The 144,179-nt window shown below is 47.9% G+C and overlaps 1 protein-coding gene across 1 annotated transcript; it reads right to left on the bottom strand.

Moving 5' to 3' along the window:
- Positions 1–32,832: 32,832 nt before the first annotated feature.
- On the bottom strand, positions 32,833–125,316 carry PDIA5 (protein disulfide isomerase family A member 5). The gene is made up of 17 exons (XM_027106550.1): positions 125,162–125,316; positions 103,775–103,901; positions 100,817–100,904; positions 91,424–91,507; positions 91,118–91,163; positions 87,127–87,219; positions 84,109–84,169; positions 79,204–79,271; positions 72,562–72,653; positions 72,397–72,468; positions 65,943–66,079; positions 49,090–49,160; positions 48,397–48,557; positions 44,171–44,301; positions 39,776–39,846; positions 33,549–33,683; positions 32,833–33,063 (listed from the first exon to the last, which is right to left on the bottom strand). The coding sequence occupies exons 1-17, from the start codon at positions 125,207–125,209 to the stop codon at positions 32,983–32,985; spliced, it is 1,566 nt and encodes a 521-aa protein (XP_026962351.1). The 5' UTR covers positions 125,210–125,316; the 3' UTR covers positions 32,833–32,982.
- Positions 125,317–144,179: the final 18,863 nt, after the last annotated feature.

Raw genomic sequence — 144,179 nt, 5'->3', positions numbered from 1 at the left:
AACAATTAAGATGAGCCCAGGGTTTTCCCCAGATTTCTTTCTGGCGATATTTGCCAAAGCACAGGAGAGAGGAAAGCTAAGCAGAATACAGTACTCTCGCTAACTGAGGAGAGAGAAATTGGAAATATGAGAGATGGAGGCAACTGAAATTTGCAGGGCAGAGAACCAGATGAAGAGCTCCAGAAATATGCATGAGTCTCCTTGAATCTTTGGTGTAGGTTTAATGAAACTCCAGGAGGCTGGTTAAATAACAACTACTGTGGGAACTGTAAGCTGAACAACTACTAGATCTTAAATAAAGTTTGGAAACATTCACGTTCTGAACAAATGGAATGGAAAAACCCTATTAAACAGTTGGGGAATTTGGTAAAAAGACCTCAGAAAGGCCACACTTTAGAGATAAGGCTAAACTAGCCCAAGAGTAAAGACTATTCTAGATTCACTCAAACAAAGCCAAAAAGGCTTATCTGCAAGTAAATTAACTGCTTCCTTGAATGAAACTTAACAATCTTTTTTTTTTTTTCCGGTACGCGGGCCTCCCACCGCCGTGGCCCCTCCCGTTGCGGAGCACAGGCTCCGGACGCGCAGGCTCAGCGGCCATGGCTCATGGGCCCAGCCGCTCCGCGGCATGTGGGATCCTCCCGAACCGGGGCACGAACCTGTATCCCTTGCATCAGCAGGCGGACTCCCAACCACTGCGCCACCAGGGAAGCCCAAAACTTAACAGTCTTTAAAGAGAAAATCCAAGCACTAAACAATGTAACACCCACAATGTCCAGTATCCAATAAAAATTATTATATATGTGAAGAAGCAGGAAAATGTGAACCATGAACAGGAGAAAAATTAGTCAATGGACCCAGAAATGACAGTGATGATGAAATTATTAGAGGACTTAAAGCAGCTGTTAAAAATGTGGTCAAGAATTTAAAGGAAAACGTGAAAGAAATGAAAACTATAAAAATAACCAAGCAGAACTTCTAGGGCAGAAAAATACAATATGCGAAATGAAAACTTCATTGGATGGGCATAAAAGCAGCTTAGACACTACAGAAGAAAAGATCTGAGAATGAGGAAACAGTACAAAAGAATTATCTACACCAAAGCACAAGTAGAAGAGAAGTTGAAAAGAAAATGAACAGAGGAATTCCCTGGCAGTCCAGTGGTTAGGATTCTGTGCTTCCACTGCAGGGAGCATGGATTTGATCCCTGGTCGGGGAACTAAGATCCAACAAGCATGCAGTGTGGCAGAAAAAAAAAAAGAAAGAAAGAAAATGAACAGAGCCTTAGTGACCTGAAGGACAATACTAAGTTACATATCACCTGTATAAACAGAGACCCAGAAAGAGCGGAGTGATGATTTTTAAATATTTGAGGAAATAATAGCCAAAACTTTTATAAATTTAAGGAAAAATATAAATCTACAGATAACAAGAAATCAAACCAACCCCAAACAGGATAAACACAAAGAATCCTCACCAAGGCACATTACCCCAAAACCAATAATTAAGAGAAAATATTAGAAACAACCAGAGAAAAAGCCACGTTGTATACAGAGAACAAAGACAAGAAGTACTACTGACTCCACATCAGAAAGAAAGTAAGCCAGAATTTAACGAAGTAAGATCTGAAGGAAAAAGCTCTGTCAATCTAGAACTTTATATCCAGCAAAAATTCTTTCAAAGTATGAAGGTGAAATAAAGGCAAACAACAGCAAGATATACCTTCCTTTCAAGTGCACATGCGATATTCACTAAGCTACACCATATCCTGGGCCGTGAAAATAATTTTTAAAATATTACGTGGAGTAAAAGAAACCAGACACTAAAAAGTACATTCTGTATTTTTCCATTTAAATGAAAGTCTAAACAAGTAAAACTAATCTGTAGTGAAAAAGAAAATCATAAAAATGGTTGCCTCTAGTGGTTGGATTGACTAGAAAGGGGCATGAGGGACATTTTTAGGGTGGTGATAATGTTGTGTCATCTTGATAGGGGTTTGGGTTTCACAGGTGTGTCAATTTTTCGGAACTCTTTAAATGGTACACTTAAGATTCTTACATTTCATTGTATGTAAATTTTACCTCAAGAGAAAAAAGTGTCATACAAATATTAAAGTCTAATTAGCAATTCTGAAACTATTTCTGTGTTTTCTAGGTTTGAGCAAAGAAGTCAATACACTGAGAATGATGGAAGACAGGTTTCTCAAGTAAGGGAAGAGAATTAAAAATAAGGAGTTATCCGAAAATAAGAGAGCAAAATGCCACTTCCAATAAAAGGGACCAGAAATCTTTGGAAAAAAGGTTGACCTCAGGCCTGGGGCGCAGAAAGAACAATAGGAGCCTGGGCCATCTTATGCCAGAAAGCAAAGACGTGCCAAAGAATGACAGAGATGTATCCAAAGGACATAAGAGCTAGCTTGAAGGAATTCCCACTGATCCAATCTGTGACAATATCACAGTATCAAACTTAAACAATAATTGTAATTTTTTATAACCCCCCTTGAATGGAATAAAAATGAGTGAAACAAATAATTCGTGAGTCCATACTGATATAAATTTAAAAGATAGATAAATAGGTAGATAGATAAATATAAATAGATAGAAGAGGAGGAAAAGCTTTTCCTTAAGGTAGAATGCCAAGTAATAAATACAGGAAGAATGATGGACTTAGAAAATTATTAATGGATGCCAATGCCAACATAACTAGACAAAGGTATAATGAGGGACAGGGTATTTATATATTCTCAAAACATCTCCCCAAATTGCCTACTAAACAAAGGGAAAATCAGGAACTTTACAGTGGAGAAACCTGGCAGACACCACCAAGTCAGCAAGGTTAATGTCGCTATTTTAGAACAAACTGACTAGGACTTCCCTGGTGGTGCAGTGGTTAAGAATCCGCCTGACAATGCAGGGGACACGGGTTTGAGCCCTGGTCCGGGAAGATCCCACATGCCGTGGAACAACTAAGCCCGTGCGCCACAACTACTGAACCCGCGCTCTAGAACCCGCGAGCCACAACTACTGAAGCCCGAGCTCCACAAGAAAAACAACCGCAAGGAGAAGCCTGCACACTGCAACAAACAGTAGCCCCCGTTCGCTGCAACTAGAGAAAGTCCACGCGAAGCAACGGAAGACCCAACGCAGCCAAAAATAAATAAACAAATAAATAAATAGAACAAACTGACCTTATGTGTTTCCTAATGTGATGCACTGAAAAGGACACTGTCACAGATTGAGTTCTCTGGAGGCAGAGTTCGGAGTGCAAAATGCGTATTAGTGATTAACACCTATGAAGGGAAATGGAGTGGAAACAGGATTGAGAAGAGTTCAAACTGCAATTCAGACCTGACAAAGCTTTCCCTGATCCAGTGGGCGCTCTGGAGTGAGTATTGCCTCTCAGAGTGTCCTATGTGGGACAAAATGACCAGTCTTTTATAGTCCCACCTCATTCAGTGACCAGATGCAGGCTGCCCTGGGAAGGGTGTGACCCCAGATGAGGCAGTACTCTGCAGCTGATACGGACCCTGAAGGGTCTTCACGCATTGAAGCTGGGCAGCAATTTCTTCACTGGCAGGGTTGGGGAGGGGAGGGGAGGTCTGGGCAGCTTAGCTCCATGTCTACCACAGCCAATGCCTGTGTTGCTTCGACCCACTTCTCCAGGAATATGGTGGACCTCTTCCGGAGGGAAAACTTAGAGGAAGGAAGGGAGGGAGATGAGCTACAGCTGATGCCGTTGGTCTCAAGGCTACCATTGATGTAATCATCATCCCCCTCCTTCACTATCCATTCTAATTGCCCTCATCTTCAATTTCCAACTCTGCTGGCTGCAGTGTCTTATCAGTGGCATGACCCAGACTCTCATCCCCTGGTCAACATGCCCTGCTCCAGCTGTGGTTACTGTTCCTGATTTTTTACAGTCACAATTGGGCAGGAGATTGAGGCTCCCAAGTGGGTCATCTGCATTCCATACGTGTTCCTCCCTGCCCCAATTGTGTAAAAGCAGCCCAACCTCTTCCTGATGCTCCGTAAACCCTGGCAAGACAGTGACACTCTTCTTGCCTGGTCCCTGGACACAGGAGCCCAAAGTGCTCAGGCAGCAGCCATAGCTCATAATCCAATGGGATTCTTGTATCACCTGCCAAACGTGTGGCACTTTTGGAGACCAGGAACTCAAACCCCTCAGAGCCCAGGGTTGTGGAGACAAGAAATATGAAGTCCCTCTATTAGTCTTTAAGAGTCATAATAAGAGATGCCAATCTGCTTCTACCCCTTGGTACTGAGACTCATGTATTTTTCCTACTAGGGATACAAGGAATCATGATACTCGTGATCAAGAATCATGAGTTTTTTTGGCTTCCCTGGTGGCTCAGTGGTTGAGAGTCCGCCTGCCGATGCAGGGGACACGGGTTCGTGCCCCGGTCCGGGAAGATCCCACATGCCGCAGAGCGGCTGGGCCTGTGAGCCATGGCCGCTGAGCCTGCGCGTCCGGAGCCTGTGCTCCGCAGCGGGAGAGGCCACAACAGTGAGAGGCCCACGTACCGCCGAAAAAAAAAAAAAAGGCCATCCCTAACACATAGGTGTCATATTTATATGATGTTATCTTTCTTTCAGGTTAGCGCCGTTTTTGACAGCCATATATCTTAGAAATGGAAGGGAAAAGCTTCTTATTTGTATCTTGAAAATTCTGAAATGACATTTCCGCCACTCTGCAAAGGCTTTTGCAAACTGTTATCTTGGTTTACTGTCCAAAACTATACTTTCATTAACCTTTCACAAATTCAACAAATTGTGTGCCCTATGTGTGCTGGCAGCAGCAATGGTAAACATGATATGGTCCTCCCCTTTAAGGCATTAAATGGAGAGATGGGGAGAGAAACATGTATAAAGACAATGATAATCCAATAAGATAAATGTCAATAAAAATATGACCAGAAGGCTCTAGGGGGATCACAGAGGGGTAACTAAGCTGCAGAGAAACAGAAAACATTTTACAAAAAGAGGTGATAAAGAGGAAGAAGGAAAGACAATCAGGCAAGCTGTGGTGAGTCATGGAGAAGGGACTCCATATTTGTAAAGACATAGACACATGGAACAGCATTAACAATTCAGGGAACTGCAAGTGGCCTCTGGTTGCTAGAGTGTAGATGGGAGATGAAGCTAAAAGAAAGGCCAGACTCCAGAAAGCTGATATGCCAAGCTGCCAAGTTTGACTTTTATCCTGCAAACTTCAAAGGATTTTAAGCAGAGGAATGGTAAATAAGTGTATTCTATAATTGTAAAAAAAAAAATGGTGCTTTAAAAAATAAGCATGTTCTATAGTTTTAAAAAAAATTCAACCATTAAAACAGCTATAGAAAGATAAAGTTGGATCTGGCTTTGGATAAAGAAGGATTTCTAAGCATGAAAGCAATGAAGAAACCACAAAGAAAAAGATTAGGGAATGAGATTAAATAAAAATATAGGGCTTCCCTGGTGGCGCAGTGGTTGGGAGTCCGCCTGCCGGTGCAGGGGACGTGGGTTCGTGCCCCCGTCCGGGAGGATCCTGCATGCCGCGGAGCAGCTGGGCCCGTGGGCCACGGCCGCTGAGCCTGCGCGTCCGGAGCCTGTGCTCCGCGGCCGGAGAGGCCACGGCAGTGAGAGGCCCGCGTACCGCGAAATAAATAAATAAATAAATAAATAAATAAATAAAATAAAATATAAAATGTGTACATGAAAAATTAAGAACCAGACAACAAATTGAGGCAAGTATATGCCAAGAGAATTAGGAACATTTTCATTGCAAATAGGCAAGGGACTAAAAAGATAATTGACAAAAGAGCTATAAGTGGCCAACAAATATTTAAGTGGTAATTAAAGAGAAAAAAATAAATATCTTACCTTTCTAGTAGGAGTTGTATTTCAGAGTAAACAAGTGGTCCCAGTTGATGAGAGAAAGCTGTATTTAATAGAATAATAGGAAGTAAATGTAACAGAAGGAATGATAGAATTATAAAATCATCATTTTCCACCCAAATGAAAACACTGATTTAAGCAGAAATTAACTATTGGTGGTAAAGTCTGTAGGTGAATGGTGGATGCACAAAGGACAGTCCTCTGGTGCAAAAGTGCACCACACAGATTGCTGAGCAGTTGCAAAGGGGAAAACCCACTTGTGCAATGGAGGGAGAAGGTTGTCACCACTGTCATCAGGGGTCAACCTTAACATTCCTAATGACTGACCACAAGATGTTACAGGTTAGACCTCTGATATGATGCAATAAGAAATACACAACACCTGTGATGTATTCTTTCCAAAAATGTTTAGCTTGAATCTCATGCCTTTAGAGTTAGCTCCTCATTTACAGAAAATACAGGGAATAGAGGATCAAAGTGAACAGCACTGCAGGGAAACAAGACAAATCTGGAAAAATAAAACATTCTACAGACAACTGACCCAATCTCTTCAAAAGTCACTCCATGAAAAGAGAGACAGAGAAGAAAAGAAAGAAGGATGCAAGGAAGGAAGGAAGGAAGGAAGGAAGGAAGGAAGAAATGAGAGGGAAAAAGAAAGAGAAATAAAGGAACTGTAGATTAAAAGAATCTTAAGAGACATAATAATCAAGTTCAATGCATGGTCTTGGGTTGGATTTTGTTTTAAACAAACCAGCAAAGACATTTTTGAGACAACTGGTGCAATTTAACTATCAAATAAATATTCACGTAATATGAAGAAATTATTATGATAATTTTTTACTATGGAGGGAAATGTTCTTTTTTAAACTACAAACTGAAGTAAAAAATATACTTAAATTTTTTCAGCTACACCAACAAGTAAATACAAATTTTAAAAAGGAAAAACATTTTTACCTGTTAAATAGATTTCTTCTTATTATTTTGGTTTCTTTTTATATTTTATTTAAATTAGAAATTAAGCCACTGGTCAGAGTAGGATGGTTGAAGTTTCATTCACTTTGATCCCCTTCTGGTAAAAGAGCAAATTAATTCAGCCTTTCTGGGAGTGAATTTGGCGATACGTATTGAGTCTTTAAAATACTCATGCCAATATTGCACTCCTCCTCCTTTTTTAAGAAATTTATCTTGAAGAAACAATCAAGAGATATAATGGAATATATACTTTATATACATATATATGTGTATATATATTTATATATATATACACATATAAAATTCTTTACCATGGTAAAAAATTAGAAACTATCAAATGTTCACTATGAAAAAACTGATGGTATATCTACAACATGGTATATTATGTAACTATTAAACTTATGTCAAAAGTGGTTAATAACATGGGGAAGTGCTCATAATAAAACATCAAGTTAAAAATCAGTACATAAAAAGAAATCAGTGGGGCTTCCCTGGTGGCGCAGTGGTTGAGAGTCCACCTGCCAATGCAGGGGACACAGGTTTGTGCCCCGGTCCGGTAAGATCCCCCATGCCGTGGAGTGGCTGGGCCCGTGAGCCGTGGCCGCTGAGCCTGCGTGTCAGGAGCCTGTGCTCTGCAACGGGAGAGGCCACAACAGTGAGAGGCCCGTGTAACAAAAAAAAAAAAAAAAAAAAAAAAAAAATCACTGTATGATACCATATCTATAATTCTAATTTTTAAGGATTTATTTTAAAAAGACTGGAAGACAATACAGGAAAATAGGCAGTTTATTTCTAGACAGTGAGATTAGTGTTGTTTTATTTTATTTGACAGACTCTTCTGAATTTTGCAAATTTTCTCCAATAAATAGACATGCTTTTATTATAATTAGAGGGAAAACTTGTGTATATTAAAAATGCCTCCCAGGGCTTCCCTGGTGGCACAGTGGTTAAGAATTGACCTGCCAATGCAGGGGACACGGGTTCGAGCCCTGGTCTGGGAAGATCCCACATGCCACGGAGCAACAAAGCCCATGCACCACAACTACTGAGGCTGCACTCTGGAGCCAATGAGCCGCAACTATTGAAGCCCACGTGCCACAACTACTGAAGCCCGTGCGCCTAGAGCCCATGCTCTGCAAGAAGAGAAGCCACTGCAATGAGAAGCCCACTCGGTGCAACTAGAGAAAGCCCACGTGCAGCAGCGAAGACCCAATGCAGCGAAAAATAAATAAATTAATTTATTAAAAAAAAAATGCCTCCCAAAACAAGAAGAGAAAATCCAGTAAAAAGCTTGGCCAAGTGCAATGCAGAAGATGGAGGAAGAAATAGCTGTAAGAGCCTATCCATGTAAAATTACATGCTATTTTAAACTATTTTAACAAAAAAAGTAATTTATACTTGTTTAAAAAATTATAATGTATATAAAGTAAAAAAAGAAGTCATCCTTTAACTTTTAACTTCTTTTACAATCTTCTTCTTACTGTTTTAGTGTCTTCCATGCAAAGCTTTTTCAAAAAATGAGATATTCTACATATTGTTCTATAACTTGTTTTTATGACAATATTTCATGCACAGTCCCTCTTTCTACCCCAGTCAGTATCTGTGGACTTACTTCATTCTTTTTCACAGTGGCAGATGGTAATATGGATTACTGTAAGTGATTGCATCACTTTCTACTAATGGATGTTTAGGTTCCCTTTTCAGGCCATTACAAACATTGATATCGTAAAGACTGTCATATGTATTTAGGTAGGACAGATTCCTTGAAGTGGAATTTCCTGGTCAAAGGGCATGTGGATTTAAAATTACTACCAGATTGCTGTCAAAAATCCTATACTAACTTATACTCTCACCAGTACTGTGTGCATTTCCCCAATACTCACCAAAGCTGGACTTGTATCATCAGACTGTTTAATTTTTTTCCAATTTGAAAGTGAAAAACCGTGACATCGTTGTTTAGCTTGCAGTTTTTATATTATTAGTGGAGATGGTAATTGTTTTATGTGTTTCGTCTTTTGTAAGTTGCCCATTCATCTGTGTCTTTGGCTGAACAAAGTGTGAGTACTATTAATCTGTTGAAACCCTAGAGTTAAAGCAGCATCTTCAAATATTACAAACTCTGTTAACCAAGGATAAAATGTTTCAGGTTAAACAAGGATTCTAATTTCCCAGACTCTTGTTTTGAATGTTTGCCTGTTTGGATCAAAAAGTCCAAATATCTTTTTGATGTTCTATGTTTATAAAAAATAGACTCTTACGCCATACTTTCCAGATAGGTATATTACCATAATCTTCCAGGTGGAGACTCAGAGCACGAAGTGTAGTATTTAGAGTCACAAAATGATTCAGTGGCAGACATGCATCTCAAGTTCATCCTTCCATCTTATTTTTCAATTACATGCCCCACATTTTCCTTCTTCAGTTCACTCCCCATCAGTCTCGTTTGCAGGAATAAAGAGGCAGTTAGTATTCATAGGTTTTATTCAAATACATAAGTATGTAAGTTCATGAGAGAATGAAACGATCGCACATAAGCTATAAATCATTTCTTGCTCCTGTTTACGTATAGTGTTTTAATTACTGTATACTTCTTGGCTAAAGGAAAAAATGACTTAGAAATAATTTTCACTCCAGCCAAAATTCCGTACGAAATATGTTTTAGTACAGTGGTAATTGCTCAGAGAGAGAGACCTCAATGTGACATTGCTGCTGAGGTTTAAGAAAAAAAATAAGCTGCAAGGAAAGGGCTTTAAACTTTTATTACAGGAGAGGGTTTTAGGTGGGGGAAGTTCTCAAAATCCAAAATACCGTTTCCCTAACTGCTATAAATACATCTGTCATTTCTTCACCGCCCCCATACGGCAGTGACCTTGTAGGATAGACGGAGTGGAGGGAAAAGCCTATTTCAGAAATGAGGAGTTGCCTGTGTGCTATAGTAATCCCTCCCCTTTAACCGTTTCCTGGGGACTAGGAAATGTTCTATTAACACTGATAATATGATTAAAAATAACTATTACCATTCCTTTATTTTGTGCTAATTACTTTGCACCCATCTCATTTAGTTTTTCTAGCAAACCTGTGCGTTGAATATTATAATTATTATTATTTTACAGGAGTAAGTCTCAGTAAACTTGGCCAAGGTCCCACAGTTAGTGAATGTAAGAGCCAGGATTCAAATCCAGGCTTGCTGACTCACATGCTGGTTCTTTTCACTGTGATGCTTTGCTGCCACTTGCAGCTGGTAGTTCTGTAACAGGGAAGACAGACGAGCTGTGCTAGGCCTGTCATCTTAGGACACTTCACATGTCTTAGGGATCCAGCCATGTCAGGGTTTGCCTCTCAGCTCTGCAAGTTCAGAAAGCCAATGTTATCTATGTGTTGGTTCACCCTGGAGTGGAGTAAACCACTGGGCCACGAGCATCCCGAGGGAAGAAATCTAAGATCACGCAAGGGGAGTGTGAATACACTCAAAATCTGCAGGTCTGTGGAGGGAAGAGGAGGCAATGACCAGGGAAGCCACCGAGACTGGAGACAGGGATACAAAATCAGGACAAGAGATGTCCAGTCCATGCCAGGGATCATAGCAGTCTATCGGGAGCCACATAATGTAGTGGATAAGCTTTTCCAGTGGCCAGACAAATGGCAGCCAGGGGCAGAAAGGCCTATGGGAGCCTTTGCTTCTCTCACTTGGGCAGAAGGCAGCCTGTGCAAGTCTGGAGGCCTGCTGTGAGTTAAAGGCAAACTGAGCTGAGGATACAGGAGCAGAAGGCAAGCACAACTCTTTGAGGTGCATTGATTGACCCAGCTAGGAAACCATACTAGAGACTAAGTTGTAGTTACTCTCAACTTTCCCTTTCAGCTTAAGTTTTGGACTCATATTCCTGGAAGGATTAGCCTGTCAATTACATGATTCATTCCCACTTAGCGACAGCTGATTGGACCATGTGGCCAAAGGAGCTAGCTAGCAATCAATCACTCTCTGAATTTGACCTAATAAACACAAAGGATGGGTTGGTCAGATGCCACGTGCATGGAGCTAGCTGCAAGGTCTTTTAGCGGGTGGGCCAGAGGGTCTATGAAGCGCCACAGGGGAGCAGACATTTAGAACATAGCAAAGGAAGCCCAAGAGAAGTGAACAAGACTATATCTCCTCAGAGAGATGGGGCAGGTAACTCATTTTAAGGTTCCCAATGAGGATAGGTTATTTCTTGCAGTTAAGTCTCCGTCAAGGCACTTTTCCTTTTGGGCACCCTATCTCCCAGGGACCAAAGTACTAGCAGCCACCCATGACAGCCCTGTCCTCTTGGGGCAGTATGATGGCTAATGTTATGTGTCAACTTAGCTAGGCCACAGTGTTTGGTGGTTGGTCAAACATTATTCTGTGATGGTGTTTTTTGCATGAGATTTACATTTAAATCTATGGGCTTTGAGAAAAGCAGGTTGTCCTCCATGATGTGGGTGGGCCTCATCCAGTTACTGGAAGGTTTAAATAGAACAAAGACTGACCTTCTCTGAGCAAAAAGGAATTCTGCCAGCAGACAGCCTTCAGACTTGAACTACATACAGAATTGGCTCTTTCTTGGGTCTCCAGCCTGCCAGCCCACCCTACAGACATATCTTTATCTATCTATCTATATATCTATCTATCTATCCATCCATCCACCCATCTATCTCTCCTATTGGTTCTGTATCTCTAGACAACCCTGAGTAACACAGGCAGTGATGGATAACCACTGCTAGATTCCCTTTTTAGTCTGTACGAGTTAGGGGCATTACTTCTAACATCTTGGGCTCATAGAAAAGAGCAGTCTAAACCACAAAATAGGATATGTTACAAAAACTCCCTTCTCTTATATATTAAACCTCATTAGGTTCCATATTAGAGAGTGACTTACCTGACCTTGCCTTCAGATTCCAGCTTAGCTCAGTGTTTCTCACAGTGGGAATATATAAATTCACCAGGATATTGCTTGTCATACTTTAACACCAGCAATAAGGAGTACTGATTCTGGACCTATATTCTTCGGCACCATCACAAATCTTCATCACCTCTAACCACACACAAATGTCATTGATACCTGCAAGTGCCAGAGAGGAGATGCTAATTTGAAAATTTTTATTGGCTATCATTTGTTTGAGGATGATGAACTGAATCACAAATCAAGCTAAAGGTGTGTTTTGCTCTTCGTAAATATACAAAATTGTCGGAAAGGTGTGGGGAGGGTGAGCCGATCTGAACTTTTAGGTCAGTCAGTCATATATACTCTATTTTGAAACATTATTGGTTTTGTTATTTTGAAACATTATTTCCTAATTTCAATCAACCAATAAATGTTTTGAAGGGAAGACGAACAGCAGATGGACGGTATTTATTAAAATTATATTGTAAGCCTTGTGGCAAATGACAGTGATATTATTTAGACTACAAGAATGCCTATGTTTTAATAAGATAAACTTAGTATTAATTATTATTTCATATATTTCAAGCTAAAAGCCAGCTTATAAATAATCCATAGGTTAAAGGAAAAATTATAACATAAATTATGACCATTAAAATTGTACAACAATGAAAACACTCCTTATGAAAACTTGAGTGAGGCAGTCAAATAGAACTAGAAGAAATGCTATTTGTCTGATGGTTTACGCTGGGAAAAAGAGGGGTGGTAAGTTAATGAGCAAAGCGTTCAATGCAAGAAGTGAGAAAAAGGGTAATAGAATGAACACCAAAAAAATGGAAGGAAGAAAAAAATTAAGATAAACCCAGAAATTAATGAACATAGTAAACATACAATAGAACGATCGACAAAACCAAAACAGATTCTTTGAAAGGTGCATAAAAGACAGAACTCTTGCCATCCTGTTCAAAGCGGAAAACAGGATAAGAAAAATCACGAATGAATATTGTCATAATGAATTAATGGAAAGGGTGACATAAATATAAACCCAATATAGATTTCAAAACACATTGGGGAATAACACAAATTAATATCCTATCAATAATCCTGAAAACATCCTTGAAATGGAAAATTTTTCAGGAAAAAATACCAAGATTGTCTAGAGAAGGAATATAAATCCTAGACAGACGAATAACTAATTTCAAAAATTGTGTCAATAATCAAAAATTGACACCCCCCCCAAGGCATGGGGCCTAGACTTTTTTAACTTTTTATTTTGAAATAATCATGGATTACAGAAAAGTTGTAAAAATAGTACAGAGAGTTCCTGCATAATCTTCGCTCAGCTTCCCCTACTGGTAACAAATTACATCACTACAGTATAATTATCAAAACACAGAATTTAACATTGATGCAATAACTAAAAAACTATAGACTTACGGAGAATTTTACAAGTTTTCCCAAAAATGTCTTTTTGTCTTGGGATTCAATCTAGCATCCCACATTACATTTCGTAACCATATCTCCTTAGTCTCCTCCATCTGTGACATTTCCTCAATCTTTTCTTGTTTTTCATGACCTTGATACTTTTGAAAAATAACAGCAAGTTACTCTGTAAAATGTCCCTCTGTTTTCTTTTTTTTAATTATTATTATTATTTTTTATTTTATTTTTTTTGCAGTACGCGGGCCTCTCACTGTTGTGGCCTCTCCCATTGCGGAGCACAGGCTCCGGATGCACAGGCTCAGCGGCCATGGCTCACGGGCCCAGCTGCTCCATGGCATGTGGGATCTTCCCAGCCAGGGCAAGAACCCACGTCCCCTGCATCGGCAGGCGGACTCTCAACCACTGCCCCACCAGGGAAGCCCCACACTTTTTTTAATCCAAGGAAATGTACTATTATTTTAAGACATATTAGAAAATACCATATTTTAATATAAACTGTACATGCATAACTTCCCCTTTCTTGTCACCTGTATTTTTCTACTCATATGAATTGAAGGGAAGATGAAATTATTTCAAAAGTAGTGAACCAAGGCCTCCTTAGCTAAGAACCAGAACTTGAAATAAATTAGGTTTGGGTCAGTCTGGAATATTAATTGGATTTAATTATTTATAAGCTAAGTGTCATATGGGTCCCTGATCCTTAAAAGAACTAATCACATTTCAAAGGGCAATGAAAAGCATATAAATGTAATAAAGTTGCCCAGTCTAATTATCAGCACATTATCTGAGAGTCTGTGGAGAAAGTGGCCTATTTGACATTCTAGAAACTAGCCTAGACTTTTGCATCAGACTTTGTACAATGTCATTTAATACCCATGGAGAAGAAACAAAGATTTTACACACACACACACACACACACACACACACACACACACACACACACCACAACACAACACATACTTCATAAGGATACATGCATATTTAAAAACATATATCAGGTGCATTGGTGGATGACTATCTGGGGGAGAGTAGAGATGAATGGGTAAAAATAAAATTATATAAAACAAGAAAGGGACCTTCTATGGACTGACAATAATTTCCTATGAATTGAAGAATAAGATTAATCCAGCTCTCAGCACTTGAGATTACAAAAAAAATTCAAAATACAAAAAAACAAATACAAAACAACCTGGACCTTCCCTTGACCTTAAGGTGCTTATAAATTAGAGGAAAAATGATTTTGTAATATAAATGTGATAGCTTGTAAGGTGCTAAGAACTTCTGGATTCTTAGCCAAAGAAATAGTACAGTAGGGCTTCCCTGGTGGCGCAGTGGTTGAGAGTCCGCCTGCCGATGCAGGGCACGCGGGTTTGTGCCCCGGTCCGGGAAGATCCCACATGCCGTGGAGCGGCTGGGCCCGTGAGCCATGGCCGCTGAGCCTGCGCGTCCGGAGCCTGTGCTCCGCGACAGGAGAGGCCACAACAGTGAGAGGCCCGCGTACTGAAAAAAAAGAAAAAAGAAAAGAAATAGTACAGTAATCTTTCACTTAATGAGTTACCCTAATGCATTAGTAATTTGGTTACCAAAACAATTTTTTTCCAAAAAGGGGGAAAGACTATCATAATACATTCAGTGGAAGATATCTCATAGTTTATACCATTCTTCATGCATTCATCTCTTTTGAACTGTCACATTTGGCTACAAGTGAAGAACTAAGGCACACAGGTTAGAGAGAAGCCATAGGGAGAACAGTGAGGCTGGTGAAAGATGTTTCAGCCCTGGCATGGGTAAACAGGAGTCCCTCTTTTGTTTTGGAGTGAAAAGAATGTAAAGGCAAATATCCAAGTGATGCTACACGTAACATGTGAGGATGCAGACTGCGTGAACATCTGATCCTAGTTACATTACTAAAGCAGAATATATAAACCAAAATTGTTCACAGTTACTGTGATGTGACGCCAACCGTCTAATGGGAGAATTCGGGAGTTTCTGTGTTAAAATGCAGGTTTGTTTTAGATAAGACAAGGTAGGCTCAACACAATAAAGTTTTACCTATCACTCATGTCATGGTCCAGTGTCTTGGGCTGCTCCCTTAGCAGCTCTTCTCCAAAGGGGGACCCAGGGATCTTGGTTCCTTCATCCAGAACACATGGCGTCCAAGGGAAGAGAGAGCTGGAGGATCATTACAGGATGTTTTAAGAGTCAGACTGAAGGTTGTTTCCACTGCTCCCCCTGCATTTCACTGCAGAGAAGCCAGTCATAGACCCCACAGCATAATTATAAGGAAAGCTGGGAAATGCAGAACCCCCCGCTCCCCAGCATCCAAGAACAAACAGAATGAGGAACGCCCTGTGTTGCCTCTGCCAGACAATCGGTATCAGGAAAATTATTGAAGAAATCAGAAATTGCTACTTTCTGATGCTTGTGACAATACACAATATGTGACCACTTATTTATAGACACAAAATGCTAGTCATTAAAACAACTAATCCCAATTTTTCAGGTTGATCTGGACAGCAAGTCTCAGAATAAAAAGAGCAAAAATCCAGCCCAATTTTCCCCTAGTTGTGCAGAAGCTCAGTAAAATGGTAGAATTTACGGTGCTCCTGTTGAGACAGATCTGATAGAAGTAAATAAACCTGTATTTCATTAAGGTTCATTACTCTGTATCTCTTGAAGTGTAGTCTTGAACCCAACAAGGTAATTTTATTTAGTTGAAAAAATTCAAAATTCAACCATTTATTTGGATGTGAATTTTAAAAAGAAAGAAAAGGAGCAAATTAATTGTACATAGCAGCAAAACTGAAAAAAATACCATTGCCTGGCCTCCCTTTGGATTCCACAAAGCTCACAGAAAAAAATAACCAGTATTAGGAATTCAAAATGTCCAGGACACCAAAAGAATGCTTTCCCCAACATAATCTGCAAAAGCCCTGTGAGTCAGGGAGGTACCCTCCTTGCCCTCCTCACTTACAACGAATGACCAACTGGCAGACAGAGGGCCTTGCCACTGAGGGTGGTGGATCTTAACCCTTTTTGGCATTGTGGATCCCTTAGTACTACCATCACTAGTACTAATACCACTACTATTACGACTCCTATCCCTAACTTACATTTATTGAGATTGCCATATGTCATGCACTCTGTTCTGCACTTACACAAACTCTTCTATGTTAATGCTCAAAACAACCCAGTATGGAGAAATCATCATGATGTCCTTTGTGCAGAAGAAACTAAGGCACAGAGAGGTCCAGGTGACTTGCCCAAGGTTGCATAACTAGTTATCAGCAGCCTGGAGCAAGGACTGTGACCCAGGTCTGTCTGCTCCAGAGCTCCCTTAAGCTCTTAACAGCACTGCCTCGCTGGACCTCTGATATTACATAACAGTTATTACTGATATACTTTATAAGACAATGCTCATTATGAATACTGGTTAACACCAAAAAATAGGAAGCAAATGAAAATCAACCTGTCATCCTACTATCAAGAGGTCATGGCTACTAATTTATTGCTCTATTTCCTTCAACCATTTTTAAAACAGCTTTGGGTCAAAATAAAGGTGTCATTCTTTTTTCTGTTCAATTGCGTTGTTGAAATATAATTCACATACCACATGATTCACCCATTTAAAGCCTATAGATTCAGTGGGTTTAGTACCTGCACAGAGTTGTACAATCATTACCACCATCTAATTTTAGATTATTTTTGTCTCCAAAAAGCTTGGCATCCATTCCCCGACCCTCCTACCTCCCAGCTCTGGCAACCACTAATCTACTTTCTGTCCCTATTGATTTGCCTATTCTGGACATTTCATATAAATGGAATCACACAATATGTGGTCCTTTGTGACTGGCTTCTTTCACTTAGCATGATGTTTCTGAACATGTATCAGAACCTCATTTCGTTGGATAATATTCCACGGTATGCATATACCACATTTTGTTTCTCTAGTCATCTGTTGTGGACATTTGGGTTGTTTGTACTTTTTGGCTATTATTAACAATGCTTCTTTGAACATCCATGTATAGGTGTTTTGTGTGGGCATACATTTTCATTTCTCCTAGGAATGGAATTTTTGGCTTATAAGGTAACTCTATGTTTAATCTTTTGAGGAACTTCCAAACTATCTTTCAAAGCAGGTGCACCATTTTACACTCCCACCACAATGAATGAGTTCTAATTGCTCCACATCCTCTCCAATGCTAGTTGTTGTCTGTCTTTTGATTACAGCCAACATACTGAGAGTGACGTTGTAGCTCACTGTGGTTTTGATTTGCATTTCCCTAATAATTAGTAAGGTTGAGCACCTTTTCATATCTTCTTTGGAGAAGAAGTCTATTTAAATCCCTTGTCCATTTTTAAAATTGGGTTATTTCTTTTATTGTTGAGTTATAAGAGTTCCTCGAATATTCTGGATACAAATCTCTTATCAGATATCTGATTTGTAAATATTTTCTCCCATTCTGTGGTTGTTTTTTCACTTTCTTAATGGTATCCTTTGAAGAACAGATGTTTTTAATTTCCATGAAGTCCAATTAATTTTTTTTCTTTGGCTGCTTGTGCTTTTGATGTCATATATAAGAAGGTCATGCCTTATTTTTAATAAAAATATTTTTAAACAAACCAGAATCATATTAGATGAAACATTTTGTATCTAGATTTTTTTCATATCATATTTCATCATATGCATTTTCACCTGTAATTTACCTAAAAAATTTCCCCAAAATTTTACTTTAAGGTTATGCTACTTAGTTTTATCAAGGCTTCAGAGATATAGTGGGATTGGAGAAGATGCTGGAAAACATTGCAAAAAAAAAAATCCCAAACTAGCAAATCAAATCTCCAATTCAAAAATTTAATAACATTCATTTTTTTTTTTTTTTTGGTGGTATGCGGGTCTCTTGCTGTTACGGCCTCTCCCGTTGCAGAGCACAGGCTCCGGACGCACAGGCTCAGCGGCCATGGCTCACGGGCCCAGCCGCTCCGCAGCATGTGGGATCTTCCCGGACTGGGGCACGAACCCGTGTTCCCTGCACCGGCAGGTGGACTCTCAACCACTGCGCCACCAGGGAAGCCCAATAACATTCATTTTTAAAGTAATATAATTACATTACAAAAATGTAGAAAGAAGAGAAAACAAAAATACCCATAATCTCATCACCATAACAGCCCCATCATTATCATTTTAATGTATTTTCTTCTGGTACTTTTTTTTTTAAGCATATCTTTGAAGAATTGCAATCATACAGTATATACAAATTTGCATTCTGCTGTTAAAATTTAACACACCATAAGATTTCTTCCATGTTTCTCCCTAGTTTTCATAACTATCATTTTTACCAGCTGTAGAATATATCAAATGAATGTACTATAATTTACATAACTATTCTTTTATTAGATATTTGGCATTTTTTCTGGAATCTCTCCCTCTTCCTTTTTTTCTTTTTTCCTGTTATGAGTAATGCATAGATTAATGTTTTATTGCTTATAACTGTTTCCATGCTTGGGATTATTTCCTTAAGATACACTCCTAGAACTGGAATTGCTAAATTGAAAGTTATAATTTTTTTCATGTCTCTCAATATTATATTGCCTGATTACTTTCCAAAAGATTTGAATCACTCTGAAATGCTATTGATGATGATTGATGATGATGCTTTGGGTACTATCATTTTTTAAATACTTTGTTAATTTAAGTTTTTAAAAAAGCTTCTTGTTTTAATTTGCATTTCATTTTATTACTCCTTAAACAGCCCACATAGATGGGATGTTCTGGTTTCATTTCCTTTTAAGTTAATTATTAATGCGAAGAACACAGTTAAGCCTGTAATATATTAAATATGTAGCTATCTATATATATAGGTATATGAATACGAATATATATTTCAGGGGATGCACTACTTTCAAGTTTTATTTCAATGGTAAATTTATGTTTATAACTTTGCCATAGAGATATAATTCTAGTAAATTTCTTCTGTACTTGTTGAATCAGGGTCTATATATTAGTGAGACTTTTTTTTTCCCTAAGCAGAAGGGCAAGTGGGGTGAAAAGATAAATTAGTAAAAAAAAAACTCATTTAGATAAGGTATTATTATATCTTGATACTGCTCATGTTAAAATTTTATAGCCAAGTTCCCATCATTTTGTAGACATCTTTTAGTATGTATTATTTTAAATATAGCTTATTATTTTAATTATCTCCAATTAAAAGCACTTTTACATATCAATGTGTATTCTAGTAAAAAGGAGCTTTGGATTCTTTCCATTTTGTAATATGGCCTCTATTTCTCTCTTTAAAGTAATTTTAAATATAGCCAATAAGTCCCAAGGAGTTCCTTTAGATAAGCTATGAATTTAAAAATTAACCCACATTTTATTTTATTGTGCTACAGAATAAATGTTAAAGGATTTTCACTAAGTGTTTTTGTGCCTTCACTAAGTACTTTTCTTTTATCTGATTATTCACACACTGCTTTCAATGAATACTAACTACTTCTATTTGGCATTCTATTTCTTAGTGAGAAGGTGGATTCACCACATCTTAATTATCATTATGATTCCATTACTCAGGTAGTCCTTGGAGACCACAAGAATTTGTCCAGTTACTTGCAGTTACGGTCAATCATTGCCACCTGAAATTAATGCACAATTAAGTCAAGTCATGAATATCCCGATTCAGATGTCTATCTTGAAAAAACGAAGTTAAGAAGGCATTTTGGCAATTTCAGAATACATTTTTTCTTCACTGCTTTTTAAAAGAGCCTATCAAAAGTTTACAAAATGGGGCTTCCATCGTGGCACAGTGGTTAAGAATCCGTCTGCCAATGCAGGGGATGCGGGTTCGAGCCCTGGTCCAGAAAGATCCCACATGCGGCAGAGCAACTAAACCCGTGTGCCACAACAACTGAGCCTGCGCTCTAGAGCCTGAGAGCCACAACTACTGAGCCCTCGTGCCACAACTGCTGAGCGTGCGCTCTAGAGCCTGCGAGCCACAACTACTGAGCCCTTGTGCCACAACTACTGAAGCCTGTGTGCCTAGAGCCTGTGCTCCGCAACAAGAGAAGCCACAGCAACGAGAAGCCCCCGCTCATAGCAACTAGAGAAAGCCTGTGGGCAGCAACAAAGACCCAATGCAGCCAAAAAGAAATTAAAAAAAAAATTTTACAAAATGATATCCATTTACTTACCACTTAACTTTGGATTTTTTAGAAATTTAGGAAGCTCTGAGGGTGGGCACTTATTTGAATCAAAACGAGGGCATTTTTCTGTTCCACTTCTCCTCCTCCATTATTATTTTCATCCCTCCCTGTGGTTGGTTCCTTCTTTCTTTCCCTATTACTCTTTTAACTTTATCTAATCCAGGTCCGTATTCCCACTTTATTCCCTCCTTCTGGGTGCCCCTCCTTTTGTCTTGCCCTGCCCTTTCTTTGAACATCACCAAATATCTAGCTGTGTCTCTAGTTATCTTTTTTCATAACTCCTATTCTTTTTAATATTAATATTTGTTGTCCTAATTTTCATAGAGTATCACAGTAATTCATGCCCATTACAAAGACTGCAAAAACAGAAAATGTAGGAAGAATTGAAAACCACCAGTTATTCCAAGAAGTAACTACTATTAACTCATTCCTGTATGTCTTTTGTCTTCTTTTCATTAAAAAAAAAAAAAAAACAGGGCTTCCCTGGTGGCGCAGTGGTTGAGAGTCCACCTGCCGATGCAGGGGACACGGGTTCGTGCCCTGGTCCGGGAAGATCCTACATGCCGCGGAGCGGCTGGGCCCGTGAGCCACGGCCGCTGGGCCTGCGTGTTCGGAGCCTGTGCTCCGCAGCGGGAGAAGCCACAACAGTGAGAGGCCCGCGTACCGCAAAAAAAACAAAAAAAACAAAAAAAAACAACTTAAATCAGGATCTTATTAGATACATTTTGTATCTAACTTTTCTCACTTCATATTTCATCACAAGCATTTCACCTCTAATTTACCTAAAATGTGTAATACCTCATTGAAAAGAAATTGGAATATCTATAAAAGCAAGATGAAGAAAATGAAAATCACCCAGAGATAATCACTTTTAACATTTTGATCTGTTTATTTCTGGTCTTTATTCCTACGCATATTGTTACAAAAGCTGGATCGTACTCTACATATATTTTATAAAATATTGAATTTTGTGTAAAAATTTTCAACATTTCCTCAACAAACATTTATTGAGCACTTAGTAAGTTCTGGGTGTTGGGAAATACAGAGAAGGAGACGGAAAATGCCTTCACTTTCATACAGCTTACTTTCTAGTGAGGAAGAAAGACGATAAGCAAACAAATAAGAAGAGAGATGACATCCTGAGGGACAGGTGCTAGAGAAAAAGAAAGCAGAGCGAGGGGATGGAGAACAATGTAAAGGGTGTTGGCTCCTTTGTATGGGGTGGTGAGAGAAGGAGGGGCGCCCAAGGAGATATCTGAGCAGACATCTAAAGAAACAAATTTAAAAAATATTAAAAATACAATATATTTTTTCTGGATTTTGTGTTATTTGTAGTGGATTTCCGCTTTTTAAGTGTTTAACTTGAAATTTCTCCTTTTTATCCTTTTTTTGAAAAAGATTTTTTGACGTGGACCATTTTTAAAGTCTTTATTGAATGTGTTATAATATTGCTTCTGCTTTGTGTTTTGGTTTTTTGCCCATGAGGCATGTGGGATCTTAGCTCCCCGACCAAGGATCGAACATGCACCCCCTGCATTGGAAGGCGAAGTCTCAACCACTGGACCACCAGGGAAGTCCCTCTCCTTTTCATTCTAAATAAATATCTGCCTTTATCCCAAATTTTGTATTCTTTTCCTTAAAGAGGGCCCCTAAATAGAATAGGCATCAGTGCTCACAAATCGCGAATCTGTGGCTGGCAGTGCTCTCTGCGATGGGGGCTGGCAGACATAACTCTTAAAGGGAGAATGATGTTGGGTGTCAGTCCTTAGACTCCACCATACTGATGGGTGGTCACTGGTTCAGCAGATCAGAAGCCCAATCTGGCAGTGGAAAAGCCCAGAAGCAGATTCACATTACATAGTTCTGGGCAGGTTTAAGATTTGGGTCAGGAATTCCCTGGAGGTCCAGTGGTTAGGACACGGCACTTTCACTGCCATGGCCCGGGTTCGATCCCCGGTTAGGGAACAAAGATCCCACTAGCTGCAGGCGCGTGGCAAAAAGGATTTGGAATCCCAAGTACATCTGAAAGTGATGCTGGAAACAAGAGGATGGGTTGAATACACATATAGCAAAAAGTTACGTGCCCAGATTCTACCGCCACCTCATGCATCACCCTGGCTGATGGAGCTTGGTTTACTCCAATTCATTCTCTGAGCTATTGCTATCAGCAATTTACCTTCTTCAGACACCTCTGGGTTTTTTTTTTAACATGTCAAAGTCTTCTGAAAACCCAGGGTCTGCTTGCACTCAGATAAGCCCCTCTATGCCTTCACGGGTTCGTTTATTTCTTGACAGAAGAATTTTGAAACCCAGACCAATTTGTTTCCACGCTGCAGAAAGTGGAAGGTTTTAAAGCAGTCAGATGATGAAGGAATTAAAGTCTGTGTCTGCTGAGGTTCTAACGTCCTGTAAGAGGAGACATTTGCTCGGCACACTCCCACCCTGGATGCCACGCAGAACACTCAGTGATGTGGCAGCGTTTGAAACGCCATGTTCCACACGTGCTGCTTATTCTGTGATCTGGAAAAGTAGAGGGGGGTATTATTACTGTCACTTACTTTGCTGCCTTTTGAGTATTAGAGCCAAGATTATTTCAGCTGCATAGATCCTGTATTGCAATGATAATGCGGATGGATTTACATATATAGCTCCCTAGCGAATGATTTTTAGAAACAATTTTCAGGAGAGTTAAAGGTAGCAATAGATGAAAAGCAACTTAATTACTTAATCATAATGAAAAATCACCAACCTTTCGGAGGATAATGTTGTTGGAAAAACGTCTTTCCCTTCATTTTTCCATTGTCCCAGCCTTGGTTCCATATATACAAGTAAGCACCGCACTCTGGTGAAGCCTGCTGCACTCAGCCCACCGTTTCTGAACTCCGGCTGCAGTTCAGAACAACCTGGAGATCTTTTGAAACGTATCAGTGCCAGGACCCCATCCCCAGACACTCAGGTTCAGTTGTTTTGGGGGTGGGGCCCTGGCTCTGATAGCTTTTCAAGCTCCCCAGGTGGTTAATCATGGAGCCAGGATTGAGAACCGTTGCACCTGGGAAAAGATGGGCAGGACTGTGATCTCTCCTGCTCCCAAGAAGCAAAGCAGCAGACAATACTGGTGACTGCAGGGAACTCAGCCCCTGGGGTTACCGGTTTCCAGTGACAACATGCTGACATCACCTGTTCCTTCCTTTTCCTCATCATGAGGTACTTAGGGCTTGAAATAGGAGGGTATCTGGGGTCTGTGGGGCACAACTCTCAGCTCAGGCTGTGAAGGTAACTGTCATAGAAAGGATGCCCTCCCTCTCAGCTAAATATTCAGAGTCAGAGATATGGGCCAAGAGGATGAGGACATTCGCAAAGTGACTGAGACTTTATTGCTGCAAGTGGTTCAGTGAAAAGAAAAGGAGGATCTACATAAAAGAATCCAGTGGCGGAGGAGCACAGATCACAAAGCACAGGGAGCAAGAAGGGCACACGGAAGAGGCCTTGAGGAGAGTTCCTGGAAAGCCTAGCTACTGAGGCTCGCAACAAAAAGCTATGACAAAGCGAGAGAGAGGCGTGGACATATATACACTACCAAACGTAAGGTAGATAGCTAGTGGGAAGCAGCCGCATAGCACAGGGAGATCAGCTCAGTGCTTTGTGATCGCCTGGAGGGGTGGGTTAGGGAGGGTGGGAGGGAGGGAGACGCAACAGGGAGGAGATATGGGGATATACGTATATGTACAGCTGATTCACTTTGTTATAAAGCAGAAACTAACACACCATTGTAAAGCAATTATACTCCAATAAAGATGTTTAAAAAAAAAGCTATGACAACAGAAAGGGCTGTTTTAATTAAGTCTAGAGTAAGAGGTTCAGGGAGGGACATCTGGGCTCACTATTTGCAGCCAACTGCATCATTTTAATGGATGAGAAAAGAAAGTGAAACTCCACAACTTTTTATTTCCGTTTACTCTGTCAAAGAACATGATCACTGAATAAAATAAGATGGTCTTTGGTTAGAAAGAACTGAGATCCAGGATAGAAATTTTAACTGAAAAAAAAAAAAAAGCCAAAACAGCTAAGAAAATTCTATTTAAAAAGAAAGTAATTAAAATGGGGTTTAAAAATATAATAAAATAGGAATAGATAGATTAGTGGAACAGGGCAGAAAAGTAAGGCATCTGAACACACTTTGAAATTTACCATATGATAAAAGTGGCATTTCAGTGGGGAAAAGGTAAATTAATCAAAATGATGATGGGGCAAGTGGTTAGCTATTTTGAAAAACAAAACACTGGATTCCTACCTCACTCCTTATAACAAAATAAATTTGAGGTATATTTTTAGATACCAGCAAAGCACCAGTAAATATATAAATATATGATCTTGGAGTAGAAAAGAATTTTCTGAATCTATATATCTATATACACATATACATGTACACACATACATACACACACATAAAAAGCACACTACAGGGACTTTCCCGGTGGTCCAGTGGTTAAGACTCCACGCTCCCAAGGCAGGGGACCCGGATTCCATCCTTGGTCCAGGAACTAGATCCTTCATGCTGCAACTAAAGGTCCTGCATGCCGCAACTAAAAATCCCGTATTCGGCACCGAAAATCCCACGTGCCACAACTAAGACCCGGCACAGGCAAATAAATAAATATTAAAAAAAAAAGCACACTACATGTTTGTTTATGAACCAAAAAAAAGCACCAGACAAAATGCTTGGCAGGATACACACCACACTTAACAGAAGTTATTTCTGGGGCATGAAACTGGAGGGCAATAAAGTGAGACAGTTTCTCTCTCCTCTCTCTCCATTTATATTCTCTCTCTATATATATAGAGAGAAAGATACACATGTAGATATATATACACTAAGTTAATAACTAAATACATATTTTATATATAATAGAAATATATAATATATATTTAATATGTATTTAGGTATTAGTTTATTTAGTTTTATAGAGAAGATATATAGAATTTTAAAAACTGTAAAAAATCAACACTGGTTAACAGTTTGAAGAAAAGCACTTGCATGCTCTCAATAATTTCAGATTTTTTTGACCCAGACAAATCTCCCCTCAGGGGTCCTGAAAGAATGTGAGACACGGCTAAGTCATAGGCCAGGAAAGGGAAGACTTCCCGAGCTGGCATTATGCTGGGTAGCTCAGTACTGACTAGTGGGGCTTGGAAAGGAAGCAATAATTACTAGAAGCAAGCATCACCCACAGAAAGTTTTGTTGGTCATGGAAGTAAGGAAGGAAACCTGCATTGCATCTGAGCTCCGCTACTTACCGCCTCTGTCAACATTTATGAGTTACCTAAACTCCTGGAGCCTTGGCCTCCTCATTGCAACATCATGGAGTTGTGCGAGCGTTGTACGAAAGGGTCCTAGAAATGATTCCCAACTGTAAGGGGCTGTGCACAGGTAAAGGATTATTATTTTTTCACAGGGTTATTAGATTGGTTCATCAGAGGAATGTGGTAGACACAGTATATCCAGACCTCAACAAAACATCTGACAATATCTTTCACTGTATCTTTTAGGAAAGGTTGGAAAATAGGAGTTAGATGCTGGGACAAGTGAGGAACTTGTGGAATGACTGTGCCTAGGGAAGCTGAACTAGTAGACTGACAGGAAATTTCTGTTGGCCTAATACAGGAGTCTAGGTTACACTCTATCTTTTGCAATGTTTTAATTCTCATCAAATTTGCAAGGGACATGAAGTTAAAGACAGAAAACTTGTCAGAGACAGAAACCGAATCTAAAACATCCTGGCAGGCTAAAACAAAGATTTTTCAAGATAAAAGGTAACTAGAATAACTGTGTTTTATAATTACTTGGGGGTTAGGGGCACCGATCTTTTGCGTGGCCGAAAATAGCGTGTAACGTAGAATTGGCCCCCCACATCCTCCAATCCTCTGTATCCATGGTTCTGTAGCCATGGATTCAAGGACCCGTGGATCAATTGTGTAGTATTATAGTATTTACTACTGAAAAAAATCCAGATATAAGTGGACGTGCAAAGTTCAAATCCATGTTGTCAAAGGGTCAACTGTATATCAAAAATAAAATGTGCCAAGATCTTTACAAAAATATACATCCCAGAGCTAGCAAGGGTTACGAAAACAGGTTACTTCATAAACTCTTGGTAAGAGTATAAATAGGTACACTGATGAAGGAAAATTGACAATATATATCACTGGCCTTAAAAAAACAGGCCTTAAAAACAAGTATATTCTTTGACCCAGAAAGCCACTTTTGAAAATGTGTAAGATGCATGAAATAACAAAACCAGAGCTGGCCATCCCAGCATTATTTATGATAGAGAATAACTATATATAACATATATATCTAATGGTATGAATTTATAAGTAAAGGATAGTATTTACATAGGATAAAGTACTATAAAGCAGTGATTCTCAGCTGGGGAATAATTTTGCTCCCATGGGACATTTGGCAAAGTCTGGAGATATTTTTGGTTGTCACAACCTGTGGGGAAGGGGAGATGCTGCTGGCATTTAGCAGGTAGAGACCAGAGATACTGCTAAAAATTCTATAGTGTGTAGAAAAGTTCCCCACAACAAAGAATTATCTGTTCCAAAATGTCAATAGTGCCCAGAAATAGTGTTGAGAAACTCTGCTGTATGGTCTTAAAAATTATGTGGAGAAAGAATAATGACAGGAAATGATACGGGAGAGTGTTTAAACATTTTGTAAATTTTTTAAGTTATAAAATACTAAGAGATTTTGTGTGTGATTTTTAAAAATTGGAAGATGATACGCTAATCAATAGTAATTGATGAGTAGCAGGGCTATGAATGATTTAAATTTTCTTTTGCATGCTTTTCTGCATTTTTCAAAGTTTCTTATAACATATATTACCTTGAAAATAAGTAAAGAAAAATATTCAATGAAAATTAATTATCAAGGATTGGTCTTTTCTGTGAGCAGTGTGAAAAAGTTTTGATGGTTTTTGCTGACAGTGAGCCTGTAATCTTAGACTACATTAATGGAGATATAGCCTATAAGATCTGGAATGAGTGATTCATGGTCCTCTCCCCCTTGTGCTGGCCAGGTCTTACCTGGACTCTTAGGTTCAGGACTGGCCATCACATTTTATCAGGAATGTAGAAGATGTATATTTACACTCTGCCTATTTATACAGAGAAAAGTGTGTGTGTGTGTGTGTGTGTGTGTGTGTGTGTGTGTATTTTCCTATTAATTGATTTAGTAGAAGTGGTTACCTCAGTCTGATCCAATAAACTGAAAGTTCTCTTTAGGTAACTCTAGGATAGCTCCCTAGGTAAAGGTCCAGTCTTTCAAAGCCCCTCTTCTCCACGAGGTGTGGACAAAGTGAAACTGACAGAGAGAGGGACCTAGACTCACACCAGGCCCTGCAGATCCTAGCGCCCCCTGCTGGTCAAGGCTGCACCTGGCGTGGTGGCTGCTGAGGGTCACAGGGTCCTCCTGCTTCTGGGGTATTCTGTTGCTGTCTGTTCTTAAAGCCTGAGCTCATGCACTTCCTTCCTTCTCTAGACCTGGCTGGGGCACCACCTCATTCCCGCTGGTGCTGTGGACCCCCGAGGTCAGCCTGTGATCTCACTGAAGTGACAGCTTCTGGTAAGCACATTACCTAGATTATCAGCCCATTTCTGCACCCCTCTGTGTGGGCACAGAGGAACTCTGGGTCCTGGCCAGACAGGAAGCAGGGCTGCCTAGAGAGAGTTAAAAGTCAGGCCCACTTTGCTAAATTAGGTCACTTAGTTTATATATTTAGGGCATGCTCTTTTTAGGGCATGTGTAATTTTTTGGGGGGTGTGGGGGTTTGGGGAGAAGCACTTTTTATTTTGATGTAATTTCACATGTAAAAAGTCACATATGCCCTTTACCTAGATTCACCAGTTATTTACGTTTTGTCTCTTTAGCCTTATCTATGTGTGTGTTTGCACATATATATTTTTTTCCGAATCATTTGAAAGGATATTAAAATCCCAGGAAAAATTCATATATAGATAAGATTATTCTAAAATTTATATGGAAAGGCAAAGGAACTCCAATAGCTAAAACAATTCTGAAAAAGAAAGGTAGTGGGAGAAATCAGTCTACTTGATTTCAAGGCTTACTATATAGATACAAGTAATTAAGATTGTATGGTGTTGGTGGAGGGATAGATATAGATCAATGGAATAGAACAGAGAACCCCAAAATAGACCTCTGTAAGTACAGCCAACTGATTTTTGACAAAAATGTAAAAGCAATGCAGTGGAGGAAAGACAGTCTTCAACAAATGGTCTGGAGCTATTGGACATCGACAGGTCAAAATATGAACCCTGACTTGAGTTTCACATCTTATATAAAAATTAATTCAAAACAGATCATATATTTAAATGTAAAACTTTAGGAAAAAAACAGAAGAAAATCTTTGGAAACTAGAGCTTGATGACTTTTGACTAGCGTGCCAAGATTGTTCAATGAAGAAAAGACAGTCTTTTCTACAATTGGTGTTGGGGAAACTGGATATCCACATGCAAAACAATGAAGCTGAACCCTTACCTTATACTTAACTCAAACTGGATCACAGCCCTAAATGTAAGACCTAAAACTATAAAACTCTTAGAAGAAAACATAGGAGAAAAACTTCCAACATTGGATTTAGCAATGATTTGTTAGAAATCACACCCAAAGCACAGGAGACAAAAGAAAAAAATAGAAATATCAGAGTTCATCAAAATTAAAAACTTTTGTGCATCAAAAGACACTATCAAGGAAGTGAAAAGACAACCCACAGAATGGAAGGAAATATTTGCAGATCATATATCTGATAAGGGATTGATACCCAGAACGCATAAAGAACTCCTACATGAGACCAATAACAACAACAAAAGAACCAGAGACAATCCATTTCAAAAATGGACAAGGAACTTAAACACATTTCTCCAAAGGAGATATACATATGGCTAAAAAGCACATGAAAATATGCTCAACATCATTAATCATTAAGGAAATGCAAATCAAAACCACAATGAGATACCACTTCACATCCATTAGGATGGCTATTATTAAAACACACACACACACACACACACACACACACACACACACAGAGAAAACAACTTTTGGCAAGGATGTAGAGAAATCAGAACCCACGTGCATTACTGGTAGGAATGTAAAATGGTGCAGCCGCTATTGAAAATAGTATTATGATTCCTAAAAAAACTAGACATAGAATTATCATATGATCCAGCAATTCCACTTTCAAAAGAATTGAAAGCAGGGACTCGAACAGATGATTGGCACAATTTTGTTCACAGCTGCATTATTCACAATAGCCAAAAGGCACAAACAGCCCAAATGTCCATTGACGGATGAAAGGATAAACAAAATGTGGGTGTATCCGAACAATGGAATATTATTCAGTCTTAAAAGGAAGGAAATTCTGACACATGCTATAACATGGTGAACCTTGTTCATCATGCTAAGTGAAATAAACCAGACACAAAAGGGTAAATACATGCTTTCACTTACATGAGGTACCTAGAACAGGCAAATTTATAGAGACAGAAAGTAGAATGGTGGTTACCAGAGGCAGGGAGGAGGCGGGTATGGGGAGTTGTTGTTTAATGCATACAGAGTTTCAATTTGGGATGCTGAAAAAGTCCTGGAGGTGGATATTAATGATGGTTGTATAATAATATGAATGTACTTAGTGCCACTGAACTGTATACACTTGAAAATGGTAAATTTTATGTTATGTGTATTTTACAACACAAAAAGGCACGCGCGCACACACACACACACACACACACACTCCTCAGTTGCAGCAGCTACATTTCAAATACTTAATAGCCACATGTGGCTAATGGCCACTGTGTTGGATATTCTAGGCCTAAAATAAAGGATTTGGGGGGAGGCATATATTTGGTGGGCTTGTAACAATAATTTGATTTTCACATGTAGCTCAAGGATATCAGTTTCATCTTTCCAGGCTTAACATAATAAAATAATGGTAAACAGTAAGAGCATGCCGGCAGGGAGCTCAGTTGTGACCAGCAATGCCCAGTCACTCTAACTGGGAACAGGACTGGCCCCTCCTCCATTCTATGTGATTTGGGCAAGTCACGTGAGCCACAAGCTTCGCCTCTGATACATAAGAGGGCCCAGTGCTTTCCAGATGAGATTCCACATCTTTTTACACTGGTGGAGCAAATCAGTTCCTGAACCCAGAGCATCACCTTTCTGTGCCTGGCACAGAACAGTTTCTGGAACCAAACATCTCTAGAAAGGGAGGGCACCATATGGGGAAGAGGAGGAGGGTTGGGGGGCCAGCTCTGGGAGCTCTGGTTAGTGGTGATGGGGAATCACTGGTGGGTGAGAGGTATGCAGGACGCAGAGTAAGGCAGACCCATGGGGAATGGAAACAGAAGCAACGACCCAAAGCGGGGAAACTGAGGTTATGCCAAAGCCACCAGAACGAAGACTGGGAATCAGTTCTCTCCTAACTCTACACTTGCTTCTTGCAGAGAAATCAGCCTGCAGAGGTAAGATCTAGGGGAACCGAGGGGATAATGGCAGGTCCTCGAGTGAGGGCTAGGGCGGGGTCTGCACTGAAGATCAGTGAACCCCAAATGAACCAAGCGAGGCCACTGGGAATGGAACTAAACAAGGGCCATGATCTAACCAATCTGCAGAGCTCCAGAATTGGGGCACAGCGTTGAGGGGTGGGGGTCGGGGGGAGTGGAGGAGGGGAGCTGTCTGCAGAGGCAGCTGCCCAGAGCTGGGAAGAACTTGCTCAGGTCATGCCCAAAGTCATGGTAAACACTAGACCTTCTGACAAAGGCCCCATAATTAACAAATCCTGCATATATACAGTGAAAAGGATGCCATTTCCTGATGCTTTCAAGTCCTCACACAGAAGCCAACCCAGGCTATGGAACAGATGGAAAGAAAGCCCTGTGCCTTGAATGTGAGCGCCCATGGTCCTCTGCCAGGAAGTGGATTTTGTCAGGTATTAAAGATGCAATTAAAAAACAGCAACGTTTTTGGAGGCACAAATAAATATGTTCCTCCACAAATACTCCAAGTGTCCATTAAGTGTGCCCATGTGCACACACACTCCCTCATGAGCCCCTTGCAGGAGCGGGTACATGATAATCAGCGTCAGGACTGCACCAGCTGAGCTCAGTAAACGTGACATCTAAACGTGTGCTCCTTTCATACCCATGCACCTGGGGGGAGACCAGGGGGCCACTTAAAAAAGTGGGTGCTTAGGGAAAAGAGAAGGCTGACCTTAGGGAAGCTGGGACATGGGCTTTCATGACCTTTGACCTCACTTAACGGAGCTGTGCGCAGTGGCACTTCGTCAAGGGCGCCATGGGGAGCTCTGCGGCTCTCACCCCCGCCCTGGGGGACACATCAGAAAGAAGGCAGGGGCTGCAAGGGATGGGCCGGCCCAGGAAACAGGGCTGTGCCCACAGGCCAACTCCCCTGTAAGGCCACCAAAGTGCGCTGCCCAGTGTTGCAGCTCTGGCAATGCCACCTCTGAACTTCCCCGAGGAGCCCAAGGCTAGGACTGCCGCTTACCACGAAGTCAAGACAGGGGAGTGAAGCTGTTCTACTCCCTTCTTCTCCCCACGGAGGAGGACCACAGCTCTGGCAGCATCACTGGGCACAGGCCCGGTGTTAGTCATGCAGGGATGCAGAAAGCAGACCTAGTGGGAAAGAGTCAGGAGAGAGACGTGACAGAGACAGAGTGGGGCCTGGGTGGCGCCCATCCATGAGAACGCAGTGCGAAGATGTGGAGGTTCCTGCGGCAGGGCGAGGGGAGCTGGTTTACAGACCGGCATCTGCACACGGAGGAGAGGCCACCACGTCCCACACACCGTCCCTTCCAGCCAGTGTGCCGAGCAAGCAGCTGCACAAAGGCCCCTCCCCCAGTCCACCTGAGATGCCCCTTCCAGCCTGGGCTGGACAGCTGCACTCATCCCTAAGTGGAGACTTACTCTTCTTTAAAGGGAGAGCTGGGAGGGAATGGAGAGAGCAGGAGAAGACAGAAATAGCCAGAGAAAGAGAAATATGTAAATGCATTCCAGGAAAACGCCAAAACTGAAACCGCAATGACCCAGAAAAAGCTAATGCTTGGTTCCCGTCAGCGTCACAATCCCATTTTCCCTGATCATCTTAACGTGTTTCCCCTCAAAATCAGTCATTTTCCAACAGGATATTTTGCGGTCTGATTCCGCTGTCCTGCTCTCCAGTGGCTGACAGGGGCCCGTATCCCATGCCTCCCTCCTCACCCCCCTGCCCCCCAGTCCCTTCTGGGCTGGCGTGGGGTTCTCCACCTCCCAGGAGAGGACGTGGAAGGAGGGAGAACACGGGTATCTATCTGTTAGAACAGGCTCCCTGGAAATAACCCACACCACCAAACAACTGGTTTAATTTTATTTCAAAATTGTACAAAACGGCCGTAAGCGGCTATAAAAAACTTCATCTTCAGAACACGTGGAAATTCAGAAACAACAACAAAACAGGTATCCTTCACAGTGTAATGGAAAAGCTTTCTCTGAGGCAGAAATTACAACTCCTCCTTCTTCTTTCCTAGTCTCTCATGGTCTCCCTCCCGGAGTGTTCGAATAAAACTAGTAAATCCCAACTCCTGTAGCGGAGGGAAAGAGAAAAAAAAGGAACTTTTACCTGATGCGGATGTGTGCCCCCCGCCTCCTTACTCCCCTTCCCTGACCGCCACCGCGTGCTCACTCCTCGGGACACAGAGAGGAGGCCGGGGGGTGGGGGAGCAGGGCCGTGGGGGAGCGGGCGGAGGTGGGGGCAGGGGGAGCCGATGGGGGGTGGCGATGGCTGGCCATGTGGGGAGGGTCTGCTTGGCTACAGAGAAGCCCTGAAAAGTGGGTGAGGAAACTGTCCTGCACCCTGGAATCCGCACCACACCCCTGCACCCCCCGGTTCTGGGGCCAAGACTTGTGTGAAAACCCCTTGAGATTTTCTTTCAGCCCGGCCAGAGTCTTGCCTTCTCAGCTCTGAGCATTGCAGCTGACCTCTGTGCTGTCCGGGAAGCCTCCTCAGTGGCTGTTTCCCTGCCCGTCAGCAGACAGAGCTTGGGGCAGGTGCCTCCCTGCAACTCACCGTCGGATTGGTGTCGTACTTTTCTGCAAACTTCCCGTAGTGGTAGTAGTGGAAAGTGGGGTAGGCCTTGATGGCCTCCTGCTGACACAGGTCCTGGTTCTTCTCTTTGATGCAGTCAACTGCGGCACAGGCAATCTGTGGGGCCGAAGAAAGGGAGGGTCAGCACGGGGGTCTCCAGTCTGAGAGCTGAGGCCTGGACCAGGCTGTACTTGAGACCCACATCATCTGCTTTTGGATCTCCTCCCCAAAAGCAGGGATACGCTGAAGCAAAGCATCCCCATTCCATAGCTCCACCGAGACTGAGACTGCCTGTTTTCAACCCCCCAGGCAGACAGGTGAGGTTAGGGGACTTAGCTTGGAATGCCCTCAGACTACCCTTTAAAATCAAGAGTGTAATGACTGTAAAGGAAATTATGACTTGAAAGCATCTGTAAACACCACGAGTTTTGTGATGCTTTCTGTGGGACTCATTCGCTCATCAACTCATATTTCCTGAACACCTTCTGGGGGAGGCAGGGTAGGACCAAGGTTAAGGATAAGAGCTTTGGAGTCAAGTTTCCCACGTGCAACTCTTGGCTGGGCTGCATATGAAGACTTGAGGAGAATTACCAGCCTCTTGGGGCCTCAACGTCTCGTCTGTAAAATGGAGATAACAGTACCTAGACTGTCAGGACATTATGAAGACTGAGTGAGAGAAGTCAGGTGAGGTGAAAGGGCACACAACCTGGCACACGGTGAATGGTCAGTACACGTTAGCTGCTGTTAGAATGACTCCTCCTGGCCCCGGACACAAGCTCTGTCCCCAGTAGGAGCTCAGCATCTGGTCAGGGAGTTGGATAAAGAGGTGAATCCAAGGCATGACAGGAGGTGTGTGGAGGTGGTCCAGGGTGCCAAGACGGCCCAGGGAGTGGCACAGAGGCGCTCTGCAAAGTTTGCCACGTGGGCCAAGGCCTGATGGCGGAGGAGAAGCCCGTTCCAGCCAGGGGAGCACATTCCAGAAACCGGGACAGAGTTCAGCATGAGTAAAGCAAACAGTTTTTGGTCAGAAGGAGGTTAACTGGCCGTTGGCCTATTCTTGCCCACTGAACAAATTCCACATGCAGGGTAGTTTTTCCTTATTTATTGTTCTTTCCCAATAAGAGGGTAAAAAGCAGACATGGGAAACTTTTCTCCTGTTGAGGGTCACAGAGCAGGGAAGGAGGGGAGAGGGTCAATTAAAGGCAACGGCAATCCACAAGCATTACAGAAGAGGGGCCAGCAGCTTCTGAGGAGAGGAGGCATTGATGGAAGTCCTGCTATGGGCCAAGCCTGTTCTAGATGCTAAGAGGACAGTGGTGACCTTGACAAAGTCCATCATCAAGCGACTGACATTCTTACTGCAGGCAGGCAGTTAACAGACACATCACAAGTGAGATCACTGCAAAGTCCAAGGGACGCTCTGAAGAAATCAAAAGAGGGTGCTTGGATAGGACCACGGCCAGAGGGGTTGCTTTCGCCACGAAGGCCAAGGAGGCCTTTCCAAGGAGATAACATTTGACCTGAGACCTCAGTGATGAGGAGGCAGCCAGCTGCGTGAAGGCCCGAGGAGAGAGCACCCAGCTAGGACCAGCCCATGCTGGGACCGGCCTGGGAGAGGAATGGGCGCCGTGCCTCCGAGGGCTGGAACCCACGCAGGAGCCCTGGCAGAACTACTACCACGCCGGAGGTTTAAAACTACTGAACAGCCGTGTCTCACGGAGTTCTCTGGCTGCTGGTTATTTCCATTTGGGTGGAGGCCCCCTTTCCAGGTAGGAGAGCCCTGCAGGCCGCCAGCAGTCAACGCTTATCGGCCTCTTACCTGTGCCCAGGTGAGCGGGGCTACCGTTCCGCAGGCAGCAGCGCTGACAGGCAGTGAAGAGTGAGCTGTGGCCTGCACTCTGGTTACCAGTCGCTCATCCTCCCTCACCCGCCCTCACGCCCCCCTTCTACCTCTTCGGCTACGTTACGTTCTACATGATGAGACTTCTTAGAGCAGAGTCTGCAAACTCTGCACGCAGTCCCTATCTGGCTCTCAGTCCTGTTCTATTTGGCCCACGCAGAATATTTTAAAAACATAAATCTGAATTAGCTGCCAACCTAGAAAAACAGCCAGAAGATTTTATGTAAAGCTTGGCTCTCCAGCTTCTCTTTAAAAGCCAAATCTGAGGGCCCTTGCCCTGCCTTCCCATAGGCAACGTGTGGCTGGAAAGGAAGGGCGGCTGTCTCCTTCAGGCAGGGTCAACTTGCCCTTTGCCTGCGCCCTGCAGGCTTCTGAGAACCCCAGCTTGCCCTCCAAAGACCTTCCTGAATTATTCAGAAACGTGAGGCAGAGCCTCCTCTGGCCGTCCTCAGGGTCCCGTTTCTCGGGGCAGATGCTGAGCGGCCGGCCCAGGGGGGTACCATGCACGTGGGGCAGCCTCTGTGTCCAGCCCTCGGCTAGGGGCTGTCACTCCCCTGCTAGGCTGTGAAAGCGTTTGATGAGCGCCGCTCCGGGCCGCTGCTCTCCCTGCATCCAGTTTAAATTATGAATTTAATTTGTATACATTAAAATGGGGAAATGTGGGAAGCAGTGGGAAATGTCGTGTACAGTTTTACAAATTGACTAAAATAAAAATGGGTCCTCATTCTGAATCCCCTCGAACAGCTGCCAGCCACATACATGAAATGCTACTTCTGGCTGCAAAGGCTCCTTTGCTCTCAGTCTCTGTAGGAAGAGGGGAGACAAGCACAGGCCCCTCTCCAGGAAGTGACTGAGACTCTTTGGAAGGAAGGCAGCAAATAAACCTCTTCACATCTATCCCAATTTCACCTGTCTAAGCGCCTGCCCCCCTTATACCCACTCAAGATCTGCAGTGACTCACCTACGGCACCAAACATACACTGACTTCTAGATTCGTTCCATGGTAGGTGGCTGTCGTGCCCTGCAACGTCCCCTTCGCCCAGCACTTGACTTGCCACTGGCACCTGCAACTCTTGGCTGAAGGGAGCTAGAAGTAAGGCCCACAATGGACGGGGCTTGCAGACATGTCCCCTGGCTTTCTCGCCTCTGAGAGGGATGGCTCTGTCCCTGCTGAGGTCTCCAGGGACTGAGCCTAGTTACCCATGCAGTAATTTGCTCATTAACACACCTGCTCTGGCTTCCCTTCCTCCATCCCCTCAACTGCTTCCTAAGACCACCTCCCCCAAAATCCCCTGCATAAGAGTCCCAGGCCCTGAGTCCACATCTGGGAGACCTCTGACGATGCCTATTCTTTCAGTTCTGATGCTGCCCCTTTCCAGCTGGGTAACTTTGGGCTAATCCTTTAACATCTCTGAGAGTCAACCTCCTCATCTGTAAAATGAGTAATAATACCTAGCTGACTAAACGACTGTGAGGACAACACAACGTAAGGCTTTAAAAGTACTAGCAGAAGAGGCGCTCACAGGAAACATCAAATACATCACCTGGTTCCTTCATCTAGCCAATGTTTACAGAGGTTTCAGGCGTCAAGACCGTGGGGGATTCAAGGACAAACGAGGTCCCTGTCTTCAGGGAGCTTTCCCTTCTGATGGAACTCGGGGGACCACACACAGCACATGCAACGCGGCCAGAGCCTCGTCAGCCAATCACAGAGGGGCTCCTGCTGCCCCAGAGCCCATTCCTGGGATGACGTTGCACCTGGCCGGGAGCTGTGCTGCATTGCTGTTCCCTCAGCCCCTACCCCCAGGCTGGGACACCTTGAGGTAGAGGGAGAGAAAGGCCCCACTTTGCCAGCCCGGTGATCCCCTGACCCCCGCCTGCACCCACCAGCCTTCCACCTGAGACCCTTGTCCTCCATGGCCACGTCCAGAATGCTTCTCTTCCAACACTAACAGTGTGCAGCCCTTTCTCCCCCGCAGCATGTCAACTGCTAAAGTCCCCAGTAACCTCCTGGGAGGGGGAGGCTCCCCAGTTAAAATATGGGCTGCCTCACACAGCTTTATTGATTCGGTAAAATAAATCTCTGCAGGAGCTAATATTGACTTTGGCTATGAAAATGGAAGTGAACAACCAACTGCATATTGATTGGGGAAGGAACAGGGACCAACTTCTGGGTGGAAAAAAAAAAATGCAGTTCTGGCTCAGAGGTGGCAGCACGGGGTGTCAGGAAGGAGTCAGGAGACCCAGTTCCGGCTGTCAGTGACCCACTGCGCGTCCCTGGGCAAGAGACGCAGCTCCTCTCTGGGCCTTGATCTGCTTGAGGAGAAGGAGAGGGCTGGACAGGCCAGTGGTCCCCAAACACCAGCCTGTGGCCAGCAGAAGACCCAGCTCTTAAAAATGACACATTCCTGGAACCATCCCCCAGAGGCTCTGAGCTGATAGTTCTAGGATAGCACCCAGCCATCATGGCACCAGTACCCTAGACCAGAGACAGAAGGCTTCCCTGCTATTACTGAGAGCCGCCTCTAGGAACCCCAGGCCTGCCGGCTGCCTGGGACAGAGAAGTTAAGTGTGTTCCTGAAAATGAGTGAGAGTGATGCCTGGCTTGGAATAAAGGAAGTTGGAAGGAGGGACAGAGGGAATAACAGGGGGAATGACTCCAGGAAAAGGTCAGCGACATTACTGGCCCAAGTTAAGACAAGTAAGCAAAGGCGTATCAGTATCTCAGAGAAGGAGGGGGTCACTATGGAAATGGGACCCCTCTGCATCAGCAGAGGGGACAGGGAAGAGGAGGAATGGCCCTCAGCTGCCTACCGTGGGCACGGCCAGCCTGGCCTCGTTGGGACTGATGTGTTCCCTTCACAGACCCTGGAGCGCGGAGACCTGAGCATCTCGTGGGGCAGGAAGCCCCCACACCTGTCACTCTCCTGCGTGTCCAGAGCACCGAGTGTTCTGGGTGAAGAATGATGGGAGTTGGTATGGAGAGACTGCCAGTCTAGTCCTGGCCCCGGGGAGTAAAGGCCTCCCCACACCAACCAGCACCCAGCCCTGCAGGGACGAGCAGCCTGGGCTGTGCTGGAGCTCTCAGACTGGAGGCAGCCACTGTGCTCAGGCCCTGGCTGGCAGAATCGGCTGGAGTGGTGAGGGAGACGGAAGACAGAAAGTCCCTTCTTGCCGTGCCTCTCTCGATGCAGGCCAAGTGGCAGGGAGAGGAGAGAAATTTTTCTGGTCCTTGTATTCCCTCCTGATGGTGAAGGGTGCCTCAAGGGCACAGGCAGGACTTCTGGGTGACAACGGGACTCCCCAAGTTCAGGGAAGGGGCTCGGAGTCTAAGTCTTCACATACGTGCCCGTGGCCTACCCTGGCTTCCTCTGACTCGCTGTCCCTGTACAGCTCTCACCATCCCATCTCCACCACCGTAGGGCTGATGCAAGGTGATCTCATCATCTGTATCCCACCTGCCCTGGCCGCACCTGACAATTCCACCTGGGAAAATAAGGCAGCAGGCAGAGATGCACCGGACTTTGGCCTTGGGTGTGCGTGAGCGCATTTTGGGGGTCTTTCAGGGGACAGGTTCCTACGATGGAGCCCCAGGCTGGGAAGAGCCTTTGAAACCATCTAGACCAGCACCCTGACTTTAGAAGAAGGGAACTCGAGGCCTGGAGAGTCTTCCAGCTCACGTAGTTTAACAGCAGCCCCGATGCACCAGTCTGAGTTCCGGGGTCTTCTCCCTGCCATACACCCCCTCAGCCTTGGAGTCTGCCCTGGCTGCTGGAGCGGCCTGGGGGAATGTGCCCGGGGCCCCCTCCCCGCTCTCTAATCCAATCTGCAGCTCTAGCTTGTTAATTTTATGCTTCATCAGTCAGCAGCTGCAGGAGCCTTTCACTTAGGTGGGATGAGGCTCTGCACACACGGCTGTGCTCTCCTCCACCTTGGCTGCCTCCAGTTGACTTTTGTTGGATTTTTTTTTATTTGTACTTTTAATTATACAAGTAATGCATGACTACAAATCCTACCGTAAAAATATTTGAACACTAAAGAATAAACAAAATGACCCCTTTACCACCCCCTCCTCCAAGGAAGGGCTGTAACAGTTCAGTGTATCCCTTTTAGTTGATTTTGCAGCATAAATGCAGCCTGCTCTATCCTGCCTTGTGAAAAGGATGTCCTGGTTGCCAGGAATCCCCGGGTCTCAGCAGAACCTGTCTGGGGAGGGAGGGTACCTGAACAGAAGGGAGGAAGGTGTGGGCACTGGTGGCAGGGGGAAGCTGGAGGTGGGACGAGAGGTGAAGAGGAAGGGGATCCTTACCTTTCGGTCATCTTTGAAGGCATCAGCAGTGGCAGTAAAGTGTGGAATGACCTTCTTACAATGCGGGCACCCTGAGTGAGAGGGGAGGAGAGAGTTACACACATGGGGGAGGCTGCAGAGCCAGGGGCCCTGCCTGGAACCTCCAGAGAAGCCTTTCCAGGAGTTTCTCTCCACCCAACAGACTTTGGGGTTCATCTGATTCCCACCCCCCGCGCACCCCACTGTCAGGGTTCACGTATCAACCCCACCACTCAGACCCTCCACTGTGCATCTGCTGTTGGCAAGAGGGCTCTGCAGGAGCAGCGTCAGGTCCATTCCTGCCCAGGACCTCCCACCCCACACTCTCCCATCACACACACACCCACGAGGCTGGGGGTCAGGGAGACAGACACTGTGGTCTTTCCCTGCAAGCTCCTTCCACACAGGGCTGCCCTCAGGGTCCATAAGAGCCTGATCCAGGGTGCAGCGGGAGCTTTGGGCTTAGAAAGGAGGACGCATGCTCGGGATTCTCTGAGCCTGTCACAAGGTCCCTTCTCTCGCCCCAGTGACAGTAGCAAATCTCTCCACTTCATGACGGAGAAAGTGGGGCTGGGGACGTAGGGGGCTGGGAACAGGCCCTCTGCCTGACCCCGGCAACTCATGCTTTGCCGCTGTTTCCCACGTTCCCAGCAGCCCTCACCCCAGACTGAGCAGCCAAACCAGGCCCCTGGTCCTCATGCTGTCCTTCCTCCCTGCTCCACAATCCACCCGAACCCGAGATCCAGGAAAGGGAGACTCAAGGTCAGGCTGAGAGGAGGATAAGGTGCCAGGAGTCCCTGACGCTTCTCAGGGCCTGAGAAGTTCCCAACCCAGGGACGAGGATCTATAGTTTTGGAGGCCCTGGATGGGACAGAGGTGTATGTGGTGCCCTGAGCCCCTCCAGCTCCAGTGACAGGTCTCAGGCCCGGGGCTGGGACCTGTGTGGGACCACTTTTTCCTCCTGTTTCAGCAAGCCCGGGGCAGCGTCCACTGAGCAGAAAGCCCAGGAAGCTGCAGGCCACTCTGTCCCAGACCCGCTTCCCTGGCCCTTCCCTCAGTGCTCACCAATTAAACCCCAAGCCCACCCCTCCCAACCACCCTCCAGACACTGAACCCAACTGCCAAGAGAACAGCACTGCTTTGAGGGAAGGAGTTCCCTGACTGTGGTGATTAATTCTGATCAAAACACAGGTGGGAGAGGCCAGATGCCCCACGGGCAGACCTGGCTCCAGCCAGCTTCCTGACAAACAGCCCTCCCATGGCCTTGGGGAAACCCAGGCAGGGAGGGAACCGAGACAGCCTGGCTCATCTGCTCTTTCCCTTTTCAAAATAAGATAATAATGACTGGCGTTTCAGAGGGCTTTGTGAATCCAAATTAAGGCTGAGCTACATGTGAATTTAGCACCTGAGCCTTTTCCTGAGATGGGCGGGACCACCCATGTGGCCTGGCTGGCAGAGTGGCCAGCTGGCCCCAGAGCAGCGTGGATGGTGATGGGGAGGCAGCTTCAGGGGATTTTCCCAGCATCCATCACAGGAGTAGAGAAGACAGCTAGGCTGGTTACGTGTTACACCAGAACTGAGATAAAGTACCTCGCAGAGCCGAACTCATGGCAGGTGCTAATGGCAATTACAAGAACACTGTACTAATTTGACCCAACAGAGGGAAGAACGGCTCAAATTCATGAAAACATCATACTACAAAGGAATGATGGTATATAGCTTTCAAAACGTATAAAGAGCACAACGTGCTGGTTGAGAGCACGTCAAAGTGTGCCCTGTGGCACCTAGAGGTCCCCTGTGAGCGGCACATGGACACCCATTAAGACATCAGGCTGGCCGGAAATAAGTTACTCCCTTCCCCCAAATCTGGTGTCACTACTCATTTCTCCTTTCTAACCTCTCTGTTTACTCAAAGTATAAAGGTCACTGTCAGCCTAGTGCAAATTCCTGCTGCCATCAATTTAAAGCATCGAGGTCTCAGATTAATAGCCTTCTGGTACATCTCATTTTCTCATTATCCAAAAGAAAGAGCATGGCAGATGAATAACTAGAGGGGAGGCTGTTTTAGAAAGGGCATGAAGATGTTTCCCAGAAGTGTCAGTTAGGCCAGAACAGGCATGATTTTTTAATTTGGGCTCTTTAACAAGGTACCACCTCTGTGTAACTGGAAATGAAAGCAGCCTCCCAGAGTGGGGAAAGAGGAACAAAGACCAAGGACAGGACAGAAAATTCCAATTCTAGAGACTCAGCCAAGCTGGCCTAAAAAGGGCAGTCACCACGACCAGACCATGATTCAGAGCAATGTGGGGGGCTTGGAACAGAAGAGAACAATGAAACAGCAGGAGGAAGAGCTGTGTAGAAAATGGGCAGGTAGGAAGTGGGGGGAGAGGAGAAATGGGGGTTGGTGTTTGCTTTTTTACTTTATACCTACCTTTATCTGTAGTATTTAGGTTCTTTATATAAAAGTATATGTTATATACTACATAAATTATAAATAAGGATATATTATTTTTATCATTGAAAACATTTTAAAGATTTTTTTTGTCTTTAGCTAGTTCCCTCTTTCCCTGCCTCTGTCCACTGATGAACACACACGTCTCAGGAGCCTGGAGCAGAGCTCAGGACAGGAAAGTGCAGCAGGGGAGATGGGAGACTCCAGGCACCAAGCCCTCTGCCAACAGGTGAGTCGCTCAGTGACGGGGCCCCGTGTGGACCGTGTTTAGTTATTTTTGTCAGGGCAGTCTGTGAGGCCCTTGAAGCCGGCAGGGACCAGGCCTCCTTCCCTTGTATCCTGGGTCCCCGAAAACATCCAGCACACAGCGGTTACTTGAGGCAGGTCGTTAGCACCCCAGCAGGGTAGGCGTCCCCTGAGGTCTGGGGGGAAGCGGAAGCGGGGAGCATTTCTTTTTTTTTTTTTTTTTTTGCGGTACGTGGGCCTCTCACTGTTGTGGCCTCTCCCATTGCGAAGCACAGGCTCCGGACGCGCAAGCTCAGTGGCCATGGCTCACGGGCCCAGCCGCTCCGCGGCATGTGGGATCCTCCCAGACCGGGGCACGAACCCACGTCCCCTGCATCGGCAGGCAGACTCCCAACCACTGCACCACCAGGGAAGCCCGGGGAGCATTTCTAGGGCAAGTATTTAGTCTGGACTTTCTCAAATCCACCCAGTGGCTGGTCAAGGACTCCTACTTCTCTGGCCAGGTTCCCGCCGGCTGCCGGGAAAGTAATTGCCCTCTGAATCGGGACTGTGACTAAAGGAGGGCACCAGCCCAGGCTGCAGGAAGGGCTCTGTCACTGACTTGCTGCCATGGCCTGGGCAAGTCAGCCATCCCCTGAGTCTCAGTCCTGCACCCCCAACTCTGCCCAGAAGGAAGACAACTTCTTAAAATCCACTCAGTCTTCCAGGCTTACTCTAAGGACAGAGGAGGACAGCAAGAAGCTCTGTAAGGAACCGACAGGGCACAAGGCCCACTTGCAGAAGAAAAGGCAAAAACAGAGGGAAGTGTCAGCTGCCTGAGGGCGGGGTCTGAGGCTGGGCCAGGAGGCCACCTGCCCAGACAGTGAGAACCGAGGAGAGACTTTACAGATTATTGACACTGGAGAGGTAGGGGCAGGAGGTTAGGACTCGACTGAGCTGCCTGCTTCTCTGTGGAGCCCAGCTTTATTATCCCCATTCCATTACGCGAAGCTGTAACCTGGGGGAGAGAGAGGGCAACAGAAGAGAAATCCAAGAGCCTTTCCTTTAGGTATCAATGAACAACTTGAAAATGGGAATACACAAAATTTGAGACCACAAACACCAACATTAGCAGACGTGTCATTCCTTCCACTTAGGCTTGGATTAAAGTGGGGATCATGGTGAGGACCTCTGAGTGACTATGACGGTACTTTTACCCCAGTTTCAAATCCATGGCTTCAGAGCCACTTGGGAAGGTCAGGGAAAGGAGGCTGGGCTGGGAGTGCTCAGCAAGATGAGGGAAGCAGAGGCCTAACCGGGCTGGCTGAATTCCCAGCTGCTAAGTTGCAGGGTTCAAAGGTGAAGTCAGTGCCTGCGGCCAGACTAAGTTGCAGGGATGGAGGGAGAAGACAGGAGGGAGGAGGCGGCCGGGTGGGAGTTTCCAGGCAGTTGAGGGGACTGAATAAATTACAAGGCAGGCCCCTGGCACAGACAGAAGCAGAGGGCTTCAGGACTGATGTGAGGACAGAACCTGACAGAGCTGGACCTGGATTCTGAAGGACCTCAGCCTGGAATGAAACCTGCTCACAGCAGACAGCCCAGAGTCGGCCTGCGGCTGCCCTGGTCCCTGGGGGGATCTTCTCAGTTCAGTCAGGCCCACCCCTCTCCCTCGCCCCTCAGCGAGCGCCCCAGCTACTTACAAGGGGCGTAGAACATGACCAAGGCGTGCTTCTTCCTCTTCAGGGTGTCCCGGAAGTTGTCCCCAGCCAGATGCACCACGCTGGTCTGCTGCTCTTCCCAGGCGGGCTCTGGGGGTGGAGGGGACTCAGGACTGCAAGAACCGGGGGTAGAGGGGAGACAGTCATTAGGAGAAGCTCGTGTACAGGCAAGCGCTTCCGCCGCCCCCAACCACTCGGAGAGCACGTGAGAAAAAAAATCACTTTGCATTCTTTCTAAAACTGAATTTAAAACCTCAGTTTAAACATGAAGAACTGTGAACCATCTGCAAAGATCCCCTCTAAGGAGCCTATTAAGAAGCCATTTTGTGAAGGTGTGGAAGACCTGAGTTGCTTTTAGGACCTCTCCAGTCGTCTCCTTGCCATGGGGAGAAGCCCCTGCACCTGGGCTCCCTTCCCCTCCCTCCTGCCTCTTCTGGGACCCTGAAGCACCCTCCATTATCTTCTGCTCCTGAGCCTTTGTTCTGGTGGACACAGCATGTGCCACAGAGGTGGGTCTGGGTTCAAATCCAGATTACTGATCACCTGTGTGACCTTAGGTAAGTTACCAAACCCCTCTGAGCTTCCATTTTCTTTTCTGCTAAATGAGTACAGCTGAGACCTACTTCCTGGGCTCCTTATGAAGAGCAGAGACAGTGTGTATGAAGCACCTAGTCGGTCAAGCAACTAACAGTTGCTAAGAGCCTATGTGCTCTCATAAATGACAGGCATTCGATAAGGGTTGATAATTTTTCAGTCTCCTTCTGTTCACTGGTTCCCTCCACTCTGCCTCACAAAAGTATAGATCTCCAGGGTCTTTTAAAGCCTTTGCTGCCCTTGTCCCCCTCCCTACAACCACACTTCTCTCTCCCTTCTGAGAAGTGTCTCTGGGGAGCGGTCCGGACCCCATGCTGCCACACGCACCCCCTGCACTCCCTCCTTCACGTCAGCACCACCTGGCTTCTGACCACCAGGCCTCAGGCCTTGTACCCAGCGAGGGCAGCATGAGCGCAGCACCGGGCACCCCACGGCCTCTCTCACCTTTCAGAAGCCCTCCTACCAGAGACCCCTTCCCTACCTTCCCGACAGCCTTCTCTCTTCTTCTGGTTCTATCTCCGTGCCCCTGCAATTCTCGTAAGATCTCATCCCTCTGCGTGGCTTCCATAATCCCCTAGGCTGAGGATGACTCGAGCCCTGGCCTCTCACCCAAGCCCCCTATTTCCAGGTGTTTTTCAGGTATTTCCACCTGGAGGTCCCACTGTCACCCCAATCCCAACAAGACTTAGAACTCTTCCCTCTCGTCCACATTTCCCAAAACAGCTTTCTTCCCTAACTTCTTCGTTTTGGTTAACGGCACCCCTGTTCTCGTGCCAAAGACTGGCCCCTCCCACCCTTCCTGTCTTCCCCACTTCTTTGCCCTCCGGGTGCCCTGTCAAACACCCTGGACTCTTCGGCTGACACCAACCTTCTGCTCTGCCCTGTCCCTGCATCCTGCCTCCCCAGGCTGGCCTGCTGGTGGGCACATCTCAGTCACCCAAGCGTGGCCACGTGTGCACAAGCCTGGAAGTACCATCAGCCTCCCCCGACACTGTCTGCTTGCCCTCCTGCTGGTGGCCTCAGCCCTTCATCTCAGAGCATCTGCTGTTTATGCTCTGCCTGGAGGATTCCTTCCAAGCTCCCCAAAGAACCACTATTTGTCCCTAGGCAAGGCCCTTCACCTCTCTGAACCTAAGTTTCTTCACCAAGGAAATAGGAATAAAAACTCTGGCCTCAGTAGGATCTGAGTAGGAAGTGGGGCAACAGCTATCAAAGCACGCTGCAAAGGCTGGGAAGGTTCTAGCACTTAGGGGGTGGTGCTGTCAGTTACAGTGCCGCATGAGAGCTGGCTCAGCGGCCACGGCCCACGGGCCCAGCCACTCCGCGGCACGTGGGATCTTCCCGGACCGGGGCACGAACCTGCGTCCCCACAGCTTCCTCTCTTTGAGTATTTCCACACACCATGCACTGTGCTGAAGCACGATAATCCAATTTAATTCTCTGGACAAGCCTACGGGAAAAGCATCGTCTCCACTTCACAGATGGGAAGCGGGGGCTTAGCAGGGTCACGTAAACGGCTTGGGGTCACGATCTGCATGCAGGGCTCTTAGACTCCAAAGTCCATGCTCTTGGGCTTCCCTGGTGGCGCAGTGATTGAGAGTCCGCCTGCCAATGCAAGGGACACGGGTTCGTGCCCCGGTCCGGGAAGATCCCACATGCCGCAGAGCGGCTGGGCCCGTGAGCCATGGCCGCTGAGCCTGCGCGTCTGGAGCCTGTGCTCCGCAACAGGAGAGGCCACAACAGTGAGAGGCCCGCATACCGCAAAAAAAAAAAAAAAAAAAAAGTCCATGCTCTTACCCTAGTGCTTTTCAGGCGCTCAGCAGTGGTGACTATGGACAGAAAGGACAGAGACCCTCCATGCTCGCTATTTGTGTCCAGGCTTCTGGAGCGGGGATTAGCAACGATAAATGCTCTGATTCCCCAGCTCTCTAACCACAGTGCAAGCACCAGGGACCTCACCTGAGGCCCCACCCTGCTCAGTCCTTCCCAGTAAAGCAGCACTGGCACCAGAGCGAGGCCAGAGAGGCGGGTGTGAAGAGCAACCTGCCTCCTGCACCAAAGGCCCGGAGGAGAGAGCACCTCGCCCCTCTTGGAGATGAACCACTGCTCCGTTCTGGTCCCTAAGACAAGGGCTGGCTACTCTTAGAGTCTACCCCCAGTGATCAGCAGGAAGCTGAGACCTGGACCTGGCCAGCCCACTCACCTCTTGCCAGGGCCTCTCCTGAACCTAGTGGCTCATCCCATTCCATAAGCGGACGTTTCTCAAAACCCCATGGCTGAGGGTTTCATTCACACCTCCTGAATCAAAGCTGCAGGGACAGCAGCCCTAGCATCTGCACTTCAAGCAGCACCTCAACACCTGTAACGCTTACGTCCACCCAGGTTCGAGGACCAATGTCCTAACAAAGTAACTCCTTCTGGATGCTGCTGTTCTGCACAGTTCTCGCGTCACTTTGTGACTCTAAAGTCTTGGTTCTCACGTGGACATCATTATGCCATGTACCAGGGGCCTCTGCAAAGGCTGGAGTCTGTCTTCTTTTACTTCATGTTCCCCCCAGTGCTGAAATAAGGCAGTATTCTCAAATATTCAAGTTATGTGTGGATGTGCGCGCACGCGTGTGTGTTTGTGTGTGTGTGTCTCGGGGGAGGGGTGTGGACAGGAGAAAGCACCTGTGTGGTGGCCCAGTTAGTTCCCTCACAGGAGGGGGAAATGCTAAGAACTGTGGGTTCCACGGTCCTTGGATGAGCCATTGCAAGGCTCCTCGTGTTCTCTGGACTTGCAGGCTGTCGTGGGCTGAACTGTGTCCCCCGCCCCAAATTCACATGTTGAAGTTCTAATGCCAACTACCCTAGAATGTGACTGTATTTGGAGATAGGGTCTTTAGAGAGGTAATTAAGTTAAAATTAGGTCATTAGGGTAGACCCTAACCCAACTTCACACTGGTGTCCTTTTAAGAAGAGGAGATTAGGACACAGACACTGAGGGAAGACGGTGTGAAAACACAGGGAGAAGATGGACATGGAGAGGCCTCAGAGAAAGCAACCCTCCTGACATCTTATCTTGGACTTCTGGTCTCCAGAATTGTGAAAAAAATTAACTTCTGCTGTGAAGCCACCGGTTCTGTGTTCCCTGTTGTGGCAGCCCTAGCAAACTAATACCCAGGCTGAGGGAGCTCTTCAAACCTTTATTTTCAACCCCAAACCACCGCAGGCTGCACTGTGGACGCTACTGAAGGCCCAGATCTGGGTCCCTGTGAGTCCAGCTCTGGATGTGAAGAGCTGTGTGTTTCCTTCATTCACTCAAAGGGAATGGAATAAAATGTAGACGATGAAACCTGGGGCCAGGACACTGGGGAAGGAGTCCTAAAAATAGAAATACACGGTTTACTGGAGCTGATGAAACCGCACCCAGAAAGGCTACCCGTGACCTGCTGGATGAGTACACGTGATCAGCACACCAGAGGCGGCGTCAGGATTGGGAAGTCATAGCTGTCTTGGCGTTCAGGCCCTGAGCCAAGGTCAGCGGCTCCTAAGGTTTACTTCGTCTCCTCAAGGCCCTCTCCAGCGGCCGACAGCCAGGGACCAAGATGTGCTATCAAGACCAGCAGACTTACTTTTGCATCCACTCAATAAAGCTCTTCTTTGTTCTGAGCGCAGGCACTGCATACTTCTCTCCATTCTTAAAATACTTGAGTGTAGGAAACTCGGAGATGTGGAATCTTTCTGCCAGGGCCTTGTTGACGGTCGCATCAACAGCTGCAAGGACACCAGAGCTCTGGGACGGGGGAGAGGCCAACCATGCATGACAGCCTCAGATGCGGTGCTGGCAGAAGAGGAGCCCGGACACCAGCCGCCAACCCACCGAGGGCCTGCCGAAACCTCACAGGGCGGGAACTTCATACATCCCGGGAACAACTGGACACGGGCATGTCCATCATTCTCATTTGTGGGCTGAGATGAAGCCTTTTAATCTCCCCTACCAACCAGGCTGTGTAGACTGTGGCTGTTCCCAATCGGCAGGCTCCCACAGAAAAGAGGGAGAAACTTGGGGCTTCACCCCAGAGCCATGACCTGGCAGAGGTCACCTGGAAGGGTACGGGAATGTGACCCTAATCTCTCTGCACCCCTCCATCCCTGGTAGGGGCCCCACCTGTCTAAGACACATCTACTCGGGGACACAGAAGTTCCGCAGGCCTCCAGGGGCCAGGAGAGCTGCTACAGAGCTTGCAGGGGAAAGTCACTGTAATGATTCCTATCACTGACTCTTCAGGAGAGAGCGGTGGAGGAGTTAAGGAAAGGAAGCTTACATCTGCTTCTCCGTGGAGGACTTCTGCTGCATTCTCAAACTCTGGTTTCATTTTCTTACAGTGTCCACACCCTGCAGGAAGAAATCAAGAGAAACCATGTCCATGGCACAGAGGCTCCAGGGATGTCCTCTGCCTCCGTAAGAGAGCTGGGTCCTAATCCCAGCTACCAGGGGCACCCAGGAGAAAAGAAGAACAGCACTAGCTCAGAGAAAAGAAATCTTTTGCCTGATCCACTGGGGGTGGGGGGGTGGGAGGGGCACAAGAGGCAAAAATGAAATAATTACATCAACAATACTGGTGATATGCATATAGGTCCTGTGTGCCAGGCATGGCTCTAAGTGCTTTATACCCTCACAACAGCCCTACAAGGTATGAACTACATTATCTCCATTTTACAGATGAGAAAACTGAGGCACTGAGAGGGTGGATGACTGCCCAAGGCTACATACACAGCCACAGGTCACAGAGCTGGGCTGAAAACCCAAGCAATCTGGTTGGAGGCCACAGCCACTGGCAGCGTGTGCTTCCCAGCACTATGCTACTGTCACCACTATCATCTTCTCCAGGGCAGAAGGGATTCGGGGCCTTGAACTGGGAATAAGAATTCACATAAGCAAGAGTATGGGAAAACGTCAAGTTCCAATTATCCCAATAAGGGAAGAGGTATGATATGACAGGCACAGTGATCTGACTTGTCATTCCCAAATAAATGGTATTTTCTTGGGACAAAGACTGCTTTGCCCTCCTCTCCTTACAACACTTGAACGCAGTAATATGTTATGAATAATGACATTTGATACATTAAAAAGGAAGCAAGCACTTTGTGTCAGTGATGACAGGACATTTGTAAATTGCTTTCATTTTAGTAGAAAGAGTACTCTCTGGCATCTACGCTGAAGGGGCTGTGAGGCGAGTAGGACCAGACTGGCTCAGGCTGGAGATGACTCTAAAGGGAAACCTGGCTGGGAGCGGGGGGTAGGGCGGCACAGACAAGGCTAAATGGATGGCGGACATGTGACTTGGCCTTCTCATGGGGTGTGCTACTGCTTGGGAGCTTAGAGCATCACAATTCTACTACTGATTATTGGGAAAAAGAAAGACAAGAAAGGAAGGCACGTGGAGACCAAGCAACATGCTACTAAAAAACCAACAGGTCAATGAAGAAATCGAAGAGGATATCAGAAAATGCCTCGAGATAAATGACAACGGAAACACAACTTTCCAAAATCTATGGGATGCATATAAGAAGTAGGTTTATAGTGATATAGGTCTTCTTCAAGAAATAAGAAAAATCTCAAATAAACAACCTAATCTACCATCTAAAGGAGTTAGAAAAAGAAGAACAAGCAAACCCCACGATCAGCAGAATGAAGGAAATAATAAAGATCAGAGAGGAAATAAATAAAACAGAGACCAAGAAAACAATACAAAAGATCACTGAAACCAAGAGCTGGTTTTTTGCAAAGATAAACAGAATTGATAAACGTTTAGCCAGGCTCATCAAGGAAAAAAGAGGACCCAAATAAATGAAAGAAGAGAAATAACAACTGATATCAGAGATACAAAAAATCATAAGAGAATACTACAATCATATACCAACAAACTGGACAACCTACAAGAAATGGACAAATTTCTAGAAACATACAACTTTCCAAGACTGAATCAGGAAGACACAGCCTATCTGAACAGACTGATCACTAGTAGTGAAGTTGAATTTGTAATAGAATCATACACCATGATCAAGTGGAATTTATTCCAGGGATGCAAGGATGGTTCAGTAACCACAAATCAATCAACATGATATAACACATTAACAGAAGGAAGGATAAAAATCACATGATCATCTTAATAGATGTAGAAAAAGCATTTGACAAAATTCAACATACATTCATGACAAAGACTCTCATCAAAGTTGGTATAGAGGGAACACAGCTCAACATAACAAAGGCCATTCATGACAAACCCACAGCTAACAACGTACTCAATGGTGAAATGCTGAAAGCCTTTCTTCTATAAATTTATTTATTTATTTATTTATTTTTGGCTGTGTTGGGTCTTCGTTGCTGTGCACGGGCTTTCTCTAGTTGTGGTGAGCGGAGGCTACTCTTCGTTGCGGAGCACGGGCTCTAGGCACGCAGTCTTCAGTAGTTGTGGCACACGGGCTTAGTAGTTGTGGATTGAGGGCTCTAGAGCTCAGGCTCAGTAGTTGTGGCGCATGGGCTTCGCTGCTCCGCGGTATGTGGGATCTTCCTGGGCCAGGGCTTGAACCCGTGTCCCCTGCCTTGGCAGGCGGATTCTTCACCACTGCACCACCAGAGAAGTCCTGAAAGCCTTTCTTCTAAAATCAGGAACAAGACAAGGATGCCCACCTCTTGCCCTTTTCATTCAACATAGTATTGCAAGTCCTAGCCACAGCAATCAGACAAGAAAAAGAAATAAAAGGCATCGCATCCAAACTGGAAAGGAAACAAAATTGTCACTATTTTCAGATGACATACTATATATAGAAAACACTAACACCACCACCAAAAAACTATTAGAGCTAATAAATGAATTCAGTAAAGTTGCAAGATAGAAGCTTAATATACAGAAATCTGTTGTTTTCTTTACACTAATAATGAACTCTTAGAAAAAGAGAGCAAGAAAAAATCCTGTTTAAAAACTGCATCAAAAAGGAAAGAATACCTAGGAATAAACTTAACAAAGGAGGTGAAAGACCTATATTCTGAAAACTATAAAACAATGATAAAGGAAACTGAAGATGATACAGAGAAATGGAAAGATAACCTGTGCTCATGGATTGGAAGAATTAATATTGTTAAAATGTCCATACTAGGACTTCCCTGGTGGCGCAGAAGTTAAGAATCTGCCTGCCAATGCAGGGGACACGGGTTCGAGCCCTGGTCCGGGAAGATCCCACATGCCGTGGAGCAACTAAGCCCATGCGCCACAACTACTGAGCCTACACTCTAGAGCCCGCGAGACACAACTACTGAGCTTGTGTGCCACAACTACTGAAGTCTGTGCGCCTAGAGCCCATGCTTCAAAACAAGAGAAGCCACCGCAGTGAGAAGCCCTCCTCACCGCAATGAAGAGTAGCCCCCATGGGCCACAACTAGAGAAAGCCTGCACGTAACAACGAAGACCCAATGCAGCCAAAGATAAATAAATAAATAAAAATTTAAAAAAAGTCCATACTACCCAAAGCAATCTACACAGATTTAATACAATCCCTATCAAAATACCCATGACATTTTTCACAGAGCTAGAATAAATAATCATAAAATTTATATGGAACCACAAAAGACCCTGAATTGCCAAAGTAATCTTGAGAAAAAAGAACAAAGCAGCTGGAGGTATCACTCTCTCTGACTTCAGAGTATACTACAAAGCTACAGTAATCAAAACAGTATGGTATTGGCACAAAAACAGACACAATGGATCAATGAAACAGAATAGAGATCCCAGAAATAAACCCACACACTTATGGTCAATTAATCTATGACAAAGGAGGCAAAATATACAAAGAAGAAAAGACAGTCTCTTCAAGAAGTGGTGCAAGGAAAGCTGAACAGCTAAATGTAAAAGAATGAAATTAAAATTACATTTTCTCACACCATATATGAAAATAAACTCAAAACAGATTCAAGACCTAAATGTAAAACCTGAAACTGTAAAACTCCTAGAAGCGAACACAAGCAGAACACTGACAAATTGCAGCAAAATTTGTTTGGATCTGTCTCCTAAGGCAAAAGAAACAAAAGCAAAAATAATCAAATGGGACTTAAGTAAACTTAAAAGCTTTTGTACAGTAAAGGAAACCACTGACAAAATGAAAAGACATCCTACTGAATGGGAGAAAATATTTGCAAATGATATGACTGGTAAGGGGTTAATATCCAAAATACATAAACAGTTCATACAACTGAATATCAAAAAAAAACCCCAAAAAACAAAAACAAAAAACCCCCCAAAAAAACCCTAACAAAAAAACAACCTGATTAAAAAATGGGTGAAAGACCTGAACAGACATTTTCCCAAAGACATCGCTAATCATCAGAGAAATGCAAATCAAAACCACAATGAGTTATCACCTCACATCTTTCAGAATGGCCCTCATCAAAGTCTACAAATAACAAATGTTGACAAGGATGTGGAGAAAAGGGAAACCTGGTACACTGTTGGTGGGAATGTAAATTGGTGCAGCCACTAGGGAAAACAGTATGGAGGTGCCTCAAAAAACTAAAAATAGAATTACAATATGACCCAGAAATTCCACTCCTGGGTATGTATTTGAAAGAAACAAAAACACTAATTTGAAAGGATACATGCACCCCAATGTTCATAGAAGCATTATTTACAATTGCCAAGATACAGAAGCAGCCTAAGTGTCCATGAACAGATGAATGGATAAAGAAGATAGATACATATATACAATGGTATATTACCCCGCCATAAAAATAATTCTGCCATTTGTAACAATGTGGATGGACCTAGAGGGTATTAAGCTTAGTGAAATAAGTCAGACAGAGACAGACAAATACTCTACGTTATCACTTACATGTGGAATCTAAAAGAATAAAACAAGGGCTTCCCTGGTGGCGCAGTGGTTGAGAGTCCGCCTGCCGATGCAGGGGACATGGGTTCGTGCCCCGGTCCGGGAGGATCCCACATGCCGCGGAGCGGCTGGGCCCGTGAGCCACGGCCGCTGAGCCTGCGCGTCCGGAGCCTGTGCTCCGCAGCGGGAGAGGCCACAACAGTGAGAGGCCCGCGTACCGCAAAATAAATAAATAAATAAATAAATAAATAAATATAAAAGAATAAAACAAGCAAATGTATATAATGATACAGTAACAGACTCACAGATATAAAGCACAAACTGGTGGTTACCAGTGGGGAGAGCGAAGGGGGAAGGAGCCAGACAGGGGTATGGGATGAAGAGATACAAACTACTATGTATATAATAAATAAGCAAAAAGGATACAGCACAGGGAAATATAGCCATTGTTTTGTAATAGCTTTAAATGGAGTACAATCTATAAAAATATTGAATCACTATGTTGTATACCTGAAACTAATATAATATTGTAAATCAACTATACTTTAATTTAAAAAAAAAGAATCTGGACCAAAAAGAGAAAGAAACAAAGGAAGGCAGACAGACACATACCAGTATTATCAGAGAAGACCTCCCACACCCTCCAGGAGCCACTGGGCCATGTAAACAGCTTTCCTGCCTCCATCTGAGCACTTGGCTGGGACAAAAATTCCTCTCTCCTCCAAGGTCATTCCTGCAGAGCTCAGCTCCACATGGCACTGAGACAAAAACAGGTCCGTTCCATTCCTGCCTGTTCCAACTTCCTTAGTCCATTCTCAACTTGTTCCTCCCAGAGACAAGGGGCCTCACAGTGGCTACCCTAACTGCCCCCCTCAACACACACACACACGATGATAACAGAAAACCCTGGCCAGTGTTGTCAAGCCCTCCTCTGGACAGAGTGCTCTGGGGGAGCCATGAGATGACTCGGTGGAGGAAACTCACTGATGGAATCCAGCCCAGGGAGTGGCTACAATTCTCAGCCGTACCAACATGTTGGTCCTTCTCAAATGGGCCCAAGCAAGGGGGAGGGACACCCGTGGGCTCCTGGTCTGACTAGAGCCCACTTGGGACCCCCGTGAACCATTCAGGTATCAAAGTCATCATGATATTAAAATGTAAGAACATTATTTTCCAGAAATGAACACTTAGTGTTATCACAACCCATTTGCACTTTCTAAACAACTGAGTTACAAAAGCATTTTTTGTTTTGTTTTGGTAAATTGTTTGTTTGGAACTGAAAATGTGATTTCCCCGCAGAACCAATCTTATACACAGATGCTATGCAGAGTCTCGAGAGTGACCACAAAAGTCCATTTAACAGGATGTACCTGAAGCATGTAGAGCACGCAGTGCTATTTCTGTTTCACTGAGCCGTGCCCCAGATGGAAAGCACACAGACCGTGGTCCAGCTGGGGACTCCCAGCGGGCCTCTCTCCCTGCAGGCAGCAGCCGCCCACAACAGCAAAAGGGAGAGCATCCTCCTCCGCTCGGGGCAGACTCCGGGCTTTTCTGGGTCACTGACATTGTTGAGAATTTAAGCTTCTCCCCCACTTCTCCCGTACTGATGCATACATGTTCCATACTGATGAATAACTGCAGAGGGCTCCGAATGCCCTGACCCACGCATAGACCCCTGGTTAAGAGGGCAAGGCAACGAAGGGCTGACTGAGAGGCAGTCACTTTCCCGGCGGGGGGCCATAGAAGAACGACGCGCTGTCCCCACAGGTGTCCAGGCTCAGGTATCCTTCCACCAAGATCCGCATGTCTGGAGTAAACTGGATATCCTAAGGAGGATTCTACTGACTTAACATGACATATATTAAGACTTAAACTTTTTTTTTTTTTGATTCTCACTAAAATAAAAAGAATAAATCACTCTTTGGGGCTTACAGTCAGGAGGCTCTACAACTCTCAAAGGAACCCCCAGGCCTGCCTCCAGGCTGACCGCTCCCTGAACCCTGCCCCGAGGTGACCTCCCCTGACAGGGGCAGAGGGAGCTCACCCTGCATGAAGAGACACGGAGAAAAGGAAGCTCAGAGGCTCTCCTGCTGATGGAGGGTCTGTCACCCAAGAGTTCGGTCTCCCCTGGAGAGTAGGAAGTGAGCGGCCTGAGTGAGAGCCGCTCAGCCCATCAGAGCACAAGGCAGGATGCCCGGGCAGGCCTCAGGAGACCCGGGCTTCAGGCTCCAAGTGGTCTCCATGGCAGGCGGGAGGGGCAGGAAGGGGATGCTCCCCTGAGCACCCTCTCCTCTACCACGTTATGATTGGTGCTGTCAGGCCAGTGCTAGCAGGCCCCACGGTCAAGGTGGGTGGTGGGACTGGGTGGGAATGGGGGGAAAGAAGACAAACCCACTCATAGAAAACCACTGTTTCTTTCCAAAATGTCCCAGTCAATGAGGCAGGACCCCTGAAGATGAGGGAGTTCACCTTCATACCTTTGCCAGGCTCAGCCCTTTGATGCCACTGCCCGCTGGGGAAGCAAAGAGACTCCACATTGCCTGCCAACTTCTACTGGCGGCGGGCGGGAGAGGGCCTCTTAAGACAGAGAATTGGCTCACTGGGAAGAAGAGCTGTGATCGACCCACGATGTCTGCACTGGACACAGGAGGGGTGGCTGGAGGACATGCCAGGAGGCGCCAGATTCTTTGGCTTGTACCCACAGCTCTCTCCTGAACCTCTGGCCCCATCTCCCAGGACTCTGCCAAGGAATAAAAGCGCTCGCTCTCTGCACTGGCCTTCCACACACTATCTCAGCAGCCCCATGAGACACAGGGCAGGGATCATCAGAAATGACTGCTCTGGGAGATAGTGATAAACTGGGGATCCCAGGGCCACCGTTAAACAAGATGGGATTAGAAGGTGGATCTTCTGGCTGGAGCTGTGACCACATGAGCTGACCTTTTCCCTGAAGTTCTGTCCCCCAGCACCCAGCTCACTTCATCACAGCCCCTGCCCTGATGGATGAGACCTCTCCATGCGGAGTGTCCACCTGGGCTCTGGCCCCTACTTTGAGTCTCCAGTTCACTCCAGCCCCACCAAACTACCTATTTCTCTTCTACTCACAAAAGACATCTTATTCATATCCTCCTATGGCATTTCATTTTGTAGTGCCCTGTGACTATTATATTGCTGTCTCTTGGTATTTAGGGGCGGCCAGGGCATCTTTTCAAATCATAAGTCATATCAAATTCCCTTGGTCAAAACTTTCTAATGGGGCTTCCCCGGTGGCGCAGTGGTTGAGAATCTGCCTGCCAATGCAGGGGACAAGGGTTCGATCCCTGGCCCGGGAAGATCCCACATGCCGCGGAGCAACTAAGCTCGTGCGCCACAACTAACTACTAAGCCTGAACTCTAGAGCCCGTGAGCCACAACTACTGAGCCCGCGAGCCGCAACTGCTGAAGCCCGTGCGCCTAGAGCCCATGCTCCACAATGAGAGAAGCCACTGCAATGAGAAGCCCGCGCACCGCAACGAAGAGTAGCTCCCGCTCGCTGCAACTAGAGAAAGCCTGCACACAGCGACGAAGACCCAATGCAGCCAAAAATAAATAAATAAATAAAATTAAAAAAAAAAAACAAAAAACTTTCCAATGGCTCCCATCACAAGTGGATCGAAATCCAAACTCCTTCTCACAGCCACAAGTCCCACACTGTTGGACTTTCCTACCCTCCAACCTCAACTCAGGCCATCTCCCTCCTGTCCTCTACTCTGCAGCCTGTGGCCTCTTTCTGCTTTCCTATCTCACCAAGCTCATTTCTACCCCCATGGCTCTTATCGGGCTGTTTGCCTGGAACACGATCTTCCCTCAGGACTCTGCGTGGCAGATCACTTCACATCACGCAGGCTTTAGTTCAAATTTCACTTCTTCAGAGAAATTCCCTGACCACCTGACCACCTAACCCCAAGAAGCCTCAACCCATCACACTCACTTCCAATGGCCTGCTTATTTCCTTGACTGTACTCAAAACAGCTGGAGTAATGTGCTTACTTGAAACTTCCAATCCCCCAAGTGGATATAAGCTCTCTACAGGCTTCGACATCCGTCTCACTCACCACTGAGGATGGCATCCCACACACTTTGTGAATGAATGAACCTCATGGCTGTGTTGTTCAGGTTATACCTGTGCACACAAGGTTTAACTGAACTAAATCCTTTTGGGGCAAAAGTCACACCAAAGAGTTGCTAGTTTAACTAAACACCTCTACTTAGTAAAACTAGGAGCCAAACCAGTTACTATGTGCATACGCTCCTCTCCACACCACCATTTATATACACTTCCCCCGATCCTTACTAGGTCTGGAAAACATCTTTGGAAATCTCCAACATCTCTGGATGTTGTTCTGAAGTTACCATACATTCCCAAGAGTTCTCTTGATAGCATTATGGTTTTCACTACTAACATCAATTCCCTCTGCTCCCTAGACAAGATACTCAGGCTAAGCAATAAACCTCTGTAAACAGAGTTTGTGACGATGAGACCAGCCAGGCCCCAAGAAGGAGAGAGGCCCTGGCAGAGCAAACGTCTCCCTCGCTGGCACCCGCCTGGCCTGGGGAACTGTGGGTCATGAGCAGTGACTGCCTTGACCACAGCCTCCGGGCCTGGCCTTCAGGCTGTCCTGGCCGTGTGGGCTGCAGGAGAGCCAGAGGAGGACGGTCAGAAGCCGGAGCAGGACTCCAGCCCACTGCGTTTTACTGTCCTGATTGTGATTTGATGGGCCATTAAGTTTTACTGCCAAACTTCCTTGTTGGGTTTTTTATCAGCTTGTAAGTGCACTTACACTGACTTTCATGACCTGGCAAAGAGGCTGCCCGTCAGTTCCTTGACCACACTCTTTTCTGGCTGTGGGAATGTTGGCTTCCCGTCAATCCCAAACCTTCAGATCCCTCTGGATTCCGTTAACTTCAGTTACACCTACGATTTTATTGCAGGCCAGCTATGGAGACTCTCCTGGCTCCTGTAACCAGAATTTTCCAGGAGACCAGATTACTTTGGAAAGCTCCCTAGTACCTGGCTCTCAAGAGGAGCCTGGATTTTCCTACCCACATTCCTGCTGCCTTGCCTGGACCTTGGCTTGGGTGTGCCAGGGAGGTGGGGCTCCTACAGATGCTAACAGAAACAATGATGCTGTAACATTGTGATGGGCCCCCCAGAAACCTCTGGGCTCTTTCGAGGCTTCCTGCTGTATATGCACCAAAGCTGACTTGTAGACACTCAGACACTCTGGGGCAGACACACACTGATGAATGCCTCATCTACCACGCAGCCCTCTTCTTGCACGAAGAGAAAGTTGGGATTTTTTTCTTCTTCCTTTACATTAGTGTAAAATGTAGATAACAAGCTTTAAAATTTTTTCTTCCAGGATTCTACCCTAAGGAAATAATCTGACATGTGGACAAATAATTATGCATGAAAATGCTCTCTGCAGCCTGATTTATAGTGGGGAAATAGAGTAAACTCAAACCTTCAACATTATGGTGCTGGTTAGGTAATTTATGGTGCCATTATATAATGGCATATTATGTGACCACAAAAAGTATGTACAAATAAGCATTTTTAATAACATAAGAAAATACTTACAAGATAATGTTAAGAAAAATGTAAAGGAAAAAGCAAGGAAAAAAGAACTTAACAAATGAAATGAAATCCCTTCCTCCCACATGGCACAACAAATGAAAAATCCAGATGAATTGGGGCTTCCCTGGTGGCACAGTGGTTGAGAGTCCGCCCGCCGATGCAGGGGACACGGGTTCGTGCCCCGATCTGGGAAGATCCCACATGCCGCGGAGCGGCTGGGCCCGTGAGCCATGGTCGCTGAGCCTGCGCGTCTGGAGCCTGTGCTCCACAACGGGAGAGGCCACAGCAGTGAGAGGCCCGTGTACCGCAAAAAAAAAAAAAAAAAAATCCAGATGAATTAAGCAAAATAAGAAAAGCAAAAATATTACCACAAAATGCAGGGCACTATTTTTATATCCTGGATGTCAGGATGGGAAAAGGCAGGCTCGCAGAGGGCTTGGTGATGAGGCTGTGGCCTCTAGAACTTGGGTTTTAATCCTGGCTCTACCTTTTTGGCTATGTGACCTTTTGCAACCTTCTCAACCTCTTGGTGCCTCCCTTTCCTAACCTGTAAAATGGGGATAATCATGATATCCACTTCACAGGATTTGCTGTGAAGATTAAACGAGTTAATATATGGAAAGTGCTTCAAACAATGTCTGATCCACAGCAAGTGCTCAATAAACATTCTAGCTTTTATCTGACTACAAAAATCTAGTGCTCTTTTTTTTTAAAAGTTTTTTTTTTTTTGATGTGGACCATTTTTAAAGTCTTTATTGAATTTGTTACAATATTGTTTCTGTTTTATGTTTTTGGTTTTTTGGCCATGAGGCACATGGGATCTTAGCTCCCCGACCAGGGCTCGAACCCGCACACCCCTGAGTTGGAAGGTGAAGTCTCAACCACTGGACCGCCAGGGAAGTCCCGAAAATGTAATGCTTTTGTACACTGAAAGGCAGCATAAAGAAAGTTAAAGTAAGCAACAGACTAACAGAGAACATCTGGAACCCAGAAAATAGATAAAGATTAATATCCATAAGTATGGAGCTCTAGGTCAAGAAGAAAAAGACAACCCAGTAGAAAAATGGGCAAAGGGAATGAACAGGTGGTTCACAGAAGAAACATGGAAGGCTGATTACCACATGAAGAGATGCTCACCACCCCTGGAAGCCAGGGAGCTGTGGACAAGTTGCCCCTTTGCCCTTTTTAGCAGGAATGCAGACAGCTGATAGCATCCACGACTGGCGGGGATGCAGGCTCCGCCATGCACTGCCAGGTGTGGTGAGCCCTTTCTGGAGGGAAGTCGGCAGGTATCTATCAAGGCTCAAGCACACTTACCCCAAGGCGCAGCACCTTCCCTTCTGGGAGGCTAACGTGCCTAAACGTTTAGACACGCTCCCAAATCCATATGTTTACAAATGTTCACTGCATTGTTTGAACAAAGACTGGAAATAGATGTCTATGACGGGGATGGTTTAAAATCTATGGCATATGTAAATTATAAAATACTATTTGTTAGTTTAAAAGATTGAGGTAGATTTATATGCTAACATCTACATTTACACAAAATTATCTTTAAGACCTACTTACTGGTAAGTGAAAAAAATGCAAATCACAGAAAAATGGATAAGAAATGATTCCTGTTGTTTAGGAAGAAGCACAGGAGGAGGAGGATAACCAACTGGCAGCACTGGTCAAACCTGGGAAGGGAGGCCGGGCGCGGAGGGGACTCTCACTCTTCACACCATATTCTTATGCATCCCTTGAACCTTGCACTGCCAATAACAGGAATGTTGTTAATATTGTTCTTAAATTATCTGCGTAATTAAAAAATAAAAGTGGTAGCACAAAGGAGTTTTACAGCAAGATGGTTACACAAGTCTCCACGTGTTAGGAAAACAAATCAATTTAACTTTATGGTAATTTAAAAAAATAAAAGTTAAAAACGAGGGAATGATAAAAGAAAATGCAACTAGGAAGAATGATGACAAAAAATGGAAAGTGGTTCCTACCTATGGGATTATAAGTAGTTTTTTTCCTTAATCATTTATATTTCTCTGTACCGTCTACATTGTCTACAGAGATCACATATTACTTGGGAATAAGACATAAATGAAGTAAGAAGCAGAAATTCTGGAGTCTGACAGGGACCTGCTGCCGAATCCAGAGAGGCAGCCCAGCCCTGGAAGGCAGGTCAGGCCCTGTGGCCTCCAGCACCCTCCTGCTGCTGGGAGTTATGGCAAGGGAAACATCTCATCCCAGGCGGCCCGTTGCCAAGGAAAGGGGCAGAGCTGTGGACGGGCTGCCGTAGCCCTGGGGAAGGGGCAGGTGCCCTGGTGCCACAGCAGCTCCTTCTTAGGCCCCTGTCTGCCCCGTCAGCACCCACATGGGAGAGACAGGCTGCTCCTCAGGGTCCCCATTCCTGGAAGCCCCACTTTGTCCCTTCTACCTCCCCACGCGAGTGACACTCACTCGGGGGGGGGGGGGGTGTCATTACAGCACCATGTCCTTCCGGGCCTAACGCAGGGCTGCAGGTACAGGGAGAGGGAGAAGCAGGTAGACATTACTGCAGCAAAACGGACAGTGACAAGAGAAGACGAGTAACAATGTACAGTGACTCTTCTCGTTCAGAACGCTGCGGAAAGAAACAAAAGTCACCACAGGGCGGTGGCCTGCTGCCTCGCCCTCTTCGGACACCACTTAGTGCTCTGTGGGATCAGGGGGCCAGGCCTGGTGCCGTGGCCTCCCTCACCCACTCAGGGCCCCGCGCCGAGGGCCAGATGGACGGCAGAGGGGCCCGGGCTCTGTCCTCGCACCGCATGGTGTCCACGGTCCTCTAGGAGGTCACTGCTTGCATTACACTGTCCTTCCCAGGAGGCCCAGGATCCTGGACAGTGGGCTCTGGAGGGCACACTTGCCTGCGAATCTTGGCTCTCCCTGCTCCCTCGGTGTGAGCGGGGCCGGGACTGGAGCTCACGTACGTGGAGGGCCCCGCACTGTGCTGGGGGGCTGAGCTTATCTGTTCAATGACAACTCAGGCACCAGGAGTACAGGCTGCAGAAGAATCTGTGTGGGGTTTCTAAGGGACTCCAGCTGGGAGGGGAAGGGAGGAAAGGCTGAGATGGGAATTAAAGTGGCAGGAAAGCTGGAAAAGAGGGCAAAGAAGCAGGGGGCCCATGGAGGTGTTTACTAATATGCAACAACCAGCGGCCCAGGTGCCTTTCCTGCCAAGAACCGAGGAGTACGGCTCCTCCGAAGGCAGCCAAACAAGGTTCCAGGCAAGTGGGACCCGGAAAGAAACGAACACTGAGCACGTCTTCTGTACAGAAATAACACTGCAAAGAGAGACCATGGCTCTTTCTGGGAGTCTGTATCAGGAATAATGTTAATCCTCTTCTCTATATTTTCCTATATTATCCCTTTATAAAACATACATGGGGCCTCCCTGGTGGCGCAGTGGTTGAGAGTCCGCCTGCCGATGCAGGGGACACGGGTTCGTGCCCTGGTCCGGGAAGATCCCACATGCCGCGGAGCGGCTGGGCCCGTAAGCCACGGCCGCTGAGCCTGCGCGTCCGGAGCCTGTGCTCCGCAACGGGAGAGGCCACAACAGTGAGAGGCCCGCGTACCGCAAAAAAAACAAAAACATACACACACTCCTTTTTAATTATCAAAAAGGCATCAAGATAAATTCAGCTTTTTAGTTTGAGCTCCACTATTTCAGTCTGTGGGGATCTTTTAAAATCTTAATACCATTGTTCGATATTTTAACTAGCTTCCTTTTTCCAACTCTAATCCTTGCAGATTTGAAAGCTTGCCTTGCTTTTTATAGTTTCAACAAAACTGCTTATAAAAAAACAAGTACCACCCTCCAGACAGAACCAGGCCAGACTCACAGTCACAGAGCACCAAGGGGATGGTCCCCTCATGGTGGCCGCATCCTGCCTGGTTCTCCCTACTGCACTTAGGAAAACAACAATTCATTTTTGATAAAAGAAAGACACACTAATTCATCAACTTAGCAATCCTATCCCAAGAAACAAACCAAGCACATGTGGCAATCCTTAGTAGAATCTATGGTCTTCTATGTTGATAGATCCCAACTTGTTTTCCTAGGTCTCCAAAATGGTCTGTTTCTTAACCACTCCCTATTTGGTCTGGGATCGGCACCTGTAACACTGTAATTTCCGGAATTCACATTTTATTGGCTTGGGAAACATGAGCCAGCACTGCCAGTCTCTGGCCTCCTGACATTTGTCCTTTTCTCTAGGTCCCTCAAACACCACAAAAGTGGTTTTCTGATCAGTGTTTGCTCTCGGGAACACTCCGGCACGAGATGCCCAGCTAGGCAGCTAAGAGGGCCCTGCTGTCAGTTCACCCCTCCTGGGCTCAGATTCCTCTCTGAACCATGTACAGTCCATCCCTTCTAAAGCCCACACTCCCAGATAAAGGAGGAGGACTGTGTAGAGAGATTATTTAATGAAAAGCCACTCCCATCGGATGGGAATTTAAACAGGCAGTTCTTCAGGGAGCTTCACCTCGGGCTTTTGCCCTGATCCCTCTCACTCTGCCAGTCCAACAGAAATACATACACACACACACACACACACACACACACACAGAGGCAAAGCCGGGGGGCTGACACACACCTCATCAGAGAATGCAGGGTCCCTAACAGGCAGACACCCACCAATAGAAGCCTCAGATATTTCCATTTCCTAAATTTGAATCGGAACCCTCTCAACAAGGGTAGTGTACTCAGTAACAAAGACTAATGGGGAAAACAAAAGCTGCTATCTGGTTTCTAGTTCTCGTTCTCTAATTTAGCTCTCAACAACCTCACTTGTTCGTTTTCTCATTCATTAAGCCCTTACTCTATACCCATAGGTGACTTGGATTGGGGGAGTGATGATCATTCTGGTTCAGAGAGCGAGGAGGGTGCATTATAAGGGGAGGCGGCAGGGAAGAACTCTATAGCCAGGCTCTGGGGTCCAGACCCCGCAAGCATCAGGTACTACAATGGATTGCTTACAACCTAAGAGTACAAGAAAGAACACAGACCAAAATTTTTGTGGGTCTGCAACCAGGGTTCTATAAAGAAAGGGCTTCATAAACAATTATTAAACAATTCCAATCTATCAGGTACATGTTGTTAGGAGTCATCAAAGGGGATACGTACTCTTCACGCTGTGATGCATAAAGCACTGCTCAAACCACTCTGCGCTCTTCCAGGAGCCAGACGGCTCTCAACACAGACTGGAAGCACTGACACACAGGGGGGAAGTTCCCGGGGGGAACCGAAAACAGTGAGCTGGTATCTGCTTCTCCTGCTGGGACAGGGACACAGGCAGGGTGAGTTCAGCTCTGGATGCAGCGTGACTCCCTGCGCCTCCATCAGCAACGCTGAGACTGGCCGGGAGAGCACACCTCAGCGGGGAGAGCACTGCAGTGCTGCCTGGCGGGCATTCATCAGGTACCTTCAACCACAGGGATGCCCTCACTGAGCCCTTGCAGGGCTGGGCGTGATGTGCTCCTAAGGCCCTCTCTGACATTGCCCCTAATTAGGAGGCCCTTTGAAACTTCATGTTTTGGGGGTTTTTTTTAGGTTTTTTGCGGTCATTTTTCTAGATAGTCAGAAGAATAAAGGCCCAAAATAATTTTCCTTTGGATTCTCTTAAGAATTTGGCACTTATAAGAAAGGAGGACTTGGGGAAATCCCCAGTAGTGGTCTGTATATGAACAATTCCTGATTGACCAAACCCATGTGATACTACAGGGGAAGCGGAAGACGGGAAGGCCAGGGCTCAGCAGTGCAGGACTCACAGAGCAGTGCCATTTCTCCATGCAATAGTCTCTTTGTCTGTAAAGTGGGGCTAATCATACTCGCTTTGCAGCACTGTGGGTGAGATAAAAGGAGATGACCCTGCGGGCAGCCACTTGGCCACCGTAAGGCAATACACAATGAATAGCGTAAGGGTCTCTATGACAAAGATGATTAATAAAGTATTCTCTCACTAAAGATGCCTCTGTGGACTGGGCAATTATGACACTGATCCGTGAAGTAGTTCTTTTTGCTTTTTTTCCCTCTTACCCACCATCACTGGGCCCAAGAGCTGGCAAGAAGCTATGAGAGAGGAGCACCCCACACACATGCACTCTGTCCCAGGGTGCTGGGGACCCACCTTCTTCACCCATCAGGATGGGCCCACCTTTCCCAGGAGCTGCTCCCTGGAACTCTGTGCCCAGGGGCTGTCATCCCCTTGCTCACCTTTCCAGAAGCAGCCTTCTCCCTTTGAGAAACGAATTACAATCAATTTTCCATTCTCCACGGGAACGGGGAGGACACTGGCCTAGAAAACTCCTGAGCTACAGGGCTTTTCAGCCAATACGGCCAACACATTTTACGGCATTCACATGTTTTCCTTCCTTGATGCACAAAGGCTGCTTCAGGCTGTGACGGACGCCAGCTGAAGCAGAAAGAAGCTGTTCTAGGTGCTGCGGGGTCTGAGGCTCCAGCCCTGGCCTCACTGTGCCCTTGCAAGTACTGGGCAAGATTCGGGCCCTCTTGGGGCCTCAGTTTCCCCACCTGTAAGCTGAGGGATGATTGCCGTCCTAGGTAATATCTAAAGGCTCAGAGCGGCGCCCGCCCTGCAGCGGCCGAGGGAGGGAGGCAGTGGCAGAGAGGAGCAAGGTTCCACTCACATGGGGCGTGGAACAGGACGAGCACAGAGGAGTGTTCCTTCACAAACTGGTCAAAGTCTTCATCGGTCAGGTGATAAACGGAGCCGCCCTCATCTGCCCAGGGAGTCTCGGGGACCTGGGGCTGTGGCGGCTGTGGACTGGAAGACCAAAAACAGGCAGAGCTCAGAGCACGCGCCGGGGCCCGCGCAGCCCTTACCCCCAGCGGCTCGCATGGCCGGCTTCAGGGGCGCACCGCGACCCCCCGGAGGAGTGGAGCAGGACTCCTCGGCCCTGCCCACCTCCACCGTCCCCTCAGAGCCCAGAGGTGCTCAGCTGATAGCCTGTGGCAAACAGTCGCTTCAGCTGCAGCCCTCTGGGCAGATCAAGAAACCTCACTTCCTCCCTAGAACCGGGGGCATTCCTTAGCATCTCAAGCTCTTTCAAACTCTCAGCCAACTGGCAAGAATAAACAGCAACAGCAAAGAGTGACCTTTGGCAAAGTTAACCCTTGTGCTGCGTGGTGCCCACAGGGCGGGGAGCGGGGAGAGGGCGTTAGACGGGAGGGGTGGTGGTGAGGAGGAAAGGCAGAGGCCAGGTGTCTGACAAAGACCAAATACCCGGGAAGGGCTGGGGGCCGGGGAGGCGGGTGCAGGGCGTTCACTGACCAGGGTGGGAGGAGGGTCGTAATGAGGAAGGGTGGGGCCCAGGGGAACAAGGCACCCTAACTATGACAGCATACATCACGAACCCTTCCTAGAGACTGGAGCAAAGTTATCTGGTTCTCCAGAGGCAGAATGCTGGAGCAGAAAGGGCCAGGCTCAGAAGTCAGTCCAAATCCGCGCTCTGCCACCACGAGCTGCAAAACCTCGGGCTGGTGCGTAACCTCCCTGGAGCCTGCCTCCACCTGGGACAGCCATGTGCTGACATCTATGTCACCAGCTGTTGTGACGGGGGAGGCTCACAGCCGCCCTCTCTTGCTCCAGAGTTGAGGATGAGGCTGCTCGTGACACAAACTCCCTGATGCTTTATGAACACCTTTGCCAGAGCACCTAATCGCTACTTTGAGAAAACGCTTTAGGATGACAGATGTGAAAAGACAACCATTGCTTCCTGCCTCTGAGAGCTTACAGTAGAAAAAAAGTGTAAAGTTCCAGCAGCCAGGGCTGAGAATTCATGAGACCAATGTTGCCCACGCAATGGGATCTGCAGCCCTCCCACGCAGCTGACACAGTGGAACCTGCCAGCCCCACCCTACGGCAGAGCCTGGGTCTGACGGCACCTTCAGAAGCCCTCTCTGGTGCTTTGGACGAGGCCCCACCGGTGGCTTCAGCCACCCTGGTCTGAAGCGATGCGAAGTGGCAGGGAGAGGGCAAACCACTCTCAGCCCGTGCACATCCAATGTCAGGTAGCGCTGATGGCAAAATGAAGCTTTAGAATGAGTCACCAGCCAGACCACAGTCCCAGACCAACACCAAGAAACCTAGGTTCCAAAACCTGGGCTCAAAACACCAATCCCTGAAAACATCACCAACTCCACTTCAGGGAATCTATCTTTCCAATACACCTGGACACATGCAAAATTACGTACATTCCAAGGTATTCATTGTAGATGATTTGTCATAGCAAAGACTAGAAGAACCCAGTGTCCCTTGGTAGGTAAACTGCAGTCCTTCTGCACGATGGAGGGCTGAGCGTGGTAAAGGAGGACAAAGAAGCTCCCCTACACTCTGATGTGGGTAGACTGCTGGGATATACACAACAGGCCATAACGTGCTAACTTCTGCATAAAATAGAGAGACATAAAAAATACTTATTCATGTTTGCGTGTTATCTGCATAAGGACTAATTAAAGTTGTTACCTCTAAGGGGTAGGAGGGAGAATAGGATGGAGGAACCAGATAAAAGGAAAACTTCAATGTATAATTTTTAAGTATCTTTTAAAAAATTATTTTAATTATGTGAAAGGAATCTATTCTAAAATTAAAATAATTTTTAAAAATCCAGCAAGATTATGCACACAGAATGGAGAAGCCATGCCTTAGCAGTACAAGCATATGAAAGTGCCTGAGAAATTTCTAGTTAAACATGGAGGATATACTCCAAAACCACTAAAGTAACAGTACAAGAGTTTAAAAAAAAAAAGTATGAACCCACAAGAGCAAAAAGAACAGGAAGACAGCAGCAAAGAGAGAAAAAGAGGTCAGTGCAAATTTAGAAGCTAGAAAACCGACTTAGCAAAAAACTTCTGCCTTTCTTAGAGGGTGGAAACTTGAGGTGCTGGGTGCTCAGAGGGGGCAGGGGCCCAAGAACCACCCTAATATGCAAAGGCTCCGAAGGACCAGGAGGACCCCCTTAAAGCAGGGCTGTGGCCTGGGGCTGAATGGGAGGCCCTCAGATCCTGTCCATCTCCCCAGCAGCCAGGTGGGTGCCCCTCTCCCACTCAGTGGACAGCAGGAAGTTTGCTTTCTAGAGAGGCCTGCAGAGCTGGGCACAGCAGTAAGAGGCACTATGAACTATGCTTTTCACTGTCTCTCTCCTTAAAGAATGGGGCTCCCTCTAGATTATCTCTCTACCTCCTATGCCTAACACAAAGCAGATACCAAATAAACTCTTTTTGAATCAACAAGGGAATGAGAGAAGAAAAGTTGAAGGAACGGGAGGTGTCTAACCAGGAGAAGAGGAGACATGGGGAACACAACAGTTGTCTTCAAACATTTCAGACTGCACTGGGAAGAGAAACGAAGATTTATTTTCTATGGCTCCATAAAGGAGAACCAACACCAAGTGGAAGCTCCAGAGAAAGAAACTTTAGCTCAACAGAACTAAGAATGTTCTATCTACAACAGATAAGAGAGAAAGAGCCGGACTGGGAGTCAGAAGACCTGGCTTTGAGTCCTGTTTCCTCCACCTTCCAGCTCTAGGGGCTTAGGCAACCAGCCTGACTTAAAACATCTACAAGGCAGTATATTTGTAGGCCCTTCTTCATCTGCCTTGCAGGTACATCTAGACAGATAATGGACGTGAATGTACGAAGTACTACCCAAATGTTCCTAGATATCATTCATAACCTCAATAAGAATCATTCAAACATGAGTGGACACCCTCAAAATGAGTTGAGGCCCTGTCCTCTGAGGTGTTGAAGCGGGATGGAGTAACTACATCTGTCCTAGAGGTAACACGACACGGAAAGGGAATTGCCGGGGGCAGATTCACTGACTTTCACATTCCCTTCCAATCCTGCCACTCTGACTTCCGCAGGTTCTCCAGGACTGGGAAATTCACACAAAGCACGTCCTTGCCTGAGGCAGGTGCACATGCCATTGATAAGAAGATGCAACTCAAAACATGACAAGTCAAGAATGCTTTGTGTTTGTTTTCAGTCCACTTCTGGTTAGTATAAAAATACACAGGCAGAAATGGGTAGCTAGGTCAAAATGGATCGCCACTTCTGCACCCTCTACCTGCCAAGCCCAACTGAGTAGCAGGAAATCTGCAGAGAGTGGAATAAGAAACGCAGCTGCCAGAAGCACAAAGGGGCACACTGCCAGGATCATCGCATCTACCCCAGAGCCCTGGGGCAGTCCGACACCAGGGATGCCCTGCCTGGCCCACTCGCCAGTCACATGTCAGACGGCAGGACTTGGCTCTTCTCTCCTGGGCTTCTGAAAGTCACCTAGAGCAGCGGCCCCAACCTTTTTGGCACCAGGGAGCGGTTTTGTGGAAGACAATTTTTCCACGATGGGGGTGGGGTGGGGGTGGGGGATGGCTCAGGCGGTAACGCAAGTGATGGGGAGCCAGTAACGCAAGTGATGGGGAGCCGCAGATGAAGCTTCGCTCGCTGGCCCGCCGCTCACCTCCTGCTGTGCGGCCCAGTTCCTAACAGGCCGGGGGTTGGGGACCCCTGATCTAGAGAATTAGCAAGGCTGGATCCACCCTCATCCTTCTACATTTGGTGACCATAAGCCATGAGCAGCCAATGGAGAGGCCCAAGGAAGAAGTGCAGGGCAGCAGGAAAGGTAGGATCACTGCTACCCACCCACCAGGATTTGGTGGAAACCTGGTGAAGACTTAAAACACCTGGCACCAGGAAAACACACACACACACACACACACACACACACACACACGCACGCACGCACGCACGCACACAGCTGGGTATGTGTTGGGGGGAATCTAGAAGGAAATTTGCCAAATATCACCACACATTATCCTTGGGTAGTGGAGTAAGGGGGCCACTTTTCCCCTTGTTTAAATATTTACGTTTTTCAATAATGATATAGCTCACTGATAGCCTTAAAGTCAGAAAAGACTTTTTAAAAAATGAAGCTAGCTGGCAGCACAGTGACATTGCTAGATCTTGCTGAGGCATGAGATGAGGCAGCTCACTGGGGGTCCTCCCTGCCCCCGGCTGTGCTGGGGGAGTGGGCTACGGTCATGCCTTTGGAGGAGCTGCCCCCATGTGTGCACCTCCAGCACAGGGACCACAGGTGGTTGGGCAGCTCCGGAGGTGCTACCCAGGGGGACCCAGATGCTGTCTTCCCTTCCCCGGAGTTACCCCACCAACCTCAGCCGCCTGGAGACTGGAGACCCAGGGTGAACCAAAAGCTGCTAACAAGGCCTCCTGTCCATGGGGGTGAGGAGGGGAAGGCGGAGGTGGGAAGTGGGGAGGGCCAGCCCAGGACAGGGATCAGGAGGCAGCCCTGGGGGTAGGAGTGGGGCCCGGGACAGGGTCTGGTGGAGGAGCTGCGGTGGGCCTGGGTGGGGTGGGGGACGGAGTGGTGGAGTCCACCGGGGAGATAATGCCCCGTCGCAGAAAAGCCACTGACGTGCTCCCCTGGTCCAGGGCTGGCAAGCAATTCTGGACACTTTCTAAAAAAAATAATAAACCTTATCCTTCCAAGAAGATACGAGTGTATTGTGAAGCCAGAAAAGGTTAGAGAAGGGGGAGGAAAGCAGATTTTATGCTCTGGTGACAAATGAGACTGCCATTTGTTGAAACCTTCTCCCAAAGCAGAGCGAGATATGTCTGGCAGGAGGAGAGGACATGCTTATTATCAAGTGTAAAATGAAAACGGGGGTGCGAAGGCCCAGGTTAAGACACAGGATAATGGGGAGCTGCCTTCCTGGGCAGGGGCTGGAAATGAGGTAATAGATGGAGACAGAGATGTGAAAATGCTTCCAAGAAATAAAGGACACCATGCAAACATGGTTCTGCCATGGTGTTTTATCTCCTGGGCCCCCGGGAACCCACGGAACAGAAGATTGAGAGTTTCACCCTTCAGAATCAAACAGTTTGTTGTGGGTTTTGGGGTATTTTTTTTTTTTTTTAAGTACAAAATTTATCTTCCTTTCCCATTCTGAAAATACACATTTTCAACCTCACTGCTTTGGATAACTAATCTTTAACCCCGTGCCCCTGCGGTAACGATGTCAATAGACAGCCACCGTGCTGGCAGCTGGGCAAAGGGCAGAGGCTCCGGCCAGAACGCGGGGGAGCTGCTGCCGGGGGCCGACCCCAGCCCTTCTGCTTGGCAGCTGCAGGAGCCTGGACGAGCTACTCCATCACTCTGCTTAGTTACCTCATTCAGGAAATAAGGGTCATAATAATATCTTCCTTATGGGGCTGTCCTGAGGATTCCATGAGACATAAGGTGCTTAGAACAGGGTCAGCCACAAAGTGGAGCTCCCAAAATGCTCCAGAATGCTGTTCTTATTCTAAGCACTGTGCACAAATAACCATACACTGGCGGTGACAAGTGCCAGGCCGGTGACAGGCAGAGCCCAGAGCAGGTGAGTGCTCCGGCGTGGGCTTCAGGAGAGCTCCGGCCACGGAGAAGGTGTTGGGGAGACAGACTCCCCATCCAACACACCAGTCAGGGTCCAAGCGTCACGCAAAAGTCACACACTTAGCATGGGGGGCGGGGGACTCCAGGTGCACGGGCGGTTTGGGTTATAAGGATCTAACCACATTATAAACAGGACCACAGGTTGCTATGAAGCAGCTCCGCGGGGCTGCACGGTGAACGGCAAAGCAGTCTGCAAATCTAAGGCACGAGGACACTTCTTAGCTTCACGGCACATAATACAAAGTGTTGTGTTTGAAATGAGCGTCTGACTGACAACTCTATTTTCAGAGAGACGTGCAGCGGAACCTCTCTCAAACCTGCCGTCCTGGGTGAGAAATACTGCTAGCCATCAGGTAGACTAAGGGGAAAAAACCTATCTGAAATGCAGTCGTCACGGCCAGTCACATGACATCCTCCCGACCCGCACATTCTGCACGCACAGATCCCCACCCTCACCTAGATGCCGCCCACAGACAGTTGCGTGGGCAGCACAAAACGGTCCTTTCTTTCCTCATTCTCTTCCCAACCACCAGACGGAGCCCTGTGCCCAGGGACACCCTGGGGCCTGGCAGATGCCCCTCCCCCTCTGGGTACCCTCCCCCGCCCCACCAAGGCATACGCCAACTTACTTCTTCAGCCACTCCACAATGTCCTCAGCTGTGGACCCATAGCTGTCGTACTGGAACAGAAACCGTCCTTTCCTGTGAAACATGAGGAGACACTGTGGGCTCAGCCAGGGAGGCAAACGCCATCATGGAGGGGAGCGGGCATCAGCAGAGAAGCAGGGGACTTACTCGAAATAGCAGATGGTGGGGTAGCCGCGCACACTGTACTCCTCCTTGATGTTTTCAAATTCCGAGGAGTAGACATTCATCCCGGCCAGCACCTGGGAGCAAAGGGAGAACAGACCTGTCCACTCTCCGCCCACAGACGCCCTCACCTTGTCCATGCCTGCCCAGCTGTCCCACCAGAAACAGACGATGGGGACGAAGCCTCACAGTCTGACGCACAGCCCAGGGCAGCGGGGGATCAAGGATAGCCAAGCCAGCTCGGAACGATGCCCGAGTGCTCTGGAAGAAGCAGTCATCTGGGCCCAAGGACTGCCCCCCATACAGGCATTCCCTCCTGCCTGCCCTGTGGGAAAAACCATCCCAGAGCAAAACAAAGTTCTGAGGGTTGAAGAAGAAACCTGGCCTTGTTACCAAGGTCAACCAGGTCCTAGAGTGGGTTCACTGCCACCCAAGTACCTATTATGCCTTTTCTCTGCCCATGTCAACTAAGGTTGTACTCTTCTCCCAAGTTATGGAATCACCACTGAGCCACTCTGCCACTCTAAGGCACCCTTGGACACCTTCCTGGATACCTCAGTCTGTCCGCCCCGGCTTCACGTGCAACATTCTCAGATCTCACAGTTAATGTGGCCAAGGAGGTTGCATGGTTCTCATGACCATCCACCTGCCTAACTCTCCTCCCTCCAAACCCTGTTAGGCCTCCTGTGGGTGACCATCACCTACAGCATCATTTGAGCATCATCTCTGAAGTCTGAACATGTTCTGGTGGCAGGGGTCCACATATCCAACACCCCTGAATGGGAAAGGAAAACTGTAGTAGCTTGTATTACTGATGACAAGCCTATGTACTGAGAACAACCCAGAATGAGTCCCCTAGAACTCCTTTCCTGAAGCAGGAACTTTTTTCTATATGGCAGGATCAGGTGCCCGGAAAAAGGACTTTGAATCTGTTCTCATGAGAGAACACAGTGTGGCCAGATGTAAGAGGGCTGTTCCACAACGCCGGGTGGCATAGAGGGGCAGGCAGAGGAAGTTCAAAAAAGTCAGCAGCAGTTACAGAAGCAGAAAGAAGAAACCAGGAAGCGGAATTTTGCTGAATAATATGTAAGGAGGCATAGGGAGAGAAAACGGGAAAGAGCAGTCTCAGTGGACAATGAACTTGATTCAGAGGACTGTTTCCACTTGGCAGTCGCGTGACCTTGGACAAGTCACTCACCCTCCCCGAGGTTTCCTGTTTGGAAGATGTGGGTGAGGAGACTATCACAGGGCTCTTGAGAGAACTGAATGAACCAAGTCAGAGGTTTGAGCACAAAACTGGTGCTCAAGTTCTTTATTTCCTACCAAATCCTGGGTAATGGGAGCTACCTGTGCCTCTGGCAGCTCCATCCCTACAGGCATCTAAACGTATCTTATGAACCATTTTAAGTACCTAGCACAGTGCCTGGCATACAGCAGACACACAATAAATGCTTGCTAAATCTGTTTTTTTTTTTCCTCCCACCCCCTTGTGGAATGCTACAAGGAATACAGGGAAAATAAGCCTGAGACAGAACTTCCTAGAAGCCCTGGAACACTCTAAAAGCCCGTCTGCTCACTTCCCCAGACTGATTCAGCAGCCTGTTCCAGTAATAATTGTCTACTTTAGAGTTCTCTTTTAATGTCTAATTGGTCTCCCCAGTGTCAGTGCACATTCACCACGAGGTTAATCTTCCACATCCTCCTCTTTCATTACATCACTTCCCGGTGCAAAACCTTTCAATTCCACTGAATGCAGGCTAAAGTCTAACTCCACACTCAAAGACCATATGGTCCCTGTCTCATTTTTTAATTCTTCTTTCCTACAAAAGCCTTAATTGTGCACCTGCTAGGGTCTAGGTTTTTAATTCTCCCAGGAATGAGACAGTCTGAGATTTCTGCACAGAGAGGAAGTTGGACTGTTTGCCGTCTGGGGCCCCTTGCAGATGGGAATATACCACAGTGGCTAGGAGCCTGGGCTCAGGGCTTAGGATGCTGGGTCTAAATCCTAACTCCTCTCTCAGTAGATGTTTTCCTTGAGCAAGTCACGGTTACCTGTGTGCCTCAGCCTCCTCATCTGCAGCCCCCTCCTCTGGTTGCAGTGAAGCCTAAATGAGATGGTACAAGTATCTACAACACTCAAAACCTGTTAGCCGTCTTCACTGATACCCCTAAGAAGCTCTGCAGATGCGCTCACACTCCCAGAACCCATGCCGTATTCTCCTGGCCCTGACTTCGAGTATTCTACCCCCTTTGCCCATGTGGCCCGCTCCCCCTCTCTCGGCTACCACCGAAGACTCATCCATCTTTGAAGGCGAATCACATCCCACTCCCCTAGGTGGCCTTTCTAAACCACCTTTGCTTGTGATGAACTCTTAATTCTCTGAGTTTCTGTAGCACTTCTGACTACTTTGCGGTCATTTATTAGTGAATGAGATAACTGGTTTTTGAACGACTACTTACAAACACTTTTTGGAGTCTGTGAATCCAAATGAGGCAAAACTGGTCTCAACCTAAGGAGAAGTTAGGGTCACCGTGCCTGACACCGAGCCACGTGCGCCTGGGGCCAGTCGGCTGACATAACATGATCTTCCTCGTGTCCAGCCCATGCTGTGACAGGAACCATCAAGGAAACTCCACAAAGCAGGAGCGTGTGAGCTAGTGGTCAAGGAGGGTAAGATTTCCACAGACATTCCAGGAAGAGAAAACGGAGACAAGACAAAACAAGACATGGCTCACGAACCGAGACCATGCTGGTTTAACTGTAGGACACACAGAAGGGAGTAGGGGGAGAAGGCTGGGCGAGTTCACCGAGGTCGCTGTGGACCAGGCTTTAAGGTCTAAGAAACCAGGACTTTATTCAGGAGGTGCCGGAGAGCTACCGGGGGTTGTAAGGGGAAAGTCACAGGTCGGGGAGACAAGTCAGCAGTCTCTGGTAACCACCCTGTATGGTCTAACCAGGGTCTGACCCGGGCTGGTGGGCAGGGAGAGGATGGAGGACGTGAGGGGGACAGATGGATGACAATGGCCCGGCAAAAAGGCACACTGCAGAGGAGCCTGCGGTGCTCAGGAGGAGTTGGGAAGGAAAGCTGGCCACTGCCCGATGGAACGACACTGAATTTCATTTTAGACATCCTGCATCTGGGATGCAGGGAGAAGAATGCAGCCCAAGACGGGAAGCAAGCAGTCTGCCATGTGGTACTGGAGCTTAGAGACTCAGGCTCCACAGAGCTACATTGTGTTGAGCTATAGATGTAGATAAAAATCACTGAGGGACAGTCCATAGGAGACAAGGAGAGTACAGGGCCAGGCCCTTGTTCCAATGTGTTAATAATAAAGGAAGGAGGGTGCAAAGCAGACCCTTGGCAGCACCCCGTTCGGTGAGTGGAAGGAACAGTAAGCACAGGGCAGTGGGAGCCGCGTGGAGGTGTCAGTCACCTGTACCTGTGAAGCGTCTGCAGGCTATAGAGCTGTCTCCACGCACCAGCCCATTCGCGCACCCAACAGCCCAGGGAGATGGGCAGGGTTGGTGTTATCATCCCCATTTTAAGGATGGGGGAAGTGAAGGCTCCAAAGCAACTTGCCCAAGATCTCCCAGTGGTTAGCAACAGCCAGCACCACAGTCTGATCTGCACACATCTGTCACCAAGACCGACACATTTCACTGTTTACACCCAGATGGCCCAACACGGCCAAGGTTAACAAAAGACTCAGTGTGAACATCAATAACTGGCAAGGCTGGGAAGAGGAGACAGACGAGGATGGGCTCTGCTCTGAGACGGGGAGCGGCTGCTGATGACGATGTCCATTAGTAGGAGTAGGTGGGACAGGTGCCGATGACTCACCAGACGTCAGCGACAGCAAAAAACAAGAGGCAGATCTGAGTCTGGAAAATGGCAAAGGCTGTGCATCCCTGACCCAGCCTCGCTCCCAACTTAATGACATCATTAGGTTGGACACCTCCCAAGAAATCTGTAGAGGAGGAAGGTTTCTAACCCCTGCCACAGACACGGCCAGCCAAAAAGGGCCCAAAGATGACAGAGGTGAAGAGGAAACAGGAGGTGCTGACCCAGCTGGATTTCAGCAGTGCGGTGAGGAGCAAGCTTTTGATTTCAGGGGACCAGCAGCCCATCTCTGCCCCGTGCGCAAGGACAAAAAGGAATCCACACCTCTGGCTGCCCCGTTCCTGGGGAGCTGTGGCCGCCCCATGAGCCCTGGCCTCTAGAGGCCTCCTGAAGTAGGTGATGGCCCCGGTGGCTCAGACCCTTCCTCCTTTATGGAGCTGGGAAAGGGTGAGAACTTTTCAAAAGGTGCTTTCCTAAGAAACTAAGGGGAAAGCAGAACAAAACAAACCCCAAGCAAGAAAATACAGAAGCAAAGTAATGGATGAGTTCACGTAACACAGAGGTAACTGACACCTGGCCAAAGCTGGGCTTGAATCGGCCAGGCTCATTGGGTACCTGAACAATCCCACTGACTTTTCCATAACGTTGTCTAGGGAACTTGGAGGGTCACCTTTTTCTATTTCTTGACCTGGGCCCAAGCAGGAGAAGCAGGTACTGGGTGGTTTTTTTTTTTCCATTTTTGGAAGCAGGTACCCTTAACAAGTAATCTTCAGGGCTAACCTTGCAAGTGAACCTATTGTGAACCCAGGGCCAGAAAAGAACCCAGGGCCCTTGTCCCACAAACATCCTTCCCACTTTGCCTCTGTCCTTAGGAACTGATGCTCTGAATTCCTTTCTAAAAGGAGAATATCGCTTTTAATGTAAATATAGAGCTTAAAATAAAATGTACCCAGTAAGCCACATGCTCATTCATTCACTCATCAGCATGTGTTGAGCACCTACTCTGAGCTTGGCCTGTGCTCTGTGCTGAAGAAACGCTCGAGAACTCACATCTCAGTGAGAAAACCTTATTATAATTAGTATCAACTGGTGGGTAAAGCGATCCGGAACAGAAGCAAAGATGAGCAGACACGACCATGCAAGGCAGGGACAGGCTCTGGGGGAGCACAGGAGGGGCCTGGAGGAATGCTGAGTTCAGCAGGGAGAGGCAGCATTGGCTGAGAATCTTCCAGAAAGTGCACGAGACTGGCACCAAGACCTCACCTGCTTTGACGGAGCTGGCCAGCTTATCTGTCATCTGAATGGGGCTGGAGTTCTTTACCCTCCACTGCACTACAGAGTTCGGAGGCTGAGCTGAACGGTTGTCTAAGTGTATACGGGTGCAGCAGAAAGAACTCTGTGGGTAATTAAGTCTCTTCTCCAGGCGAAATAATCTTAAAATATGGTATCTATTGAGACCCCAAAATGTGAAGTGAAACTTCCCCAGAGTGATATATGTGTGCCCCAGGGCCAAACGTCTCCAGGCAAGTTGCTAAAAGTTTATTAGTGAGAAACAAGCAGGACACTGGTGTCTCCCCAGAAATGAGGTCAAAAGAGAAAGCACCTGGTTCTTTGCAACCCAGTCCTGGGGCCAGCTAGCAGGGCTGTCACCGTGCTCAGGGGCTGCCCTTTAAACCTTTTTTAATTGACTCTGAACTACAGCAACTTAGTTTGGTCCATAAAGATCACGGTGCAGTTTTAAGATCTCAGGACTCCTTTGGTGGGGCTCTGGCCCACCCCACTGAGATGGCACCTGACGACCTTTCATGAACGGAATATGGATTTTGCCATGCTCTCAGAGGAGCTAGCAGTTATTTTTCTGTTGCCACCAAGAAGAAAAAAAAAGAACAAACACCCAAAACTAACGAAACAAAAACCCCCAAACCTCTGTGGCTCGGGGTAAGTGCAAAAATGGACAGACCTATGGCACAGAAGAGACAAGCCTGGCAAGGCGAAGGACACACAGACACGACCAGGCCCGTCAGCGACTGAGGCTCAGCCCTGGGTGAGGTCTGACTGCCCCGGCCTCCCCTCCTCCCTCACTGACCATCCTGGTTGCTCCTACTTCTCTGAAGGCCCGTTTTCTCAGTGGCTCCCCTTCCCCTCCTGTCTCCTAAAGGTGGGCATCCCTGAGACAACCCTGTCTCCCGCCTGCTTCCCGGCACACTCTCCTTCCGAGAACCCGTGGGCCCAGGTTTCCAGCTCCCCACCGCCTCTCCCCGCTGTGGTTCCAACGTTCTTCCTGCCTCACAGGAACCACAGAGCCCTGCAAGCCCGGGCAGGAGGCTGCCTCATGGACCCTCTTGTGCTTTGGGCCCACCCTTGGTGTCACCGTGCCCCCCTTTCTTTGCCACTGGGCTCCCCGGGCACCGAGGGAGCCTCGGCCTGCTTTGGAGCCCAGCCCCCGTCATTCTAGGCCCCTGACGGTCTGCTGTTGGCCCCTGGCCTCTCGGCGACACCGAACGTGCCTTACTGGTTTCCTGGTTATTTCATTACTGGTCTTTGACAGGCGCCAAATTCTCCTGGTCCCAGCAATTCTGGCCAGTTCTCAGCATCCACTGAGGACAGGTCTCTGAACCACACGCCTGGGGCAGCAGGGGCAGCAGTAATAGAATAAGTCCTTCCCGTGATTTCAAAACCTGCCCTCTCCCCTTGCCCTGCACCCGTCCTCCGCCATCTCCCAGGGAGAGAGGGAGAAGTAGGGAGCTGGCAGGCAGCCCCGCCTGGCCCATGGCGCCTCACTTACGAACAGGCCCCGCAGCTGGGTCGCAGCCTTCTGGAAATGCGGCATTATCCTCTTGCACACGCTGCACCCTAGTCACCGGCAGGAGAAAAACCAAACGGTTACAACTGGCCCCATGCTCCGCCCTCTCTCCCCTCAGGCCAACCTCCACCAACAAGCATTTATCCCACCTCCAGAAGCCAGGACTGCCCCAGGCTCTGGGAGCACATGGGGACAGAGGCAGAGGCCCCAGACCCCCAAGAGCTGACAAACCCCAGCCCAGCAGTCACTCAATAAACGCGGGACTGACAAGCAAATGTGACGCAGCTGGGGGAGGGCAAAGCACTGAATAATTTAGAGCTGAGGATGAGTTCAACAGGAATTCAGGGAGCCGGAGCAGGTGCCAGGAAAGCACCCACCTTGTGCGCAACTAAAAGCCTCCCCTCGCTGCCCAGCCAGGGGCTGCAGATGAACCTGAATCAAATGCTATTAGGAGGAAAAATGTGCAACCATACATACAATGGCTTTGAGGATTTTCTGCCTCTTTTCCTTCATTAACAATGAATCACACCATGGCTAGAGGCAGCCGAGCGCTGGCCAGAATCAGACACTCAAGTTCTCATCTTCCTTCGACCTGCTGGAGGGCCCCGACAGGTCACCTCTTTGGGCTGCTGCCCCTTCTGGCAAATGAGGGGTGTTGGACCAGATGGCCTCAGGCCCCTTCCAGCACTGACACTGGGGAACTCTGTGATGTCTTTGACTCAACCCTCTCTGGTCCACCACGGTCACACTCCTCTCCTGGGTGGTGAAAGCTCCAAATTTGGGGGGCTCAGGGCCAAGACAGCCAGGCCTCAAACACCCACTCCTACTTCAGAGAGACTCTGATTTAAACCCACCCCTTCCCTTCAACCAGAACAAGCCACACATGGGCACTGACACCGCAGGACACGAGCCCCAGTTTCCTCAGACAGGAGGAATTCTGACACACAAGGCTGTTACTCTTTCTGACAGCCGCTCTGCTGCAAAACAGGCTCTGACATGCTTCTGAAGGCCACAGACACCAAAGCTGCCTGGAACCCACGTCAGTCTGGATGTCATCTCGACACGGCACAGTGGGGACAGGGCCACGCAGCAGCAGACTAACAAGCTCTAACCCACATTTAGCTAATGCCTTGGCAGGCTGTGGGCAGAGTAACGCAAGTAGAGAGCTGCTCTCAGCCACTGGGCCAGATACAGACACTGGAGAACAGTGAGCAGGTCAAAACTCCGCGGAGACCACCTGAACCTCCCCAGCACCAAGTCTACTAGACAAGATGCACTGCAGGATATTTTGACATAGAGCTCTCAAAATGCCCACAGCCCCTCCTTGACGTTCCTGCCTGGCAAACAGATGGACACGCACACACACATCAGCGCATTACGCCTGGGCTTAAGTACATGCTGTTAGTTCAGGCTCAGACTCAAGGAGACACAGGAGCTGCTGTGAGGTCAGCCTGCAGCGCAATCCCATAGCACCTGCCCTCAGAAGACAAGAAGCACCTCTCCCCAGCAGCTGCCACCACAGTATGGTCCCCACAGGCACTGGAAGGGAGGAATATGACACTTGTCAGGGGGCCTTGTTCCCTCTGTGGGGATTCGGAGAGAAGAATGGAAACAGAGACAGCAATGCCAACTCCCTGGGGTGCCCAAGCTCCACCAGGTGGATGCCACGTGGTAGGGATGGGATGCCGCACGGCAGCAGCAGAGGAGGGAGCTCAGCTCTGGGGAGAATGAGACCCAGGTGTGCATCTCCCCTTGACCACTGCTGCCTGTGTGACCCCGGCCTAGCAACGTAAGCGGTCTGAGCCTCAGCCTCCCCATCTGTAAGGTGGAGACAACACCTGCCCTGCAGGCTGAGGGCAGAGCCAACACCTGGGAGGGCGGGCAGAACTAGGCACCAGCAGGGGGGCCTCTACCAGCACAAGGCCTGAGAACCTGCCTCCCCATCCACGGTGGGGTGACACTTCCACCGGGAATGGGGATGTCACTCCACTCCCCAGGAGAGAGGATGAAGGGGGCACACATCAAGCCCTTCACCCCCCCCCCTTTAGTCAGTGACTTGATGAGATGGGGGAAGTTGGACACCCACTGGGTCACACTCAGGAGTTTACTGCCTATCCTCACAGGTGTGGCCTCTCTCCCCCAGCTCTGCCGGTCTACAGCCTGCAACGACAGTATCCCCCGTGACTCCTAAACAAGTGTCAGTCAGCCAGCTGTCCCCATGGGTGGAGTACCGGGTGAAGAAGTTATTGAGGGGAAGAAGAGATGGAAGAGTAACAGGAAGCTCTGGGCCAAGCCAGTTGCCACTTGAGCTTTACCAAAAATAGAGCTCGTACTGTGATCCCTATTTCAGTTTATCTTTCAACTGATTCATTCGGGAGGAAGGGGAAGAGAGAAGACTAATTATCACTCTCAAACCCCAAAACTTAGAGCACCAGCCCTTTTATTTTCTCATTAATTCAGTCAACGAACATTCACTGAATAATCAGTAGGTCCTTGGGACCCAGATTTGTCACAACTGAAGGCTTCCACTGCCTTTAGGCTCCTTCATCCCAATCTTTGATCCGTTAGGATCAAAGAATCCTAAAGGACTTCCCAGTTAGGGAATTGGTGTTTCCCAGGAATAAGCTGAATTATGAGGCCATGACTGCTTGGTTGGACTAGTATAATAAAAGCACAAGCTCGTTTCATTAAAAACAACAGCAACAACACAATCTGGGGATACCTGGGACCCAGGAGGCCAACCAATCTGATCCCACACAAGTGTAAACTTAACAGCCCCGTGTTTTCTCCCTCCCTCTCCACTATTCATTGTTCTATGACACCTACCAGGATCCTAGCTTCTTCTGCCTCAGCTTCCTATTCTACAAAGATAATAAGCCTGCTCGCAGCTCTGCCTGCTGTGATGAGGAGGACGGTCGCCCTTCCTGACAGCCTGGAGAGTCAGGGTGAGGCAGGGGGACTGGCAGACACACTTCGGTGCACATTGCTAGTGAACCTCTCCCCGAGATTACCTACTGTCGTTACGCTGAAACCTGCACGGTTATACCATGACCCTGCCTTGTGACACGTACTGTATACTGACATCACTGTTTTAGTCTCATTTAACCAATGTGTTGAGACCTGAAGAGTTCTAAGATAAACGAAGGGAGGCCCGTCCTCAAGGGACTACGCAGGCAGGATCATTCCTGAAGCAATTCACAGCTGGGCAGGTAGTAAGATCCCTCCAAGGAGAAACAAAAAGGGGTGAAACCAACAAGTGAATATTAATAGAGAGACTGACCCGGGGTTAAAGAGCAGACCGCCTGGGCAGCGCCGGCTCTAATAGGAAGTGGGACTCCAGGGCCTCTTTCCATAGGCAGGCACACCCCTGGGGCAGGGAGGGGTGGGGGGAGGCTGGGTGGGGGGCACCCAGCAATCAACATGGGCTGGGGAGAGGCTGTTGTCATAGTGAACAAGCCACAGGCCCAAGTCAGGCAGAACCCACAGAAGGGCATCCAGCCTGGGGAGGCATGGTCAGCAGGGTGGAGATGGGAGGAACCTGTGCTGGGAGAACTTCTCAGGAAGGGGGATTGGAGGCAGGCTTTTAAGAGGAAACAGAACCCTGTGCCACAGCCTGTGGTACCCACTCGAGCCACAGACATGCCTGGGCACACCCACCTCCCATCACATACAAACCCCCCCTCGCTCCGGCCTTTAGTCCTTTGGCTTCCTGAAGGCGCATGTAGCTCACAGAGATCGAGCTCTAAGGCCACACACAGGCTCTAATCCGAGGTTTTTCAGTCTGTGGGGGGGACCAGTTAGACTTCAGAGTTGGCCCAGATGGGGGAATATCTGTGGCTTTGAGGACATACTGTCAACTACTCTACTCCACAGTTGTAGCTTGAAAGCAGCCACAGACAACATGCAAATGAACAGAGGTGGCTGTGTTCCGACAAAAATTAATTTACAAAAAAGGCAGCCAGCCCACAGGCCATGATTCGCTGACCGTTTATTAGAGGGTTACGAAGTAGTAGGAAAAACCAATTAATGTTTAAATAAAACAATGAAAAAGAAAATATCAACGTGCTCTATATCTGGTGGAGTGGATGGCAAGTAGTAAGGGTAAGTATGGTTTAGTGAAACTTTTCAGCTTACTTATATACTGGGCTGCCATGTAAAATATGTTTAATACTACAAATACAGTCAAAAAGTTTGAAAGCCCCTGCACTGATCCAACCCCTTCCTTCCCTTACAGAAATGGGAACTGAGGCACAGAGTAGTGAAGGACTTGACCAAGGTCACCCAGCCTGCTGGGTGGCACAGCTGGAATCAGAACCCACGTCTCCTGGTCGTCATCTCAACGATCCTACTGCTGTTCCCACGACCTCTTGCCTCATATAGAGACTGAGCCCCAATAGTGGGCCCCTTTCTCCCTGGTCCTGATCCCTCGGTCCTCCCAGGTGGCTCTGCGGGAACCAGAGCTGGACGTGCAGCCGCCCCGAGGCCGGCCAGGCTCCGGGCGGTCGGCAGCCGCCGCCGCCAAGGAGAGCGAGCCAGGGCCGAGGTGCGGCTCCACCGGGCACACGGCTGCCAGCAAAGGGCCACAGGCCCGCAGGAGGCAGAGGGCGGGGAAGGCGGAGGGACCTGGAGCAGAGGCCCATGCTGCTGCTGGGGGAAGAGGCTAGAAGGATGCGGAAGCCAGCGAGAGAAAAACGGATGTGGACTGCAGGAGAGGCGGAGCCAGACGAAAAGACAAAGGAAAAGAGGTGCAGGCGGAGACGGTGTGAGCGCCGTGACTGGGCGTTCTAAGTGGAGGCCCGGGGCTAGTTCCCAGTCCCCCTTGCGCCCCCAGCGGCCCCACCCAGAGTCTGAATGTCTGACTTGAACCCAAAGGAGAAAGTCACTCACAGGAAGCATAAAACATCATCAAGATCGGCTTCTCTTCCTTCTTCAGGAGCCGTCGGAAGTCCTGAGGCACAGAGAACACTGCAGGTTACAGACGACGCAGGAATGGAGACGACATTCCCGGGGGAACCACAGTGGCGGGAGGAGTGCGGCGGGGGTTTGGAAATCCCATGGTCTGACTTGGGGGCTGGGGGTGCAGTGCAGAGTCCTGGCACGTCAGGGGCTGAAAGACCCTCAGAGACCATCTATTCTAGCCACCTCACATGTTACAGATGGGGAAACTGAGCGCCCGAGGGGACAGATGGCTTTCCAAAGGCCACCTGGTGGGATGAAGTAGTCGGTACCAGGTTACCAGCGTTACTTTCAGCTCCCACTGAACAATGAATACGGCAAGGAGCTAACTGGGTCCCATGAGGCTGTCTCTTCTTATGCGATCTATGAAGTGGCTCTGTTGTGGTGGTGCTTGTATTCACGGAGGCCCAACTTGGCCAGGTGCGGATCTGCTCATCACGTAACACGGGGTTAACCCACCGCTATGAATCTTCCCCAGCCCAGCCCTACAGCCACCATCCAGGGCCCGAGGAGACCATGGTGCACACAGGAGTGTAAGGATGAGATGCACCCCCATTCCCAGGAGGCTACAAGCTAAATGGATCATTTGTGTTTGTACCCTTAGAACAGCGCCTGGCTCGTTATCAGACAATATATAATCATGTTAAATGAATATAATAAATGTAAAAAGACAAGTGGTCACAGCAGTGCTAAAGGAGATACTTCAGTGTAAAGCAGGGTAGGAGACTTTTCTCCCAACCAGAGTCAATGATGTTTGGGAAAAAGCAAATCTGTCAAGGACTGCGGAGTAGCACCATGACAGAGCATATTTTTGATTCAAATAAGCTCCTCTAACCAGTTTCCATGGAAGAAAATTAGAGGTTTTTCTCTCTTGAATAATAAGGAAAATAAGAGGAAATTTCAAAATGCAGCTTTCTGGCAGCAGCAAGGCATTAGGTAAATAGATGATGGTACATCCCGCACAATGGAATACGACTGCATTATTAAAAATGATGAAGAGGAATATTTAATGTCACAATAAGATGTGCATGTTACATTAAGTAAGGGTGAAAAGCAAGTTACAAAACAGCATGTACAATGTGATGACACTTTTGTGAGTAAGAGTATTTATGTGTGCATTAAGCAGAAAGCCTGGAAGGCTACAGAAAACACTGGCAGTGGGTATCTCTCAGTGGGGAGGGATGGGATGATTTCTTTTCTTCTATGCTTAAGCTGAATTTTCTAAATTTTCAACAATAAACATATAGCACTTATAATTTTTCAGTTAGATAAAAAAGATTACAAATATTTTGTGGGAATTTATAACACTGCATAACAAATTCTGAAAATGTTTACTCTTATTTACGTAACTAGCGGGTTAAGGCACTCATTTTAAAACAGAATTAGTAACGAAGGTCTTTGACCCTGACTAGGGGTGGAGGATGCTTTGAAAATGATCTTCTGGAATCCCTGGAGCTAAAACCGGTGAAAGATCTGAGAAGAAAAGGTTTTTCTGAGCCTGTAGCAATTTGGTTTCACACCCTCAACAGTAACAATATCGCATTACATTCACAGATGCTTAATTACCTTCAAATTAAGTGTGGAACTCTAAGCTTACAAACAGAAATTGGCAATTCAAACTTGAATTTGGAACTTGTTATTTTACGGGGATTCTATTAGCAGAAAAGCAGCAGCACACAGTATAACAAGAGGATTGCCTACAGGTGTAGAAAAAATATTTCTGCTTAATATTTCTAGTTACAGAAGAGCAATTTCAGGAGTTTCAGGACATGAACATTTTGGAGGAGCGAGGCGGCAGGCAACCACTTTCCAGAGAGGCTGAAAGCACGTATTACCACAAAATCTACCCGGGAGAAACCATCAGTTCAGGCTGTTAGTCTTTTCTTGGCGACAGGCACAGGTGCCGCCACCTCCTGACACCTGCCCCTCCTCCTTTCCCCCAACATGCCTATTAAAAAGGCTTCATCTTCAAGCTGAGGACACTGGCATTTTCTATCCCAGAAACGTTGATGCCCATCCCCTAAATCGAATCACCCCTCAGCTGAAAGGCCCACTTGGTTAGCCCACGATGATCACACATGATCTCTCCTGCAGCAAGTATAAATGGCATCATTTTCTTCTGAGCTAACAAGCATCAAGAGTCAATAATTTCAAATGAAAAGGGGAGGCAGAGGAAGATAAAAGGCACATTTTATGTTATCAAGAGAAAAACGAACATTCTCCTTCCATCTACGAAAAAGCACTGCTTGTCTCACAGGCCATCTGAAATGTGACAAAGAAGTTCCTGCCCATCCTAATGTAAAGGCACAGCCAAGCAAGTAAGGCACACATGTGTGCATGACACAAACACAGATACACACGGATAAAGAGGCACGTGCAGGTCAGGCGGGGCAGGCTTTGAAAGGAGGAGGGTCAGGGCTGTATGCAGACCGCACATCAGAACCACCCTTCTGACCCCAGCCCCCCACACCAGCCAAATCCAGAAACTGAAGTAAATAACTTGTTCAAAGTTAACACAGTGACCCAGAATTGTGAAGACCTGACCAAGTCTCTGGCAATCCAACCCAAACCTCACAGATTATTCTTAAAACAAAAAAACAAAATCCACTTTAAAATAAAACCCAAAAAACACAAAGGCAGTTCCAACAACTGAATAACCTAAGGAGGAGAAAACATTTAAACAATATCCCTATAAGGAAAATCTAAACACGCTAAAATACATTATATAAGGCAGCAAAGGACAGGGGAAGGGCTCAGGCAGTCAGCCTATAATCTCCTGTTCGTTCCGTCACAGAGCGGGGAAGGGGTACCAAATGTTAGGGCCCTGGCCCAGCTCCCTTGGAGGCCCCCCAATACTCCCACTTCTCAGTTCCTTGGGCATCTCTCCTGGGAGACCCTGGTTAGGGGGGAAGCTTCCAGAGCCCATCAGAACTGACACGGAAAAATTACCTTTTCATTATCAATGTGGACAACATCTTTGGCTCCAGGATCTTCTTCCCACAGTGGGGGCCCTTTTGGATCCTTCAGAAATGCCACTACGGACTGACGAAAAGAGAGAAGGGAAAACTCGTTTTAGCCAGGAAAAGAGGGAGCTGGGGGAATCGGGAACCTGCCCTGTTCCCTACCTGGAGACCCAAGTGCCTGGAACGGGTGCACTGTGCCCTATGGCGGAGTGCCACACTATCACCCACCGGCAGCTTACTAAGGGCCCTAAAAATGCACCCCACCAGGATTTTTCAGCCACATGACACCTAACTCTGGTCCACTGACACCTACGATGCTTCTTCATGGACAAGAGAGGAAATCTGAGACAATTCGTTGGCTGACTCAAAACAGAGGCACGTGCTTCTAATAAATCTCACCTCCTCCAGAAAGTCTCCCTGATCGATTTGAATAGAGGTCTTCAATCCTGTGCAAGGTAAGATACTTACACATCAGGCAGCCACTAAAACTGTCAATCGCATAAGCAAGTGATCACAGCTGCTTGTACCCGGCTTGGTATTTCAGGATCTAAACTGGTTTGGGAGTGTGTTAAATCCTGATCATCTTGTGAGGCTCAGGTGGGAAGCCCCCAGGGCAGGGTGCTCATCGCTGTGGCCCCCTGGGTGCTGGATTTCTCTCCTTAAGGACCCCCTTCTAGACGGACCAAGACCTTCAGGATAAAGGGCTTACTTAGCCTTTGTCATGTGGACAAGTGAGCAAATGCAAATCTCTGCTCCCCTCGGGCAGGACACACATGCAGCAGGGAACAGGGGGCACATCCCTCTGCCCCCCTCCCCACTTGCCACAGTTCACTGATCCAGGACAGAAGCTGCATTCCCTTCCCTCTCAGACAGTCATGTGGGAAATGCTGCTCAAAGCCTGTGAGAGCCAGAAATGGGTAACAGAAACCAGCCGAGGCTCCATCCCTCCAACACTGGAAGGGAGTTGCTGGCCATCCATGTCAACAGATGACCCCTCAGTGTCCCCCAGTTTGATGCATGATTCTGTTATTTCTGCCCACTCTGACCAAGCTCCAGGGAGCAGATGAGGAACTGGGTGTGCTGGGGTGGAGAAGGGAGGGAGGTCTGCAATGAGAAAGGAAACACCCCCGTAGTGAGCCTGTGCATGCAGCCCACCCACCGGTCACACATAGAGGACCTGGGAGGCTTGTTATTTCTGGAAACTCCTATTTGGAAAGAGCACTATGGGAGCGTGGGAGACAGCCAGGACTTCGCAGAATTTCATTCAGGTAACGCTCTCTGTCTGTCCAAACAGAGCTGTGAAATGCCTGCTGGCAAGAAAAGTGGGCCATTTCCACCAGGCAAAGGCAGATCGCCTTCTCTCAGTCCCTAGTGAGAGCTTCACCGTGACAATACAAGCCAAAGTGGAAGCAGCAGGGCCGTCCCGAAACCCATACTCACAGCCACGAGCCATGTGAGAAAGACGCTTATAAGTGCCCACCCGCCTGCTGTTCCAGAAGATCCAGTGCCGGTGCTCTCAATTTGGGGTACACAGTGGGCTTTAGGGGTCTGTGAAGCCCCAGACTCACAGGAAAACACTTCCTTCAATGTATGCATGCGCACTGTTTCTAGGGAGAAGGTCCATGGCTTTCAGGAGATTCTCAGTGGGATTAGGAACCCAAAATAGGTAGGACCTACTGCTCTGGGAGGCTCCTGTCCCATCCCAGCACGAGCTAAGTTAAAGGGCTACCACCCCTACCCCTGCCTCAGCATCAAGGAAAAAAGACGAACGTGGATGGAAAAAGGAAAAAAAATCACTTCTTTTAATGTAACAATTGAAACATTCATACTACCAATCTTTTGCTTTTCAGGTGATTCTTCTTTAATTGAAGTTGAATAATTCCATCCACAGGTTCTTAGTCTCCAAATCAGTCTAACGAACAAGACCTTGGGTAGAAAGGTCTGCAGGGAGGGGCACCTGGGACACTGTCGTCAGCTGTCCTATTCTGGGTGCTCTGAATCCCAGGAAGATTGCCCAACACCCTGCACCTTGGTCTGCATGGCTGGGAAACCACACCCACGGCCACAGGCCTTGGGAGAAGGTCACCTGAGGGCCCCCCGAATTTCGCCTTCCAGGCACCTCTGGTCCTCACCACTCATATACAGTAAGGATTTTGCTGGACAGTCGGCTGACAAGCAAAAGGCCGCTTATACAGTAAGGCCCCCTCTTTGAGTTCCCCGCTCTTTACACTCTCACTTATCTGGCCTCTGGACTCTAGGGACCCTGGCCTAGTCCCTGTGACCCGGCCCCCGCAGGACCGTACAGGGTGACAGCAACAACAGCCAGACCATGAGCCTGAGCCTGTGCACCCACCCTGCTGGGGGCCTCCTGCATCTTTCCGGAGTTAGAGGCTGGAGAAACCCTGAAAGGAAAACGGATCCGTGACCAAGGAGGGCTCTGCTCGTGGCTGCTCCCTGTAAGAAGCGGGAGCCATCAGGCAGTCACGGGGAGCTCCGCCATCGCCCCCCACCCTGCAGAACCCCAGGGGCTCTACTCCAGTCCTCGATGGCCCCACGCACTTCGGGGACCCTGGGACCAAGGATGCCCTCTCTCTGCCCAAGGCCCTGACCCCGTACAATGCTCAGCCCACTTCTCCAGCTTCTTGATGCTGATATCACAGGAAGGACGGGAGCAAGCGGGTCCCACACACCTGGTCTTTGTAAGGAGGCAGACAGAGGCCAGGACTTGGCCTCCCTCACCCAGCCAAGTCCAGACCACCCGGGCTCCTCTCCTGCTACTGCAGTTCTGAGCAGCTGCTGCTCTCTGCTCCACAAGCCCAGGACAGACTCCTCAGAGGGCCAGCTAAATATAAACTGAACACAACCTCCAAACACAAAACGGAAAGTCCCCGCCCCTCTCTCCATCAGCACCTCCCCCACCCCAGCCAGCGAAGTCTGATTCCTGCGGAGCACGTGTTCCCTCCAAGGACTTCAGCTGACGTCTTAACACAGAATAAGAGGGGTTAAGTAACTCTAGTTGGGAGAATTTTCTCTAAGTGGCTAAGTGGGTGTTAAGATGATGAGTAATCAGGCTGAGCCTGTGTACGGTAAAAGCTGCAGCAACTTAAAAAAGAACAAGTGTTAGTGGATAAACAAGAAATGACCAGGGAGGTGGGGGGAGAGAGGCAGAGGGAGAGGGGCACAGCTGCACAGACAGATGGACAGACAGAAAAGAATGGAAGGAAACAGATGGAAAGAGAGAGACAATGAGAGAGGAGCCCGGGGTCTAACACAATCTGAGAAGCAGGAGAGTCAGAGAGGGTGGGTTCAGCACATGCTGGAACAGAAGAAACACATGGCCCCAGCCAGGGCAGGGGGATGCTGCCTGGACCACAGGCAAAAGAAGACTGACTTGAGGAAGGGAATGCACATGTTGAGGAGGAGAATCCAAGGGCAGTGCGAGGACTCAGGGCTGGGGGAGCTGCTCTGTGATTAACAGGACAGCACCTGCAGGTCAGAGGATCTCCATATTTATTTTCACTGATGCGTTTCCATCTCCTTCTGAATTGCATCTGTAGCAGGGAACGATCTCACTGACATGGGCATCTCATCTGCAATGAGCCGCATCAGCCCCAGAGGTGCTGCTTTGCCCGGGTTCTACAACACTGTGCTCACCTGGGCACAGCTGGCCCCCTCCAGCCTGTGGGTGGCCCCTGTGGACACCACTGCAGAGGTGAGGGAGGGCTCTGAAGCCACAGCGAAGGGAGACTCAGGCCTTTGCAGGGGAGGGCATGACGTCATACGTATCACTGGACAACTGCTGATAGAGTCACAAACTGTCTACAAGGTCGGTTATCCCCCCTCGTTTAACAGTTACAAAGTTTTCCAGGTATTCTGCTGATCTATGTTCTAGAGATGAGAATCCCTCAGGTCATTTGGAAGGGCATTTGTACACTCTGCCCTTCCTCCTCTGCTGAGAATGAGGGAGGGAAATTTACCTTAAATGTCACAGCTCGGTTATATTCAGTATGAAACGCACCATCCCTGTCAAATGAGGAGAAAAACGTGTTAACTTTAGGAATGGTTGTGAAGACACTTACTTACCTTTGGTTTCCCGCAGCATCTTAATAAGATTCAGTTACTGAACACAGGTCAAGTTTTTTTTTTTTAAGAAATAATTGTAAACACAGAAAAAGAACCATTCTGAAATAAAATTAATCTCACTAAAAATCGCGGTTTGCTGAGAATACCAATGAAAGCTTTCAGCATTTACTTGGAAATTGGAAATGCCCACACGTACTTACTGGTAATGGAATAATTCGACCTTTTTGTCCTTTGCGCTTAGGTCAACTTTCATCTTCTTGCACAATTTTCTACTCTCTGCGTCACTGAAAGACACAAATGTCAGGAAAAAGACACTTGTTATCTGAAGCCCTCACGAAGGTGCTAATGGAGTAAAATTTGCTGGTGGCCCAAGAGTAAGGCAGGTAGCTTGGAATTCTCAGTAGCAAGTGAGGCCCTCACTACGCGTGGGCTCTCAGGGAACAGGAGGAAGTAGAGAAACCAACAGGATCTGGACTGATTTGGAAAGACAGGGGCAAGCAGGTGGGGAGGACACATCGCTACTTGTAAGGGGCAACGTGATGGATCCAGGCAAAGGAAGTGCCCCAGAAGCTTAGAAGGCAGATGGTCCATTCTAAGAAGGAAAATAAGCTCAGGACAGTGGTTCCCAGTCCTGGCTGCTCATTGGAATCACCTGAGGAAGTTTTTAAGCATACTGATTCCCTGACCCTCCCGCAGATCACGACTTCAGAAGCTCTACCTGCAGCCCCAGCAAGTTTTTGTTTTTACACCTCTGATGTGTGCCACATGCCACCTGCTATATACCATCAAACCAGAGTAGGAGGGAAATGTTCTGCAATGTTGAAGGAGTTATGAAATCTGACCAGGTATTGACAAAAGCCGAAATGACAAAGGGGAAAGGTTTGGTGAAGTGCTAGCGTCTGCAATATCACACTCCTGCAACTCTTCTCATACGAAGAGTCTGCCGGGCGCCATTCACCGTTTACCGAGTGCTCATGCACGACCTCCTCTAATCTTGGCTCCCTTTCCGTTAGACCAGGGATCTCGAGATGCGGCCCCTAGACCAGCAGCATCATCACCACCCAGGAACCTGTCAGAAGTGCAAATTCTCAGCCCCATCCCACACCTGCTCAGTCCAAACTCCCGGCGGGTCCTCGAGCGACTGTGCTTTAAGGAGCCTCCCAGGTGATTCTGACACCTGCCCCTGCCCTGCTCTGCTCTTCCTCCTCTCCCCGACATCTCTGCCCCCCCCCACGAGGTTCGGCTTCCCGTGTGCCCTACGCCGGCGCCCCCAGAGACCTCACCTGTTCTCACGGCCTCCCCACCACCTCACCACATTCAGCCAGGTCTGCCCGACAGCCAGCCAGAGGCAGCCAGCTACCGTGCCCGCAGGGCCGTGCTCCTCACTGCAGGACCCTTCCCCACATCTCAATGGACTCAGCGAGGGCACCTCCGCCCACACCCACACCCACTGGCCCCCGGTGTCTACACCGCATGAGAAACCTTGTTCTGCCAAGGATGACAGCCACCTGAGGGAAGTCCTGGAGGCTCCCACCTGTTTTACCTACCTCAGCACCTTCGACGGCCACCAGCTTCACACAGCGGAGCACCAGCCCCAGAGCAGATGGACTGATGACACCATTCAGCTCAATTCTAAAAGCCACACTCCTCGACGGACAAGCAAAATTATGGGACCTCAGTTTAAGTGTAAATGTGCAGTTTGCAGTTCAAGAAGCATGTCTTGCGGGACAGGTGTGTGGGTCGGAGAGGGAGAGTGTCAGGCACTCCCAGGGGCCCCCCAGCCCAGCCCAGACCCAGAGCCTTCCCTCCCTGCATAGCCCTACCTGTGGTGGCCATCACTGCAGCCGCTGCAGCTTCCAGCACCCCCCATCGGCACCCCCAGCAAACAGGGGACTAAAGAAACACACGAAGCACTTAGAAAGGAAAGGCTGTGGCCTCTCCCTCAGGCTGGCAAGGGCCTTCTGAGATAGGGAGTCCAGAGAGAAGGGATAAGCTGGGCTGCGGAGGGGACCCAGAAGGGCTGAGAGCGTGCATCAGGAGGCCCTATAAGGGCAGCCCACGCAGCCAGTGGCTGAACTCTTACCCTAGAGCCCTGTGGGGTTGCTGGGCTCACCTCCACTGACGGTGGCGATTACAGTTCGGTCTGCCCTGTCCTGAGGGCGCCCTGTGGAGAAGCCACACTGACAGGCAGAGGGTCTGTGTGTGACAACTGCGTCTGAGGCGCCGTTTCCCTGCCCCAGGGGAGACAGGAGGGCTCGACTTAGATGTTTGTAACTGTTCCCTTGGCACTTTCCCTGTCCGGCTTTGTTCTGTTGCGTGCAACTGTTTCTGTGACCACCCACCGTCCACCCAAATGCGACATCAAATAGTGGCTGCAGCAGGAACGAGGTCCAGGTGCCCACGGCCCCCCTCGCCCCATGCTGGCATCCAGCGGGGGCACCCAGCCTGCAAGGCAGCCCCATGTCAGCTCTCTCCTCCGTTGAGCCTGGCTGGCAGCCTCTGCCTATGACTTTACAAAGCAGAGAGAGAAGCGATGGGGCCCATCATTGCAACCCCAATCCCTGCCAGCTGTGTGGGAACCCACTCCATGGAAAAGTGTCACTCTCCCGGTGAGCCCAGGCCAGGCTTAGGAGCAACATTCCAAAGACACTGGGTAAAGCTGGAGGGGCACGGAGGTTCCCCGAGAGCACATCCAGCCCAGCCCGCAGCCTATGGCCCCCACGGCTGTCCAGTGACCACAGCTCTGTCACTGCCACAGGATTCCTTGTGGCAGACTCTGAGCAACCCTCTCCCCTCCTTAAGTTATAGGACACTCCCCGAGGATTCTCTCCTCTTCCCTGCCCCCTACACACACACACACGCACACGCACACGCTCACGCACACGCACACAGTCTCAGAGGGGTAGGTGGGGAGCCAGCCTCCCGTCCCCTCCGAGCATCTCTGGCACAGACCCCAGAGCCTCAGCCCCCCTCATCCAGCACTGTCACATGCCCTTCCCCGCTGTCTCCACACCTGACCAGCATGTCCACTGTCACCCCCCATCAGAAAGGTTTGCTCCACCAAGCCGAGGGCTTTATTTTGTTCATAGCTGCTTCCCCAGGGTTCCAACAGCTGCTGGCACATAGCAGGCGCTCTATAAATAGCCTGAGTGAGCGAGGGAATGATGCCGGCTGTTGCGCTGGGATGAGGCACTCACTGCTGGCTCTCTGGGCTCTGCCTACTGAGCTCCAGGAATCCTGCCAGGTGAAAATTCCTGACAGTGCGCTCTCAGATTGGCTCCCCTCCCTCCTACGATTCTGTCTCTCAGAGTGTGTGTGCGCACTAATTGCACAGGACAATAAAAATCATAAGAGTTCAGGAAGGGGAGAAATTACCCAAGCTCAGGGACTTAAAAGGATCTGGGTTGATAGATTATGCACAATTAATTGTGCTGCCGCCCTTCTCTAGCCAGTGACTGAGGCTCTGGGGGGAAAAGGCAAAGGCAGTGAGCAGGAAAATGAGCTGTTCTGCCGGGGATGGAGAGGGAGGGGACAACCAGAGAGTGGACTGGCCATGCAGAGGTCCTCATCTGCCACCCCCAACTGTCCTGCAGGAACCAGCCTTTTCTGCTGGGGAGGCTGGAGCCTCAACACCCTCTGCCCATTTACTCACCCATGACCTGCTACATCCCCTCCTCCCCCACCTCCCTGGGCTCTCCCCTACAGAGAATGTGAAAGGTCACCGAGGCCTTTTCACACTTCCCTCCCCACCCCTGACCCAGACAGACACATACACATGGGCGTTTTCGTTTGACTTTGATGTGGGTTGCTGGCCAGCAGTGCAGAGTGGCTGCAGGTACGTGGTGCTGTGTTTACTAGATGTACACGTGCAGTGGCGATCATTCAAGAGACGCAACTCACACTCCTGGGAGTCAGACCCAGGGATGAAAGGTGGGGGGATAAGAGTAGGAAGAAAGAGAAGAAATAAGGTGCTGGAGGCTCGGGAAGGGGAGGTACTTGACTTTGAGAAGTCGCAGCCTAAGTATCAAACCCTCCCCGGAGTCACTGTCAGTTGGAGTGACTGATGGCTTCTAGATCTGGCTCTGCCGCTAGCCAGCCTGTGGCCTCTGGCAGGGCCCTTGGTTTCCCGAGCTGCAGAATGCGGGAGTTGTCCATACGAGCTGGATGGAGCTCTCTATTCCCCTACAGAGTCAAGTATTACTAAAGCATCAAGGCAGGCTGCCTGTATCCTGACGGATGGACCGGGAGCCAGAAGCCAGGACCGAGGGTGGAGACTGGGCCGCCTCCGGCAGCGGGTAGAAAGCGGACTACACTGAGGACCAGAGGCGGGGCCCCCAGCCTGTCTTGGACACTGTGTGCCTCGGCCAACTCAGCCTTCCTCGGGTCCCTTCCCCACCAAAGAAGGGGTAAATCCCTTTCTTCCATCTGCTCGGGTCTAACACGGGATTCTGAGTGGATGGACCTGTCACCCCAGAGGGTGGGTAGCAGAGGAGAGGTGGGACGTGCCCCCACTTCAGAGACGTGAAAAAAATGCAAGATAAGGAGCGAGTGAGCAAAACAACACCGTCAGCATGGCTGCAAGGTGCCCCATGCAGAGGACAATGTGGAAGGAGGTAGCCGGAGGGCAAAGGCAGGAGACAGAGAACAGCCTAGAACAGCTGGGCCTTCAACTTGCCCGGACCTGGGTGGCTAGTCACTAGCCCTGATGACGAAGGGACTCCCACAACAGGAGTCTGGCTGTCCTCCTTGGTGCCAACCTCACGAAGGCATACGAATCATGTAGCAGAGTTCATGAGAGTGATGGGAATACGAGAAAGAGCATGCCTTCTCATCCTCCACCTGCCTCCCCGGCCCAGCAGTCCTGGGGGGACACGTCACCCCCCCGAGGGCACAGCAGTGTGCCACAAGGTGTCTGAAGCCACGACACAAAACACGGCGTCTCTTCTGGAAGCCTGCTTTATCCCATGGTAATTTCAACACGCTCACACGTAAAGGAGCAAATGCTAAGCTCGAATCATTTTTGGAAGAAAACATGGGCTTCAAAATATGTTATGCCTGCCCTGACAGGCCCCACGTCTTGGATCTGGGAAGCCAGCACTGCTCCAGGGGAAAGAAAGCAGATGGGAGAATGAGAGCAGGTGGTAAGGTAATGACCTTAAACCCTCAGGAAAAGAAGGCAGCAGGCGCCCCGTTGGGCAGCCTCAGCCCCATGAGAACCAGCCCCAGGAATTAGCACCCCGGGCATGGCTCCCGCCTGCTGGCTCCAGCTCCGCCGCCCAGAAAGCAGCCCTCCGTGCCAAGACCGAGCCCCGATGCCAGGCTGCAGGGCACGTGGGGAATACCAACTCCCTCACACTCAACCCACTTAAGAGCTGGACAACTACCACCAGCCAACCCGAGCGTGGCTGCTGAGATCTTAGCCAGGAGGTGGAGTGAGGGGAAGGGAGAGCTGACAAATCCCTGGACAGAAGCCAGAAACCCTACGGACACTTCAAAGCCACAGGTTACGGGGGCCCGGGGCCCAGCGGAGAGGGGTACGTGTGCCTGCCGGCACGCAGGCAGGACCGGGGAGGAAAGCACCAGAAAAGCAAGAAAAAGAGAAGAAATATCCACACACAGAAGAGAGGAAGAAAAAGACCAAAAGAATGGGGGAGGCAGGGACCCGAGAAGGGAAGGAGCAATAGAAACTATCAAGGGAGAGGGAACAAAGCGGGAGAGAGGAGAGATGCTGAGAGGGAGGGACCGGAGAGACGTACGAGGCAGACACCCAGGGTGGGGAGAGACACGAAGACTGGAAGACACAGCCTCCCACACATTTCCATGAATACATGGGTCTGTATACACATGCATACACACGAGCACGTATGTGTATACACGTATGAGCCTGGCAGCTTCTGGAACGCTCTGAACCAGGCTATGCAGGGATGGGAGCACCTTGGAAGATTCAACTCCATATTTCACACAAGAGCAAACTGAAGCCCAGAGAGGGGCAGTGACTTGCCAAAGGTCCCACATCTATTTGCTGTCAGAGCCTGGACTCAGAGCCAGGCCTCCTGACCTGCAGTCCTGCAAGTTCCACAGCACCGCATAGCTCTTAAGGGCCAAAGCAAAACACCCTATCCACTGGGCTGACTCTCACACCCAAAAGCTTCTTCAGGACCATCCTCACGATGACCAAGGGGTCCTCACCCAAGGAAGAGCTCTTGAAGACAAACACAGCATTTCCCTCCCTCCAGCTTCTTGGAATGTCCTGACAATCTGGTCCAGATGAAAGACAACAAGAGTAGAATGGGATCTCACATTAAATTCTATTCTACAAAGATCTTCAACACAGACCCGGTAAGAAGGCAGAATATGTATTATTGTTCCATTTCACAGATGAGGAAACAGACTCAGGGTAACCGACCTGTCCAGGGTCATGGGGCTAGTAAGTAGTGGAGCTGACCCCTCAACCGGGGCCTGTGTTTACTGCACACACCTCTACAGCCTCACCCCGGAGCACTGTCTTCTCTCCCCCTAGGATGCCCTCTGCCCCCCTCACCTGCCTTTTAAGGGGGGAAGGCAGAGGGGTCATCACCCACCCCAAGCCCTGGCATCCCCATTCCCACCTCCGACCCTTCACTGGCAGGGCAGGAAGCAGAGGTGGGGAACCACACACAGCAGGGCCTACTCGAGGGCAGCTGTGCTCTGGCTGCCCACCTGCTGTTCCCCTGCTCACTCTCCCGCAGAGAGCACCCACCGGAGCGCTTCTGCCCATCCCAGGGCGTCTCATTCAGACTCATAAACACAGACTGAGTGCGTTTAGGACAACAGCTGAGGGCTCTCATCACAGGGTCCGGAGTGCACACGGCGGGTTCCCTTAATTAACGGGGCACATTCAGAAGTCTCAGAGCAGGAGTGGCTGAGCAGACGGGCAGAACCAGCTCATGTCCTTGGGGATCTCTTTGTGTAACGGTGATCCGTGAACTGCCACCCAGGGTGGCCTGCACGGACCAGAGCTCCGAGTTCTATCCCTTTGGCTGTTCTGGGAAGATTTAGCTGTATCCTGCCTCTGACTTCAAACTCGAACCCAGGTATTCCTGCTTCCAACATCATCCGTTATAGCTCCATATTCCACCTACCCATCTAAACGTTTAAAAGCTATTTAATATCGCAGTTTATACTTCCTCTTAGAGGCATAAAGTGAGTAGCAATTATGCGAACAGTGAATCCTTTTGTCTTAAGGTTACCTCTTTTAAGCTCTAAGGTGCCCCCCCAGATTTTCATTTTAGAACATCAAAAGTCACAGGATTATTTCTCCCGTTTGTACTTTTATTGATTCCAGACAGCAAGTCTCCAAATGAGTCCTGAATTCTATTCTTGGTCTGTGTTCACACACTAACCCTGGCCCCATAAAGTCCTGCCTGTCCAGGGCCAGATGACCCGAGGGGCCCACACCACAGGGAGCTGCCTGCAGGGAAAGCCAGGGCACTTTAAAGACCTGCTATTCTGAGGTCTTTGCCCCAAATTTGAATTCGACCTCCTCTGTGAAGTCTTCCTCAGCCTTTCCAGGCAGAACGAAGTGACTAATCACCTGGCTAGGTGTCTGCTTCCTCTCCTCCTTGCACACTGCGCTCCTCGAGGACACTGTTAGCCATGTGTGTCCCTCAAAGCACAGAGTAAGTGCTCGGGAATGTCTGCTGAATGGACCCAGATGCATGGCGCAGCGAAACGAAGCTCTTCTGCCCACTTCTGCCACCTACAAGCCTGATGAGAACTCCCTGTGATGAGGCTCTGTCAGCTTGGCAGGACTGATGTCATCTTTGGGTATGGAGATTCCAAAGCACCCTGTCCCTCTAATAGGCTTTAGTACTTTGCCAGTCACACAGATCACGCCTGGTAAAATATGGGAGACAGAGACACACCTGGAAGATATGAACACTTCCAGCCCAACTATGAACTAGAAGTAACCAACAGCTACAATCTCGCCAACTGTCTAGTGAGCCGTCTGTTCCATTTCGCTGGTGTTTGAATCAACTGGGAGGCGTGAGGCCAGACAGGCACGTGTGTGTGTACATGCGTGCACATACACAAACACACACACACACACACTCACACACCCTACAGCAAACACCGACTGGCTAAGACTTCTCCTGGTCTCATTCAGTGCTTTGTCAAAATATGAATCTCCTTCAATTCTCTCCAACGATGGGCAGGACCAGCTTGAGGCTATCAACTTGTAAAACTGTTGTGTCCCAGAAGTTCATTTGCAAAATAGCCACTTAGAACTCTGAATAAAGAGGAAGGAGATTGCACTGGAGTGCAGCCCATAAAAGCTCACTGAACCCCACAGGGTAGCAGCAGGGCTTGTGACTCGGGCAAAGACAGAGACAGTAAAGGTTACAGAGATCTTTATGGGCCATGCAGGGAAAGAACTGCCTCTCTTCCCAGGAGAGCCCACCTCGTCCCCGTACTAACAAGACTGAAATACCGCCTATGCTCCTCTCCTCTCCTCTTCCCAAGCCCACACTCCCGATAAACTCCAAGTCCAGGTGAGGAGTGGCTGCACTCAGCGGCTCTGGAAACACCTCCTGTCCTTGTCAAAAGGACATGTAAATGCTGGCATCCACCAAGCGCAGCGCAGTGCCTTGCGTGCAGCCAGTGCTCAACAAACGTGCAAAGAATAAACCTATTCTTCCCGACCTTTTCCGTATGTTTCACTGTCTATGTGTCTTTGCTCTGTTTTTGCCGATCTATGCCCAACTGGGAGCTAATTATGTGACAAAAGGTGTGTGTATAGAAATCCCAGCAGCAAAAGCACTGAACACAGGGAGATGTGGCAATTACTCCTAATGACTGAAAGGAAAGGGAAGCTGAGCACACCGTGGACTCAAAACTCCCAAACTCAAAAGCATCAGAGGAATTCGAGCAAGAGCCCCCTTCGCCACACTCAGAAGCAGCTCTCCCTCCCACGGGCCGGCGCTTGCTTCTGCCACCGCAGCACCGACAAGGAAGTCTCCGGGAGGGGCAGGCGAGGCAGGAGAAGTAGCTCACAGCATCATCATCAGGACGCGTGGGGGTAGGGACGCAGGCCAGAGGAGAGAGCCGGAAGGACTGAGCCACCTGTCCAGGACTGACACATCTAATGGAGCCACCCTGGAGCCAAGGTAACAGACAGGTCGTCAGCTGGCCCCACCGCTTTTGCACCGTGGGCACTGGAGTCCTCTATTAAGGGCCCGGGCCCCACCCAATAAGCAAGCCCCCCGAGTGGCCCTGGAAATCATCTTGCCTCTTTGGGCACCAAGGCCCCCTCTACCACCCACTGAGGAGGCAAAATCAAGTGACACAGGACAACAGAGTAAAAAGAAAAAGCACTACGGAGGAGGGAAGAAGAGGGGCGGGGCCGGAAAGACAGGAGCAGAGCCACACCTGCCCCTCCTCCAGCCCACAGCGTCCTGCAGCATTGCTGGGCCGGGGAGGGGGGGGGTCCTTCTGCAGCCATCTCTCCATCACATCCCCTCTCCCAGAGTATCAATCAGGAACAAGTCCCACCCCACCCACCAGAGCCCACACCCGGCCCCCCAGCCACCATACCCCACATCCCCAGGACATACCCACAGTCCACCCAGCAGATGGTGCCTTGTCCTTTCACTGCCTGGGCCACAGTAGACAATAACCTGAGATGACTTTCAGCTGCAGCCTCTGTGAAAAAACAAAAAATTAAACATCTGTACCCAAGTGCACCATGGCCTCCCCTGCCATCTTCCCTCAGGGGCAGGGAAGGACGGAGACCAGTCCTAGAGGTGAGGTCCTGAGCACCAGTTAGAACGTCGTCCCTGCGGCAACGGTTCTCTAAGAACAGCCCAGCTCTTCTCAGAAAGCTCTGCTCCCGCCATCCTCACAGACGCAGAACCCTAACCCTAACCCGCCTTCAAGCCACACCTCACGCCTCACTCTTCCCAGAATCTCTCGGCCGGATCCTCAACTTCCAGTAGACTCTCTGACTCATTACTATTCTGGGACACATTTTGAAAATTCTATAACCGAACAATTACAATTCTATGACTAGGCGGGGACCGAGTCTGCTGATTCCACACTGGTCTGCCCTGGTGCCCAACCTGGGAGCTGACAAGGGAGGGACCAGACCCTTCCTTCACTTGTGTGTCACACACTCACCTAGGGACTCGGTACAACATGGTGATTTAATGAGGTTTACGTGTGACACTAGTCTCTGATGGACTGATACTAAATGTACACAAGTCACTTTCACGGCCCTCTTTCCCAGCACTGGCAGTACCTTGGGGGACAACCGCAGGACCGCGGACTACGCCCCGGGGCCGGGCGGATGAACATGAGAAAGGAAGAAGCTTTGGGCAAAGCCCCTGGAAACTAGGAGGGCGGGTGCTTAGAAACAGAGCCTCTGTGGCCGGGATTTCCACGCTGCCAGCCTGCAGCGGTCCACTGCTGGGTGGCTGTGGCCAGGCTGTCACCTTACCCCGTCACCCCTGTGAGCTCCCTGGCAAGGGCCTCCACGCAGACACTAAGGAGAGCGCAGGCTGCCTGCCGCCTTCCCCCAGCAGAAACCACAGGACACACTCCACAGCCAAGAAGAAATGATATGCGAACTAGCTACCTCCTCAGATCTCCTCTTCTAGTGTGGCTAACGGAAGCTGTTTGTGAACACAAAGCACGCTGAGCCTTTCATGCAGCGAACGGAAAGCACCCCGCAAGAGCCGTGCACGGAGCCTCCTGCAGGAGGCCCTCCCAGGAACCCCCCAGGCCCACAGGAGGAGGGGGCGCAGCCCAGGTGGGAAAGGCCGCCCCCCACCCTTCCAGCTGGGCTCTGGGAGGCAGGGGAGGGAATGTAGAGCCATGTGAAGGCCCTCCCAACCCTGCCTTTCAGCCGTGGAAGGGGAGGCACTGGCTGGAAGGGGTGGTGGGGGGAGAGAAGCCAGTTCCCGGCGCTGCTCCCAAAGTCCCGGGAGGTCCCCAAGTCTCAGGAGCAGGGCCGGGCAAGAGGCAAGGAGGCAAAATCACCCGGCCCGCGACCAGCGGTCCAAAGTAGGGAGGAGCCGGGCGCACGGGCAGCACTGAGAGTTCCACTACCAAGAGGCAGAGACAGAGGCTGGGCGACGGCCCGAGAGAAAACAAGAGCGCTCCCAGCCCTGCCTCCGGCCCCTGCAAGCCCTGGTCTGGACACCTCGCCTTCCCACTCTCTCCTTTCCGAATCCTTTCCTGGTGGCGAGCCTCCTGTCGCTGCAGACTCAGAACATCTCTCCGCGCGCTCCAGCAGAGGAAGCGAGGCGGAGGCAGCGGCGGGACCAGCTCTACCGCCCACTGGCTGGTAGACCTCAGATCAGGCAGCTGTTCTCCCTGAACTCTAATTCCTCCCTCAACTGGACATTACCCACAACCTCACAGCAAAGCAGCAAATGAGAGTGTGTCACACAAGTTCCTGTCAGAGTCCTTCTAAGAAGATGAGCTTATGTGAGAGCACCCACCCAGGGAAGGACCTGAGCGAGTCCCTGGAGGGCACTGACGACCCCCCAGCTCCGGAAGCAGCCAAGGGGGCTGAGCCACGCTGGTCCAGGGCCCTAGACCCCAGGCCTCAGGAGCAACTCTGCTTTCCCCCTGCCTCGGTTTCCCCCTATTCTTGACAGGAAAGGAATGCTAGTCACACGCTGGGCTCCCAACAACAACTGCAGGGAGTGTGTGCCAGGCCCTGGGAAGGGCAAGCACGTGCCCGGGTGCTTGGAGAATGCAGGCTTCAGGAGGGACACACATCCAAAACATCCATCGGTCCCCCATGCCAATGGGAGTCGAGGATGAGCTGCCAGGGAGAGCTGCGCCCGGAACCAGCCCCGCCACTGGCCGCTGCTCCTTCGGGGCACAGAACACTTGGCATCCTTGGGAGCAGCGAAAACACTTAACTCTGCTGGAACAGCATCAGCAGTCAGACGTTCAAAGTCGCAGCCAAGAGCTGAGCAAACCTCTCTCCATCTTCAAGGTCAGAAGAGGCAAACCACTAGTCCTACCCCCACTGAAGCCACCCTGTCCTGAGCGTGGAGCCCACTCCAAACTCAGTCTCTTGTTCTGACCCCAGAGCGGGACAGACTGGGGCCAGGCAGGGCCAGGGCTGCCAGCCTGGGTGCGTTCCCCCAAGCCTGGGACCAATTCAGCTGGCGACAGGTTGGCCCAGTCGATTAATCAACAGCTCTGGCGAAGCACGCCACGTGCCTGGCAGGGCTGGCCATGCTGTCCAGAGAGCCAGAGCGTCCATGCCGGGCGGTCACTGTCCTCTGTCCTCCTTCACACACACGTCCTCTCCCCCTGAGGTACTGAGGGACTCCAGAGGGCTTTTCCTAAGAAACACTGGTAAAAGGGAACTGAAACGCCCTCTTAGGGATCCAAAAGCAGCAGAACTGACACCCCTGCATCTTCTGACGGACCTTCCCTGAGAGGTTTTTAGTCCCACCTTAGGCACTTTAGTGCCTCCCACTTCTGTCCCCGTTCCTTCCTGTCCATCCCGCCGCATCCCTGACGATGGCCCCAAGGCCAGAAGGGGCACTCACCAGATTTGGAGTAAAGCACCAGCACGTTATTCCGGGTCCTGAGAAGTTTTTTCAAGTCCTTGGGGTCAGAGATTCTCTCGACGAGTGAGGAGAACTTTGTAGAGGACAGCCACGTCGGCAGGACCACCTGGGGATCAAGGAGCCAAGGACCATGAGTCTCAGGTCCCGGCTGGGGCTGAGCAAGAAGGGGTGCCCCAGATGTGCTGCCTCTAGGCACAGTTGCCTTGGGAGGGATAAGGCTCACCCCTCCTTCTCTCAACTCTACACCTGCCTTTCGTCTCATCCCCTCTCCAAATCGCGCCCCCTCCCACAGGGACTCTTCCAGACCACTTCCAGTCACCAGCTCACCCTTCATCTTTTTTATGAAGCCGTATGGACTGCACAGGTACATAAGCACGCTGCATGGACGTTCTTGCCATCCTTTCAATCAAGACCTCTCTGGGAGGTCAATGTCTGTACCCTACACTGCACCCAAACACCACACACTGGAGCAATGTCAAAACTCCATCCCACCTGGCAGCACCAAAGCCCCAAGTCCACAGGGAAGTATGATCACCTCTTAATGTGACCCCGTTTAGGGTGGGAATGGATGGGTGAGGGGTTTTCCACTCTCCCCACTTAGCCAATGATCTCAGGAGATCAGCCAACAAGAAACAAGCCAATTCTCCCAGAGAAAACCCTAAAAAACCTTGGGCCCTAGAAGTACCAGGCACCTCCGCAGGCATGAAGAGAGGTGGGCTGAAAAGCAGGGGCAGGGAAGGAGAGGTTGTTAAATGTTTGAACAAAGAGCTGTCACACAGCAGATCCCCTCACCCAACCCACACAGTCCCCTGCCTAGCCGGCAGAAAACACAGGGGTTACCATCTACAAAGACTGAATAAGAAAAGCTCTGCCAGGAGACACCAGGCAAAGGTGGGAGGGAGTATGGACAAATTGAACCTAGAGATCACCCATCTCCCCTAAGCCCCTACCCCCCAGCATCTCCCTTCCCTTTTCCAGAATGTTGCCAATCTGATCCCCCCAAGTAGGTTAGAGAATTTTTCTCTAGGTTAACTGAGGAGCATAAGAAAAACAACCAAAAGATAGTGATTTGGAGACTCTTCCAATGAAACAGCTGACTTCCCATTCAGATACCCACTGTGAGGCCCTCCCAGTAAACAAGTGCCCTCCACCCGCTCCCCACACTCAAGAGTCTGCAACCCACAGCCTATGTCTTGATCTTCATTACACACAGATAACCAAGATTCACCAGACGTCTGAGGGAAGCCCTCAACACAAAGACAGAGATGAGAACAAAACAATGGAAAGATGAAACTTAAAAAGAACAGAAGAAAACAACTAAAATTATTATCCTCAGAGAAATAAAATGGTGCACCCATAAGACAAGAATAGAATGCTATGAAAAAGGAGTAGTCAAAGAGAATGATGAAAACCTCTCAGAAAGTAAAATCCTTGCAGAAACAAAAAATTTCAATAGGGCTGAAGGTAGAGCTGAAAAAACTCCTCTGAAATAAAACAAAAAGATCAAGAAATAAAAAGCAGAAGAACAAGATAAGACAAATAATAGGTATTCACTAAGTGCAAGAGCCAAATTAAAGGAACTAAAGAAAAAGAAGAAAACAGAGGAAAAGAAATTATCAAGGAAATAATTCAAGAAAATATCCCAGAACTGAAGGATGTTGAGTTTCCAGGTGAGAGGGCCCAACATCACCAGTAAAAAAAAGACTCTCACCAAGTACATCATTGAAAATTTTCAGAACACTGCTGACAAAGAGGAGATTCTGAAAGTTCCAAAGGGAAACAAAACAAAACAAAACAAGAAAACCACCACACACAAAACATCAGGGGTCAGAACTGGCATAGGACATTTCATCAGCATACCAAAAGACAATGAAGCATTGCCTCCACAATTCCCCAAGTAACATGATTTCCAACTGGAATTCTATAACCAGCCAAACTACCTGTCAATTGTGAGTAGAGATTGACTCAGACTTAAGGTCTCAGATGTGAAAAATTTACCACCAAATTTCCCATTCTCAGGAAGCAACTGGAACTCATGCTCCACCAAAACAAGAAATAAATAAAAAATGAGAAAGACATGGAACCTAGGAAACAAAGGATCGAACAGAGGAGAGAGGCAAGAAGTACCATGTTGATGGTGAAGAGAAGTCCCAGAACAAATGTCCTGACCCCACGGAGCAACCAGCCCAGAATGGAACAAGGACAGAGGACAGAGGAACGTGGTCAATAAGAAGAGGCAACTACAGATTATCCTATATGCTTGATCTTATAGATCAGTTAAATAATCTGACGAAAGTCACACAGCTAATAAGAAGCAGGTCCAGCATCTGAACCCCAGTCTCTCTATTTGACCCCAGGCCCTCTCATGCCACCGCCTCTTTGTAGCCAGAAGTCTCACATTGAGTCTGAGCTCTACCACTCAATAGCTAAGATGCCCGGGCAACATCACTCAATCTTTTAGACGCTTAGTGCTTCGCATCTGATGTGGAGAAAATGATACCTCCCTTGTGGGACAGCTGTGAGGATGAAATGGGGTAACTTATCGAAAATGCTTTATAAATCATAAAGCACTCTAATAGGATCAGTTACCGTAATATATAATACAAATTTCCATCTCAGCAGAGTAGGAGATGGAAATGTGGCCATATTTTAGTGTTTCTAAATATAATCTGCCATTGGATGCAACTTTACCCTTCTCCCCAGGGTAAAACCATCAGGAGGAGCTGTCCAAGAATGATTTCTCCCTTATTCTGCCCCAGCAGGGCAGTGCATGATGCCTGAGGACCCCCTGCCCTCATGCAGCGACCTTGAGAGCTCACCAAAAAGTTCATTCCACCTTATTATCACGTTATTCCACTGCTCCCAGGGAGCTAACGCACTTCAGACTAAAAGGTCCATAGCACAGTGCGCATGGTTAAAGGAAAAAAATAAGAGAATCTGTTGGACACTGCTGTTTTAAATCCTCAAATAACCTGGCCAGTCAGAAAAACAATTACCCTTGCCCAGTGCCTCAGGACTCTGACCCGAAGACCAGCTCTCCTGAGGCTGGCCGGCACCTGCACTTCTGGACAGGGGAGCAGGAAAGGGGAAGGGAGGGCAGGCCCAGTGCCCACCTGCCTGGGTAGCACAGCAGGGTGCAGCTGGGCCAAGCGACAGCAAAGTGTCTACAGCAAAAACCACAAGAGCACCAAGTTTCAAGGCTTATCCACAGCTTCCTTCCTAGAAAGCCCGGCGAGCCCCTCAGGTCCTCTAACCAACAGCCACTCTCAGAGTAAACAAACCACTTTGCAGCCAGCCACCAAAGCCGCTGAGCCAGCGTTCACCCTCACACAGCAGACAGCTTCAGCTCCGCCAGAAGTACAATGATGCTGGGGCTTAAACTCACGGTCTGCGGCCGGCCTGCTTAAGAACCCTTTATGGAGGGTCCATCTCCTCTTCATCTCGTCCCATCCCTATTCCAGCCCCTAGACTAGGAGCACCTGGCCCCTTGAAAGCCCTGTTTGTCCAGCATAATAAACATGACAGACACACTGGCTGCCACACTCTTGAGCTTGGCAGAGGTACCCTGCTGGGAGCATGTTACAAGGTAAGTCCATGACAGCTCTCAGGAGACCCAGAGGGACCACGGAAACCAGACAGACCTAGGGCAGTCAGAGAGGGTCTGGGCTGGGGAGTGGTGGGAGAAGGCAGATGGGGCCAGGCTGGGGTGGAGGGTGGGATCTTCAAAGCCTAGCTCAAGAGCCCCTTCTGGCCCCATCTCAGACTGGACAGTCGTCAGAAGGCTGGAGTGAAGGGACCTGCTGGGTGGCTGCCCAAGTGGAGCGAAATGGGTCAATCCAAGAGCCTCAAGGGAAAAACAACAGAACTCAATGATTATTCATATGTAAGCGAGGAAGAAAGAGAGTAGAGGCTAAAATGACCCAAGGATTCTGTGCTCAGAAATGGAACAAGAACCAAAACTGGAAGAACTGGGAAGCAGCAGCAGCAGAAGAGGCTTCTGTCTTATGTTGAGGAAGGTGATAATAAGCTTGGGTGCAGACATGTGGACAAGACGCCCCAATGCAGGTGTCCTCCAGGCTGGAGAGTGAGGTCAGTGAAGTCTCAGGGGTTGGGGTCCAGGGGGAGAAGTCAGGAAAACCCTCAGCTGAGGAGGAGGAGGAAGGACCAGGAGAAAGGTGGGAAGAAGGTAGGAGGTACCACAGACCTGGTACCTGGTCAACACAGACCAGGGAGGAGACACACAGGAAATCAGGTGTGATGTGCAGGCGAAGGTCAGGGCCATGTCCCCAGGGATGTTCCGAGAGCATTCTGGTGATGGGAGGGCGGCCGGAAGCCAGGCTGCAGAGAGAAGCACACCCCACGCAGCGGGGAGCACAGGCGGCCGCAGGGTCGGGAGAAGGATGGGCTGTCTCCACCTAAGACAGGGAGCTGCATGGACGTTTGTGGGCACTGGAGAGGCAGGATTTGCAGGGAGAGGATTTGAAAATTTGGGAACAAGAGGAAAATAGGATAGGTAGATCCAGGGGGAACTAGGGGGAACCAGGGGACTTTGGTGTGCAAAGAGCTAAGATGCTCAGTGTAAGATCCCTGAGAGAGGAGGGGGAAAGGCCCTTGTGTCTGGCCTTAGACAGACCCTCACCTTAGCAAGCAACCACAGGGGCAAAGGGAGCGAGGCCCTTTCCTCCCTCCCCTAACCCCAAGGGGACTCTCCTCCGGCCACTTAACATTCTCCTTTCTCCTCCACTTCAGTCGATTTTAACCTTTCCAGTGTGCACGCTCCTTCCTTTCCTTAAGATACAGCTGCAGTAAGCCTTGGGTCTCCTTGCCAAGAGCCTTCCTGCAGACTTCATAAGGCACAAGCCACAAACCTTGCTAACAACAATAACTAAGGCAACTATAACTACTTAACGATGCACAAACTCTCTGCTTTGTCAAGCCCTCAGCAGGGATGGGGCAACGTTTGAGAAGGAAGCCAGCCACCTTCGGAGCCAGCCATGGAACTGTTCCTGGGTTCCGCAGGCTCTTTACATTCTAAGTCTTTCCCTTTGGAGGTAGAGGAGAGAAAAAATATCCCCTTTGTGCCCTCTGCAAACTCCTTCTTTCCCCCAATAATTGTTTCCTTTCTGCCCCAGCCTTAACAGTATTTACATCAGGGCTGAGCTACCCCATGGGCTGGGCTGAGATCCATAAAACCTTTGCCTGGGTGCAGGGCAGAACACTGCCAGGAAGAACGGCTCCCTTCCGCTACTGCTAGGGAATACAGGCCCCCAAAGCCAGGTCCTGCTTGCATCAGAGTCAGTGCCCGCCCCCCCACCCCGCCATCAAAGTACCGGTCCCCCCAGCCTCCAACCCCTGTCATAGTACTACACCCGCCTCAGAACACTGGGCCCCTCCATCAGAGAAGCAGCCCCCTCCACCCTGAGCCCCTTCCCCCATCAGAGTGCAAGGCGCTTTGCAGAGCCCACTCAGGGTGCCTGGCACGAAGTCCTCACCTCCACCCTCCACCACGGCTGCAGGCAATGAGGTCGAGGACACTGACTTCTCCCCCTCACCTTCCAGACTCCCTGCAGTGCTCTCCTAACAGGTGTCTGCCCTGTTCAGGGCCCACCAGACAAATGGTCCTCCAGCCTGGAGGCTCACGCTCCTCTCCTCCCTTTGTGGTTTCCCCACACCCCTCAGACACCACAGAAAGAGCACTGGAGTCAGACAGACCTGGGGTCAAAGCCAGGCACTATCACTTATAGCTAAATGATCTCAGATGTTACGAGTGTCATTTCCCTGCCTATAAAGTGGAGAAGATAATACTGATATCTGCGGGGTTGCGGGGTTGGCTGAGGATTAAAGGAGGGGGAGAAAAGTACATAGAGAACCTAACATAATGCTTGGCACACAGTACACAATCATGGTAATTATCTGTATTAGTACCATTAGTGAGACAAATCACAGAGCAAGGGCAACAGAAGAAACGGCACCACCTTTTCCTCTCCAGGGCCCTGCCGGCAATCAGGCAAAACAGCACCTCCAGGCAGGAAGATATGTGCACGTACACACATGCAGCATCAAAACCTCGAATGATCACCCGTCAGCACAGCAACCATCGGGCCACAAAGCACACGGAGGACGGTCCTTCCAGGTTGTGTGCCCATTTGCCCCTCACAATAACCTGATGAGTGGGCACTAGCCTCATCCTACAGATGAGGAAACTGAGGCTCAGGGAGGTTAGCTTACTTACCAAGGTCACACACAGTAGGTCAAGTTGCAGAGCTCGGACTAGGGCTCGGGCCTCTCGGGTCCTGGCCAGAGGTGTTTGCTTCCCTCCACCCCACAAGCTCCTTGGGCTCGCAGCGACCCAAGTGGACCACCTTCCCAGAAGTACCTCCTTCCCAGGAGCACCTCCTTCCCCAGCCAGGCCCATCAAAGCAGCCAGGAAAAGCCCAAATCTTCCAGAATCCCCTGGCAAGGAGAGTCCCAGCAGGGATTTACACTAACCCTCTGCTTCCCGCAAGCCTAGAGCACCCTGTTGTCGACCACCCTTCTCGGGACCCTGGGGCAGTCAGCCCAGATCTGCCATTAATCAGAGGTGTGTACAGGGGTCCGGGCTCCCTTCTGCCTCGCTGTCCCTCTAACACACCACACTCACAAGCTCCTCTCTTCACTTAACCTCACCCACCATCACCACCAGCCTAGACATAAAGAGTCATACAATTCTGGAAAATAACAGGGAGAACAGTCCTTGCCACATTACACCCTCAGCTTTAAAAAGCTCCAGATCTCTGGGGCGCATGCCAGCACCCTCACATTCTCTATAGCCCGGGAGGCTGTCTGTCGTTATAGATTCACTATTCAATGCAGATCATGAAGCCAGAGGTATTCTATTATGTAAAAGCAACTTGCTAAAGGAAAAAGAGTTGAAGACAGAAGGTTAACATTACGGAAAAAGGGTGGAGGTGGGACTTGACCTTTTTTGCTCTGTCACCTGAAAAAAGATACCCTTCTTATGTTGGGAGCTGTGAAGAAACTGGTTTAATTTAGTGTAGCCCACATTTTGCTCAAAATAGTTTTGAAATGTCAGAATCTAAGTCTAGACTCTTAGGAAGCTAGTGGTAAAGGGATCCAGGAATAAGGTTAAAAACAGATGACTTGAACCCAAGGTCAGAGAACTCCAGCTGGCTGAGTATTTGAGAGCTAGAGGTTTGTTAGAAAGAGTCAGAGACCCAAGTTTTGTGCTGGCTTTGATACTTACTGACTATGTGACCTTGGACAAGCCATGTCTCCTCTCTCCTTTCTCTGTAAAATGAAGGGGTTGAAAGGGATTTCCAAAGTCCCTTCCAATTGTGATATTCTGCAAACCTAGTTTCATGACCACTACCAGAGAAGTACGGTGAGGTAATTACACCTCATGAAGGAACTGCTGAGTTGCCCTGGGCATGTGGCCACCCACATTAAAAGTCAAACCTCTCAGTCTTCCTTGCAGCAAGTGCCCCTGGCATGTAAACAGAAGTGTTATGTGGCAACTTTTAGGAACTGTCCCTCATAGACACCTGGTATGAGTCTTCTTAGCCTCTTCCTGCTTGCTAGAATTTGGAAAGATGGCTGGAACTCAAGCAGCCACTTTGAGACAATGAGGTAGAAGGACTTGCTAAAAATGTGGAGTTATCAAGATAGAACGTACCTGGGATCCTGATACCACAGAGGGATATACTGGCCCTAGAACACCCCTTTCCAGCTTCTATGTGAGTGAAATAAAGAGTCGCTTTAAGGCACTATCATTCTGGGTTTTCTGGCACACATGCAAATAGATCTTGTATGCCTACTGAAACAAAAGCTTTAACTAGAAAGAAATACTAACATCTGCTCCAGTTGGGATATTTCAAATCATTGAATCATGCATTATACTTTAGATAAACTGTTACAAGGAAGGAGACAGCGAGACTATCAAGGATCTGATTTACTGTGTTCCTCCTAATTACCCGAGTTGCACTATGCCTGTTCCTAACAGTATCTTGGTCACCTGGTGACAGCTACCCACAAGTGAAAGGAAAATTAGCTAGTAACTCTCCAGTTTCCCCACAACCTCAGCCCTTTACTAGTAAGGGGACCACTGCAGGCGACCAGAAGGCCAGGACATTCCTTGTAGTTCACAGGCTTGAGCTGGGCTGGTTGGTTTCCCAGATACAAGACTCCTCTCAACGTTCCTCACATGCCATCTCCAGCCTCCAGGTAGCCCTCCAGAGCCAAGGCCTCAAAATCTCCTGAGGCTGCGCAGTACAGAGGAGCCCGGAAGGCTGTGGAAACTAAACATGTTAATACATAGAAATCCGTGTCCTACCATTTCATTTTGGATGGCTCCAGTCATTAGAAAGTCAAACTCCTCCCCCTCCCAAGCCATTCTGCCAGCCTATCACACTCTGAAGACAGCAAACACATACCCTCTTAGGATTCTGTAGGGGAAATTCCCCGACTCCTCATGTGCCCCCAAGCCCCTCACTGTCCTGAATGATCTGCCCTAGACACCGCCATGTTCCTGGTTCCCAGTGTGACTGACCCCAAGGCTGGGAGCACGGTGGCAGAGCCTGAAGAGGGTAACGTGCCATATTACACTATAATTTACTTTTGGAAATAAATATCTATGCTTTCATAATTCACAATACAGGAAATTAATCTCAACACAAATCTTGATTTTTGGATCATGGTTTTCTTAAAAAAACTGAGAAACACCATTAGTGAATCTCTTAAAATACAGCAGCCAACTGCCATACAGTGCTGGCAAAAGCCTAAACCAGTACATTTCTTTTGGAAAGCTATTTGGCACAATTAATCAAGTACCTTAAAAGTATTTACGCTCCTCGACTCCGTAACTCCACTTTTGGGAATGTGTCCCGAGGAAATTAGCAGAGATTCTGACACATACATGACTTGCTCGGTCCTACTCATAAGAGTCAAAAATTGTAAACGACCTAAATATTCAACAGCGGGGGAGTGATTACTGAGAGTAAACCACTCAACAGAATAAAACGTGCATTCACACGATGTTTTCAAAGATTGTGCAATGAAAAGATATTTTTTTAATGTTAAGTTTTTAAAAATAGAATTCAAACTGTACATGGTATGATTACAACTATACACAAAATTATGCTCAGAAAATAACTGGAAGAAAAAATGCATCAAAGTAAGGCTTCGTCCTTGTGCGTATTTTTCTAACTTACCATAATAGGCATGTCCAATAGAAATACTTAAAGAAACGAAAGTTACCATCATTTGATTACCGTCACGGAAATAATTAACAATCTCAAAGTATTTCCCCACCACAAGAAAATATAACTTTACAGTTGAGACACCTGACAGAAACCTCCTCAACTAAGGGACCAACAATAACACCACCAGTAATGGGTCAAATCAACTTATGTCTCCTGATACAATGCTCTAAAGGGAAACATCCAAAACCAAATTGAGGGACATTCTTCAAAAATGTCAAGGTCCCGGGCTTCCCTGGTGGCGCAGCGGTTGAGAGTCCGCCTGCCTATGCAGGGGACGCGGGTTTGTGCTCCGGTCCGGGAAGATCCCACATGCCGCGGAGCGGCTGGGCCCGTGAGCCATGGCCGCTAAGCGTGCGCGTCCGGAGTCCGTGCTCCGCCACGGGAGAGGCCACAGCAGTGAGAGGCCCGTAATGCAAAAAACAAACAAACAAACAAACAAAAATGTCAAGGTCCCGAAAGACAAAGACTGAGAAACTGGCCCAGATTAAAGGAGACTAAAGAGATATGACAATTAAATTCAACATGTGATTCTGGATTAAGTCCCGAGCCAGGCGCTACATTCCTGACTTTGATCATTGTACTCTGGTTATGTAAGAGAATGGAAACACTGAAGTGTTTATGGGGGCAAAGGAGAGTCATGTCTGTAAACTTTATATATGCAGAGCGAGAATATGATAAAACAAATGTGATAAAATGTTAATATTTGTGGAATCTGGCCGAAGGGCAGATGGAAATCTTTTATATTCTTCTTGCAGCTCTTCTCTAAGGCTATTTCAAACTTAGAGTTAGGGGGAAAACACCTAAAATAAGACAGAAAAAAAAGAGATGCCTAGAATACAACCAAATACTGCCCCCACCTCTTCCACAGGCTTCCTGAAATCCTCGGCCATCTATCCAGTGTCATGGGCACTTTCCCATGTAAGAGCAGTGCTTATCTGCCCTTCCTCACTTCCAGCTGACTGACTGCTCACTCCTCTGCTCACCTGACATTGTGTAGTTTTTTTAATAAGAACTATTATACAGAATCTGCAAAGAACTTTGCATGCAACACATACCTAGAATGGCTTTGATGAGTGAGGGTGGGGGGGGGCGAGAAATGCTAATTTTTAAATATAGGTAATTTATGCCCCTTAAATGGGCAAATTTTAAGCATCTGTCACCAAGCACTACGGCTAAATACCCTCTTCACAAGGAGCTAATAAGGCCTAACCTCAAACCTAGTTTGAAGATTTCACCACTGATATTTCCCAATGTTCAAATAAATGTCCACCACCCAGCAGACTTTGAAATAAAAACAAGCACCTCCTGGATGGCGTGTGTGTGTGTGTGTGTGTGTGTGTGTCTGTGTGTGTGTGAGAGTGACAGAAAGACAGAAGCCTGGCCCTGGGATGTGGACCCCTGACTAGCTACAGCTGAGGAGCTAAATGTGCTTAAGAAAGAAAGAGAAGTAGGAAAGCGCTTGGCTGGCACAGAACCCAAGAGAGGATTCTTTAATCCCTACATCGAGGGCCTAGGGATGCGGCCATGATAATGATAAGAGCTGCAAGTACAGAGTGTTTGTTGTGTGACCAGGAGCCAGCTAAGCTGCTCATGTGACTATCTAGTTCATTCTCTTGGCAAGTGAATTAAGTAGGTACTTTCATTATACCTATTCTATAGATAAGGAAGCCGAGACAAAGAACAGTTAGAAACTTGCTCAACGTCACTGGCAAGTAGGTAAGAGAGCTGTGACTCAGACCCAAGATGAAGTGGAAAGACCGATTCCTAGAGCCACACACGTCTCTCCGCTTGCTCCTATAAATGCACAGCCAGCTGCACGTCTTATATTTTGCTTCCTTTAAAAGCCACACCTTATACATGGGCTACACAGTTTTCCCACCTGTTTCCACAGCACAAACGTGGCTGTCAACAAGGGAGAGTTCAGAGGCAGGACAACTGATCTGAGAGCTTATGAAAACAGGTTTTCTTATCCTGAAATTGCAACTGCAGTGCATTTAACCAGGACTTAAGTCCTAAAGCTTTTAATGTTGTGGAAAACCTCTTCTAGAGCCAAGAGGGCTCTGGGTTGCTGCCAGCCTGGTGTGCCAGGCCTGCTAACGAGGAAGAGCTGGTGGAGGGAGCAGAGAATTAGGTAGCAGGGACGAAGGAAGAGCAGGTGAATTCCCACTCCGGAAACCCAACCCTGCCTCAAAGCTCCATTAATTGAAAATAACAATTCAAGTGCTCATGACTCATGAGGTAAATCTGTGCTTTGACATACAGTATATCACTCAGTCCCTTAAAGCTGAGGGTCTAAACCGGCATTTTCTACCCCTCTGGCCTTAACCCAAGAGCCAAGTCATAAAATCACTTCGGTGGGTTACCACCAGCATTTTTAAAAATAACATTAAAAAGGAAACATCCATGCTTCCCTGGTGGCACAGTGGCTAAGAATGCAAGGGACATGGGTTTGAGCCCTGGTCTGGAAAGATCCCACATGCCACAGAGCAACTAAGCCCTGCGCCACAAATACTGAGCCTGCGCTCTAGAGCCCGCGAGTCACAACTACTGAAGCCCGCGTGCCTAGAGTCCGTGCTCCGCAACAAGAGAAGCCACCGCAACGAGAAGCCTGCGCACCGCAACGAAGAATAGCCCCTCTTCGCCGCAACTAGAGAAAGCCCGCATTCAGCAACGAAGACCCAACGCAGCCAAAAATTAATTAACTAATTTTTAAAAATTAAAGAGAAAAGGAAACATCAGTCTGTACCATAAGCAGCAAGACTGTTTTTGGTGAAAAATCTGCATCTGTTATGTTCATATAGACATATATGTACTTGATTATAATGTAAAATGCAAAATTGTTCTTCCAGGAGTTGCAGTAAAAATGTTTGAAAAACTGCTATAAACAATCTGTGTGGGAGGTGGTACCATCCCCACTTTACAGATGTGAAAACTGAGGTTCAAAGAACTTAAGGAGGGCTTCCCTGGTGGCACAGTGGTTGAGAGTCCGCCTGCCAATGCAGGGGACGTGGGTTCGTGCCCCGGTCCGGGAAGATCCCACATGCCGCGGAGCGACTGGGCCCGTGAGCCATGGCCGCTGAGCCTGCGCGTCCGGAGCCTGTGCTCTGCAACGGGAGAGGCCACAGCAGTGAGAGGCCCGCGTACCGCAAAAAAAAAAAAAGAACTTAAGGAATTCAACTTGGGTGAAGTCTAAAAGGGCAGAGCCGGGACTCAGAGGTCTTCTGGGCACAGATTAGAAGCTCTTCTCTTTGCCCATCAATGTGCACACTTTCCACTGGTATCCCTCGAGGTCTCTCCACTCCCCAGAGCTCCACCCAGAACAAGACCCGAAAGGCCAGCAAGTCTGCTTTCCCTTCCAATCTAGCTACTGAGCACAACCAACAAGAAAGAGCTTCGATGACTGCCTGAGCCATCTTCTCTGCTACCCGCTTGTGCACACTTCCCTAAACGCCTGCAGAGAAACGCAAAAACGGCCCATGCTTCAGCCAACTGATGCCTCACAGTGTCACTAGTGCATGTGACTTGTAACATGGGCAGAAGTTGTGCCACACCACTCGGCCCAAAGCTGCAACCTTGGCTGGCAAAATACTGTCCACCACGTAAAATTAATGTTAACTTGTAAATGTCTCCAGTTTGTAGTTGCACAACAGCAATAAGTATAAGCTTTTTGGAAATACAGATTCCTGGGCCTTCCCCTTGAAGAAAATCACCTCGTGGATCTGGAGAGCCCAGGAATCCATTTTTACGCATACCTCCCTAAGACGGTTGGATTCACAGCCAGGTTGGAAGGCCATTATTCCATCGTTTAAAAACCCCCTCCCTGGACTCCATACCACTCCCCTCTCCCTCATAGCCAGAATGTTCCATCTCCCTCCCCGCTTTCTACCCACTCCTCAGCATTGTCAGAGCTGTCAGCCCCCCACCACCAAAGAGGCTCTTGGTGGAGGTCCAGCAATGACCTCCACATGGATAACCCAACGGGCACCTCCATTTCTCGTTTTGCTCAGCCTCTTGAACCCAGGCAGAACTCGCTTGGTCTCCCTTCTACCTCTCCAGCCACCCTTCCTATCTTCTTTGTAAATCCACCTCCGCCATCCTGCAAATGCGGGAGTTCCTCAGGGCTCACTCACTCAGTCCATCTTCTCTTCCTGCCCCACACCCTCCCCTGGGGTCCCCCACCTGAGCAGCACCCCTAAATTAACATCCTCAGCCCAGACCTCCTTTCTGAGCGCCACACCCTCACATCCTGCTCACTCAGCGGCTCTTACACCGGGGTCAAGTATAATTCTCAAATGTTAAAAACCCAATTCTCATACAAACAAAGACTGAGCATATTTCAAAGGGTTATTAACTCATTAATAAGGGACCCACTAAAATGACAAAGCTTGGTCAAAAGAGGATATAAGAAAAAAAAGGTTAATAAAAAGATTTTAAAAAGAGGTTATAGGGAATTCCCTGGCGGTCCAGTGGTTAAGACTCCATGCTTCCACCGCCGGGGGCCTAGGTTCAAACCCTAGTCGGGGAACTAAGATCCCGCAAGCAGTGCAGCACGCCCAAAAAAAAAAAAAAGAAGTAGTTATAAGAAACTTACAAGTGGTCGATGAAAAACAGGTATGATATGATTGCTAAATGAGATACCAAGCCGGTTAATGTCCTGAAGGATCTCTCTTCTCTACCAAACAGAAATCATTTGCATCCTTTCTAACTTTACAGAGTATGGGTCCTAAGGAATAATAAACAAAGTGACATTCCCTAAAGTACTGGATGCCGCTGAGGTGGGCTTCCTAGACAATGCTCCAGTGTGACATTAGAAAGTCACTAGATCATCTTTTATTTCCAAGTTTGGCGATAATTTTTCTTACACTGGGGTCTATGAATTTGGATGGGGAAATATCACATCTCTGTTTTCACTGATTTCACTAAAATTTAGCCTTCCCTTTATTATGAATGTAGGTAACTAATTACAGTAGCACTTACAGTGTCTGTGACTTTGCCATCAACAGAAATCACATTTTCTCATCACAAGAGGATTGCTGCAGATATCTTGAAACACTGTCTATGCTTATCACTACTTAAAATTACAGAAATTATCAAACTTGCCACTAGATCTTCTTATATGACGCATTAAAAAAATACATACTATTTTGTCACAATTTATTATATTTTAATAACTATATTTCAATATCACTGGTTTCTTTTGTAATCCTATGCATTCTGTTTTATACATTTAAAAACATTTTTCTAAGAAAGGGTCCATAAGTCTTCAGAGAGGCCTTTCCTGACTCCCTGCAGTAGGATAGGGACCCCTGTTACACATTCTCTTACCACCTTATCTTCCTCCTTCCAGCACTTATTACCTGAATTAAATAATAAATTAGTGGCTCTCTCGCTAGGCAATGGGAGGAAGGGATGGTGTCCATCTTAGTTATATTTTGTCCCAAATGCCTTGGTATAGTATGTCTGGCTCATAAAATACTCTCAAGAAGTATCTGTTAAAAACAAAAAAAAGGGGGCTTCCCTGTTGGCACAGTGGTTAAGAATCCGCCTGCCAATGCAGGGGACACGGGTTGGAGCCCTGGTCTAGGAAGATCCCACATGCAGTGGAGCAACTAAGCCCGTGCACCACAGCTACTGAGCCTGCGCTCTTGAGCCCATGAGCCACAACTACTGAGCCCACGTGTCACAACTACTGAAGCCAGCGCGTCTAGAACCCGTGCTCCGCGATAAGAGAAGCCAATGCAATGAGAAGCCTGTGCACCGCAAGGAAGAGTAGCCCCCGCTCGCCGCAACTAGAGAAAGCCCGCACGCAGCAACGAGGACCCAACGCAGCCAAAAATAAATAAATAAATAAAAAACAAACAAAACACTAACAAAAAAGAAAGATCTGTGGAATAAATGAACATCTGTGACACGTGCAACATGCAGACAGTGGTCCATGTTTCTTTGAAATGAGGAGCATGTACGACACTCTGCCCAGGACCCAGCGGGTCAGACCCCTTGATGACAGCAAACCTGCTTGTTCCTCGGGAGCCTGCCCTACTTGGCCCTATAACAGAGTTTTCCAGCCAAGCCCACATCTTGGCTCAGAAGCTAGATCACCCTAATGTTTTAAGCCCCAATGTAAGGCCCTCGACCTAGATCTCCATTAATACCTTCCACGCGAAGATTAAAGGATCTGCTCACGAATTAAAGACATCTGCTCAAGCCAAGGGGTTAGACAAATGGTGGGATTCTTTGGGGCGATGGATTCTCTACCCCTGCCCCAGCCAGCTGTGAGGAGTGGGGAACTCTGAAGCGGGGCACAGGCTCACCATCAGGCCACCTGGGAACAGAGCGCACATCCACCTGGGGGCTCAGTATGACCTTGGGGGACAAAAAGACGCAAAAAGGCTATTCTAATCCCATACTCCTTCTGAGTGTCTAACCCCGACTCCCCCGCACTGCATGACTGCAAAGCTAATCATTTAGAAGTGGTCATAAACTGGTGTGTGGAAAGAGGCCCTGTTGGACGTAGGTGGTCCGAGGGGACAGCTATCTAGAGCCATGCAGGAGGGTGATGAGAAGGGCAGGAAGGATGGTCAGTGAGGGCCTGGCTATGGCCCCTACTCAGGCCATCAGGGAGCTAAAGAGCAAGGTTCACGGACTCCCCAGGTAAATGGCTGGTGCTGCGATTTCAGAAAATAGCGCGTGCCAAGGAGGCTGCTCAGACATTCAGGCGACCCACTCCCCTTCCAGGCCATGACCATCAATGGTCTCTCTCTTCCTGCTCTGTCAGCCTACTCATCCCTCTTTCGGGGTAACAGTACTCAACCAGCTTACCTCACCCAGCTCATGTGGGACTCAAAACTACACAGGTGTGAAATATGTGGAAATGCTTTGCAAACTCTAAAGCCCTCTACAAATGTACCAGGTGTCTTCTAATTCTCGTTGCCAGGTCAAATGGGTAGCCAGAGGCCTGGGTCAGGGCCACAGGATGGGCCAGGCAGGAGGAACAGAGCTCCTTCCCTCTCCCACTGAAACCTAGGACACCAGGTGTGGGGGGAAAGGAAGCGGGGGGCAAGTAAACCATGGAAGTCCGGCAACGTAGGAGAACTTAGGCTCTCCTACACCCCATGCGCACTCTCTGGTCCACTGTCATTTAGCCTCCAAAACCTACCACAATCACCAAGGGAGACACAAGAGCCCCACAGAACAAAACCACAAAGCTGGGGCGTACCTTCCAGGGAGGCGGTGTGGTTGGTATCTCCATTCTCAAGAGAGGATCCACTTTCAGAAGAAAGGGGAAACACAGGGCACTTAAATCCTCAGTTCCTCTGTCCGCATGCACGCATGCCCGCGCGCGCACACACACACACCCGCATCCAGAGGCTCTGCAGCGGCCCAGTGCAGAGGGGCAAGGAGCCATCAGGAGCTCAGCTCCAGGGGACTGTGCCGGGGAGAGTCCTGGCTGCACGGGCCCCCCAGCCGTGTCTCGCAGCCTCCGCTCACACCCGCTCTGGCCCTTCACTGGCTTCCGGGCGCCCCTTCTCCAACGATCTGAGGTGACTGCTGTGGCTCCTACTTAGTGGGCACGTCCACGTGCCACACAGTGTGCTGGGTGCTTCCTGTATTATTTCTGATCCTTTCAGCTTTGCAAGATGGGTATCATTACCACCACTGACAACAAGAAAACAGTCAGGGCCCAAGGTCACATAGCTCCTGAGTGTCTAGCTGGCTAAAAGCCCATGTTCTTTCTATACCATCGCACTGGACTACATCTTGTAGATAACAGAGAAGAAAGTAAGAGGAAGAAAGTGTTGTTTTGGGAAAACTAATCCAGTCTCTTCCGCTCCAACCCAACCCTCCACTGTGGCGTAACTGCTCTTGTTAGTGAAAGGGCCGTTTTCATCATATCTCTCCATTGCCTAAAGAATCAAGTCCCTAAAGCTTTGTCAGGCATTTAAGATTCTTTCCAATTCACTTTTCCAGCCTCGTTTCCCCAACCCCACCCTCAAATCCTCCCTTCCATCCAGCCCGGCCCATCACTCCTCATTGCCCACGTTTCTGTCTTGGCTTCCCTGCCTGCAACACTAATTCCTTCAACCAAACACAGACTGGGGGTGACTGCACGCCAGGTCTGGGCGAGGTGCTGGGACAGGGAGGATCCCCGCTGTCACAGAGTCTGCCTTCCTTGTGAGGCATGAGCTGCGGCCCTTCTCTGGCCCCTTGGTGCCCCAGAGCATGACCCTGGTCCGAATCCACAGCACTGTGTTTGCCACTCCTACGGCACTCAGTCATTCCAACTCGTGTGCCAGTTCTGTTTTAAAACTTCCTCTGTAATGTGTTTACTTCTGTGGGAAAAGTGCACTCCAGGTTCCAAGCAGCATTATCAATGGCAGTTGGGCTCTCATGCCAGCCCATAAAAGCCTACTAAATATATAGCTGTGTAGAACCTAAATACGTGTACATTAAAAGCTCTGCAGGAGAGACCAGGGCAAACGTCTGCTGCTTCCTGCACCCCTACCCACTGCGCCATCAAGTTCTGAGCTTCACGCCACCCTCTGGGGCAGAGGCCTGAGCAGTGGGAGGAGGGAAGCAGGTGGGAGCTGGCACGACAGAGATGGAGGGGGAAGAACGCTGATGTGTAATTCAGGGGCCTGGCTCCCATCCCCACTCTGTCTTTACAAACTAGGCGGCCTCAAGTGGGTGAGTCCCTTCCCTCTCAAAGCCTCACTTTTCTCTTTTAAAATCAGGGAGCTGAGTTAGGTCAGTAGTTCTCAGACCTCTGAAGCTCACAGATTGGCAGGATATATTTTTAAACATGTATTTAAAGTATATGTTTAAAAATATGTAGTGTGTATTACATATATATTTTAAAATAAATTTTATCAATTAAAGGACTTTTTAATAAAATCACAATATACTATCACTGCTTTCATTTTTTTCAAAAGGACATTATAAACCACTCCTCCACCCCACCCCCCTACATGCACTCCCTCAATATGGACACCGTGTCAGAGAAATGAAGTTTTTAAACCGGAAATATTTGGAATCATGAAAAAAAAAAAAGCCATTCACCATTGTTATTTTTCCAATTTGTCTGTGAACCAGTGCAAACTTCATCACAGCCCAGCTCCAGGCCTCAGCCTGACGATGGAACCCTTGAGCTGGGTGAGGCTGAGTCCTCTCCAGCTCTGACATTACTCCACTCTGAGCGAGCTCTGGATGGAGACTATACAACAATCAGCATGGATGGCCCCGGGGAAGGGTCAGCTGCAGGAAGGAGCTGAGTGGGACAGCAGGAAGGGGCAGTCGGCTGCAGGGGTAGGGACAGGACAGCCTGGCCTCCCCAGCCGCAGGCCCAGGGCAGAGACACCCAGCCTGGAAGGGCTGGAACTAACCTGTCCCAAGTGTTGACTAGCGCTGTTTCCACCCCAGAGTGTAGAAGGCTGCGAGTCCCCAAAGAAACTTTTTTAAAAGTTCCTCTACTAACTTTTTCTGATCAAACACTAATGCACATTCATATAGAAAACTTGGCAAGTACCAAAAAAACATAAGCAAAGAAGTAAGCAAAAGTCACCCAAAACTCCACCTTCCAGAACAATCACTGTAAACATTCTGATGCACTGCTAATCCCTCAAACACTTTTGTAGCTATCTTCAGCCACCCTGGGACTCAGTTTTGTATCCAGCTTTTCCCCTAATTATCACACTCAAATACTTCTCCATGTCCTTAGATATTCTTCATAAGCATCATAACATATTTTGATAATAAACCCAGCATTGTAGTAAATACCAATATTCTTTATAAACATGACTTTCCGTGGTATGGATAGGGCCAGAAATCATTTAAACATGCTGCCGTTGTTAAGCATTTAAGCCACTTATTTTTGCTATTGTAAAAAACGTGGTGGGTGTACACCCCTGTCCATGAATCTCTGTAGACCCCTTTACACTTCTCTGTATCTCTTGGGTCACAGCCCGGTGCTCTGCGCGTATCTGCCCCCAGTAAATACTGAGTGGACAAAGAAACCCAATCCACTCCCAGGAGCTGCGGAACCCTTATCAGATGGACGTAGAGTTTATATTTACCAAGGCCCACCCTGGTGTCCACCCGCCACTCATCACTGACCCTACACCTCAGGCTCACACCTGCTAAGTCAATCTTGGGCTTGGGGAAAGGAGAAGATGTCAATTCCTTGTTGAGGCCTCCCAGGTTCTAGGGCTCTCAGCAAACCTACCCACTCTCCACACCTCCAGGTGGAGGGCATCAGCAGACCTCAATTGCCTAGAGGACTCCCACAGCCCCTCCTGAGGGCTCAACCCACCCCTTAGGAAAGTCATGGCTGACCTCCCTCTAAATTAATGTATGGCTCCCCTCAGGCGTGCTCCCAGAACTTCAAGTATCAGCACTCACTGTTCTGTCTTTATCTGCTCACAGGACTGACTCCCCTGCCCAACGCAGGGCAACACCAGAGGGCAGGAACAATGTGTGTTTTGCTCCCTGCCCAAAATCCAACCCAGTGCCAGCCAAACAATGGGGTTGATAAATAAATGTTTGCTGAATGAAACTTCTTTCTGGTCTGAGTCTCAAGCCTTTTATTTTCACAGGAGGGAGAGGAAAGGGGAAGAAGAGAGGAAAGTAGGACCTCCTAAAACAGCCCAAGTGCAAAGACCTGATAGCGGGTGGCACTGGAGATGGCCCCCTCTGCACAGTCCAGCAGTCCTGCCTGGCCTAGAAACCAGCCCAGACCAACCGGCAGCAGGAACAGAATACAAACAGATCAAACACACCTAGATTTCGGGAAGTGACACTGCCCCACTCCAGCCTCATTTCTCTCCAAGAGAATGGTCAGATCTAGAGGGGCAAGGACCTTCCTTTCCCACCCATTTTCATACAACTAGAAAATACAGGGTCACTCCTCACTGGCGAACCCAGATGGTCAGGGTATTGAGAGATGGAAGTATTTAAAGCAACTCAAGCCACACTCCGTTTTTTTCTCCTCACGTTTCATCCAGCATCCTCGCCACACCCAAAAGAAAAAACCTGTAAAATCTGGGTTGGAGAGAGTGCCAGCAGCAGGAGGTTCCCTTCAGGAACTTCAGGTAAAAAAGGAGCCAAGATTGTCCTAAAATAAGGCAGACCAGAAGTTATACTAGAGGTGTGGAAGGAGGCCGTATTATCCTATCACACACCCACAGCAACACCAAGGCCAAACCCGGGGCCCTGGGTGCTGTGGACACACCCATTCCAACCTCTCTCAGGGATGCCCTGCGGCATTCCTCCCCCACCCCACAAGGGTAGCAAACTCCTCCGGAGAGCCTGCACTCCCATCACCCTGGCCCACCCCTTCTCCACTCCTGTACGGTTTTGCAGTTTAGAGCTACGTCCTCCGATTTCTCATCCGACCCTCCTGGCAACCTTGTTAGAGTGGTATTTAAAGCGTCCCCATTTCATGGATGAGAAGATTAAGTCAGGTACATTAAACGATAGGCCGCGTCACAAGCCAGAAAGTGGCTGAGGTTCCAGCCAGCCTCAGTTGGGTGAAGGAGCTTAACTCCCCCGCGGTGACCCCACCCGGCCCCGCCAAGCCTGGCCGGCTGGCGGAGATCCACGTGGTGACTGGAGGTTCGCGGCTGCTCAGAGCCGAAACCAAGAACTAGGTGGCTGGCTCCAGAACAAGGTTTCCGGCAGTGCTGGTGGCAAGCACCCCCTTCTTACCCCGTACTCACACAGGTACAGGGCCCGGAGTCTGGGGTGCAGCACCCCCGCAAGCCGCCGGCGTCCGGCCCTAGCCCGCGGCCGCCCCCTGACCTGCGCCCCTGCAAAGTTGTGTCCGCGGCGTAAGCCCCCCACCCTCGCGAGGGATCGCCCAGTGCCCCCGGGGTCCCCCACCCCGGGCTCCTTTCGACCTTTGAGCCCCGGAGCACCCCGCTGCGAGTGCACGGCGACCGCCCCGCTGCCTCCCCCGCAGCCACCGGGTCCCCGCCTGCTCGGCACGCACACCCCCAACCAGGCGCCCGGAGGCATCTATCTCCCCGCACGTCCCGGGAGGGCCGGGAGCAGGGAACTCGGACCCTCGCCGGGCGCACGTGCCGTCCCGGCCCGGACCCCAGCGCCACAGCCTCACCCAGACCGCCAGCAGCAGCAGCAACCACGCCGGCACGACCCGCGCCATCCCCGCCGCAGCTGCCCACGGGCGGTTCTGGTCCCCACTCGGGCTCCCGCGACCGCAGCTCCGCCGGGGGCAGCCACCGCCGCCACTTCCCAGCCGCTCCCCGCCTCCGAGTTCCCGGTGCCACGTCTGCCAAAGCATGCGCACCGCGCTGGCAGAGCCTGCCGGGGAGAAGTGCGTGCTGGGAGTTGTAGTTTGCAGCATGGCTGAGCAGGGGTCCGCGGGTGTGAACTTGGCCCCCAGGCCAGGTAGAAGTCTGAGTGGAGTGCGACATGGTCAGGGTCAAAGAGTAAGGGAAAGCAGTTAATTTGGGGGGCTTGCTCTGTGCCTAGAACTTTAGAAACAAGATCTCCTTGAGCTCAGGTAAGTTTTATTTTCCACACTTTGAGGATGAGGTGGCGGCCCAGAGAACTTAATATGACCCAGATCACACAGCCTGGAAATGGCAGAGTCCAGTGCCGCTTGTGGAGGATAGGAAAAGCCGTCGTCCCTGCGTCCCTCCTACTGTTTCTTTTTTTCATTCAGAAAACTGTATTGAGCTGTTGGAAAAGAGTTTGACATTTCCTCAAAAAGTTGAACAGAGATGACCTTATAACCCAACAATTCCATTCCTGGGCATGTACCCAAAAGACTTGAAAACAGGTATTCAAACAGATACTTGTACACAAATGTTCATAGCAGCATTATTCACAATAGCCAAGAGGTAGAAACAACCCAAGTGTCTATTGAGAGATAAATGGATAAACAAAATGTGATATATTCATACAGTGGGATATTATTCAGTCATTAAAAGGAATGAACTACTGATGTATGCAACAATGTGGATGAAACTCGAAAATATTATGCTAAGAATGGAGCCAGACACAAAAGTATGCATATCGTATGATTACATTTATATGAACCATCCGGAAATAGGCAAATTCATAGTGACAGAAAGCAGATTAGTGATTGCCCGGGGCTGGGGGGAGGAGGAATTGGGGAGTGACTGCTCAGTGGGTACAAGATCTCCTTGGGAAGGATGAAAAGATTTTGGAAAAAGACAGAAACGATAATTGCACAACATTGTGAAGATACTAAGTGCCACTGAATTGTACACTTTAAAATGGTTACTTTTATGTTATGTGAATTTTATCTCAATAAAAAAATTTTTAAAGAAAAAAAACCATCATTGAATCCATTCCTTGTGCTAAAACATTCATGTGTGGAATCAGTTATTCATTCAAGAATTTTTATTAAATACCTACTACACCCTGAGGGTCAAGATATATAGTAGTGAGATGGACAAGGAAGTGCACAGTCTAGGATTGATAGGTTATAGCTGGAAGATCTTTGCTCACTGTCTGGAGGTTCCAAGCTCAAAACCTAGAAGTCATCCTTGATTCATCCTCACTTCTCAACAGGCCCATCCAACCCATCACCACATCCTGTCAGTTCTACCTCCAAAATATAACTCTTCTGCCACCTCCCAAGTCTAAGTCACTGACATGTCTCAGCCACTCAAGGGCAAGACTGCGCCTTCCATTTGCCTGCTCCTTCCTCCTTGTACCCCCTACAATGCAGTTGTTAATGTCAGTCGGATTTTGTTAGCCATTTCCTGGAAACCCTCCAATGGTTTCCCATTGCCCATAAAATGAAATCCAAACACTTCCCCATGACCTGTGAGCCATGCATGGTCTGGGCCTGGCCTCTAGACTTCGTCTCCTGCCTCTCCCCTATGCAGTCCACTTGGCTCCAGTTACACAAACCATCATTTCCTGCCCATCCCCCACCATCAGAGCTGTTCCTACTTCAGGGCTAGTACTTTTCCTATTCTCTCTTCCTTAACACTCTCCCTGGTCCTTGGTCTGACCGCCACCTTCTAATCCCTTCAGGGCTCTCCTACATGTACATCCTCAGAAAGGCCCTTGGAGCAACCCATCTAAAGGGTCTCCACCCCCAAGCCCCTTATCCTCTAGCTCAGGTTCTGCTGATTCCTTGCCAGCCCTTGCCACAGTCCGCCACTACTCGTTTAGTTGGTGTGTCCATGGTCTCCTGCTACAAGTGGAACGTAGGTTCATGTCTCTCTTGTTAGCCACCTAACTGCAGAGCCTAGCATAGGACCTGAGCCTCAGGTGGTTCTCAGAGTTCTTTTGGATAACTAACTGATTGAATGAAGTGATGTGTTGGAGAATTTCAGAAATTCCTGAATCAGGCAGGGCTTCCTCTGCATGCTCTGCATCCTCAAGCTCATGATCTGCATATGGGAAAGTGGGCCTTTCAGCTCCTCCTCTCTGTTTTTTTTGGTGACTCTGCGCCAGGCCAGGAATGGAACCCCGGCCCTCGGCAGTGAAAGCGCAGAGTCCCAACCATTGGACCGCCAGGGAATGCCTTCTGTTTCTCATCTGTAAAATGAAGTGGCTGGTAAAGATATAGAGCACCTGTACTCCCATGCATTGATGATGGGAATGTAAATTGGTTCGTCCACTTTGGACAACAGTATATGTATAAAATATGTACCAAAATGTTCACAGCAGCTTTATTCATAATAGGGCTTAATTGTGCCTACTCCCCCACAAGTTCATATATTGATGTCCTAACCCCCGGTACTTTAGAATATGACTATATTTGAAGATAAGGCCTTAAGAAGTAATTAAGTTGAATGAAGCCATTGGGATGAGCCCTAATCCAATATGACTGGTGTCCTTATAAAAAGAGGACATTAGGACACACAAAGAAAAGGAAAGACTGTGTGAAGACACAAAGAGAAGATGGCCAGCTACAAGTCAAGGAGAGAGGTCCTCAGAAGAAATCAACCCTGCTGATACCTTGATCTTGGACTTCTAGCCTCCAGAATTGTGAGAAAGTAAATTTATGTTGTCTAAACCACTCCTTCTGTGGTACTTTGTGATGACAGCCCTAGAAAACTAATACAGTGGCTAAACTGAAAACAATCCAAATGTCCTTGTAAAAGTAGATAAGTAAATGATATCCTATTCTGCAACAAAAAAGAACAAACTACAGATATGTACAAGAACATGGATGACTCTCAAAACCCTGATGTTGAACAAAAGTAGCCAGACACAAAAAAGCACATACTGTATGATTCCATTTATCTGAAGTTCAAGAACAGGTAAGCATAATCTATGGTGATAGAAGGAAAATGGGGGTTCCCGTGGTGGGGGCGGGGAGGAGGAGAGATCAACTGGGAAGAAATAGGAGCAAACCTCTGGGTGCGAGAAATGTTCTAGATCTTGATTAAATGATGGTTACATGAGTCTACATGTATAAAAATTAATTTATTAATTGAGCTGAATTAGTTGAGCTGTATGCTAAGATTTGTACACTTTACTGTCTTTAAATTGTATCTTGATTTTTTTAAAGTTCAAAAAATGAAGGGTGGAGTGAATCAGCTAATCTTCAGGATCCCTTGTAACTCTTGTACGTATCTCCTGAGTCCAAGACTGGCTAAAAGCTCCTGGGTCCAGAGGAGGGCTGAACTCTGCAGAAATTAACTGCCAAAAGGGAAAGAGTCCAGGAGAGGAAGGAAGGAAGGAAGCCATGGGTCTATGAGCCAGAGAACCAGAGGGCAGGGGACTGAGAGGGAAAAATAAAAATTGCCAAGAAAACAAGCCATTTCATCCTGCAATTGAAACTAGCTAAAATGAGATTTATGGCCCTTCTGGGAATGTTTAACAATTCTAAGCTTCACTCTCTTTGAAATATTAGGAGAACAGCACAGGGCAAGTGCTGTCCCTCCTCCATTACAGCCCTCAATGGGAACCATCCATTCTCCAGCAGCAGCCCCACGGGGCCCAGCCAGAGAAACTTCTCATCCTGCGGTTTATCGTGAATTGTGAAGCCACCTTATATTTGTGTGGCCAGTTCCTCTCCATCATCTGAACTGAGATGAGGACTAGCACAGTGACTGTGTTCTGACATTCAAGCATGGAGGAGGATTGGCCAGAACAAAATGGGAGGAATGTTACGTCTAAACACAAAAGAATATGTTCTGTATAATTCCACTTACATAAGCTACGAAAAGGGCAAAAGGTCTCTGTTTTGTTAGAAGTCAGGATCGTGGTTACCTTTGAGGGAAGGGTGTGGGTACTCACAGGAAGGGGTCTCTCGTGGTGCTGAGGTTCTTCTCCTCCACCCGAGTACAGGGTACCTGGGTATGTTAACTCTGTAAAAATTCATCACACACATTCATGGGTTATGCTGTCCTTAACTTATATTTGAGTAAGAAGTTCACAGTTTTTTTAAAAAAAAGAGGAGGAATGAGATGGAGAGAAAGAGAAGTCAGCTCTGAGTAGGGAAGGTGGAAGGAGAGGAGAATTCTAAAGAAGAGACAGCTGGGAAATCATGAGTAATCCCTACACCTGGGTGAGCACCTAGTCCCACCAGAACACCCCACGCTGCTCACAAGCATTTGCCTCTGTTCATCAAGTCTGCTGGCATGCCGCTACACCCGTACTCCCACTCGGCTGATACCCACCCAGCTTGGGCACCCCCTCCTCCAAAAGCTTCTTCTGATACTCATCATTTTCCCACCAACACCCCCAGCAGTCCAGGGCTAAGTGTCCCTTCTCTGTGCTCCCACACTTTCCTGTGTGGAATGTGGTCCTTAAGATCATGGACTGTGACAAATTCATAGAGACAGAAAGTAAAATAGTGGTTTTCAGGGCTTGAGGGGAGAGGGAAATGAGGAGTTTGTGTTTAATGGTTATAGAATTTCAGTAGGACGATGAAAAAGTTCTGGAGATGGAGAGTGTGGGGTTAGTTGCCCTACCATATGAATGTACTTAGTACCACTGAACTGTGGACTTTAAAATGTTTTAAGATGGAGGATAGTCTTCTCCACAAATGATGCTGGGAAAACCAGATATCCACACACAAAAGATTGAAGTTGGACCCTTACCTCACACCATATACAAAAATTAACTCAAATCGGTCACAGACCTAAATGTAAGAGCCCAAAGTATAAAACTCTTAGAAGAAAACGTAGAGGGAAAGCTTCATGACACTGGATTTGGCAATGATTTCTAGGATATGAAACCAAAAGCACAGGCAACAAAAGTAAAAATAGATTAACTGGACTACATCAAAATTAAAAACTTCTACACGTCAAAGGACACAATTAACAGAGTGAAAAGGCAGCCCACACAATAGGAGAAAATATTTGCAAATCATATATCCAATAAGAGGCACTGAAGAAAACCAAAACAGAGACCACAGTTTGAATATACTCAGAGACACAACACTCATAGTCACATAACCAAAACTTAAGACTGTCCTGATTTTCCCAAAAACAAAACTTAAGCTTTCTTCATGTCAGTGTGATCTTATGGCTTCCTAGCCAATTAGTTACAAACAAACAAGCTAATGCAATGAAAAGGAACATGAGTTTCTAGGAACCAGTCAACAACAGAAAACAACGTACCCCTCATTCATGCTTTATAAACTGAGCCATAACTGCTGAAAGCAAACTTCTAAAGTCTCCCTGTCCCTGATCAGTTTATTTCTCCCTCAATAAAATATTCATATCAAGTAAAGCTTTCTGGATTTTTCTGACAGGGGTAAATATCCAGAATATAAAAAGAACTCCTACAACTCAACAACAACAAAAACCAGCCTGATTTAAAAATGGGCAAAGAACTTCAATACACATTTCTCCAAAGAAGATATGCAAATGGCCAACAAGCATATGAAAAGATGTTCAACATTACTAATCATCAGGGAAATGCAAATCAAAACCACAATGAGCTACCTCCTCACACCCATTAGGGTGGCTACTATAAAAAAACAAACAAACAAACCCAGAAAAAATCAAGTGTTGGTGAGGATGTGGAGAAACTTGAACACTTATGCCCTCTTGGTGGGAATGCAAAATGGTTCCGCAGCAGTGGAAAACAGTATGATGATTCCTCAAAAAATTAAAAATAAAACTACCATATGAACCAGCAATACCACTTCTGGGTATATACCCGAAAGAATTGAAAGTAGGGTCTCAAAGAGATATTTGTACGCTCATGTTCAGAGCAGCACAGTAGCCAAAGGTGGAAGCCACCCAAATGTCCATCAACAGATAAATGGATAAATAAAATGCAGTATATACGTACATTCAACCTTAAACAATAAGGAAATTCTGACACGTGCTACAATATAGATGAATCTTGAGAACATTATAAGTGAAATAAACCAGTCTCCAAGATGACAAATACTGTATGAGACCTCTTATATGAGATACCTAGAGTAGTCAAATTCATGGAAACAGAAAGCAGAGTGATAGTTGCCAGGAGTCGGGCTGCAGGGTGGGGATGGGGAGTTGTTATTTAATGGATACAGAGTTTCAGTTTTAAAAGATGAAAAGAGTTGTAGAGATTGGTTGCACAACAATCAATCAATTGGTTGAAAATGTACTTAACACTCTAGAATGTACATTTAAAAATAGTTCAGAGGGTAAATTTTGTTATGTATATTTTACCACAATTTTTAAAAATTTTAAATTATAAAAAAGAAAATGTGAAAATTTCAAAATAAAGTAAAAAAAAGACTTCAGTTTTTAAAAAAAGGTGGTTAAAATGGTAAATTTTATGTTGTATATATTTTACCACACACACACACAAACACACACACACACACACACACAAAAGAATATGAGCTGTGACCTTAGAAAGGCATGGGTTTGAGTCCGATCTCTGCCACTTACTAGCTGTGTGGCCTTAGAGAAGTCACATGACTTCAGATCCCCATTCTGTAAAATGGGGATAATAATAGTACTTTCCCCATTGGGCTATACTGAGGATTAAATGAGATTATATATGCAAAATATCTAGCTTGCATTTGTACTGGATAAATATGTCTCTCTTCTCTGATAGCCCTGTTCATAATATAATTTCCTCTAGTGTCTAGTTCCTCAACCACCCTAACCCCTGCATCTCAACACACACACACTAGATGTGAACTCTTTTTATTTTTTAATTAATTTTTACTGGAGTATAGTTGATTTACAATGTTGTGTTAGTTTCTGCTGTACAAAAAAGTGAATCAGTTATACATACACATATATCCACTCTTTCTTTAGATTCTTTTCCCATATACAGTACTGAGTAGGGTTCCCTCTGCTATACAGTAGGTCCTTATTAGTTATCTATTTTATATATAGTAGTGTGTATATGTCAGTCCAAATCTCCCAGTTTATCCCCACCCTTCCCCCTCTGGTAACCATGAGTTTGTTTTCTACATGTGACTCTATTCCTGTTCTGTAAATAAGTTCATTTGTACCATTTTTTTAGGTTCCTAGATATGAACTCTTAAGAACAAAGACTGCATCTGGTTTACCTTGTTTTTCTTTGTGTCCCCCAGTGGTCAGGCCAGTGCCCAGCACATAGTAGGAGCTCCTTAAATGTTTAAAATAAACTTTAACAAGAGGGCTTGACAAGGCAGAAGGGAAACCTTCTCAACATTAATATGGACAAACAGCAGAACAGGCCAAGTTATTTTAAGACCAAAAAAAGAATCCTCAGAGACCTGGGTTAGAGTACATCCTTCTAAAAACAGGGGTATAGGGCTTCCCTGGTGGCGCAGTGGTTAAGAATCCACCTGCCAATGCAGGGGACATGGGTTCGAGCCCTGGTCTGGGAAGATCCCACATGCCGCAGAGCAACTAAGCCCGTGCACCACAACTACTGAATACACATGCCACAGCTACTGAAGCCTGCACACCTAGAGCCTGTGCCCCGCAACAAGAGAAGCCACTGCAATGAGAAGCCTGCGCACCGCAACCAAGAGTAGCTCCTGCTCGCAGCAACTAGTGAAAGCCCGTGTGCAGCAACGAAGACCCAACACAGCCAAAAATAAATAAATAAAATAAATTTATTAAAAATAAATAAATAAATGAAAATAAAAACAGGGGTATAGAATAGACAGCTTAAGGGTGTCTCTGTCAGCCCCTTGTTTCTACGGCAGGCCTGGAAAGAGTGTGCTTGGTTATTGAGTAATAATTAATAACTCATTATTGGGCATTGATTGAACATTCATCATAGACTCATTGCAGGGCCTCCCTCTGACATTTCATTAAGAAAATATCACGTTAAAAAGCCCAGTCCTCAACTCAGTAAGAGCGCTTCCTGCTTGTCCTCTCCGGCATTGATCCTTAGCTCTTCCACCTGTCTCACACACCCCTTTCCACCTGTCTGTCCTGGCTCCAGCTAGCAGGATGCTTAAACCTGAGGGCCCCCAAGCCAACCCCTTGGCCTTCACTTAGAACAGTCATCTTCCCCATGTGACTGTGTTCCCCCTAAGCCTCCAGCACTCTACCTAGCCATGTCCCCCTGGCCTGGACCCCCGGAGTGAGACCATGGCAGCCTGAAGTTGTGCTTTTCACTTCTTTGTTCTGGTCAGGTCTCCTAGAGGGCCATATCCCTGATGTCTCTGTATGTTTTTCACCTTCTCCTTTTTTTCTCAGGATTTAGCTCTCTAAATGGCTTCAACTACAGGGCCCCAGGCTCGAGCTCATTAAAAAAAAAATTTGGCTTGCTAAAACTAAATCCAGAGTTGACCTTAGATGATACCATTTTCTCCCTTAACAATAGTATTCACATTACTAACGACTTCAAGTTTGTATTTAAAGCCAAGTGCCAAAAGCCAGGATGTCCTCTCATCCTCTACCTTGTGGGCTCAGCCTTCTGTTGATAGTCACACGTAAATGACTCAAAACCTCGTCCCACATGTGATGGGAAACCCAACACCTTCCTCCGCCAGATACCTCTGAAGAGTCCCTGGAACAATCCAGGATGGGATTCTGGGAAGTGTCAAAGATAAGAGCTCCAAAGTCTGGTTTCCACTGAAGCATTTGAATCTCACTGACACTTTGGTTTCTCTCCACCCTGTGCTGACACGAACATGATGCAGCCCCCTTGCCTTTGATTCTCCAAGGCAAGCACAAACACGAGGATATAGCAGAGTTTTATTGAAGGATTTATTGGTTACAGAGGACAGTTACATCACCACGCAACTACTAGGCAACACCACAGATGGCAAATGACCTAAATGGAATAAATACTAAAAGCCCGCAGCACTCCATCCCAGGGAACTCCTCTGGTTAAGGCTTCTCCTCAGAGTCCCTGCCCACCACCCCCCACCACCACCACCCCGTCCCACCCCCCCACCAAACTGTTGCATCACCTGTCTTGGGTTTCTGGCACAGAGTTCCTGAAACTCTTGGAATTTCCTGAGTGGTGACGGGAGTGCATTTTTTTATTCCCAAAGAGCCTCTTTGGACTACACCTGAGTTTATGCTAATGAGTGACTCAGGGTGGAACCCTTAGAAAGCTTCTGAATAGGACCTGTTCGTAGAAAGACCAAACACCTGATTAGCTCCAGGGAGGGATAGCAAGCTGGAGACTGAGACATAAAAACTCTTGAACAATAAGATTTCCGAATTGGCAAACACATTGATGTGCTGGGAGGTTGGTGTACCTGGAGAGGACGTGGAAGCTCTGTGCTCTCCCCATAAATACCTTGCCCATTGGGCTGTGCCAGAGTGGTATCCTTTATAATAAGCTGGTAAATGTAAGTACAGTGTTTTCTTGCATTCTAGTGAATTAGCAAACCTGAGGGTCATTGTGGGAACCCCCAAATTTTTAGTCAGCCAGGCAGCATTGTGGGTCTCCTGGAGACTCCATTTTTGCCTGGCATCTGAAATGGGGGCAGTCTTATGGGACTGAGCCCTTAACCTATGGGGTTTATGCTAACTCTGAATTGACTTATTGGACCCCCATTAGAGAATCAGACAGGATTCTTTCTGTGATGGGCATTGCTCTTATGGGGTGTGTGTGTTTGGGGGATCTGCAACTACGTAGGTCTTGGTGAGAGTCAGGTCCTGCATCATATTACGGAAGCCCCAAAGGCCGTACTGCAGGCAGGGTGTGGGCTCTGTGATCCAAGTCAGCCAATCAGCTGCTTAAGCCAGTGACTTTGTCTTTGGAGCAAGTGCTACAAAAAAGCAGGGAATATTTATAAGAGGAGGACACGTGCTTGGGCAGCAGGTCCCACAGTATCCATCCCTAACCAGGTGTTCCTTGGTGTGACCTTGGCTGGGGTCCCGGATATCCAGCTTCCAGCCTGTTTTTCAAGTCTAATCCTCCAACTGTCCTATAATGTCCTCCAACGTCCACAAATTTTTGGATACTCTGCTCTTCAAGAGCTGGGACTTAATTCCCCTTCCCCTGAGGATGGGCTAGATTTAGTGACTCTCTTCTCATGAATAGAATATGGTAGAAGTGACTATGTGTGACTTGCAAGACTGGGTCATGAAAGGCATCGCAGCTTCCTCCTCACACTCTTGCTTGGATCCCTCACTCTGGGGGAGGCCAGCTCCAATGCCATAAGGACATTCAGGCAGTCTCATGGAAAAGCCCACATATAAGGGAAAAGAGCTTCCTACCAATAGCCAGTGAAGTACTGAGTTTTCCTGCCAACATCCAAGCAAGTGAGCCGTCTTGAAAGCAGCTCCCCAGCCCCAGTCAAACTTCAGCTAACGGAAGCCCCACCTGAGCTGCTCCCAAATGCCTGATCCATAGAAACTAGGAGATAATAAACGTGCATTGCTTTTGGGGGGCATAATTTGTTATGGAGCATAAATAGCTATTATACTTCCAGATTCTGTGAGCCACCGAAAAGCCTTCCAGTAATTTCTATTTCTACATAAATTAGCCAGTTTCTGTGTTTACAACCAAGAGCCATGACTGGAACCACTTCTTCACATCTTCGCCCTCAACCCCAATCCACAGCCCCAGCCTCTCACCCTCCCCCTTTATCAGGCAGGGTAGTTCAGATTTGGGTTTCTCATGATCTCACCAGCCTACCCAGTTTATTTCCTGGAGCGTTCACCTTCCTCACTCAAGCAGGCTGTCCAAACATCTTCCTAGCTGCAAAATCAGCCTCACCACTCCCTGAGAAGGCAAACGCAGCTGCAGACCACAGTGGCACTCAATTACTTCCAGCCCACCTCTCCTGCAAGCCTTGCCGTCCGCCTTCTCCCCTCATCATCCACTCCCTGCTCCCTTATAGGTTTCCTGCAATCTCGTCCTCTTTTCTGGAAACCATCTCCTTCCTCAGTTTCCTCAACTTTGCCCATGCTGTGTTTCTGCCCTACCTCCTGACTGCTCCTTCTCTGGTTTTCATTCTCTCACTTCCTGAGTAAGGAGCCTGCTGCCTTTTCTTCCACTGTGGTCTCCTCCAGCTGCCTTGGCATCGCTGGCGGCTCCGGCCCTCAGCTGAGAGTGACCCACCCCCAGCCTCTGCTTCTACAGCCGGCTCCTCTCCTGAACCTAATTATTATTTCTGTCACTGGCACCTCAGCTCAATGTCAATGTTTGAGAGCGACTCATCTTCTCTCCTGACTGCCCTCCTTCTATTAGTGGTACCATCCTTCCTTCTGGAAACCAGGCTTAAACTCCCATCCCCTTTGACAGGTCCTTCTCCTTTACTGCCCCATCCCCTCAGAGGCTGAGTCCACCACATCCCTTCCCTTGGTATTCCCCACATCTCTCTCCAGTCGCTCAGGCTCTACTCAGCTCTCAGACTGGCCTCTGCGGGTACCTCTCTATTATTATCTCTGCTTCCCATCCATGTCCCCAAAAGGAATTGTTCCTACGTACAGCCTCCAGAGCAGTATTCCTAAGGAACTATCCTTATCCTATCATTTCACTTAGAAACCTTCTATTATATTCAACAGTATTAAGTACCAGCTGCATGTGAATTATTTATGATTCTTTGCATACAACCTACTGAAACCAACATGTGTCGGTTTAAACTGAAAATGGGAGCTGATGACATGGCTACGGGGAGATCTCACAGAACCCACAGGCAGGAATGCAGCCAAGCCTCAGACCTGAAAAACTCTTAGGACTCCATGTGCTCTCTCTCCATCCGCACTCTGCCTTTCTCAGCATCTGCTCCTCTACCTCCCCTGCAGACCCCAGCTCTCCCGGGTACTCAGCCCCTTGCAGAAGATGCCTGCCTCCCAGGAGCCAAGGCACTAAAGAGACCAGTCCCCAGTGGAAATGGAGTCTTTCAGTCCCCGTTTCCAGTTTGCCGGTGTGCCAGTCAGGAATCGTCTGCTTGCAAATAATGGACACCCAACACAACTAGCTTGGGCAAAAGTGTAATTTATGGGCTCTGATAAACAAGCCTTGGAAAGGGCAGGCTGGGGCAAGGCCTTCTGGACAGAAGGTTACAGGGACTGAATGTCATTTATCTCTCCATTTCCCATGTCTGCCTGTGAGTGTTCTTTGCTTAAGGTAGACCCGCTCCTTCCACATGTTAAAGGACACTAACGACACCTGATTAATCTTGCCACCTGAGAAGGTTGGCTCTTCTCCACGAATTCTAATTCAAGAAAAATTCTTAGAGTGGGCTCTAAGTGATCCAGCTTGGGGCATGTCTCCATCCGTGGGTTAGGTGGGAGGGGCACTAGATAAGGGTAGAGCAGAAAGCATAGACTCTGGAATAAGACTGCCTGGGCTTAAATCCTGGCTCTGTTACATATTAGCTGTGTGACTCTTGGCACTTAACCTCTCTGTGCCTCAGTTTCTTTGTCTGTAAAATAAGGATAACAATAGGACCCATCTCAGAGATTGTTATTAAGATTAAATTTAGAGTGCTTAGAATAGTGCCTACCACAAAGTAGGCTCTGTGTCAGCAGTAATGACGATGATGACGACAACCACAGCAAGGGAAGACGAGAGGAGATTCACTCTTCTTGAACCATATGCTTGAGACAGGAGCAGAAGTTCAACCAAAGGAGTGTATGTTAGTTTTCTAGGGCTGCCTTAACGAAGTCCTGCGGACTGGGGGACTTAGAACAGAAGTTCATTGTCTCGGCTCTGGAGTGTAGAAGTCTGAAGTCAAGATGTAGGCAGGGTGGCTTCTTCTGTGAGCTGCAAGGGAGAATCTGTTCCACGCTTCTCTCCTCACTTTTGGTAGCCTTAGGCCTTCCTTGGCTTGTAGATGCAGGTTCTCCTGTGTCTTCACATCTTTCCTTTGTATGTATCTGTCTCTGTGTCTTGATTTCCTCTTCTTATAAGGACACCAGTGTTTTTTTTTAAATTTTCCCTTTATTTATTTAGTTATTTTATTGGCCACGCGGCACGTGGGATCTTAGTTCCCCGACCAGGGATTGAACCCGCACCCCCTGCACTGGAAGCGTGCAGTCTTAACCACTAGACCACCGGCAAAGTCCCAGGACACCAGTGTTTTAGATTAGGGCCCACACCGATGACCTCATCTTAATCATCTGCATAGACTCTATTTTCAAATAAGGTCACATTCATAGGTACTGGGGATTGGGTCTTGGACATTACTTTTTAGTAGGGATGGGGTGGGAACACACAATTCAACTCATAACAGATTTGGGGCAGTACTGGGGCAGACCAACAGTAAATGTCCCCTCCATTTCTAACTCCTAGGACCAAACATTCTGATCAGCCCAGCTTGGGTCAGTTGCTCATCCCTGGTCCTATCAACAGCTGCTGGAGGGGACAGTGGGGACAAGGAGTCACACTGCCCAAAATAACTGCTGGGGACAGTGGGCATGCCTCAGAGAAAGGGCTGGGATGTTGGCTCACCTGCTGGACAGACATCTCAGACATTGTCCACTCCAACATGCAGAGTGCCAGTCGCTGGGAGGTTCCTGGAGATGAGCAAGAGGGTGTTTACACTAGAGCAAGGGAGAAGGTCCCCTATGAAAGCACTAATGGCAGCTACCACAGAATTAGTGCTCTAGTGGAAGCACAGACAAAGCATCATGAGAGGGCTTCCCTGGTGGCGCAGTGGTTGAGAGTCCGCCTGCCGATGCAGGGGACACGGGTTCGTGCCCCGGTCCGGGAGGATCCCACGTGCCGCGGAGCGACTGGGCCCATGAGCCATGGCCACTGAGCCTGCGCGTCTGGAGCCTGTGCTCCGCAGCGGGAGAGGCCACAACAGTGAGAGCCCCGCATACCGCAAAAAAAAAAAAAAAAAGCATCATGAGAGTGTGAGAGAGGATTGAGAAGTCCCCCATTGGAAGTAGGGTGGAGGGGGCCAGAAGGAGCTCCACTGGAGGAGTGACAGCTGAGCTATTCTTCAGAGAGGAGAACTGGGATAAGTAAAGAAAATTTAGGGGTGGTGAGAGAGGAATAAGGAATCAGAGAATAGTGGGGAAATAACCTACTGCGTCTGGGTAGTCAAGTGAAAAATGAGAAGTGATAGCAAACATTTACCGAGTAGTAATTGGGAGCCCGACACTGTTTTATGCATTCCACGTGCATAATCTCTGCTGTCTTCACTATGATCTCTGTACACTACCATCACTCTTGTTTTACAGATAAGGCTCAGTGACTTGCCCAAGTCACATAGCCAGGAGATGGTAGAACCCAGGGTCTTATGCCTCGTCTCCTCTGAAAGATTAGATTGGAAAGTTGGCTAGGCACAAAACATGGCCAGTTTTGTCAAGGAATCTGGGGTTTATTCTGGAGGACACAAGAAGCTAATGAGGAACTTTAGGCAGAGGAGTAGGCAGAGGAGGACCTGATTGGGCCTTTATTTCAGGATGACAGCTCGGTGGCAGTGTGGAGGATGCTGAGAAGCAGGGAGAGGTTCCAGAAAAGCCAACACCTGCCATCTCCCCACCCCACGGGGGAGAAGAATTAACCAGTCATCCTTCTGTATAAGACAGCACCAGGAGCACCAGGGACTGTTTGCTGGCTCATTCGTTTCAATTTAATTTTTATCGAAGCATAACCTATATACAAAAAGTGCACAACTCAGAAGTGTGGCTTGATTGATTTTTCATCAGATGAACATACCCCTTAGGTTCATTCTTCATTTAATGATCCTGCATCCTTCCCTATCAAAGCCACCTCTGAAACCATCACTCTAACTACCCCATCCTGCAGTCGGAAATCTCCTACTGCTTAACTATGATTCAACATGTTCTCTGAGAATTGCGCTGCTCTTGGAAAGTGGTATGGGCAGTGGCAGAGCTGGAGGACTCTGAGTCACCCTGTCCAGCTGGGCCTGGCTCCCCTTACTCTTGGTGTGGCTTTAGGCAAGTTCCCTTACCTCTGTTGGGCTCAGTCTTCATCTATAAAATGGAGTCAATAATGGTTAGCTTCTTTCATAATTTCTAGAATTTCTATAATTTATAGAAATTTATAAAACTGATACAATATAACAACATTATTGTATATAATACATCTAATTTATACAATGTATAAAATTAATAAATTGATTAATAAAATGCAGTAAATATTGGCCATCACCATCTTTGTTGGTGTCCATTCCATTTTACTTTGATATACATTTTTAGAGGAGTTTTATTATTTTTTATATTTATTTATATTTTATTTATTTTTTTTTTGGCTGCGTTGGGTCTTTGTTGCTGCACGCGGGCTTTCTCTAGTTGCGGTGAGCAGGGGCTACTCTTCATTTTGGTGCACGGGCTTCTCATTGTGGTGGCTTCTCTTGTTGCAGAGCACGGGCTCTAGGGTATGTGGGCTTCCGTAGTTGTGGCATGTGGGCTCAGTAGTTGTGGCTCGCAGGCTCTAGAGCACAGGCTCAGTAGTTGTGGCGCACGGGCTTAGTTGCTCCACGGCATGTGGGATCTTCCTGAACCAGGGCTCGAACCAGTGTCCCCTGCATTGGCAGGTGGATTCTTAACCACTGCGCCACCAGGGAATTCCCTATAGAGGAGTTTTATACAACCAGCTGGCAAGGTGTCGCAGAGGACACAGAGGTTAGGAAGATGCATCTCTCCCACCTCCCCAAGCACTCCAGATATAGTGGGGAGAGGTGAAGAAGGTACAGTGTGGAAGCCAGGTACACAGATGATCCTTAAAAGATTCTCTCTTAGGTGTGGTGTTTTATGGGACTTTGATGGAATTTGTGACCTATTTTCTCTCTCTCTCTGTATCTCTGTCTCTCTCCCCTGCTCTGAAGGGCTCTACCCCTGGCCTAGGGGAATCCAGGCCCAGACTCAGGTGGTGCTTGGATGGGGCTGGGCTGGAAGCCGGGTCGTGGCTCCCTGAAGTGCTACCAGTAAGCTTCATGGTTCGTGTTGCATTTTCAGTTCTCAATGATTGTATTTCCTCCTTTCCCCACGTGCACTTCCAGCCAGTTCACCTTTAGACTGCCTCTCTCCTCTGTTCAACCCACACCCTTGGAAGTAGAGGAGCTGTAACAGTAAAACCTCCAGGGTAGAGCCCTGCTTGCCTCTTAGGCTCATCTCTGCCATTGGCCTCCTGGAAGGTGAGCTCCTCAGCTCTTCTTGACCTCCCATCTCCTCTGGGAGATGGGTCCTCAGGCACACTTAGATCCCTACTCTGGGCTTCACTATGTATAGGGTGGGAGCAGGAAAAACCGTAGCCAGTGGAAATTAGTGGTTTCTGGGACATCAGAATCCTGCTCCTCTGGGATTTATTTCTGAAGTATGGAAATGTAAAAAGGATGCTGGGGGGTCAGAAGCTGGAAGTCCAGAGCCCTGGACATCAGTCTACTTCTTGACAGGCCCTGATGCTTTTGCTATTTCTTTACTTCTTTGAGCTTTAGTTTCCTTGTCTATAAAATGGGAACAATACTGACCCAACTCATCTCAAAAGGGTTAGTGGTAGCACTTTTAAAAGTGTACTTTGCTATGAGGAATGTATGAGATTATTATTCTTTACTATTGTCTCTCTTTCTTGCCAGCTTGCTATTCAAAAACCTTGTAATATTTTTAAAAAATAAAATTAAAAGAGATACCTGCTTGAAGCAGACAATCCAAGCAGTAGAGAAGGGCCTAAGGTGAACAGTGCAATTCCCCTTCATCCTCTCTCTCCCAATGCCCCAATCCCATCCTCCTAAGACCACCACTCCTGTTCATTTCTTATCTATCTTAGACACCTTCTGTGCTCATGCAAGTGAATATGCATGCAATAGGTTCTTTTTATCTCCAAATCAGAACATACTGTACATCTCTTCTGTACCTGGCTTTTTCCCTTTAGTATTTTGCAGATCTTTGCATTTAGCACAAATCTACTCTTTAATGGCTGTGTGATACTCCAGTCTGTGAACGTACTATGACATGTTTATCAATCCCTTAAAGTTAGACATTCAAGATTCCCATCCATTTAAGGCCCTTCAGGCTGGCAGATTGGAGACTCCACAATTGTCCCTAACATTGTGTTCCTCTGAGTTCCCTCCTCACCGGAATTCCTGGGCCTCCGAAGTCAGGGCTTGTGGGAGCTGAATGCAGCCAGGCACATCCGTCCTCAGGATGGGAGGAGCAGTGGCGTGGGTTGAGGTCTCCCTAGGGCACAGGAAGCAGAGAAGGAAGTAGGTCTGGGGACATCTCTCAGGGTCATTGCCTCTGTTGCCTCTCAGCCTCCCTGCCTGTCTCTGGGTCTATGCGGGGAAGCTCACTCTCTTATTAGAATCACCTAGGGAACTTTACAATCTCAGAGCTGGACCACACCCCAGGTCAATTAAACCAAAATCTCTGTGATCTCGCCCAAGACATCCAGTATGATAACTATTTCAAGTGATTCTACTGTGCAGTCACAAAAACTACAGCCCAGAAGCCTGGAGATAAAAATGGCATGACAAACCTGAGGGCCTTTACTTTCTTCCTCTTGTTTCAACCCTGTGAGAGAGGTAGGATTATCCCACAGGAAACAGCCTAGAATGCATTTACCCAGCATGCATGCATGATGCATACAGGAAGTGGTTCTTTTTTTTTTAACGTCTTTATTGGGGTATAATTGCTTTACAATGGTGTGTTAGTTTCTGCTTTATAACAAAGTGAATCAGTTATACATATACATATGTTCCCATATCTCTTCCCTCTTGCGTCTCCCTCCCTCCCACCCTCCCCAGGAAGTGGTTCTTATTCATTCCTTGCTGAGTATTTATTTGGTCACTGACTCATTCAAAATCGTTTATGTAAACTGGTAAGAATCTTTTAGCAGGCAATTTGGTGATATGTATCAAGAGCCATAAAACTGTTCAAAATCATTGGCCTACTTATTCCACTTTCGGAATCCATCCTAGAGAAGTAACATAAATATGGGGGAAAGGCTATATGCATAAGATGTTCATTGCAGCATTATTCATATTAATGGAAAACTGGAGAAACCTAAATGTCCAGTGATACAGGTATGGGTAAGTAAACTGTGGTACAACTATTTGCTAGAATATTAAGTAATCATTAAAATTATTGCTATGAAGACAAAGCAATAATATGGAAACTGCTTGTGCCATAATGTTAAATGAAAACAGGGGGTACAAGCGTGTGGATACACTTTGATCACAACTGCATGCAGAGGAAACTGAATGGAAAGGAAAAAATTATAAAGGAAAAGAACAAATGCTAACATAGATTGTGTTAGGATGACAACTTTCGAAGTTTTTACATTGCTACCTAGATGGAAACAAATTGTAAGAAAATTCTGCCTTGTGTATTTGTTCATGTCTATCTGAGACTTGGGGCATCCTAATGTTCAGGTCTTCACCTACCATGCTGAGACCAAAATCTAGTGCTTCAGGCTTCACCCAGCACTTCACCCAACACAAAAGCCACCCAACACAAAAGCCTGATAATAGTGGGTAAGAAGTCAGAAGATCTGGTTTTTGGGCTTCCCTGGTGGCGCAGTGGTTGAGAGTCCGCCTGCTGATGCAGGGGACACGGGTTCGTGCCCCGGTCCGGGAAGATCCCACATGCCGCGAAGCGGCTGTGCCCGTGAGCCATGGCCGCTGAGGCTGCGTGACCGGAGCCTGTGCTCCGCAACGGGAGAGGCCACAACAGTGAGAGGCCCGCATACCGCAAAAAAGAAAAAATGAAACAAAACAAAAGATCTGGTTTTTAGCCCCTGCCCCAGTTTCACAATTTGATCTCGAGCAAATCATTCCTCCTTTCTGAACGTCAGTTCCTTCATCTGTGAAACAACAGATTCAACTAGAAGGGTGCTCAGAACCT

The sequence above is a fragment of the Aethalodelphis obliquidens genome, unplaced genomic scaffold (assembly GCF_003676395.1).
Source record: "Aethalodelphis obliquidens isolate GAN/ISIS:26980383/991018 unplaced genomic scaffold, ASM367639v1 scaffold1, whole genome shotgun sequence".
Classification (NCBI taxonomy): Eukaryota; Metazoa; Chordata; class Mammalia; order Artiodactyla; family Delphinidae; genus Aethalodelphis; species Aethalodelphis obliquidens.
This window is presented reverse-complemented; position numbering and strand designations above follow the sequence as displayed.

What these genes read in the sequence shown, in the direction of transcription:
- PDIA5 (XM_027106550.1), bottom strand. Translation starts at nt 125,209, where the DNA reads ATGGCGCGGGTCGTGCCGGCGTGGTTGCTGCTGCTGCTGGCGGTCTGG. An exon ending in ATTGTGGAGTGGCTGAAGAA is followed by an intron (nt 66,080 to 72,396) that starts GTAAGTTGGCGT and finishes TTGGTCTTCCAG; the next exon opens with TCCACAGCCGCCACAGCCCC. An exon ending in CCTTCAAAGATGACCGAAAG is followed by an intron (nt 33,684 to 39,775) that starts GTAAGGATCCCC and finishes TCGGCCCCACAG; the next exon opens with ATTGCCTGTGCCGCAGTTGA.